This window comes from Platichthys flesus, chromosome 8 (genome assembly GCF_949316205.1).
Source record: "Platichthys flesus chromosome 8, fPlaFle2.1, whole genome shotgun sequence".
Classification (NCBI taxonomy): domain Eukaryota; kingdom Metazoa; phylum Chordata; class Actinopteri; order Pleuronectiformes; family Pleuronectidae; genus Platichthys; species Platichthys flesus.
The window spans coordinates 8,213,672-8,326,626 of record NC_084952.1 but is presented as its reverse complement, the minus strand read 5'-3'; the positions used below and the strand labels follow the sequence as shown (position 1 = coordinate 8,326,626).

The window sequence follows — 112,955 nt, the reverse complement described above, 5'->3', positions numbered from 1 at the left end:
GTACTTAGAACTGCAATGGCACCATGATAAGAAAAGCCCCAAACAAGGCCCCACTAGCTCATCGCTAAACTTTAGGTAGTTCTTATCCTGTTTTTATTGTGAAGGTGAAGAACAGGAGCATGACAGTCTTGTGACTAAACTGAATTCAAAGGTTAATGGTTGTAAACGAGACGTGACCTGCATCCGGGGGTCAAACTGTCCTTTTCACTTTGACGTGCTTTTTATAACCTGTAATGGTTCACAGGGGCCTGACTCTCACTCCAGCTGCTACCGACATGAGGACAGATGATATGAACCCAGTAGTTAAGAGTGTGTTTGTCATGGACTTACTGAACTAATCAACCTCTGAAAATTATTTACCTTTAAATAAAAGACTACAGACATTTATGAGGGACTAATCTAGAGCAAATGAGAATCCACTGCAATTAACACGTTTTCAAGCAAACTGAAGTTCAGTGTAATTTTCTGCAGATGACTCCTCAGTTAAAACATTTCCATAAACGTTCTTAAAATACGTTATTTGACAGTGACAAAATTTAAACAAACTGTTGGACTGAGAATAACAGAATCAGATGCGTTGTATGTAAAAAAAACTACTGATGAAGACTTTTATGAGGAAGGAAACCTACAGTATTTACCAGGGTATTGTATTTATTATAAGAACTAGGAATAAATACATCATTGATATAAGGTTTAGTAGCAAGGTTCAGGGAGGATTAATACGACAACAGCTCTTTCAGATGGTACAGATGTTTCACAAACTTCAACAGTACAATATGTCTCTTTATTGATCAGTCTGGTGTAGTACTCCATTTTCTGCAAATGTTTTTACAAAAGAAGGCAAGAAGTGGCTTGTGATACTTTATCATAAATGTATAATTCTGCTTTATTCGACGTCGTAGTATATTTGCAGTCATGTCTTTTATTTACTGTGTAAGTAGAGTACAAGTCCTGCTTTCAGTGTTTGCATGATACTTCTTTGAATTCTTACAATATACAAGTTTGAAAAATATAATTCAAAAACAAATTAGTACATGTCACACAAAAATGTGCAAACAAAACAATCATCTAACCAGACTACACAATGTGTCTAATCGCCTAGTAAAGTTTTAAGTTATAATTTGATTTGCATAGCCAGATACGCTAACTAATGAGAGTAATTTAGTTTGATTAATCTTTCGATTCATTAGGAAATATGAGGAGCTGAAATGTAACTGGTTTCTATGCAGGTGCCAGCAGCACAGAGATATCACAGAAACACAAGAGTAAATATCTACTGCTTGTGGAATTTGTTTTTGCAGCAGAATAATTGAAGATGTAAGTGAAAGATGAGAAGAAGGAAATTACAGATTTCATGAAAAATAATGGTACGACATCATTTTTTTCCTTGTACATTTTTCCAGCCTGATTGTTATGGGAGCATCCTGCTGGCAGAGACGTCTTAGCCTTAGGCGCCGACCTCCAGGGAGAAGGTCACGCTCCCCAGGAAGCGGTCGGTGGCCGAATCGTTGATGATGCCCTTTCCGTTCAGTTTGCACGATACCTGGATGTGTGCGTCGTACTGCACCCTTGCAAAACGCACAGCCACCACCGGTGCAGAGTAGTTTACCTAAGACACAGGAGACACACACATACATGATTACGAGTCATTTCAGAGTTGAACGAGAGGAATGGGTTGGTGCCCGAGTGGAGATGAAACTCACATGTCTGAGCTTCCCATAGTAGGGGAAGTACTTCAGGTCAAAAATGCCTTTAGGAAAAAACTGGAGTTCTCCCAAGGCCTCTGGTGGTCCTTTCTGAAAGAGGAACAAGGGAAGATGACGCAATCAAGACCTTGTCCCTGTTACTGCAAGTGAAAATGATGATGGTTTCTGTACCTTCACGTTACAAGTCACATTTATGGGTTTGCCCATGCCAGGTAAGTAACCAAGAATCTATGGAGGAGTAAGAACAGTTAGAAGATTAATATACGTTTGTTGTGTATTCAAACAGGACTACGATGCATGTCTACCTGACAAAAACAATTCAAAAACAATTCAAACACAATTAAAACCCTCTTATAGATTTTTTCTCATCTTTGCTAATGAGATAATTTTTACCTGCATTTTTTTTTTGTTTTTTCATCATTCAAATTTTATTGAAAAGTGGTTTCATAAGGGAAATGTTGGACTTTGGCGGAGTTAGGTCTTATTTTTTATTCTGCAATGGTATTCATATGCACACTCAGGATCATATTGTTATATGTAAATTTTTAAATTTACACATGAAAGTATATTTTTAACTCAAATATACTTTTATGTGAAGAGACCAAAACAGTAGAGCCGAAATGAACCTTCGTCTTGAAATGGCCACAAGATGTCACTCATGAGAAGACTTTCGTGATTCAGCAGCATATTAACAGTGAGTATTTTGTGTGATGGTTCATAATGGTGTGTTTTTTTCAGGTGCACTGTTTGAAATGGTTTGGTGACTAACGCTCGTCCTACCCGGTTCATTCGAAGGAGGATGCATGGCCTTCCCTGAGAGTAGCCATAGTGAGGGTCCTGCAGCCCCGAACACTCCCCCAACATGGACCTCTTGAACTGACACGCTTTCCGCTCGGCACTCTCCTCCAAGTCGTCCTGAATGAAGTATCTGTCCTGTGTGCACCGGATGTTCTTCTTCTCTTGAACGCCATCGTTGTACGCTGTAAATGAAGATCAGGGAGAAAGAGGGCGGGAGGGGGAATGATAGAGGAGGGCATAAATAAACCTTTGCGAGAGCAATGCCGTGCCAGACTCAGGCCTCTGATAGAAAGGAAGCTTGACAAAAGCAGGGTGTGAAAAAAAAGGGGGGAACTGAATTGCTGCACTCTGCCGACAAAAGGGCTTCCCTTCCCAGCATGCCCGGCAAAGTCCGAAAGGAACAAGGGGGACAAAGGTGGTGAAGATTAACTCATTCCAGGCCTGCTTCGTTTGCAGCAAACTCAACAACCCCATCAACTTGAACATCATCCCACTCACGTCGTAGATACTCGTCCATCGACCTGGCGTACTTCTTCCAGGACTTGCGATCAGTGGCGTTGAAGGCGATGTCGTTGCCGTCGAGGTGTGGGGCCATCGTCATACCTGCCAGTGGAGACGCAGAGACAGTCAACTGTGCTGAGACTCAAGTAGAAGCGACAGACAGACGGGGCGTCGAGCGGAGGGCGGAGAGGAAAGGGACGGAGGAGAGGCGTGAGGGCTGAGGTTATATTTACCTGGTGGCATCACTCTATCGTTGTGGGTGGGATGGTAGGGACTAATGGACCACAGGAGGCAAAAAATACAGCCGCCAAACATGGCTGCAAGAAAGGTATAAAGTGCAGCGTAGAAGAGGAGGATGAGGCCTAGAAGAAAAGTGAAAAGGGGAATTATTAGGGGGAATATTTCTGATGGAGTTTGGTGGTTTACGTAACAAACCACACATCAATCAACAGGATACGACTCTGATCTGATGAAAACAATGAAAAAAAAAAAGGTTTAGTTAAGACTGTGTGATCTGTCTGGACTCATGCCACTGGTTTCCTAGACCTGCAAATAACTCCAATAATTTTTTCCATTTATTTCAGTGATCTATAATAAAGAAACCCTGAGAACTGGGTTTGTTCTGCAATTTTCAATTACCAGTCCATTAGCCACTAATCAAGTTAAACGTGTTCTAAATTAAGTGGCATTTGCTGTGTAGACAATTTCACAGGGGACTTGCTGCAGCCAGCCTTGCATCCCCGGAACCACAAAGGACTTTCTGTTTCAGCTCAGTGAGAATTCTCCCAGCTGTCCTTTCACTCAGGAACACACTGAACCTCCGGTTGCCATCGTAGTGAAGGTCTTTTGCAGCCATAGAGGCCCGGCCAGCTCCAAGGAGCCCCAATCCCCCCACTCTGGTATTGTGTCCCCTCTTACACACTCGTCTCACAAGACACACTGCACAGACTTCCACCCAGGCCTTTCTTCTGCGGACATGGCCCCCCCCCCCCATTCCTCCACAAGTGTACACACACTGGTTATGTAGCTGAAATGAGCTCTGAGCCCTGCCTGGGTTCCAGCGTTGCAGCTCATGCAAGGAACACACACTTCTCTCTACACTCAGTCGGATCGTGTTTGTCATTGTGTACAGTGGATCTGGGGAGGGGGGGCTCCGCAGCGTCACCCTGGAACACCAAGAGGCTGCTCCATCATCATCGACTCAACAATCTTGTCCAGTCAGTCGTCTCGGCAAAAAAACCTTTGCCTACGCCAAAGCTTGATTTGGCAAAGAGCTCCATGGAAAAAGAGTCATGAGCATTTCTACGTGGTGAACTGGAAGTGAGGGGCCATGGCCATGTTAAGTTCAGCGATGAGGTCGCCAAGGCTTTGGGAAAGAGGCTCTGGAGAGCATGGTAAGATGTAGAGGAATGTGATTCCTGGCCAATGCGAGGCCAGGGACAGTGCACTCCCGCTGGGGAAAAGTCCCCAGGCAGTCTGTTTTTGTCAGGACACTCTGAATTGTCCAATGCACCTATGTAAACATTGAGCATGAGGACACACACACACACACCCACATACACAGACCCACACACACACACACGCGCGCACACACACACACACACACACACACACACACACTCACACACACACACACACACACACTCGCAGCACAGTGAGCAGAGTCACTGGACCGGAGAGACATTTCTCAACCCTAAACTATCCCCGAATGCATCTTTTCAAAACATTCAAACCCCATTAATCTTCTGTAAGAGGACACAACAGTAAAAATTACATCTGGAATTATTGGACATATAAATAAAGTACTTATGCATTACTCCAAATGTCCCTCCCCATAACCCAACAACACAGAACCTCTCTGTTTCTCATCAACTCACCCCAGCTCTTTCCAGAGCGACCCATGAATTCCCTGGTCTCTGCATTCCACAGGTATGTCTTTATGTCGTCTATTTTCTGGTGGAGCGTCCTCTTGGGTAACGGCCTGCGCTTCCATCTCTCAAAGTTCAGGTCTTCCTGCTCCAGAGGCCGGTGCTCGGCCAGCTCCTCCTGCTCTTCCTCCAGCACTTGTCCGTGTTTGAGCATCACTTTTTGAGGCTGGTGGAAAGTAGAAGAGAAAAAGCCCTCACCACACATGTTCTCAATCGCCAAGCTCTGCGGTCAACCTATTGTCTTTTCAAATCACTGCAGAAAAAAAAATGGCATGCCTTCTGATCCAAGTATGACCGCTATCATAGACTGCCAGAGTGTGCTCTGCATATTAATGAACATCGCACTGACGGTCCTGTCCCCCTGTTTCTGCACATTATAAACCCGCTGGTGACCTTTGTGGCACTCGTTGGGAGAGCTGACCTCCTGTGAGTGGACCCTCCTGCTTGGAGCCGCAGCTGCAGCCAGCAGAGGTGGAGGGTGACAGCCAGATGTTGCTGACTGACTCTCAGCGTCCGCAGGCCAGGGACACGCAGACCCCAGAGGAGCCGCAGGACACCAGTGAGTGTCACCGGGAAAAAGTTTATGAAAGCTCGAAACCTTTAAAAGACACTGCTGTTAAATGTTTAACATGTTTATGTGAGGTTCGAGTTTTGTGCAATGAGAAAGAACAACACTTGATCTCTGAGTTAATGATAACATTGCTGTTTTTTTTTGTTTCTTTATTTTTGCATCTGCTTCAGTGAACAAAACTGTGATAAAGTTACATGCTATCTTTTCAAATATCAGAACTTACAGGACTTGGTGGAAGGTTTTTAAGGAGCGTCTCCTCAGCTCCTCCCTCTGTGGAACTGGGCTCCATGTTCTTCACAGAAAGAAAAGGTACTTGTGAAACAAATCACATGTACAGTGGAACTAAAGCAACACATCTTTACATATGCATAACGATTTCAACACCCTTCCGAAAAAAGAAAACAAAAACATCCAAGCAGCTTCATCATCAGAATCAGACACAATTAAGTTAGAACTTGTAATTATAATAAACAGAATTGAAATGAGAATGAAATCTGACATACCTGATGTTTTCTCTTCAATAAAAACGCAGATTAATATGTCGGAGGAAAACAAAATCTTGACCCCTGGAGGAGGAAGAGGAGGAGAAAAAATGTGTTCGTCAAAAAGTGTTTGGGGATTTCATTAGAAAGTTTTAGGCAGGCGGAGGGGAGCGGGAGAGGAGAAGCTCCTTCAACTAGGCGCTCATCATGGTGAATGAACGGCGGAAAGGGAAAAACTGAGGGTGGGATGCGAAGTGGAGGTTTTTTTTGTCCCTGCAGTGACGTTTGGCAGCGGCCTGGACCACAGTGCCGGATTCATTCTGCACACGCACAACTTCAGCCATTGTCTGCAGAGCTGCACTAAAAGTGAAATTCTGAATGCAATATTTATAGCTTCTTCCCAACACAGCACTGTGCTGCCGATCATGGCCTGCAGGCTGCAACACAGTGCTGCAACCTGTTTTATTGTTTAACTTGTATTTCTTGTGTTAATGTTTGATCCTGTGATGAAACCAATGCATCGTATATTAAATATCAGTCCTGAGGTATTGTCCCTGCACATGCATAACCAAGCCAGGTAAACAACCCCCCTACACCCCCCTTACATGCACTCCTGCAGCAACTATACTCACCATAAACTTTTCTCTGGTGAAGTTCAAGTCCTCCTCATCCTCTTTGCACTCCGGTCACGTAACACTCTCCTACCCCATGTAAAAGTGGGAGAAAGGGAGGGTGGGGGTTTCTTTTCTCCCTCTTCCTCTTCTTTTTTTGCATGAAAAGAGAAATTGCGTCATGGAAAAAATCTGTCCTTGGAGAATTGCGCGGCAAAAAAACGTACGTGTGCTTGTGTGTGTGTGTGTGGTGGTGTTTGTGTGTGTTTTACAGTAAAAAAAAACTACAAAAGTGTGTTTCTTCAGCTTTGCAGGGAGGCTAAAATATTTAAGTGTTCTGCAGGGGAAGGCGATGTTTCATGCACCTGTTCACTACACATGCTTTTGCAACTTTTCTCTACAACCTGCATCATCTGTCCCTACATCATGAGCCATATATGTGGAATCGGCTTGATTGCTCCAGTGCAGCTTCTCTGGGTCCATGACCAGAAGGACATGTTAACTCCATGTTTATCCTGTTCTAGTAATTCAAACAGATCAATTCAGAATATAGGCAATTTATTCGCTGAGAACAGTTATAATGAGTCTTCCAATTATATTTGGACTGCACCCAACAAACTGATAAAAGATATAAAAGATAAAAATAACCATGATAAAATAATAAAAGATCATCATCAAGAACAATAAAATAATACAAATGTTGGTGGAAATGTCAGATGAGTGATATTACACACGTGATAACATTTAATATTGTAATAATATCCTCGAACTAAAGTTCTATCAATCTATCTATCTATCTATCTATCTATCCATCTATCTATCTATCTATCTATCTATCTATCTATCTATCTATCTATCTATCTATCTATCTATCAACAGCAGGAATAAATAGGGTAAGAAATAACCAAAACTTTTAGAATTCTATGGTTGTTGTGCATTAATCCCTCTGTCTTGGGTTGGCTCTTATGAATGAATAAGTGAGGTATGAGCACACAGACAAAATGTCTGGGATTACATGTTAATTTCCAACCTAAGAATATTGTGTGTTTAAAGATTTTAAAACTTACAGTGAGTGAAGGCAGCATGTGTCCTCTTGTTCAATCTTCAATGTGCTGCTCCATGAAACTCGTATGGCACTGTGTTATACCTGACACTTGGTGGCGCTCTATTGTCACAACATTGACTTTATTCTCCCAAACCATGACAAGTATCTACAAATCTGTGCAACTCTCAAACAGCAGTTTAGACAAAATAAAAAAAATAAATTCAAACACATTTAAAAAAATGTAAAAACATTGAAAACAGCAGTTTAAACACATTTGAAACCCATTGGAAGGGCTGCATATCAAACCTCAGTGGTTTGACTGGATGAGACATTGAACTTCTCTGCTCTCTGTGATGAGCTGATCCAACATGGACGCTGCAGGTTCCACATGCTTTCTCCTCTCCGGGAGGTTTTGACATTTCTTTCCATTTCCTCATATTTGCTGTGAAATTCAACAAAGCTGCAACTTTAATAAGAGGATTTATTTGAAATACCAAACTCCTTTAGAAGCTGACATTGGCTCACAGTGTGAAGCTCGTGAGGAATGTTAACGATAACTTCTACTGTAGCTTATTGTTCTGAAATATACCATGCATTTTATCATAGAGGAAAGTAGGAGACAAATCTATATGAATTAAACTAACATGTAAAACTTGAGCATGCAACTAAACCAAAATGGCCGTTTGACTAAAGCCTGGTGGTGACGACACGTTCAGGTACTGTAAGGTAGGGGGACGTCACGTAAAGTATCGTTACAATACTGATTGAATAGAGTAAAGACGAGTAACGGTATTTTCTGAGACTGTTTGTGACATGCGCACATGCGACCGACGGCAGCAGCAGCAGCGGCAGCACAGACCCTCCGTCAGACACCAACACACCGTGAGCACTGACACCGAGAGGCGGACCGACAGCCGCGGGGATGTGAGTGAGACGGATCCGCGCGCTCGGCTGGACGCGGTGGAGCTTGTGCTGTGCGAGAATGACAGTGAACGCACCATCCAAAGGATCAAAGGAAACCTGCTCAGGAATATCCCGCGTTGAATCGTGATTACTGCTTTAATTATTGATTTTTTTTAATTGATTTTTTTTATTAATTTGGTGGTCGGTGGATTAAGCATCATGCCTCCGCCCCAGAGCCTCCAATCCAGCGGACTGTCCCTGTCAGAAACAAGCATGGGTAGGTGTGTGCAAGGTCAACGGGGCTGCAGCAGGTTTGACCAACAACACGACTCGTGTTTACACTGCGGAGCCTCCACCTCCATTACAAACACACACACACAAAAAGCTGCAGCACACCGAGGGGTCACAATCTGCGACATTTCCTCGCTGTGCTGGTTTTTAAATCTGCATCTTCTTCCATCCTCCTCTGTCAAAACAAGACCATGAACCGATCAGAGCCACCAGCAGCATCATGACCGGGTGTTCTCTCCTGGCTCGGGCCGCAGCGCGTCACTTCAGGTGCGGCCACCCGGAGAGACACCGCAGCCTGAAGTGCTCGAGCTCGGTCGTGAAATCGAACCAGTGAACGGATCCGTGCATGTGAGAGATGGTCGGTGACTGTCTGCAGTAGAGTTCAGTGCAGCCTGACACAGGTCGTTCGCATGGGTTTGTAGTTGCACGCGGCTGTCAGTGGAAAATCACAGACGAGTCCACACGCTTTGTGGTTATGGAACAGATGGTCAGTGGGAGTTTGATAATGGTTTCACTGGTATACGTCTTCACGTTTCAGCTCTTGCAAAAGGGAGATACCAATACTCAGCACAATATAGTTTTATTGATAGCAATATAACAACAGTTCGATTTATAATGGTGATATAATGCACAGGGGGGAAGTATTACATAATACATCATCAATTTAATATGTTTAAGCTCAGATTTGTAGAACATTTTGCTGTGTGATATTCTCTACACATACGGAATGGTTAAATCATAATAATATCTTGTTTATTTTTATAACATTTTGACCCCACAGAGCCCAGCTGTACTGTAAAGGTTTTTTAAAAAGTTACAGTGGTAACACTACTTTTTCTACTTTGCAATAGGCAGTAACATTAGTTGTAAATTGGCTGGAAATCCCCACTTCTGTTGTTCCAGACCCTTGAGTTTATATAAAAACTATGTTATTTTTTCTACCCTTTCCCGTTGAGTATCCAGGTCCAGGTCAGGTTTAAAGGTAGTTATGGCAATGTACCGCTGCAGGACAGAAATATGACAAGTCACTAAGTTCATGCGTGTCGTAAACGGCCTCATCACCTGCACTGATTTATTCAAAATGTCTTATAGAGTCTTAAATTTATAGTGAAACCTTCAGACGCAGTGTTTTTTCAGAGCATCACTGAAAGTCGGCTGATTTCCCTCCAGCAGAGAGGGAGTGGCTCGTGCTGAAGGAGCTGATTGCATGTGATCCTCTGTTACAGGGAGTAATGTTAAACTATCCTGTACTTTTACTACTACATGAGTCGTATGTACTGTAAGTAAAGAAAAAACAACCCGCTTGTACATGTGTCTGTAAACGTCTGACTCCTAAAATCATAATGTTTCAAAGGAAGACGCACAAAAACTGATCAAACTGTGTGAGACTCTGAGTCACAGTTTTATTTTCCTGCAGAGATCCTGCATGTCAGAGCCAGGAGATAATGATGCATTCAAATTTATCAACACTGTCCGATCGTATAATATATCACAGTGTGAGAACAATTGTCATTAAACATACGATGCAATCAACACAATCCCAGAGGAAATTTAGTCTCATCACAGTCTAATTGTTGTGGAGGAAATAATACAACTTCCAGCCTTAGAGTGGTTGTTTCCTCAGATTATAGAAATTAATACTAGACTGTTATTCCCTGCTGAATAAGAAAAGGAGACCAAAAGATGAGCACGTTCTGTTATTGATCTTCATGTGTCAGCATCAGTATTCAGTCAGAGTTAAATCTGTCTGTGGCCTCCAACTCCACGTATCCACAGATTGATAAAAACAGAACTCGGCAGATTTGACTCCATAATAAATATCATTGATTTTCTCTCACAGAATAAATTGAAGTGACTGTTTCTGTCACACGACCAGAGGCAGGTGAGACCTTCTCCATCACAGTGTGCTCCGGAGTCAGGCTGCTGCTGAGACAAACATCAGGATGACAGTAGAGATTGCAGCTGGCCACTCCCTCCAGTCTCTCTCTTCAATTTTTAAAGTTTGACGTCACCAGAAGCCTCAGAATATCTGATTTGACTGATGCAGACGCTTGTCTCTCTACAAGAAAACAACCTCTGGGAGGAGATTCAGACAAATCTGTTTTTATTCATATCTTAGATATTATTCATTGTTTTTGGCTGATACACACATTCTTCCTACCAGAGAAAACAGATTAATTAGATATCACTGTAACTTCTTAATGTTTTGAGGCTATTGAGCTCAGATGGATACCAGATATGTGGCATGCTAAAAAAAAATGCTGGAAGGAGAAGAAATCTTTGCCGACTAATGAACTAAGTAGATCGGTTTCTATTCTGGACTAAATCTAGAATCCTTGTTCTGTGCAAAAACTAGTTTGACGATGAAATGAGTCAGTGAAGTGGATTTATTCCAAAGTGACATCTTTTGAGTGTGAAATCACCTGTTGCTAAAGTCTTATTGAGCTGGAGAGGTGGTCCAACTTTCTATGTGGACAGACATGTGGTGCATCTTAAAAGCACAACCCTTTATGAAACCCTGCTTTTAGAAACTTTGAGGGATAAAGCTACTGATGGTCGAAGGCCCAGAGACTCGCCAGACATGAGTGTCCTTCCCATCACAACAGCAGCCTCGTCTTTCTAATTTCACTTTGTCATTCAGGTCACACTGTGATGTTCACTGATCTGCTCTCTTCCAGGCTCCTTTAAGAGGAGAAAGAGGAAATCCATTATAGTGACGGTGATGTTGCTCATCGTGTCTGTGCTCATCCTCGTCTTTGGCATAGCAGCGACGACCAGGACGCAGAACATCACAGTGGGCGGCTACTACCCAGGAGTCATTGTGAGTTCACACCTTCACTGCACCAGCAGCACGAGGCCTGCTCACATCAGAATTCATTATGAGTGAAGAGTGTGTTTGTCGTGAGCTCTTCCTGCTCCTGGACTCTTATAAAGTTAATTACTGAAGATCTCTTAGGGGAGAGCTTCCCCAACATTCATTATTCAGCATCATTGTCATTAGAGGCTGAGTGAGGTAAAGCATCTCAGTCCATAAGTGTGTTTTCTTCACAGTACTTGGCTTTTAACGCTGCCAGGAAGGCAGCCAATGATGAAGAGGCCTCTTAAGACTTCGTCCTCAAACTCATCACATTAAGAGTTGAAATAATTTGATTATAATTGCATTAGATAAGAAATTATATTCAATTACAAAGTGCATCGTTAGATTGAGAGAAACTTTCCTCGTATCACAAGTGAAATAGTTGTGAACATGTTTCATACACTTAAATGAAAGCATCAAAGTCAAATTGATAAATGCTCTGAAATCTATTCTCTCTCTCCTCAGCTGGGCTTTGGCTCTTTCCTGGGAATTATCGGCGCTCATTTGATAGAGAACAAGAGGCAGATGGTAAGAGTATTTCTATCACCTCAGTGCTCTGTGTCTCCTTGTCTCACATAACTATTATTATTAAACTTTGCGTGAGTCTGAGTTACTCTCACACAGTCTAGAGCTTGATTAAGTCGTAAATATGACAATATGAACAGCACACGTGACCCAGACTGCGAGTCCCAGTTGTCCTGATGTGGTTTCGTGTTGTGTGTCAGGGCAAGTGTCCCTGGCTGCAGGGGGAGACGCAGTCAGAAATAGAAGTGGGGTGTAAGTGGAGGAGGACTGATGTCCACAGTGGAATGTGGAGAAGGAAACCGCAGTGGAGCCGGGCAGGGACTGTCAGGGCTGGAATGAAGAATGAGTTTGTATCATGACACCTTTTCCTATAACGCAGCAGAGGCCGGATGCCTGGAGCAGCAGAGAGTCGATGTCTGACAGGCTCACGAGTGACTGAGCTGTGGCACGTTACACAACCTCTCATAATGCTGCTCCTCATAAATGTTAATGACTTCTTGGTATTTATTAATTGTTTATTATTGATCAGGAGAGCTTAAATACTTAGTTCATCAACAGAAAGATAATTATTTAAATATAATTGCCTATAGTTGAGATTGGGTTCTAAAATACCTACAAGTGTCCAAACTCTTGCTTATAGTTGTATTTGGATTTTTTGACTATTTGGTCCGAACTATAAAGTTTCTCCCGTTGTACAAAGTTAAAGCAGAAACAGCTCAGATTCGGGCGCCGCCATCTTGTAATCCTGACGTAGTTTGGATCCGGAGTCTGCGCAGAAGTGATCGTGTTCCGCCGACATATGGGCTCGACCAAACGTGGTTCACTTCTCACACTCAGATATTTTGAACCAAGTGCAGAAGAAAAAACTCCAAGAGCGGAAGAGAAATCCGAGAGCAGCAGGAAATCTGTCCCAGAAACAAAATATCTGAGTGTAAGCGAGCGCACAGTTGAGTTTAAGCACGAGAGCAGCAAAACCGAGCACGTGCTGTTTGAGGGTGAGTGCAGCGCTTTGGGTGTGAAGGTATAACAAAAGGAAACACAGAAATCTCTCATTTGGAATCATTTTAAACTGTTCTCAGTTGATGGAGGACCGTTTTGTTCAGAGGACGAATCACACTGAGGAAATAAATAAGTCGCGGCCTTTAGGAACGATGATCCGAGCTACAACGGCCATCTTGCCTCGTTCAAAACTCTCCGGCTCTGGATGTTTTCACGTTAGCAACCGCGGAGACGTTGTCCTAAGTGGCCGTTGTGCCGTAACTCGCAGTTGAATCTGTTTGCGTCAGTTGCCCCCCCCTCCCTCCCAATGCAAGCTGGGGGGTGGCTGCAGACAGGGTGGGGTGATGTGTAATTGAATACATGCTGTCTCTCATTGAGTAGTGAAAGTGCCCATAAAGGGGCCGGGCAGCGTGCCAGCCCTGAACACCACTGGAGCCGGGTGACAACCACAGCGCTCCGACACTGTTCGTCCTTTACCAGGCCTGTGACCCCCCCCGCTGCCCCCTCCTCCCATTCACCAGAGTCCTTCACAGGATGATGCACATTAGTCATGCAAATGTAACTCATTACAACAGTGGTGAGAGCGAGCAGTGAGCGGCTGCAAATCGTATTCACAGTCTTATGAGATCGTTTCTTTCACAGTTGGTGGCATCAATCGTCTTCATCAGTTTCGGAGTGGTGGCCGCCTTCTGCTGCGCTATTGTCGATGGAGTGTTTGCTGCGAGGCACATTGTGAGTATCACCGAAGCTTCCACTTATTTAACCAAACTCATAAATTATGGATATGCATAACACTCCGACTTATATTAAGCTTATCAATCAATGCCACCCAGATTTAATCTTAAAACACTGCATTGCACATGTGGTTCAACGTATGCCGGGCGCCTGACTGACCGTCGCAGCGGCCGCACCCTTCTCAGGGAGGCAAATATATGTTGTGGTACAGGGAGATTCTTTTCCATGACGCAAAGTACATAAAATACTAAATAACCGCTAATGCACTCTTAAGAGAATTATGCCAAAATGAATTAGAGGCCGGGTGTAAAGGGAGAGCAGCAGCATTTGCAGATTTTCACTTGCCAGCTAAATGGAAAATGGGAGATTTTCCTCTCAAACCTTTTTCAAACACTAAACTACGAGGTTGAAAGAAAGAGAAATACGAAATGTCATCCGATGCAGAGACACGGAAGTTGGCTGTTGGTTAACATTGTTATTTTAGAAGTTATCTTCCAATCTGAGTCACTTTTTAATTTTTAAAAGTTCAGTGTGTAAGATTTAGATGAAAGGGATGTATTGGCAGAAATTAAATAAAAAATAATTGTTGTGTTGTTTTCACTAGTGTGTTTCAACTGTATGAATTGTTGTTTTCTTGACCCTTGAATTGGTACTTTATATTTAAATACTTTATATTTACAAAGGGAGCGAGTCCTCTCTACAGAGGCCGGCCATGTTTTTTTTACAGTAGCCCAGACTGGACAAACTAAACACCTTTTGAGTTTTTATGACAACTGAAGCTACCACAGGTTCTCTGTCATGTCTGGAAGGGGAGGGTGGGGTGAGGGGTATTCAGCTGCAACTTGAAACTTCACCACTAGATGTCACTAAATTCTACACACTGAACCGTTAATGAGCCAGAAATCATGGAGATGGAGTCTAATCTCCATCTCCATGATCTATACCGGGTTGCGAGGAGCTAGAGCCAATCCCTGCTGACACTGGTTGAGAAGCAGGGTAAACCCACAACAGGATCCCAGCAAATCACAGGGTTGAGTTTGCTAACCTTTCAAACACAAGGATGAAATAAAGGTGAAATGATTGTCAGGGATTTAAAATCCTACTGGAGAAAATACAGGTACTTTGACGTACTACCACTACAGGAGCCATTTGAACTCTGCAAAAATAAAGAAGCTGTGCTGTGCTTGGATGCCTTCACCAAGAAATGCAGTTTTGAGAATTTGGTATGAGGTCACTGTGACCTTCGACCTCTGACCACTGAAATCTAATAGACTCCAAGTGACAGCTGGTCAAAAAGTTCAACAAATTCCCTAAAGGCAGATGCAAGAGGCCAAAACCTGTTTTGTGTGGCCACCCTGACACTTGAACACACAAATTGAATCAATTGATCGGTGAGTCTACGTAAACAATTTGAAGAAAAGGACGATGGAAGAACAACTGGAAAACAATATGCCTCCGTCCCCTTGGCTGTCACCGGAACAGAGACATAAAAAATAAAAATAATGATATCAATATTAGGATTTCATCTCAGCACTCGCCCTCAGGGTTGGGAATCCATAATTTAACACTGGTCCAAAGTGTCTGCGTCCAGTCAAAAGCTCCTCATTCACAAGTTAAGGTGGAAGCACATTCCATTACTAATGTCCATTAATCATTCAGCATGGATCCAGTAAACATAAGTGGACTATTAATGAACTCTTCAGAGAGACATGAAACTGATTCACTGCGGTTCCTTGTGCTGCAGGACCTCCGGCCTCTGTACGCCGGACGCTGTGACTATCACTCCAGTGAGACGGCGTCTGATCGGGACGTAAGAGACACACTTTTTTTCTGGCTTGCATCGGTTCCTCCTCAGTGAGTTTTGCCGGCAGTGCATTCTGGGTGAAGGGACTGTAAATTCCTTTCTGACCTCCAGGTGCCCTGCCAGACGTCGGGGCGCACGTCCTGCAACCTGCGCGTGAGGAGCAACACCTGCTACTGCTGCGACCTCTACCACTGCGGAAAGTGAGTATGCCGAGAAAAAAGAAAAATCCGACTCAGTGTCTCCTTGCTTTGGCTGTGTTGCTGTGACTGTTTGGATTTGTTCTGCTGTCCCAGTTTTTTTGCATTGATTGTACAACAGCACAAGAATGTTTGTTTTTCTTTTAACCTTTGTTTCAGACAACATCCTCTTATGGGACTTCAGAATAAAGATGTTTTGAAAAAGTTTAGGAAATCATCCATGATTTGGAAGTAGGTCCTTTTTTTCTAGACCCATACCAGCCAATTCTTTTTGATAAGTGACATCACAGTGTTGAAATGTACGCCATGATGCCATTTCCTCTGCTTATCCTCATTGTGACTGATCAGACATTAATCCATGTCCTCGCCTGTGTCTTCCAACTCTATCATTGTAACTTAACGGCTTCTTCTCACATTGACACTTAAAAAACACCTGAACTTTAACAACCATAAATCAAAAACCTGTCTCACGTCTTCCACTGTGTGCTGAATACAAACGCTCAGAGCCTGCTTCACGTAGCTGCATTTTTAGATAACCGCTGCCAGAGACTTTTGTGGCTTGACTATAGGCTGTCTCCCTCTCTGTCCCACCCACTGGGCTAGCCGTGTGGAGGTGATCGGAGGCTACCACGAGTACACAGATGTGAAGAGCTGCCAGGACGTCGTGCACCTCTACCACCTGCTGTGGTCGGCCACCATCCTCAACATCGTGGCCCTGTTCCTGGGCATCATCACTGCCGCAGTACTGGGAGGCTTCAAGGACATGGTATGTGAAGTGTTTAATCTTGTTTGATGCTTAAGACATCTGTTGATCCATTTATCAGGATTGGCTGATATTGATCAACACAGGTCCACATGTTAACTTGTGTGGATTAAATAATGATCTTTACCTCTTTGTCAGATTCCATCTACGGCCTCAGAAAGCTCATCTGAACCAGAGGCCATCGCAGTTCCGGTCCGCTCAGAACCTCCTCGACCCACTACCACCACTCTCAACTCCCACTACAACACTGCCCCCTGCCTGCCGCCTTACACCGCCTACGACCTGCAGGTACAGTGGCCAAGAGTCATCGTCATCATATTTAAATCCTATAGACCCGGGGTTCTTTCTTGAATCTGCACCAAATTGCACGTGTTTGATGTTTTTCATCAAAACCCATTCATAATGACCCATAATGAAAAGGAAACCCATCCTATCTCGCAGTGTCTCAGTTAATATCAGGAGACTATTTATCAGTATTCAGCTCTTATTCTGTAACCAATCTTTTGAATGTGTCCTCCTAATCTGTGTTGTTCGTTTCCTCCAGGGCTCCTACACGCTCCCCGACGGCCTGTCCGACGACTCCCAGTCCGGAGCCAGCCACCTCTGGCCCACTATGGTTCCTCCACGCTACTCCCCCCCTCACAACCATCCCGATGAGAAGCCCCCGCCATACAGCCCCTAAGATGGCTCAGGGCAACAAAAAAACCCACCTGAAGTGTTGTCAGCGTGTTGTTGGATGCTGAGTGAGTGGTTTGGATGCACAACATGTCGGGGCTTTCCCCTCACAATCGCTGGGAGCTGCGGGGGGGGGAAAGGTGGTGAGGGGGACGATGGCCACAGAGCACACAAACTTTGGGTTCAGCCTAACACATGGGGGCACGTGTGTGTCTCCCAGGGCACCACTCACACTCTGGCCTGCACTGTTTGTGTGTGAGTGTGTGAGTGTGTGAGTGTGTGAGTGTGTGAGTGTGTGAGTGCGTGTGTGCGTGTGTGCGTGTGTGTGTAAGTGTGTGTGTGTGTGCACATACACGTCGAGAGCGAGACAACCAGTTCAAAGCCGGGACCGTTTACACATCTATCTGCCTTAATGCAAACAGACTTCCAGAGCTGCAGCACCTAGATGTTGTGTATGTCTGTACAAGGTCAGAACAACAAAGCTCGTGTTTTACGTCCACCTCTGTTTATTACATTGTGTAAATGCTTCCTGCCTCAAGTGGTGCTGAAGGTCACCACTGCCCGCACTGGGAGGATCTGGACCGGTTAGCACAACTACGACCTTCATGTGACCTGAATCAGCTGGAGTTTAAATTTAAAACTGTTGTGTCGTAGAGGTCCAAGCAGTCGTTCCTTTAGCGGTTGTTAGCCTCATTGTGCATTATCGAAGGTAACGTTAGCAGTAACGGAGGTATTACATTCTCAAAGTAAAGAAATAAAGATGCTCCTGTAGCATTTAGGTGCGCCCACAGATCACGATATCTATTTATCTACTAGTCAATTATTTTCAAGAATAGTCTGATCAATGTGCGATGAAGAAACAAGCTATTCTACCTTCAGTAGCCTGGTTGTCAATAAGAAAGTTAACAATGACACTCTAAGTAGCACTAACGTCACATCGTCAGGCTGAGGTGTGTGTTTCTCTGTCAGGAATGATCCCTGGTGAGGCCGAGGGTGAAGAGTCGGTGCTGGACTCACTGACAGGAGGCGGGAGCTCATCCAGTCAGAAGTGTAAACCTCGCTCCGTGTCCGTCAAGCTTTAATCAGTGTTGTTTATCATTTACATTTTAAAGAACACATTCTCTCTGGGGCTGATAAAGGTTCACTCAGTTCCTTTGTTTATTTTGTCTTGCCATTAAAAAACGTTTTGTGTAACTCACATGGTGCCTTTACTTTTCCACCCACATCACTTTGGTCAACACTGAAATCTCTCTTTTTTTTGTTGGAGTTGCCATAAACTTGCTTGAAATGTATCCCACTGGCTCTGGTGACTCTCTCGTCTTTTGGAAACTGATGAACTACAGTAAAACTTTTGAGCTTCAGGAAAATGTCTGGAGATCAGTGTAGAGAACATGTGTGTTAGCATTTAAGCTTTATTTAGCATTAAGCTCAAAGCTCCTTGCATGGGTATATGTGTTAAATCCTGTTCAACTAAATGAAAGTTTTCCTGCAACGTTAGAATCAGAGTATATCAACAATCAGGGTTTTAGTACATTTTCTAGAGCTGTACAAACAAGATTTTGTAGCATTTCTTTATTTACTTCATTATAATGGACACCAAGCTAAAACTGATGCTCTGTAACCCAATACTCCTGCCTCCTCAGCCCACAGCCTCTAAATCCATCAGTTCAATTTTTTTAACTGATTACAACCTTCTCAAAGGCAGGATTCAACAGAGGACAGTCTGTGGGGATTAAACTGGATTCAACTCAAACAACTGAAGGTGTACCTAATAAACTGGCCCACAGTGTAATTGTCATTGTGACAGACACTTATTGTTAATGAGAATGTCACTCAGTGGAAGTGATACCTCTGACCAGGCCCTACAGACCCCCTTTAATTCAATCAGGCTGCAACACATCGCCCACTCATATAATAATATTCTCTTAAATGTGCTGGAATTTCCAAATTAAGATGCATAATAACTGGGAAAACATCCTGGATCCGCACCCTGATCCGATCTCAGCTAAAAAATGAAATGGGTTCTTCCCCGACACACATCGTATCCTTGCAACAAGTTTCATGAAAAACAGTTGAGTTGTTTTTGTGTTATCTTGTTCACAGACAAATCAACAGACAGAGATGAAGCCTTACCTCATTGACGGAGGTAATACGCGTCACAACCCGCTGAATGAAGCCGCTGATAGTTACAAGCCGGTAGAGCAACACAGTCATGTGAAAATAGTAATTAAAAATAATTTATTTACTGTCACATAATTCTCATTGCCAATTGACAGAAAAGGGAAATTCTGTAAAAATGTCAACAGACCAACGTCTTAAAGAACAATTTTCATTTTATCTACGCTATAAACCTAATAAATAAATCTGAAGCTGTTAAAAAAAAAGGTTAGCACAAATATATACTGTACATCACAGACACCGATGTTAATTTGTAAAAAAAAACAATCTGCATGGTTTTATTGAGCGACAGGAAGTTAAAGAGTTTCACACGATAGCACTACTTTCTCACTCATACTGACCGATCACTACCTTCTGACAGTGTCAAAAATAAGAGTGAAAAAATTAAAACATCAAACAAACAAATGCAGCGCGTTACAACACTAAGTGCTAATTCCATGGACTGAAAGAATCCAATCATCACATTCGAATGCAAAAATCTCCAGCCAACGTTTAGTGGCCGACAGAATTTGGCCTCAAAATATAATGTCTAACATAGGGAAAAAAACATTGACATAATAGCAAATTACAATGTACAGGGTGCTTCAAAATAAGAGTATGACAAACAAAAGAATAAAACCTCATTATTCACCAACCACTGAGAACGAACATTAAAAAAGCATATTCCCTGCCACATGACCCAGATGTGGGATCGCCGACAATCACATAATGAGAGTATACATTTCAGATAATTTTCTCTAGCGCATAATTTGGTCTCACATCTGACATATGATCCTCGAAATTGAGTTTGAGATTCTAAATCTGCTCAAATAAACATAATTTAAATGTTTAATTTCTGTGTTGATACAGATTTCGAGGCTGTATGCTTTAGATCTTTATTACAACTATTGAGTTATGTTTTAACCACACGCACTGATTCACTCCTATGTTTTTTTTTGCTAGTGTCATTATCATTTACTCCAATGATAGGGACAAACAAGGCTATTACAAAAGCAGAATATGAAAAAAATGACGGTCCCATTGAACTTCCTTCAACTGCAACCATTTGCCCCTTTAATGCTGCATCATTATTGTGTTTAGTTCATTTAAACTACACATTTTTGTTAAACGGAAATGTGGCCGAACCTTGAGTTCAATCTATTGAGAAGTAACGAAGAAAATTGTTGACATGGAACCAAAGAAGACAACGTGTGTGGGGCACCTAAAAGGCACAGGTAACAGAGCAGCATGTCCCGCTCAGTAGTTCTCTGGTATAACAAAGTCAAACTCGGAAGCTGCCTGTGTGGGTGTGTTGTCCACGGTCGACGCTGGACGAGCGTGGGCGTCAGGCGGCATGTGTCTATTGGGCTCAACGAAGATGTCGTCCCAGTTCAACATCCTGCTCTGGGTTGAAGAGTGGACGTCTTCACTGCCGGTGGTTATGGAATGCACGCTGCCGTCCTCGGAGATGCAGGGGACCCCCGGCCCCTCAGTCGCCCACGAGTACGGCTTCATCTGCACCGATTTGCACGGCAGCAGGCGGTACAAGTTGTTGTCTGTGTCGTCTTTCTCCTTCCTCCCGCTGGGGTCCTGGTTGTGGACATGCTTGCAGTGGGTTGACAGTAACTGGTAGTTCAGGAATGTTTCTTGGCACACCAAGCACTGGTACCTCCTCTCTCCTGTGTGGTGGATTTCGTGTTTAGTTCTGTACTCGGCCAAGGCAAAGACTTTGTCGCAGTAGCGACACGGGTACTTCTTTTCCCACGAGTGGGTGTTGAAGTGCCGGCGGAGGCTCGTCAGACACACGTAGGGCCGCTTGCAGATGATGCACACGTAGAAGGTCTTCCCATCCATGATCAGCTCGTAGTGATCCTCCAGCTCGGTTTTGCTCTTCTTGTTTGGGAGGGATTTCGGGGACAATGGTATTTTATCGAGGGTTTTCAAAGGCGTTGACATCAATGACCTCTTCCCTTTACTGGCTTTAGAGCCTCCCTCCCCTGGATCCTCCTTCACTGGGACAATGTCATAAGTATTTTCTCCAATATTGGCATAAACTTTACAGCCTGAAGAAAAGGAATCAATCTCTGTGGCTGTATTGAGTGTCACCGTCTTTTTTGCTGCTCCTGCTGAATTGGGATTGTTAGCCTGATTAGGCTGGATGGGACTTTCGAAAACATCCAACAGCCTTATTTTGGAATTCCCCTTCTGAGTCGAAGTAGAGACATGTTTTTTGTGGACTCCCATGATGTCGCTGTTTTCGGAGGACTGGGCGGCACTGGAGGGCTCGGGGGTGACACTGCTCGACCTGGCTGGTGTTGTGGGAGCACTTCCTGTGGAAACTCCAGCAGGGGAAGACAGGTTATTGGAGCTGGAGTCTGGGCTGTGCAGAGGGCTGCTGTCCGGAAAACTGGGCTTAGCAGACCTGACACTGGGGCTCTTAGCAGCTTGTGTTGTCGGGGAGGCTGTGGGTTTATCTTTTTTTTTTGCAGCTGCATGATTTGATTCTATATTTTTCACTTCTGCTACATTTTCTGCGCCGGCTTTTTCCACGTCAATTATCTCACCGGAGTCGGCTGCCTGAGCCTTCGTCTGCGAGACAAACATAACGTCGCCGTCCGAGTCCTCGTCGTTTTCCGCAGCTTTGCTCGTCTGATTGAATTCCTCTGCCGATATCGAGAAGGACTCCGTGATGATCGGCATCACCTCGGCGGGCGTCTCATTTTTGTTCTCTGGCTCTTTGGACAAACCAGGCAGCCCCTTCACGTGCGACAATGGAGACCCCAAGTTTGCGATAAACTTCACTCCCAGTATCTTTCCAGCATTTATGAGCTCCTCCAGCATGTCAGAGCGCACCCGGACGATCTTGGAGCTGTACACGTAATTGAGAATCTCCTCAAAGATTTCCGCCCTGATGAAGTTTAACTCGATCACCTGTCCGGCTACAGTGAAGAGCTGGTGGAAGTACGTGCTCGAGGCAGACAGGATGGTTTTGTGGGCCCTGAATTTCTTGTCCTGGATGATGATGGTGATGTCACAGAACAATCCATGATTTCTCTGCTCGTTCATGGACTTGAGCACAGTCGCTGAGTACTGTGTGTCCGTCGCAGAGATCAGCTTTAGACTTGGCATGTCTGTGGAGAGAAGAAATGCAAAAGACGACAGATTTAACTCAACTAAATGTACAGAAAACATTACAAACACTACTCGGACATACAGAATAAAACTAAGAGAAGTAGGAGAGAAACAAAATATGCAGTTAAAGAGTTGGCTCAAATTTTCAAGTCCCATATCTGATTTTTTCCAGTTCAACAATCTATTGTTTGTTTAAAAACTGTACACTCAAAACACCTCTGCCTTAGTTTCATTCATTTGCTGACATTTTTCAGAATTTAGGAGTCAACATACCATTCACAGTTGTTACATTTAATTATGGGGACCAAACGAAAACCAGTGCAGCCCCACCAGTAAACCTGCCATGGAGTGTTATGATGTTCAGCTTGACAGAGGAGTGGACTCAACTGCCTGACGGTTTGGATGATGTGGAACTGTTCTGCATTACAACTTCATGCATTTGTTACCCAGCACATCCACATTGAAGATTGTGGATAGAAAATATAATGATACGTGACTAATGATGGTTGAATCTGACATTTGAATGAAGATGTTCACCAATGCAGAGCTGTTCGATTTGATCACAACAGCATCTTCTTACTGTGGCACATGAACCGGCTTCTGTTCAGCTGCAGCTACAAACTCAAGGTTACTAGAAAAATGGTTTTAAAGGATCTAACAGGACAATATCTCAAGAACATGACGAGAGCACGAAAAAACAAATGTCATCAATGAGCGTTGAGGGAATCAGGAAACCAAAACAATAACGTTACTGACGTTAGCCAAATGCTAGTTAGCCACAAACGTATAGTAACTGGCCGGATTATTAGACTCACGTGACATCGCACAGACAGAGAATAACGCGTGTGAGGAGTTTATCTACTTTGAGGAGCCATAACAACAACAACACGGCTGTTAGCAGGCTAACAAAAGGAGACGCTAGCTGCTCCACTCCTCCTCCACGGAGAAGCTGCACAGCGCGGCCTAGCTTCCTGTTAGCTGCTAACACAGCCCCGCACAGAATGCACCACGTTTTCCAGAAGCTTGATCCATTGATATAAATCTAATTTACCTGCAACCTGTATGTTTTGAGCCAAGACTGAGAGGAGCAGCCGCGACCAGCTGTAGATGGAAACTTAAGTGGCTACAAACAAAAGCTAACAACAGACAGCCTCCTGCTGCTCCCCGGCTCCCCGCTAAGCCACCAGGGGTCGCTGTGGTGCAGCATTAACGAGCACATTTGGAACTAAATAGCGTTATAATAACACGATGTTGTGATACATATTGTGTCAACATCCAGAAAGAGAAAACAACAATAACATTATAGTCGTAGACATATTTTTCTGTATAAATCGATGTATCTGTCATCATCGAGATCACTGCCGGTTCAACTTCACAACAATGATACCACTCAATTAAAAATACCTTCAAAATAAAAGCATAGAGCGTTAGGGTTCTCAACACAATCAGAATCCAAATCAGAATGTATTTACACCTACCTGGAATTTGAATTTGCTTTGGTATATAGGTGCAAACAATGAACATAAAACATAAAAACACAATTAGTACTACACATAAGAAAAAAACTCTTTCCTCATCACTAAATTGTATTTTTCCGGTGTCTGTGCTCAGTTTCTGTGTGATCTTCAAATTGGTTTAAAAATATTTTTTTTACTTTCAGGTCCCCGGGTACCGGCCTCTAAACATGAGGTTCTGTAGCTCGACATATTTTGTCCAATCGAGTCCAAACTAGACATGTAAGACATGAAACCCTGCCTCTACACAGAAAGTAAAGTATCGGGATAGCACCATCTACTGCCAGAATGAGGCAAGCCTCGTTATAAAACTAAATTCAATTTAGAAAAAGTTCCAGGCAAATGAATTGGCTTTTTGAGGGCTTTAAAATGCTATATTTCATACAAAAATTGGCAGAAAATTAGTTTTTATGTGATCATATTTTTCTTTGAAACTGTTGCCTATTGTTTGTTTGCGTATACATTTAATTATTATTATTAGTATTCATTATTATTATTGTTGTTATTTTTGCTACCATTATAACTGTAATTATTATCGACAAACTAATATTTCTCACAATAATGTACAAGCGGAACCAATGTTTATTACAAGCTTGCGAAAACCCGGAATGTATTCAAGGACGGACGTACGCTGTGAGTGCGTACTTTAGCTGAGACAGGAAACATGAGCGCGGTTTGTTGTCTGTGCTGAACTCGTTTGTTTGGTTTAAAACATAAACAAATACTCTTCACTTTGTTACGGTATCGGTCAGTGGGTCGCTATGCCTCATTCGGACCGGTCGGGCTCTGACGGCGGCGGGGGGCCTCGCAGTCCTCGGGCCAGGAGACCTCGGACTCGTTCCCGTAGCCGTAACCGCGGCGGCAGCCACGAACGGAGCCTGTCCCCGTACAGCTTCGGGCCCAAACTCCCGAAGCCGCGGAACCGGGAAAGGGAACGCGAGGAGGGGGAGCGTCGGTTCCGAGAGGCGAGAAACATCAAACGGATCCGCATGGGAAGCCGCAGCCGGTCCCGGTCCAGATCCAGAGAGCGACACAGCAGCACCATCCCCACCAGCGTCAACAGCAGCACCAGCAACACCACCAGTTACAACCACTGGTCCGAGCAGAGAGACGCTCCGGGGAAATATGGCAGCTTCAAAGAGGATTATCACTACGAACAACACCGGGACGACGCTCAGAGACAGAGACAAGAGGTCTTTATAGCCAGGTAACAGACACACATCCTCTCCGGCATCGATCCATAATCAATCACGCCATCAATTGTGTTAGTCAGTGTGAAACTTCCACTGAACTTATGGGATTCACCGAAGAAAAGTTGTACATTCTGAAGGAACAGAGGTGAGATCTAATGAAATATACAGTGGAACAGTGGAAAGACGAGTTTATAATGATAGAAAACAGGGAAAATCCACCGACCTTTTCTGAAAATGTATTCAACTTATTAATAATGTTTTATTGCTCAGCCCTGTATCCAACAAATGTCTTTTACTCAGTAATTTACTATAAACTTTTATTATATCTACAATGCACTACTCTTTTTTTCTGATTTCAGCTCCTGGTATTTTTCTCCCACGGTATATTTAGTAAATGTGTATTATATCATAGCCATAACATGAGTGTTATGGCTCTGTGTGTTTCAGGCGTTTGCAAGAAAGGGAGAGGATCGGGGAGACAGGTCTTCCTGAAGTTTGGGGATATTCCCCCAGAGTAAAAGAACCAGAGTAAGTCAATAATCTCTACCTACTGTGTTCGCTGTATGAAACACGAGACTCGTTGGATAAAAACGGCCATTTTCACTGCAGAGATCATCTCTGTGTGTTTACAGAGGCAGAAGGTTTGATTAATTCCTCTTATTTTGTTTCGTCCAGCTCTGACGAATTCACACCCGTTGAAGAGGACGAGAAAAACAGCAGCTCCGAGTCGAGCTCAGAAGGTAGAACCCGAGCACTGTTTGAACATTAACAAGTGGCTGTGACATGCTGCATCATTTGAATTTCATCAAAATGTCATTAACAGAGGTGAAGAAAAAGAAGAAGAAGAAGAAGAAATCCAAGAAAAAGAAGACCAAAAAACACTCGGAGGACAGTGAGCTGGAATCAGAATCAGATGGTAAGACATAAACATAATTACATGCATTTTAAGATAGCTCCATATAGTCGGTTTTATCAGATTTAAAAGCAGAGCTGATGTGTTTTTCTTCCAGAAGAAGAAATAAAGAAGAAGAAAAAGAAAAAGAAGAGCAAAAAGTGAGTGCCACTATTCAGCAACATGCCTCCTTCAGTCTCACAGAAACGGACATGACGATAAAATTACATTCATTTTGTGACAGATCCAAAAAGTCCAAGAAGAAAAAGGAGAAGAAGATTCGTAAGGAGAGCAACTCCAGCAAGGAGGAGGAGGAGGAGGCAGCTGCAGGAGAGGAGGGGGAGGAAGATGATCCCAATGGAGTGTTGTGGGTGGAGAAAACCTGCATCGATGAGCATTTGGTCGGCCCTGAAGCTCCACTCACCCACTTGTCCCAGGACGACAGGCCTTTGGAGTGAGTCTGCCTGACGGTCACGTTTGTTCTTGCATTTCTCACGTCCTTACTGGTGCAGTTAGATTCAGCACTATGTTATAAAGCCTCCAAAGATTCAGTTTGAAAGTCAACTTTGTCAGTGATGCTAAAAAGCAAAGTTTCTGCTGTGATGCTTTTGTGTGTCGGTGCAGCTTAGAGCAAAAAAAATTCTGTTTTCAACATAATTCCGGTTTCAGTTACTTCAAAGCTTAAGACAGGACAACTTTAGTTTCTGTTTTGTAGTTGTAAATGATCAAACAAATGTATATATATATATGTACTGTATATGTATATGCGGCTACAGGTACTGGTCATTTGATAATGATCGATAAATCTTGTTAATATTGAAAGAAGCTGATCACAGTTTCCTAGAGTGAGGTCTTCAAATACCTTGTGTAACGAAATTACACAAACGTGTAAATAATGTATGGACATTTTTGATGAGTAATTTATCTTTGATCAAGCAATCATTTAACAAGTAAGTGCTTCAGGTTTATTTGTCATAGTGAAAGACAAAACATATTTCATGTGATAAGATGATGGTTGAGGAAAATGGGCAGAAAATTGAATTGCCAACAATTTTCTAGTTCATTCTTCGGAAATATATGAATTTATTCCAGTTATCATTTCTACGATGTTATCTGTTTGGTTTCAAAATGCCTTTTCTCTACATATATGACTCTTATGTGAAACGTATTTTACTCTTTTAACAAGTGCATGTTTCTCTTTCCTCCAGTTTCGGTCATGCTCTGTTGCCGGGTGAAGGTGCTGCCATGGCAGAGTATGTGAAAGCGGGTAAACGTATCCCGAGAAGAGGAGAGATCGGTCTCACCAGCGATGAGATTGCAAACTTCGAGATATCTGGTTACGTGATGAGCGGCAGCAGGTACACGAAGCGCAGAAGTCCGACTAAAAACTTCCACTTAATTCCTGATAAAATTTATACAGCAGCAATTCAGTGTTTCAGGGGTCAGTACAATGCAGTGATTTATAATCAAATATATATTACAATCAAACTTATGTTTTATTTAAATCACAGATGACACCACTAAAATGAGGGTGATTGTAATTATTATATAGGGACATATTCAATGGTAAAGGACCCTAAATAATTAATAAAATAAAAGATATATGTTGCCAATATAAATCAGACCAAAGAAGCATCCATCTGTTCTGTATGTAACACTGACTGTGACCCCTCAGACATCGTCGTATGGAGGCTGTGCGTCTGAGAAAGGAAAACCAGATCTACAGTGCGGACGAGAAGAGAGCCCTGGCGTCTTTCAACCAGGAGGAGAGGAGGAAGAGGGAGAGCAAGATCCTGTCGAGCTTCAGGGAAATGGTTTACAGGAAGACCAAGGGCAAGGAGGACAAGTGAACGTCCACCATGTTCTCTCAGATTCCTCTTTTCTTTTTATCAAACACCTTCACCTTTTTATCCTGTGACTTCTGATTTTTTTTAAAGAGGAAAATAGACTTTGGTTTGTGTGTGGGGGGGATGTACAGTGTAAGGGAGGGTTATAACTAGAGAGACATGTAGTCTGAACATTTTTCAGTTATATTGTTTGTTTCCATCTTATTGACCTGCTGGATCTCGTCTTCCATGTCAGATGTTCAACCATAAATTTCTTGTGTAAATTGTTTTCAAATTTTAATAAATTTTGCCAACAAAGTGATCCTGTTTTCAAATATCTTTTAAATGTACTCTGGGGCAATTGTACTCTGTATAACTTTTTTATTGAAGTCTTTACTGAGGGCAGTGGCTCTTTGCTTTGAGTGGCTTGTGACCCAAGTCCCATTTCAGTTTGATGATCTCCTCAGGCATGAAGTATTATGGTCATGATTTTTGAAAAGCAAAAAATTAAGGGAAATATCAATTTTTCCTCCCATTATTTAGCTTCTTTTGTTTTCCCGTTATATTTAGCATTCTCAGATCTTTCAACTTCTTAAAGGCTCCTCAGTCTCAGGTTGTGAGCGTCAGATTTAGAGGAAATGTTTTTATCTGAAACGTCTGATACTATAACGATTACTGCTGATTAATTGTCAGTATAGCTCACTCATAGTGGAGTAACTTGAGTTCTCCATCACTTTCACAGTTACATAGGTTACATTTTCAAAATCTGTTTATATTGTGATATTTAGGACATGGTAGTATTTTAGCAGGTTGGGCTTTTCAACTAATGCTGAATGCGAGATAATTATGGAAAAACTTAACTTCTCAAAACCCAAGATGATGTCTTCAATGTCTTGTTTTGTCTGACCTACAGTGAAAAGCTAGAAGATTTTAAACTCATAATTATAGAAACATAAAAAAGGTATTATTGGTAAAGCTAGGGATTCATATTTGTAGAAGTTCTAGATATACTGATGCAGCTTGTGACATTTATCATGTGGGACAACCTGTGACATTTATCATGTGGGACAACCACGGTCCAAGACAGAACCCCCTCTACCCACAGATGATAAATAATCCTCCAGTTCAACATTGTGACATCTACAATAAAGAAAACACTTTCTTGTCTGTTTTTTAAATTCAACATATGACCTGAGAAGCCTGAAAAGATTTCCAGCATGGAACAGCTCAATTGATAACAGAAGACCAAAATAACAAACAGATGAATGTTAAATATAATCTTTTAATGTCATTCATCACACACATCATCTTCATAGTCCTGGTCATCAGTGGATGTTCTCAAGTCCCTGTCGGGGAAAAAAGAAAAAAATGATTATCATACCTGCAGCCACTCATATATTACATCAGACAAATAAAACCAATTAAACCACGCTAGAGCTTTATCTTTTGACTCAAGACATATTTTGGTAATAGTTATAAATGATCTTTGTGTGAAAATCATGCTGCAGCATGCATGCATGCAGAACATGTCGACAGCTTTAAAGACTCCACACAAGTATATTCGCTGTGTAGTTACACTTCCTCCCATGACAGTCTTTGTGTCTGTAATGTAAGTTTAGTTTTACTGATATGTTTTACTACCCCCCCTCCTTGCTGATGTAACAGGGCAAATTTCTCCATAATAGGATTAATAAGAGGCCTGCTTTCTGGTTTTCTTTAAATCTTACAGTTATCAGGCCCAAATTCATTTCCTAATGCTTTGTTTCATTTTCTTTGAACTCATTTCTCATCTTAAATACTACAAATAATACTAATTAAATGTTTACTTTTGTGCACTACTGCCGTCTGATCTTCAAACAGCTTTTAAACCCTTATATAGCTCCTATCCTTAACATGTAAATAACTTCACAGTAAACATTATAAACATATTCTTAGTAAATTAACATAACCACCACATGAACTTAACTTTCGACCACATAGACAATACCTTCAAATACAATTATCAATGTGCATTCTGTGGGAAACACGACATGTACTCGCAGTGTTGTTGTGACGCATGGACTCTCACCTTGGAGTCGTGGTACTTTCCTGATCCAGACACGCGCTTGTCTCTCTCCATCAGGCACCAGTGCCACGGAACCCGGGCAACCCTCTTCTCCTGCAGGGAAACACACGAGGAGAATTTAATAACAAAGTGGGTTCAAAGAGAAAAAACACCAACAGCCCGACACTCTAGACACACTAGCTACATTAGCCACATTAGCATTAGCAGCCTCCTCCTCCTCTGTGTCCTCACCTTCCCCCCGTTGGTGAACTTGTGGATCTGAGCGGTGGCCACTCCGGGGATGATGAGACACGCGGTCATGACGGCGAAGCCCGGCAGGATTTCATACCACATGATGTCAGAGACTCGCTGGTTCACTGACACCGACAGAAAAACACACCTCCACCGTTTATTTTGCTAAGAGGCTAACAAAATGTCCACCGCTCACTTCAGATGACCTGTGTTCCTATTCCGGTGAACAGGGAAAATCATTTCCTGTCTGGTGACCTCAAAATAAAAGCATCTGCTGTTTGCTGATTCTTTTGGTCAATTTAGGTTATCACCGAGAGATTGAGACGATTTTGTAAACTAGTTAATATCAATAGTGCTATTACACTCTTCTATGTGAACAAACCATTGGCAAACTGCAAAACATGTTATTTATCTGAGCTGGACGAATTATGTGTCAACACTGGGCCTTTAACGTATTAAATACATAACGGTGGAAGGAGCAGAATGTCTAAAAATGCTAAATAAATTTAAAAAAAAGAATATTCATGGTATATCATTTAGATTAAAATATCCCTCACCAACTAACACTAAAGAGAAAGAAATAAATTAATTTACAATCATTAGATGTCAGCAGTCAGACTAACACTTTGTATATGAACAGCATGACAAGTATTATATATTACTATTATTACTACAAATATAATAATTTAATCCTTAATTACATTTTATCCTAAATTACATCATGGTAGTTCTGTCAGATAAAGTATATGGCTAGGGCCAAAGTATAGAATGAAATTAAATGGAAACACTTAAAAAGATGATCAACACCTGCATTCAAAACTTGCTTTTATTTGAAGTACAGTCGATGGAAAACAATCTTCAATTTTTTAACACAAGAGTTAAATCAATTTAATTTGAAGTCAAATAATACAAAATATAACAAACAAATGGATCAAATAAAAACTGATGAAAAAGCAAAAACAATGTGAACTTAACGGTATAATATAATTTACGTAAAATAACAGCGCCCCCTGCTGCGCTAACACTGAGCTGCAGGCCTTCAGAGGAAGTCGGTTAGCTCAGTAAGCTCTCCGGCTAAGCTGCTACCAACTCGAAGTAAACAATCTGCGATGTGAGCAGGAGATTCCAGCACGAGACAAAACCGCTTGTTTTCCGCCATGAAGGAAGACAAAGAAAACACTCGACCGAAAGACAGAAGGGTGGAAATACGGTGCGAGGATGGAGAAAGGACGGAGAGACCGAAGGAAAAGAAAGAGAGCATGACAAAGGTGGAGCTTTGCTAGCTACCATAGCTTTAGCCAGTGCTGCTAACACTTCCGATAGAAATAGCAGCAGGTTTGAGGTAGTTTTGTTTAATCAGAGCCTAGATAAAGTGCAATTTTTAAGCGATACAAGATTTTACACTGTTTATATTAGTTCCCATTCCATTCAGTTCCATTTTTCTATATTTTTTTTATATTCCCACACTTATTTGTTGTTATCGTCACACTTGACTATTACTTATTTCTGCTGATGCCGGTTTGGACTTTGCTGCTGTATGATTGCAAATGTCGCCAGTGTGGGACTTATAAAAACTGATCTCATCTTATCTTGAAACCACACAAACGGTCATCGGCTCTAACATCACCCTTGGCTATTGGTTGCACTCCTCCTCCTCTTCCTCTCTGTCACTGATCTCACATCTAAAACCTGTCAAAACTCAATTCCCAGATTGTGATCAGGCGATTACCACCAAGTCTGACGAAGGAGGATCTGGAGGAGCAGTTGCAGCCGCTGCCAGAGCTGGACTACATGGAGTTTTTCTCCAGTGACACCAGGTTAAAACAAATCTTAAACACATGTCAGTGTAAAGTAACTGCCAGTGTCAGGACCAGTTTAACTTGACATCATCGTTCTGCTCTTTCAGCCTTTTCCCGCACCTCTTCGCCAGGGCTTACCTCAACTTCAAAAATCAAGAGGACATCGTCCTGTTCAGGGATCGATTTGATGGATATGTTTTCATTGACCACAGAGGTATGAAGGGAATTGAGTTAATGTGAAATAAACAAACTCAAGGATTTCTCTCTGTAAGTGATTGACGCTTCATTCTGCTTATGTGCCACAGGACAGGAGTATCCTGCCATCGTAGAGTTTGCCCCCTTCCAAAAAACTGCCAAGAAAAGAATCAAGAAGAGGGATGCAAAATGTGGAACGATTGAAGAAGGTAAAGATAAATTCGGATATTTTTAGGAGACACAGATAATTTGTCCCATTGTAGGAAAGAAATGAGACTCGGTTTTCCCTAACAGCCTTGATTTGATTCTGGTGTTTGCATCATGTATCTATGATCAATTCATTTAGAAATGGAGTTTAAAGAAAACATCATGGAGGCTTCACTGTCCATCTTTTCCTTCAGATCCAGATTACAAAAAGTTCCTGGAAGCTTACAACGGAGACGAAGAGAAGTTGACTTCAACACCTGAGACTCTGCTGGAAGAGATCGAGGCAAAGTCGAAGGAGCTTGTTGGTATGTGAACAGTTAGTTAACTTGAAAGTTGGACCTGAAACATCATTGTATTTATGTTAGAACAGACACGTTGCTGGAGGATTCATTTAAACATATTATTTTTCTTCCTTGAAGCAAAGAGAACAACTCCCCTGCTGGACTTCCTGAAAAATAAGCAGGTAAATGTACAGTAGCTCAACAATTTGATGTTCTATTGTGTTAAACTATTTAAACTATATAGGCGATAAACACAAAATAACTAATGTAATTTTGGCTTTTCAGAGAATCCGGGAGGAAAAGAAGGAGGAGAGGAGGAGGCGGGAGCTTGAACGAAAGCGTGTGCGGGATGAGGAGAGACGCAAGTGGCGGGAGGAGGAGAGACGGAAGCGCAAGGACACTGACAAGATGAAGAGACTCGACAAACCGCTGGAGAAAGACAAGGACCAAGTTAAAGAAGAGCCAAAAATCAAGGTGCGTGTGCTGCAGTGAATTCAGGCCGTTTAATCCATGTTTACTTTCCAATATGTCCTTAGGAATTTCTTTTATTTTCATCCGTGCAGCTCCTGAAGAAACCTGACAGAGTCGAGGACGCTGATGCGGAGAAGCACAAGGAAAAGGCAAAGAAACCAGAGAAGCCAAATAAAGAGGACCGACCCATGGGGAACCATGAATACAAGAGGCGTCAGAACATTGAGAACAAGGAAGACCGAGGGAGGAAGTAAGTTGCTTCAGTTTTTTTCTTTTATCAAACATATCACTCACTATGGACAGATCATTGAAACAGTCCTTGTGCTTCTTTCACAGAGGTGACGATGACGGGCGGAAGGAGTTCAGGGAGCGTGACACAGATCGCGACAGAGAGCGCGACCGAGAGCGGGAGAAGGAGCGACGGCAGAGGGAGAAGGAGCGCATCCGGCGTCAGGACGAAGATCGTCGGAGGAGGAGGGAACGACAGGATGGAGAGAACGCCTGCAGGAAGCGGGACGACGAGGGGAAAAAAGACAGAGAGCGGGCCTTTGAGAAGAAAAGGGGTGAAAACCACGTAGACTCCGCTCACACCGAGAGGCCAGAGAAGCTCGCCAGAGACAAGCGGGAGGAAATCAACAAAAGAGAGCGAACAAGAAACAAGGTACCGACTCTAGTCTTAGTCGTCGGTTCACACAATTCTTTGATTCTTTAGTGATTCTAATTATGCTGTTTGTTTGTGCTTCAGGACCGCCCCGCTATCCAGCTGTACCAGCCGGGGTCCAGGAACCGTGTTCGACCTGCAGGAGGAGGAGAATCCAACTCCGCCGACAGGAAGCCAGAACCTGAGACCAAGAAAGTGGCAGACAAGGGAGACGACTGAGCAGATTTGCACTTGTGGCATTTTAAGTTTGGTGACGAGAGGAGAGATCGACCTGTGAGGCTCGGAGCAGGGATGTGATGCCTCAGGGCATCGCCCGCGCTGCAGAAGATGTAGGGCTACATCTGGCTCTCCCAGTCTCAGAGGCAGGAGTGATGCTGGAGTCTCTTAGGGCCTGAATGTGGCCCTCTGTTAGTTTAATTTGTTAAGAACAATACAGTAAGCCTTGAGGAGTTTGGCTGCAGGGCACCTTAGGTGAAGCCAAAGTTTTCTCTGAAATCGTAAACTCAAAGTGACCTTATTTCAGTATTGTTTCTCTGATGGACTCTGCAAACGTTGGCTTTTAATTTGCTTATCCATATCGCACCCAATCACTCTGTAAACTCTGCCAAACTCATTAACATTGTTTCTGCAGTGTCTTGAGAGAGATTTCTGTTGTACTATTTGCATTTTCTGCTTGAAGTGCACACATGGACATTATCTTATTCTCCCTGCAGAGTTTGACAACCCACATGTGTGTGCAGATCTTTTACTAAAACGTTCCTTGGTCTTTAATTATAGTCTCACAGGCACAATAAAGAAGCCTAAGTTCATACGTTCATACAGTTACTGAGGAGAAACAGCCATTTCTGACCTGACTGCTGTGTAACACCCATATGCCTGCATGCAGACATCAGTCTGAGTGTTCAACCTATGGCCTTCCCCCCTTTTTCTAATCTGAATCTGCCTCGAAACATTAATCTGTGATGCACTTAACTGAAGACAGCATGGAAACATATCAGTGCTGGTGATGCTAATATCATGCTAACATACAGGAGCTACTTCTGACTTGAAATAAAAGGCCTTTGTTAAATCTGTGTATTTTTTCTCTTTGGTGGAAAGGTGCTCAGTCTTAGTCCAGATTTCTGTTATTCAATAGCGTTTCAGCAAGTCAGTGTTGTTCAACACTCACTGGGTAAATAATTTAGGTCTGACTAACCACGGATGCTTAAATCTTCAGTCCAAGAATTATTTTGTTTCCTTTAACTAACTATGTTTGGACATTTACGTTTTTATTTTTGGGAAATTGTGATTAAAGAGACATTTTTAAAGTCGTTACTCCTAAAATTAAAAACTGCTTCCATAAAACATAAAGTCAAATATTGAGAGCTTTGTCTTTTGTTATTTCCATTAAGTTTCTAAAATCTAAAATCCAAAACTATAAAAGTAACTTTTAAGTAAGGCTGTCAAAAATATGTAGTAAAGTAGAAATACAAGGTTTTCTCATAAAAAAAAGCACAGAATGACACAGACACACACACAAAAAATAATGTTTCCATCTTCTTCCTGTGCTTAGTTTCTAATGGGAATGAGCAGGTAATCCGATCCTTAATGTTAATATAAAGGCGGTGTGGCCTAGGTTGTAGAGTGGTCGTTTGGCCTAGGGGGTAGAGTGGGCGTTCTCCAACAAGAAGGTGGCCGGTTCACTCTTGTCCATCTGCATGCCGAAGTTTCCTTGGCAGGATACTGAACCCCTAAATTTGGCCGAACTTCATTCATCAACCACCCATTCATTGCACAATAGCTTATATCTTATACTAAAATTAAAAAAATATAAATATTAAAATATAATTAAAAAAGTTTAATTAAATTTTAAAAATAAATAAAGTAAAATTAAATTAAGAGAATTCTGCATAGGAAGTACGCAGTTCACTTCTGCACAGGAGGTAAATATATATATATATTTTTTTTTTAATTAAAAAAAAGAAAAAAAAGAACAGAAAATAAATTAAAAGCAAATTTTCACCACTTTCTAATTTTCTGCAAGTTTTGGAAAGAATTTTAGCATGTTAAAGCCCTCAAAAAGCCAATTCATTACAATCTCAATAGGTCCTCACTTTCATTTTGTTTGCATAGCATAGAAAAAAATTATATAATATGTAACAATCCTGAACAATAGCGGCATAGCTAATACATTTTTTATTTTTAACAGTATTAAGTATAAATTTCACTTTCAGGTTTTTAAAGTATTGCATAATTTACCTGCCATGTCCTCGATGGCAGCTCCACCATCTCTGTCACCTTACTATGGTGAAGCTAGGAAGCGCGGTGGAAAGAAACCAACTACATGTACATTACTGGAGTATTTTCTTTCCATGCTTCATTTTTTCTCACTTAAATTTTGAGGTAAGTGTATTTTGCTGAACTACATTTATTCTTCAGCTTGAGACACTAGTAACTTTTCAGTCAAGATTCAACATCCAACATTTAGGAACTACTCCGCTGTAAATACAAGCAGAGAACTGAAGCAATTACTCAACTAAGAAACTCATTCCTGAAAAAAACTGTATTTCACTACTACACATATAATAAAATAATCATCATCATGTAAAATATGGAAAATGTTTATTTGTTAAGAACAGACGAATGATCCCGACTGAGCATGTATGTGATGGAATGAAACGTCCAGCAGGTGTCAGTGTCAGCAGACTGCTCAGCTTGTTCTCCGGACGCCTATTGGATAAAAAGCGTGAACGTCACTTCCTTCTTTCTCTTCGTCCTCCGCCATAGTGGGGAAAGGATTGTGGACAAAATGGTAAACACGGAATCTTTAAACATCTTCATCTGTAACTGTTTTAAACCTGAATCAATACTTTAAATGTTGAAAATGTGTCTCAGTGGATTATTTAAAACCTTTATGTTTAATGTAAATGTTCTGTACGAGCAGATTAAAGCTGTTAGCGATGCTAGCTGGCAGCCGTGCTAGCCAGTAGCATCCTGCAGGGCTACACATGCTAGGCACAGTTTTTTTGTGTGAGATCTAAACGTGTCAGTTCTCAGACAGATGGAGCTTTTGATCAAGTTTTGTTTGTTTGTGTTGTTAACGAAGCTTTTCTGTTTGATCTCAGTCGTCCCACAAGACGTTCAGGATCAAGCGCTTCCTCGCTAAGAAGCAGAAGCAGAACAGGCCGATTCCTCAGTGGATCAGAATGAAGACTGGCAACAAGATCAGGTGAGTTTCAGGGTCCGTTCGGAGCTCCGGATGAACACGAAATAGATAATTCACTGAACTAGCAGACATTACCACATCAGTCCAGTTCGACCATCATCACTCTTATCCTTAACTTTAAACTCCCGTGGCTCCTCACAGCCTGTCTCCCTCCACATGAGCCAGCTGTACCATAACGCAGCCTACGTGTGGAAATGATTTTTCTCTCAATGATACGTTTGTAATTATCTTCTGGTTGTACAGTAGTTTTCAGACTTTCATTAAATTGGTCTGAGCAACATTAGGTTACTCATTGACTTGAGGCAGGAAACAAGAGTTACTGAAAGATACAACTTATTCAAATCATGATTGTAACTATTGATTTGTAATTGATACACAGGGTCTTAAAAGGCAAGTCTAACCAATTATGTCTTGCATTTCATTTAGCTGACACTTTTGTCCAAAACTACTTCCAATGAGCTGTAAATGTAGTTGTATATTGATTTAAACTAGTCAGTAGCTATATAACACTTAAGTTCTGTCATCAGATTTCTAGCTAAACTTAGGCAAAACAAACTGGTATTGTAAACCGAAGCAGTCTGATAAAACAACTCTGCAACACCTCCTTCCTGTATAATGCTTAAAGTGATAGTTCAACCAGAAATGCACATGTACTCTTATCTACTTACCACTTTTCCAATGGACTGACTTTTACATTTGCTCAAGATTTTAGTTCACAATTAGTTGCAGCAGTAAAGTTTGAACGTGCATTTCAAGAAGAAGAAATTTGGAGAGTTTTTGGGGATGTGGAGGTTATAGTTTGTACATTTGAAATTCACCTCAGTGCTGCATTACATCGCTCAGCTATCTACATTATCTCTAAGTGCTGATGTGAATGTCTAATGTAGGGAAGAATATCATGTAAAGCAGGTCTGCAATTACAGCACTTGATTTCTTTAGAGTGCTGTCATTAATCCTGCTGATAGCAACATCCTGCTGCAGAGCGCTCACTCCTCATCACTGTGTGTGCTGAGGAAGCTCTGTAGCTGAACATTAGGCTCTTTACTCTTTTCATTCACTAAAGAATCAGCAGGTGTCTGACTTCAGTGATTGAATATTTATGATATTGTGTGTCTCGTGGTCCTATCAACTGAAACAAGAGCAGCATCAATAGCATTTGCATTGTTTCAATTGAACCCTTGAACCTGCCTTTTGATTTGACTGATTCAAAATGTGTGTTGGTGCTGTTTGTGTAGTTACTTCAGTCTTTACATGTAGGGGAATGATTCCTTTGGGATTTGTATTTTGTAACTAATCTCAGAATTAACTAATACCACTTTTGATGAATATAAAATTACCTTATTTTTTTGAAAACCTAATTTAGTGTTTGTCTCCGTTAAGAAAGCCTTGCCAGTAATTGATTTGCTAAGATTCAAAGATGAACAAATGGATAGTATTGAATACCTGCACTATTTGTGTATGGATTTGAAGCAATTTGTTACTTTGGTTGTTTTTCCTTTGAATGCTCTCCTGACACTTTGTTTACATTTTTGAATTTCAGGTACAATTCCAAGAGGAGACACTGGAGGAGGACCAAGCTTGGCCTGTAAACACAAGGGTCCCTGGATCCCAGCGCCCCCCCTCCTACCATACGTCTGCCAGGATCTCCAGCTGCTGTGCCTGACCGCAGGGAGGGAGCCATGTTATCTCGTCATGTTTGATAATAAAAGATCTGTGATCAAACTTGAAATGTAGCTGTTTTTGCCTTTTTCCCCTCAAAGTGCAGCTCAACTTTTTCTTTACTGAGGAGGGCTGAGGGTTTTCTGAGGCAAACCACACGGAGAGGGGTACTGCTGACACAGCTCTGCAGAAAGTACAGCTGTTCAAGAGGCTTAAAGTAGTAACAAGACAAACTATGAAGTGTTTACTTCATGTACTTCAACCGGAGGAAAATGTGGCCATGTCAGCTCTTGAGAAATGTTGAAGGAACAAGATCAGCTGCAATAAGATTATACATTTTTATTAGCAACTAATGAACAATTAAGATATCAACGAAAAGCAGTATTCATACTGGGAGTATACCAGTTAGTCCCATATTTAAAATACATGTATACTGGGTGACCCCTTATAAATTATAGGCTTGATTCTCTTTCAGTACAGAAGGTATTTAACACAAATATCCCTTTAAACTCCATCTTACTATATTGCTGTAATGAAACAACTTATAAGTGGAGTGTGAATTTCAGTCAACTGCAATGTTTTTGATCCAGGTTTTAAACTTCATATAAAATGTGATGACGCAGATATTTGGAGGGTTGTCTTAACTTCAGCTTTTGTTTCCTAAAAACGAAAACGAGGGCAGCATTTTCTTGAAAGAGCCAAATCTCCAGCTGCCGCTTCTCTTAGTCCGGTCAAAGGAGTCTCCTTCAGGCTGCCCGTCGTCCACATCGCCACCTGGGGTCAGGGGCACGGAGCTCGCACTGTTGTTGATATTCCCGTTGACAGCTCCGAAGCTGTGCTCTTCGTCCCAGGTCCCAAGCAGCTCCTTCATCTCCAGCGGGGCGTCTCCCCTCAGATACTGCCAGGCTCTCCTCCCGTTATAATCCATGGCATCCACGTTAGCACTGAAAGCCCCCACCAGCAGTTTGACGACCATGTAGTGGGAGTGCATGCTGGCGACGTGCAGCGGGGTGAGCCCGCCGCTGCCCCGCACGTTCACGTCCACGCGGATCCCCGCAGTTTCCGCGTAGCGCAGAAGTTTGAGCAGAGTCTCGTCCTGGCCCCTCTTGGCCAGCCAGTGCAGCACCGAGTACCCGCTGACGAAGTCCCGCCTGGTCAGCAGGTTCGGCTCCTCGGAGATGAACTCAAGGATGGTGGCGTAGTTCCCCTCCACCGCAGACAGCATCCACGCGTGCTCCATGGGACACAGAGCCCAGTCTGCGTCCTCCGGCTCGGAGGTCACGCTGTCTGTCTCGGTCTGGGAGGACAGTGCGCTGCTGAACCCGCTACTGAACAACTCTTTTAGGTACTTTTTACGCATGGCGGGTGTGAGGGAACCCCTCTCTGGAGCCTCTCTCGGCAGCGGACCTCCCGGCGCGTCGCCGACAGCTGCGGCTTGTTGCTGTCTCTGCAACCGCGACCTACGGTTCTGGAAAGACCCGGGCAGGACCTGCAGGCCATACCGCGACAGCCGCGCCACAACGGTGCCCTGTGTGGTCGAGCGGCCGCCGTGGGCGTCGGTATTGCTGCCGACAGCTGCTTCTGATCCAGTTGAGTCGCATCCAGCATCTTCCGATTCGCTGCCGTTCATGCTGCTCGTCTGTCACTGCGCGACGATCAAGCCTACTTCCCTTTATTTAGACTACACCCCAGAGATATGAGTGTCAGATTATAAACTGGAAACTGATTCACTGTTCCCCTCTGGGGCCATTATCTGTGCCATGGGAGAAAACAAGGTTTGTTTACATTACCGTCTGAAACATTTCATTATTGGATCTAAACGCAATCGTCTTACGAACAAGTTCCTCATTTTGTAGGCATGTTAATATATGTCCAGTATTTTAACTAATCCCGTTTAAACACCAACGACTTTGTTTCACCCAGTCTCACGTTTCTAAACTGCAGCCCCACCACAGTGACTCACCTGCTCTGTGTCCAAGGCGCAAACAGTCTCGTTAAAGAAGCCCTTACACTAAAAGTCATCCCCTGATAACTTCATGAACAAATCAATAAAGACAGGATATGTTTGTTCTAACAAACACAGAGCCACAGACTCGTTCAGTTTCTCTCAAGAGAAACTGAGCCGAAGTTCATTCTAATCTCGAGCAAAAACCAATGGCAAGAATCCTTCACATGTGACCAGTGATGGACTCAAACAAGCAGGAAGTAAACCACTGAACATTTCCCTGCTACTTTCACCGCCCGTCACATATTTAACTAGAGCACTAAGCAGACGAAGCCAGCAACAGATAAAACCACTTTATTTCAGATAAAAGAACAGTCACAACAAAGCACATTCATGAACAGTTAGTCAGTAACCGACTCTGGAGGAAGTTCAACGGACAGCTCTTCCAGTGTTTGAAGAAAGGCTTCCAGAGCCAGGCAGTCATCTGGAGAGGTAGAGAGAGTGAAGTTAATGATACCTGTAGTTAATGATAATTGTAGTTTACAACCTGTGCCCCACACATAACAGCTGCAATTACAGTTACCAAACAGTAGGAACATAGTGTGAAGTTTTCTTTCAAAGTGTTGGTAAAAAAAAAAGAGAGATCACATGGAATAGTATATATATACACATTATTAAATTTATACAACATAAGTTTGTTATTTTCCTAGTTTTTAGATAAAATACTATGGGAAAGAAGTCTTTGGCAGTGTTTAACATCAAGATCCTACAATTAACATCACAAATGAATGGATAGAGGTAAACTCCAATTGAACTGTTATACCTGAACGTGTTGGCATCTTCACAGGGGACATGTTTGGGAGAGGGTCCAACTTTTTCAGGTCCTCCTTCCTCACACGCAGACATTGTGGGAAAAATGCTAGGCCAGGTAGAGCGAGGCCACTGAGGGGAACCAAATCTTCAGGTATGACGTTCTTCTCAAACGCTTAGAAGAAAAGAATGAGGCTTTTACATTGAATCATTAACAGTTTTGTTATGTGCAAGCTCTTGGGTAGCAAACATAGATGAGTGTCACTGTTCCCAGGGCCAGAGAGAATAACCCTGAAAGCAAAGCCAACGTGATGCAGCAATTGAATTTACAAATAAACCCCCCACAGAAACACAACATTCACCTGAAAGTGTTATTTGTTAGTCTAAAAACTTATATTGCTGTAAAATGTGATGTTTGAAATGAAAAAGATATTTCACAAGGGATCAGTTACCTAGTGGGTCATAAGGGAAGAAGTTCTCAATTTCTGGATATTCCTCCAATTCGGTACCAGGAGCCTGCTTGACTTTAATTTCCTATGGGGGAACACATTTTACATTGGTAAATGTATAGCTTGAGGTTCATTGCAATTAGAGTCTTACATTAGTTAGTGTTTGAATCGACTATGAACTATTCCAACCTGAGGCTTCAGTTGTTGCTTCTCTTGGGTGTTGATGGCAGGGGTAGATATTTTCTTGTTGACGGCACCGAAGGCTTTTCGACCAGATGGCAGAGGCGTGTGGAAGGTTTTGGCAATCATAGAAGATTTCAGGAGTTTTTCTGCAGGAACAACAGGTTATAGTAATTTCTACACAGAAGAAAACTACAAGGCAAAAAATGTCTCCTTCAAAATAAATGTAACTATTTATATTCAGATAAAATAATGCATTTCAAAATAAAGGCTTAGAGAACTGATCGAATCTGCCACTGATATGTGAAAGCAGGTGCCTTCATTGCAACCCTGTTTAGAGGCACTGTAGCGACGCAGTGTACAGTTCCGACATAAACGCATGACGCTGGTATCGACAGCCACGGATTTATGACGTCATGATTGCGTGTTTATCTAACGTTTTATTGGCTCTAATTTCGGATCAAATATAAGCTTTCCATTATCTAGCCATTAATATATGGGCCAATATATATCATGTATCTCTACTTAAAAACAAACAAACATGGAATGTTCATACCTGGAGCAGACTGAAGTCGCTGTCGCATCTTAAGTGAGGGCGCATGGACACCTGCATTCTCCCGCTCTGCAAAGATTATGTTGTCCATTGTATCTGAAAACACAAGCAGATATTAATAACTGCACAATATAAAACTATTGTCACTATTGAAGAGACAGTTTGACATGCAGCAGGAAAAAGCTCAGCTGTAACACTGAGGTAAGTGTAGCTTGGTCACCTGGAGGGCGCTGGTGCAGGCTCATGGGACATTTCGGAGCTACTAGACCATTTCTAACATTTCAAGGCCAACTACATCAATTAAACTTGGAAACGAATTGGCAAAACAATCTTAGGTTAATTGGGACCTCACTGATCAGGACAGGTAGAGGTTAAGCTCCAATTTCAACCGGAGTTACTATTAATTAACCAAAAATCACTTTTATTACATATACCTGTGCCTGACAGATAAACCTCCAGCAAACCCAAGAAGAGTTATTCTAAGGGGTTGGATTTTTTCAAGAAACGGTCCCAGGATTGGGTTCGAAAAACAGCTTATCACTCATCAGGCAGTCCACTCGAACTGTAGGTGGCTAACAGTGGTTAGCTTATCACCTGATGAAATACAGGCTTGTCTCCCTGTGTTCACCCAGTTGATAGTTTTAATTCACTTTTCTCTCCTGCTGCCTCCAGTGTTAAGGTTGAAGTAAATAGATGTGTAATGTTATCATCTGTTGTTTTTTTAACTGCTCGGAAGTGACCAGATTCAAGCTACAGTCGATTAGCTTAGAGTCAGTTTAATTCCAGTACAGTATCAGTTAGCTGGTTCACTGTAGCTAGGAGCGAGTTCACATGAGGCAACGTCGCGTCGTCGCAGTCAATCTAAGTGAAAGTGCAGATGAACGCAGCAGTGACTTGGATTCACACGAGCAAACTTTACCTTCTCTGTGAGTCGCAGTTTGTTCCTTGCTGATGGACCAGAGGTTTGTTTTCATGTGACGCAGTGAATCAGGAAACCGCGGCTCGCTTTTAAATTCACTGCCTCCGTCCTATTGGTCGCTGCAACACATGTGACTCACGTGGGTGTTCAAAAACTATATTTCCTCTATTAAACAATCTTACAACTTACAAAGGTAAATACAAATGTTTCTATGTATAATCCTGCAGTTTATGGAGCATTACAGACATATCTACTTCACTAACAACATAAACAATTTACAACCATAATGGAATTGTACAATATAGGTTTCTTAGCAATATAGAAGTCAAATATTAATCAACAATTTGATAATGCAATGTATTGTTTTTTAAAGGCTTCAGACAGACCACAGCCTTTTTTTTTACCTTGAGGATGAATGAAATTTCTTTTTAAAAGATTTATAAAAAGGTGGATTAGTTTAATGAAATATGTAGGACCATGTCATGTCCTTTGTCTTCCCGAGATTATACAAAAATAACACTCTTCCTTAAAAATACATGAAACTAATGATTTGTTTCTGTAAAAATTGTTTACGTGTTTTCTCGTAACCTTTGGTGGAATGAGGCGGTTTCCATTTGAGTAAAAGGGATACTTAAAGGGAGTAAGAAGCTGTCGCATAGGCCTTGATGTTTCCTGCTTTTGATTATTTCATTGCAATTTTGATTTTATAAGGATATATTCATTCAAGTTCTAAATTGTTATTAATGCTTGGGACATCACCAAATGTAGTATTACCACCGGGTGTAATATTTGTCAATGTTGCAGTGTCCCTCAATCTGTTTTGCTTCAGTACTTTGGAAATCATTTAATCACGTTGATGTGAATATAAACTCTTCCTGTCAACTCACCACTATCACATATGTTCTATTTTCCACGATAAACACAACATGACGAATATGTGCAGTGTGTGAATACGAGCAGTGAATAGTTTGCACATTAGCCTACTGCACAGACAGATGAATAAAGCACGTGGTCTAAAATAGTGTAAAATCAAATCCCAACCAACTTATTTCTGTGAAGAAGTTTAGATGAGATTGAATGTAAAATCCATCTGACCCTAAACAACAACAACAACAACTTTCAGTTTGGCTTCTTGCTGCTGAATAATCATTAGTTCATTGACTGTGGTTCACAGGACGAGACCATCATGGCCTCCTGTGAGAGGGGAGGGGAGGTTAGTGGCCAGTGCTCGTGTAATCATGGTAATTTAAAATAACACGTACCGGAGAGAGTCTGATGTGGTATTTATCTCAAACTGTTCCTATTAAAAGAAAATCCCATGTGCATGATGTCGTGTGAATATCTTAATAAATAGCGCGTAAATGTAGCTGCGTGTGAGAGTGGTACATTCCAGTGGGCTCCTTCACTACGGAGCAGCGCAGGGCTTCAGCTAAAGGCTAACAGCCATGGCGTCCACCGAGATAGCGAGACAAGCGGTGAGTAGCCTCATTTCCCGGGATGCCTTTGTCACAGCCACGAAACGTGAACTGGGATGTTTAACCTGAGTTCAGAGTTGGTTCAAATATACATTTAAAATGTCGCGTTTCGGGCGGTTTTTATGCCCTTCGCCACCGGCTCGTTCCTGCCGCTATTCCTTTCCGAAATCCGGTGTAACGCAGCGATGCTAAACCCGCTGGAGTCACTGAATATCATCCAGAGTATGATTATATATATAGAGAGAATTGTATAATATGAGGTTTGCAAATGAATAACGCCGCTAGCCACTCGTAGCTCTTTATGTTAACATGTTTCTCTCAACTCGTTTTCATGTCATCGCAAGCTACCGCCCGCAGATTTCCTGTGTGAGCACCGTGAGCTAAAATCGACCTTTTTTTTAAAAAACGAAACGCTGTTTTCCGGGTCACGAATCGTAAACACACGGTTCAGTAGATGAGATAGAGGCTCACGTTTAATACGATGAGCTACAGCCCGTCGTTAGGCCCATTCATTCCGAACGCCCCCCATTTCTGCACAGCTATCATTTCCGTTATGTTGCTTCGCGTTAGTCCCGTTAACTTAAAAGTCGGGCGTTGTCTGATGTGTCCACAATATGAAGACAAACAGCAGATCCTTGCAGGGATCTAGTGTTGATGTGACTGCTTTGTGCTGGGTTTGAGTTAAGAAAAATGAGGCCATCACACCCAGAGAGAGAGAGAGCTCAGAATAGCCAGGGTTTCTGCAATGTGATGTCCCCTTTGCGGTTCAATGAATCCAATAAACCACAGTGTGTAACTTGGCTGTTAGTGTCTCGGAAAGCAGGAATGGTTTCAGGAATGTTTCGCTTGCAGCTGAAAACTAAAACCCTTGTTTGTCAAGTCGCCTCCCCCCCCCCCCACCGCCCCCCCTTTACCAAACTCCAACCCTCAGCTGTTTAAACCCCAATTTCAACTATCCAAATAATCCCCAACTGTTAACTACCATCCGCTTGTCGGACTCCCAAACACATTTTCTTCTTCTTCTTCCTCCTCCTTAAATGCCTCACCGCAGACCAAAGCAACACAGTGTTATGTTGATCCACATAATGGCCGGTTTGTCGTTTCGAGGTCTCTTGCTTTTGCCATATAATCTAAATTCTTTGCTTTCCTGCACCTCACAATGGAGACTAGGCTGCAGAAATCGGACCCACAGATATGGAGAGGCTCACTGCCAGCCTCACACCCACACACACATGTAACAAACGGGGTTTTACACTCACTGGTGTTAAATGTCACTCCAGTCCAGAGATAGGCTGCGTACAAACAGTGCAATAGTAGAGTGAATTGTAGAGCAATGGGCCGAAAATAGGAAGTCGCAGGTTCAAGTCAAAGTGAAATCACAGGAACGGGGGCACAGGGCAGACAGTTGTGCAAGTTTATCTTATTTAGTCTTTTTTCTTTGTCGTACTTATTGTCAAAACCTTCAGCTATCAAACTATATATATATATATATATTCTCACAGCTCTTTGTGGTTTTTACAATGATCCAGACGTGAACAGCAACACCGTTCCATATATGTACATGGTTTCTAACTGTCTCGACTGCAGCTCAGGAAACAGGAAGTGAGTTAGAGTGCACCTGAAGTCACTTCCACCACATCTAACAATGCCTGGTGTGGTGGAAATAGTTTCTAGTCATTTGGTAACGTGAAGAACAAGATTCATCAAGGATTCGAGGACATCCTGTGCATGGTTGAAGCTGTGAGAGGATGCTTTCTCAACAGGGCACGGTACGGCAGAAGGTGTTTTAGAAATTGGTACCAGATGTTAGATGTTGTTCCTCTTTGTTTTTCAGGGTGAAGGTGCTCGTGCCGTCCCTCTGGCAGGCCATGTCGGCTTTGACAGCATGCCCGACCAGCTGGTCAACAAGTCTGTCAACCACGGATTCTGCTTCAACATCCTCTGTGTTGGTGAGTGTATCATGCGTGAAATGCTCTCACTCTCTCCCCCGGGGCTCAATGACGACTTATTTGCTTCAATGAAAGTTGGGCACTCCCACAAAATACATGGCAGGTTCCTCTGTATTGGAGCTGCTCAGTCTCCTCAGGGCAGATTACCATGATGAGTAAGATGCTCTGGGTTCAGATGGGAAACGACAAACAGAAATGTCTGCAGGCTTTTATCTAATTTTAGTAGGATATTAGTCATCAGCTCACTACTGGTAGCAGCCTTATCTATTAGTTTATGAACCATTTCATGCAGGATACAAACGTTTTGAAGGATTTTATGGACAGTGATAAATGTTTGCTGGCACATTTGTTTATATATTGATAAAACAAATCACTTGCCAGTTTACAGTTCACAAATAAACTGGAAGTGCAGTCCAATAAAACAGCCCTATAGGTCCAATAAAGTAGAGCTTTGTGGAGGATGTAATGTTCGGTTGGGTTAAAAGCTGTTGATGTCGTATTGATTACACTTTTGGAGGCTATAGCTTCTGGTTCAGTTTGAATACATTGTGTTGAATCAGACCCATTTCCAATCTTCTGTCTAATGTGGTGAGCCGGTGATTTTCTCGATTGGCTGATGAACATTTGGGCCGTTGGCTCGATTTGAACAAAAGAGAGAACATCAGAGAGAGACTGATGTGGCTGTGTTGTAATGATCCACTCTGTGTAGCAGCACTGCGCAGCCCACTCTGCTCACCTCCATCACACATGTCTTTCTCTGGCTAAATCCTCTTGAGTCCTGCAGCTCTGCCCACACACTTATGTTTACGTGTTGTTGTCTTTATCATTGTCTTAACACCGAGGCAGTTATAGCCGTTAACTATTGTTGAGTTGTTATACGTGATTGACAGGAAGCTCAGTCAAATTTTTTCTAACAGGAACTTGTCGTATAGGTTTTATGCTCTGGTTTCATCAGAAATATACAGATGCACATTAAAAAATGTTATGCCTGAGTTATTAAGCTACAATTCAGTGTTTAGGTCTGTAGTTACTTTTTTTTTTAGCACATTTAGTTACTTCTTCTTTTCTCGTTGCATTCTACCACTATCTACTTCTATCTGACTACCCGGATAACAGTGTAGATTTCTTGCTTTCTTTGTATCATTAAGACCTTTGTTATTTATTTTTTGTGACGCGTTAGAGGTCCAGTAACATTAACACAATCACTGTCTCCATTCTGAGATTTTGGTCGGAAATGCCTGGTGGCCATTTTTAGAGGCATGGTTTTGATTCTTCTCCAAGCAGAAAACCTCTCTCCTGTTTTTTGGAAAGACTGAGTCCATTTATATTTGTGTCTGAGTGAAAGTGGAAAGAAAAAAACAGTTCTTTTAATACATAGTCACCACATTATTGTGCCTTTCAATCTGAGTTCCTCTAAATTCAGGACAAACATTGGTACTTTAAATAGGGAATAAAATTTAAGCTTAGATGATGATGTATGAGACTGAGGCAGCAGCTTATGCTGTAAACAAACTATCTTATGCTGTTGTGCTTGTGTGACTCATAAATATATTTCTGACTGTCATACGCACATTACTTGGTTTTTGTAATTTGGTTGTGGTCTTAAATTAGAGAGTGAATTAAATCTCAGTACTAGTGTTGTTCCACTGGGTCAAAAACTTGACATTTCCAGACTTTTTGCTCATTGTTATTTCAGAAGATTTGCATGGAAATGTTACCTTGTGTTGTAATTTGCAATGTGAGCCTGAAGCTACTCCAAATAAGATACAGAGTTCCCTTTTAAGCACGAGTGACTTCTCCACAGTGACTTAAACTGAGCGTAGAAACAGCAAATGAGACCCTCGCTGCATCATTTACTTTTAATTCTGAAAGAGCGATTGGAAATTTGGAACACAGCAAGATAGTCTGCAAAAACAGGCTAACATGCTGTGAGTGTAGGTCAGGCTGTGATGAATAAAAATAGCTTTTCATACAGAGGGAGCTCTGTATCTGAGTCATAAGACAAGGGAATTGATGTCAGAGTACATCAGCAGATACTTTTTGTGGATATACACACATTAAAAATGATTTATTTGAAAAATCTTTCTGTAGAGTCATTGGTGAGGAAATAAATCATGGCTGACCAAAAAAAAAGAGGTCAATATGACTCCATTTCTTTAGAGGTAAATATGACAGCTAAATGTGAAGGAAACATTAGATTTCACATCTTTAAATTTTAAGAAAAGCAATCGATGACACAAGCACGAGATCAGGATGTGTTGGATTCTGTTAACATGATGTGTATTCCATCTTTCTAGGTGAGACAGGTCTGGGGAAGTCCACCCTGATGGACACGTTGTTCAACACCAAGTTTGAGGGCGAGCCCACTCAGCACAACCAGCCGGGAGTCACGCTCAAGTCCAACACCTACGAACTCCAGGAGAGCAACGTGCGCCTCAAGCTCACTGTTGTCAACACTGTAGGCTTCGGAGACCAGATCAATAAAGAACAAAGGTAGGACCTGACATTTTTTTCCAAAATTCAATGGATTTAAAGGTCTAATCTCAGCGTTTTCTTTAATTTGAATCTTTGTGAGCAGTATCACAGCTTGTAGTCAGAAATCCACAGATAAATGGGGACACAGCGCTCCTGACGTACAATGAGAGAAGAAAGTCTTATCAGGTCTCATGTTTCATTAAGTCGTGATCTCAAACATTCCCCTTAGGACGTGAAATCTTCTTATAGTATTCAATTTAAAAACATAAATCAGATTTGGATGTTTGTTCCTGGCTGTAATTTCATATCACACTGGGGTTTGTCCCAGTGTGAAAGACATTGCTGCTGCTGTAAACTTCTGTCAGATTTTGTTACCAAGTTTGTTCTCCACAATGTCATTTCCGGCTCTGCTCCTCGGGTGAGTTTAGCGAGAGAATGATATCATGAGAACTTTCTCAGTAGGTTCTCTGTAATGGGAGAGCTGCGGTTGTTTCCAGGTCTCTCACTTCATTCGGTAGGAAATTCCCTCTCACAAAGGAAATAACTTGAACTTGAATAACTGTCCCTGTTTGGGATTGAAGGGTGGATACATTCTCCAACTTGTCCTTAATTCGTGGGGTCATATTTCTTTCTTTTTAGTAAGAGTACTTATTTGCTTATGCAAATTTAGCATAAAAACAAGTACAACATTAAAAATGATCTATCATCTGAAACATGCAGTGGTTGGAAAATGGCCTCAATTGCTGTGCAAAAGCAATTAATTTATGTTGGACCCATATCTACCATGAATAGTTTAAATGACAACTTATTTGTCTTATCATGGATGAACACAAATTACTAACCCTAAAACCAAAGTGGTTTCATGACATTTGTCAAATGTAGGACTTCATGAGGATTGTCTAAATGCGTCATTGAACAATTTAAAAGAAGCAACAATGCATTAACAGATATAGCTGCCTCCAAAGAATAAGCGGACACAGTACTGCCTTTTTTCATTTAGATTTGATCATAAGAAATCTGCAGAGATGAACTGTTAACAATGCACAATGTGTCCCTTTATGTTGATTGTGACAAACTAGCTGTGATGCTTTGCTTAGATGCAAATGACTTCATAAAACTAGAAGCTGAACCAGACTTGCTAATATGCTTAACTAATGCTTAGAATCCTTCCACGTTTCTGTCTTCCCCTTTCTGACAGCTACAAGTCCATTGTGGAGTTTATTGATGCCCAGTTTGAGGCATATCTGCAGGAAGAACTGAAAATCAAGCGCACGCTACACAGCTACCACGACACCCGCATCCACGCATGCCTGTACTTCATCGCTCCCACGGGACACTCGCTCAAATCTCTCGACTTGGTGACCATGAAGAAACTCGATAGCAAGGTGAGATTCACTTCACTTCATCGAATTATTCCCATCAGCAGAAATTGCATGTAATTGACGTGGAAGCTGCCTATAGGATAATTTATTTAGAGATGGTGCACTTTCAATTGTGCAGGATTTATAAATTGATGTTTTGAATAAGTTACTACTTAACAAAATTATGTTTTGAAATTGTTACAATTCCCCAAAACATGGACAGATTTGTTCTAGCCTGTCATAGATGTACTGTAGGGAAATCCTTTGGCACTGCATTCCTGTTCGAAGCATTTTCTCTCTCCGCTCTGTTCATGGGTCATAAACCTTTCCAGGGCATCTGCCTGCATGTGAATTGGCAGATGTGGTACTGCGTCGGTGTAGGTCAGCTGTGAAATGTAGTCGGCTCAATGGCTGCTTCCCTTTTTTTTTTTCTTTTTTTTTTTTTGTGGAAGCCTTTCCACAGTAGCTGATTTGCATGGACCTCTTGGCTTTTATACAAAGACCCAGCTCAGTGTTTGCCAGAGCAGCTGAACCCTCCAGCAAGCACTTGCAAACCGTGTGATCCAGAGAAGAAGCCCCCTCTCTGTTTACACACTCCCAGTGAGCAAGCTCCTCACTAGACCAAGGGATACAGACCAAGGGATACAGTCCCATATTTTGGTTCACATGACCCCCAGCAATGCTTCCTGTCAATTAAAGGGGTCCACACATAAGATAAATAATTGGGGATTGTGTCAGTGCTGTGATGCTGCCAAAATAATTGTGTGGGATTGTCTTGTTTTCAGCCGGATGTTAAGTGTATGTGATAATGACCCTGCCTGACTCTTTCCCCCCCTTTCTATTGCTGTGTTGTTGTTTTTTTATCTGTTTGGATTATAAGGATAACCTGGATGCTTTCGAAATAGTTTGGGTCTGACTCTTGACGCTGTATTTCAAGAATGGGAAGTAATGTAGAGCAGAAGATGGAAACCTGCTGTTCCCTTTGTTGCCTGCATAGTTTTTAAACTGTGCTTAAGATGTTGTAACTGTATTTAGAGGAAATAATGGCTTATGTTTTTCTGTGACTCAACCGGAGTGTGGTTCATATTAGTGCTACTTCTTCTTACAGAACAGAAAAGATTTGTTTTAAAAATACATCAGCTCTTTTCTAATTTTAGACGACTGAAATGGGAGTGAGGAAAAGTTGCCACAGACAGGAGTTGATTTATTTTAAGCTGTTTATTTGAAAGTGCCGTCTACACCTTGTCATTGTGTCGTCCCACATTAAATCACTCATCTTTTTTCCACTGCAGGTCAACATAATCCCAATCATCGCCAAGTCAGACGCCATCTCCAAGAGCGAGCTGGCCAAGTTCAAAATCAAAATCACCAGCGAGCTGGTCAGCAACGGAGTGCAGATCTACCAGTTCCCCACTGACGATGAGTCTGTGGCAGAGATCAACTCCACCATGAACGTAAGGCTTCTATCCACATTACACACATTTATACAGAATGTAGAAGGGCTGCCCCCTGACGACTGAGATTCTTTAAGTGGAGCATTTTTAGGTCAGTCAGTGTAGTGTGTTCTTCGGGGGACATTTCGGTTCTTAGAAGTAGCTGCAGAGTGAGCACTCCTTACGTTCATACTACTCTCTGAGTCAAATCATTTCACTTCCTCCACCCACCTTGTCCTTATGGTGGAGATGTCTGTTACACGTACATGAAGCGGTGGAGTCTGAGAGAGATTGAGACAGCTTCCATGTTTAGCGCCGCCTTCTGCTTAGAAGTGGTGAATTACAGCTCACTGAAACTTGATATATGATAACAGTATCTAGCACAAATGATCTCAGAAGTATAAGTGGCGGCTGTGGCTGAGGGGTAGAGTGGTCGTCCTCCAACCTGAAGGTCGGCAGTTCGAACCCCAGTCTGACCCATCTGCATGCTGAAGTGTCCTTGGGCAAGATGCTGAACCCCGACTAGCCCCCCATAGAATAAAAAAGAGCTGCGAATAGATGCACTGTGTGAATGGGTGAATGTAGAACTTTACTGTAAAGCGCTTTTGAGTGGTCATCAAGCCTAGAAAAGCGCTATATAAATACAAAACCATTTATAACTGGGATAGCTTTATATATTATGTGAATGTCACTCTGCTGTGAACATTCCACTGAACCTGGTTCAAAAAGATTTGTATCAAGCAGCGAAATCTGAAAGATTTTTTTTTTTTTTAGACTTCATCCAAATTTGTCCATATTTAGTCAAAACACGAGTCATGCTAAATTCTTTGTCATTATGTTTAACGTGAATTCTGTAATGCGCTACAGGCATAAATAACATGGTGTGTAGAGACAGGACCGGCATCGTCTTTGTCTGCTAAAATTGTCAGGAAGCACAATCACAATCAGTCAGCTCAGTCGGCAGGAAGTCCACGGTGTGGGAAAGGTCCTGTGTCCCCTGACAGATTAGCCAGGACTCACTTGGCTCTTCATGACCTGTCCTTTGTGAAACTGCCTTCATTCTCCCCAAGTGTTTGTGTTCGCCTGTTGACCCTCGGCTCTTGTTGTGCAGTCTGACCTCATCCTACTTTTTCTTGTGAGAGCTGTTTCTCACTATACATGAAATGTACAGGTGTTGGGTATCTTGTTGGGTATACGCAGTGGTTCGTGGAGTGAATTTGAGGTGAACCCACAGAGTTTTTTCTTTCTGCTCTACAGAGCCATTTGCCGTTTGCAGTCGTGGGGAGCACAGAGGAAGTGAAGATCGGTAACAAGATGGTGAAGGCCCGGCAGTACCCATGGGGGACAGTGCAGGGTAAGTCGGGGTCACGTTACAGGAAATGAGTGTGCACTCGCTCATCACAGCTGCTCTCTCCCTTAATATTTCTCCTTGGCTCCGACAGCTGCTGCAAACTAGTTGATAACCAGTTACATAAGCTCATTTAAGTGGAGCACTCTCTCTGCCATTTCAATGCATGTGAGAGATCTGGCAGGTCTTAGCCCTGAGCTCCTGCAGATTTAGATTTTTTTTGTCACTCATGACCTTATAGCTGGTCTCTTATAGATTTACTTGATCTGTACGTAATGGATTGTGTGTAAGATATTGCAAATAGACAAGAGCGCTGGTATATGAGATGTGAGAATAATGACATTGATCTTCTCTTAATCATTTAGATGGTTTGTGTTTATGTGTGTGTTGGTGTTTGCAATGCTATGCAGCACAAAGAACAAAGATACACATTAAATAGATTTTGCAGATTATTATCTCTTAGTCGATTGGTCTATAAATGCCCACAGAGTAGTTCAATGTTCATATAATTCCCCCAAAAAATTGAGACATATTGAAATGTAAAAATTGATGAAGATGTAAAACATAGCTGAAGGTGAAATGGTAACCACGGTGTCAACACACTGCATTTATTTTCTGTACTTGGGCTGCTGCAATACCTGAAATTCCACATCCAATGATCAGTGTAGCAATCGTAGTCCTTTTATACTGAACTCCAGAGGGAAACAGGACTATGATTTCTACTGTGTTTACCCCCCCGGCACCCCTAAAGGTCCTAGTTAGCACTTAAACCTCAACAATTATTGTTTCATTTGAAATTCTTTGTGCTAGATTACAGTCAAAACACTGAAAAACCCATCACTGTCCTAATGCTGCCTAATGCCTTATGAACTAGACCGTGTAGTGTTTGTGCCTGGAGGCTTTATCTGACATCGGGTCCATTTAACACACACTGACTCTGCATGCATGTGTACTTGCATTATGTCATAACGTGTTTGTGTGGGAACATGGTGCTGACATCAGTCTAATATCAAAACAAATAGAGAAGCCACAGGAGATGGACACTGCTGTTTTACTGGTGCTGCTGGTATGAATGGACTTGTGAATAATGGTACATTAAATGATCAGTTGTGACACAATGTAAACGTTCATAGAAGCTACTGTTGCTAGTTCTGATTCTGCTGCTGTATATTTAACCCATAATGATTAGGATACCTTCTAATGTGCTGGCTCAAACATGACATCTGTCCCTATGATGCCTCCATTACAGTGGAAAATGAGAATCACTGTGACTTCGTCAAACTGCGAGAAATGCTGATCAGAGTGAACATGGAGGACCTGCGAGAGCAGACTCACACACGCCACTATGAGCTGTACCGCCGCTGCAAACTGGAGGAGATGGGATTTAAGGACACAGACCCTGACTGCAAGCCCTTCAGGTGCATTCCATTTTTCTTTAAACCTCTTGCTTTCTATCTACCTGCTTCTTATCCTGCATGGCAGAAGGATATTTATTGTGTGTGTGTGTGTGTGTGTGTGTGTGTGTGTGTGTGTGTGTGTGTGTGTGTGTGTGTGTGTGTGTGTGTGTGTGTGTGTGTGTGTGTGTGTGTGTGTGTGTGTGTGTGTGTGTGTGTGTGTGTGTGTGTGTGTGTGTGTGTGTGTGTGTGTGTGTGTGTGTGTGTGTGTGTGTGTGTACAGAATAACAATGCATGGATGGTATTTTTTACCATACTTGGTGGGAATATTACTCTATGATGATGATGATGATCTATGAAGCTGATGATCAATAGTCGAGGTCAACAAAATTTGGTGGGATAAACACATTCCCCTTACAACCTACAACTTATATCGATCAGAAACTTTTCCACATCATATGATAAATAATATCATGATGAAATCACAAGAATTCAATAAATTATGTCATGCATGTTTCAAAAATACATTTTTCAATCTTATGCATCGTTTAGAAATATAGAGACAAACTCAAGCTTATCTAACCCTAACCCTAAACCCTTTTTTCCCCCCTTTCTTCTGCCAGTCTGCAGGAAACATATGAAGCGAAGAGGAACGAGTTCATGGGTGAGCTGCAGAAGAAAGAAGAGGAAATGAGGCAAATGTTTGTGCAAAGAGTCAAAGAGAAGGAGGCCGAGCTTAAAGAAGCAGAGAAAGAGGTATCGTTGGTTCACATGGTCTCATCATATCCTGAAACACTGTTTACTCAATAATGGTTAAAAATCCCTTTTGGGGGTTTCTACTTCTGTCTTGATTATTACAACAGCTCTGTTTCATCTGTCTCTGCCACGTAGCTGCACGAGAAGTTTGACCGTCTGAAGAAGCTCCACCAGGACGAGAAGAAGAAAGTGGAGGATAAGAGGAAGTCCCTGGACGACGAACTCAATACGTTCAAACAGAAAAAGACTGCAGCAGAGCTCTTGCTGAATCAAGCTCAGCAGGCAGGGGGCTCCACCACACTCAAGAGGGACAAAGAGAGGAAAAAGTAAGTATTGTTCTCTTCCCCCGTGTCTTTATCCTTACACCACAGGTACAGGAGAGTTGGAAAAACATACTGTGAGCCTGGCTAGAACGAGGCTCTACATAATTCACAAGCATTTCAGGATGTTGATATTATGTCAAATTGCTTTTGAGCACAGTTCAGAGAGTGGCCTTTTTAAGGTTTTATCTTTGGCTTCAGTACATGGATATAGATTGTTTCTATGCCATTGGGGTCAATGTGTTGCTTATGATACTTGGTTACTTGCCAGCAACATATGCCATCTCCTGAAGGTTTTAATTTATGCACATTTGAAACATATATTAGGTAATTCTTCTCTGGGCCACCTTTTTGTTTCTGTCACCACTCCTCAATAACCAGATGAGATTAATGTAATTTCATGCATTAACCCCCGCTTGAGATTGATTCCCTCTGTATATTAGCAGAGAACATAGTTCACCGCAAAGAGAGCTGACCGGAAGATAATCCATCAGCAATGAGGAAAATCTAGAGGAGCAGAGAGGGGGAGTGTGGATGTTATCATAAATAGTCCTCTTACGAATAGCTGAACAGCAGCCAACTGTCAGCTGAGTTCGATGAGTGAATTCCAGCCTGAAATCACCATTCTGCAATCATACGCTGCTGATGGCTTAAGCAAAGCAGAGCATGAAACGAATACCCCCCACAGATTTGTGTAAACAACTTTATTACAACTCTTAATTATTACAAAATGAGCTGATAAATGAGCTGATAAATGATTTTCATATTCTCATATCGCAGCTGGGAATTGCTTATTTCCTGCTGCTCATCACTTCCATTGTTTTCTAAATGACCAAAACACTGGTGTTGATGTATCTATATATTTTCTCCATTTGTAGGTATTTCTGACACTGATCCTGTTCTCTCCAAAAGTTTATGTAAATAGGTTTAAAGAAATCATGACTGTACAGGAGGGTGTGTGTCCGTGTGCGTGTTTGTGTGTGAGAAGCCAAATGTGTTCAGGTATGCTCACAATGTGCTGCTGATATTGTCGGCCCCTTCATGTTGGTAACAAACTCCTGGTTGTGTGTTCAAGCTGATGTGACTCCGTGCCTGTTAGAAAAAGGAAGACGACACTTGCACTGAGAAGGTTCTTGTTGCTTTTTATTTTCTTTCCTGTCAGTTTATTTTCCTCACTGCCACTTCACCTCTGCCTGGACACTCTCTTCCAAAGAGCCAGCTGTGCAACTTTTGCTTTGTCTGTGGGTCACTGATGAAAACCGAGTGCAGAGGTTTTGCACAAATATGAAATGAATAATGATAATGTGTTGTTAACCTTCGGGTTAAAGTCTGTTTTCTTCAGTTCCCATGATCACTGCTTGTTTTTGTTACTCCTGTGAGTGCATGTGTCACCTATGTTGCCTCCATAATGTTTTCCAGTTAACTCCTCCCACACTCGCTGCATGCTGCATGAGGCACCTTTTCTGGTAAGATCCCTTCTTGAGTTACACCTCCAAAAAATGGTGTTTAAAATAATAATGAAGTATAATCAATCGGTGAGACAGAAGAGATCACAAGATTAAACATTTTTTAGAGCAAAACAATTATGACATCAATTTATTGAAAATAATCGGCCTGCAAACAAGTACCTTTCTCGATTCCTGAATTCAATTTAAATTTTTACCACAGTAAAGTAAGTCTTTGTCAGCTGCAAAAAATATAATCTGAATTCATATGCATTTAATTAGTTTTAATGTGGTACAGATTGAGACATGGGTGCGGTGTTGCAGCCGAGCTACACTGTTTCAGATGTTTAGCATCTGTGTGGATCCTATCCTTGAGCTAGCAGTGTTTACCATCCCATTGCCAGCCTTTAAATCAACCACTTTATAAGATCCCCAAACAGCCATTCGATGCACTGCCCCATCTGCCTCCATGAGTCCACAACAGTCTTCCTTTTGTAGCTCTCCCAAGTCCTACCCCACTTGTTCCTGCCCGCGCACAAAGAGCCATTCAGGGCCGGACTGAGACTAACAGGTCACACCAGAGCAGCAAACAGCCCAGAGGCTCCATCTCTGTTTATAGAGATGACATGTTTTGTTGATCTCGCAGCCATATGACAACCCCCCCCTCTGCCACCGCTCCCTTTTGAGTGGATACAAAAGCGAAATCCACAGAGGGAGATGCTGTTGAGACTCAACCACTGGGGAGGGTAGAATTGACGGAAGACATCTGTCTCGCAATCTGTAAACTCCTCAAGACTTTTTGAACAGATGAAAACAAGCTGCTGTTCGAGGACACTGAGCTGTGGGGACGACAATCAGACCCTCTGTTTAAAACTCTGAGGCAGAAAATAACCTCTCAAAGGGAATAAAAAACAGTGTTAGTCAGATTGAGAGAAATAGCCCACTCTTCCTGTAGCCTCACCTCTGTCCACTCAAACCCGCTGAGCTGCCTTGAAAGCACTATTTCCTCTAAACACCATCCGCTCACTAATGTCAATGTGATGTCACTGATGTGAAACAGTGTGTGTCGTGTTGATACTCTAACTCCGAGAAAGCAATAACCGCCCTTCTCTCTCATTTCCAGCGTAGGACCCCTGTAGAAAAAGTGCTCCCTTGTGGCCGTCCTGCTGTGAATGAGTTTCCACCCCATCCTCCTTTACCATACCCCCTCCCCAGCCTCACCCACCCCCCCAGTAACTCATCCCTCCACGCGCCTCCCTCCACTGCTCTGTGGAGGACGCTCGCCATTGCTAACAGTCTGACATCACTTGTTTTTACAGAATGATGCTTGTCTGTTTTTTGGTTTGTATAAGCTTTTTACACACGTCGATCCATATTCGTTTTATATTCAGTGATTCTTTGCATGACGGAGTGAGCTTGTTTTAATATTAACATACATGATTTCTGATGTGATGGGCAGAAATGTACCGAGGCTGAAGGGAAACAGGCATCAGACACGGGGACAGGTCCAAATGGTTAAGACTATTAACAACTGAGTTGATAAATTAATGTTATATAAACCTGTTTCATCTTCAGCTTAGTGATTCTTGATTATATAAATCTGAAACCGTAAAAACATTTAGTTAGTTAATAACTAATTAATAATGACTGTCTGTGGTGGAGTAGTCCATCATGTGCCTAAACAATCTGATCCATGAAATTAGATTTTCGTGTTGCACTTGGTTGTAAAGAAGCATTTACTCAAAAAAAGTAAAGTTTTTAAAGAACTTTTTTTAAAGGGAAAAACCCTCCAAACCTCAGAGAGCCACATATGAGGGATCCCTCTCCCAGGACGGAGAGAAGTGCAGTATTTACAATATTGATGTTGTCAATATTTTAAGTATTTATACATAAGAAAGTGTCTGATAGAGATGGAGAGAGCAGCAATTTGCATTTCCAGATCTATTTTACTAATTTGGTATTCATTTCCCTTTGCTGTTGCTGTTTTACTTCAGCCTGATGCACGAGTAAACGTGAACCTCATCTCTTTGCCACTTCTCCCATACCTCAGTCATTGTCATGTGATATGTGCATATTTGTATTAGCTTTCACATTTGCACTTTTATTTTTAACACACAAATGTGATCATTTCTTTGAGTATATATAAATATCAATATTAATGTTGTCAGTGCAACTGTAACTTTCTTTTTTATTTTAGTTATTATGAAGGCACATTTAAAAAGTCATTCATCTTGTCGTCCATTGTCCTGCAGGGACCAATGTTATTTGTATCAGTGTTGCGCATTACAAACAAATTTCTTAAAAGAAAATAAAGGCAAATTTTTCACCAAATGTTAAAGCTGTGACCAGAGTCGTTGTGTTTCAAACATGTCGCTGTAAATTGGGAGATTAGCTGAACCTCGGTGGGTAACGTGTGTACACAGTGAATGAATGATGATGCCTCTAAGCCGTACATTAACGTTTACTCACCTCTTTGATTAACAACTCAAATTCATATTTTTTTTGTTGCTCCTCATCGCAACGAATTTAAAATCTTCAGGTATGTTTATTTCTTTTCCGTTCAGGTCATCTCCTTGATTTTTCGCTAGCTCAGGGTTCATGGCTGCTTTTATTGTGTGGTGAAAATAAGAGGATTATCTTGAATTGAAGCCATCGCTGCATTAAAAACACTTTGATTTCCATGTGATCTGAGAGGAGACCCTTTCCTTCCTGCTAACCCTCAGCTCACTGTGTGTGATGTCACTTTCCTTTGCAGTAATCCCTGGCTCTGCACTGAGTAGGTGCTCAACCTTCGAGCTTTGCTTGGGGAACCAACCTTTGTCAGTTCTGAGCACCTCAAATGTGACCAGAGGCTTTTTGGACTCCGTCCTTCAGGGTTTTCTTAATCATTACCTGCTCTTGCTTTAATATGGGTTCATGTGTATTTGTGTTTCACTGCTACTCTAACTTCACCTCAGGCCATCTGAACCTTGCTTTATTGCTTCTGTGTGTGTGTGTGTCCTGTTTTTTGCTGAGACTAACACCCTTTTCCACTTGGGTTGTGATGGAGATTACGTGCACACTTGTTTGATGTAGTATTTGGAAAGCACATAGATTTTGTCTCACACACGGATCACATTCAAGTAGATACTCGTGTGGAATTGGCGCACATCCTACAAAATGTATTCACTGCTTTAAAAATAGTCTGTGGGCACAATATTCTCTTGTTATTCACACTTTGTGTTGTTTAAATGACAAATCACAGGCACTTTACTGCCTGATTGTGTATTTATGATCACCTTTTTCCTTCCTGATATCTAGTGCACTTTAAAAATCCTTGACCCTCACATTTTTTGTCCTGCTTTGCCCACCTCTCCTAACTGCCGGCTTTCTTTCTCTTTGTCTCTTCAGCTTCTTTTAATCTGTCTTGGCCACCTGAAGAGGGGATTGCAGCTTCGGCCAGAACTAAGCACCCTTTACCTCTTCCAGTTTTCTCTCGCTGTATCAACCTTTTGTATTTTCTCCGCCATCCCATCTGTTTTTGTTAAATATGGCCTTATGTGGACTCTCATGGTATTTCTGACCACCCAATGAAGATCTAGACTGAGGCATTTTGGGAACCGGGCACAATTTAGTTTAAATCTGCTATGTCTTAATGTAAATAAAGCAACTCTTGTAGTTCAAAGAAGTTACCAGTAGGGTATTTACACATTTACAGGACTGGAGGACTTGAAATAAAATCGCATTAACCGACACCATGCACTCATCTTAGTAGGATTCTTCAATAAAAGTTAAAATTCGAATTTAACACACACTGAAAATACTTAAAACGTGCTTCAGTTGGTAACACATCAATTTAAATTATTTCAAATTTAAGTTATGGATTGTGTTATCAATGTGTTTTTTAAGTTGTTAAACAAATGTGATTTGTTAATGTGGGCTATGCAAATCAAATTTGATTGATTATAATGTACAGAATAATGAGACGTGTTGTTTTCTCTCGTCCAGTCCGGTTTAAAAATTCTTATCTCCTGCTTCCAGGATTTTTGAAAATGGAAAATCAAACACCAGTGTTAAATTAGTCATAATCATGCTAATGCCAAAGCAATATTTGTACCTAGCACTTCATTTTAAGGTGCCCATGTTTACATGTCACTGTTGAATACCATGAAGGTCACATGTCATGGCCTTTAATTACACTCTGTGCTTTAATATTCACAGGCCTATCCTATAGTTTGCATGCATCTTTTGATTCGGTTACTGCTGTGATCTTTTACCTGCTTGTTTTTATCCCCTAATAACTCAAGTTTTGCAGTTTACTGCAACTTCATTGTTGTTTTTTAAAAAGGTGCAAATGATTAATGTATATTTTATCAGCTCCCATTTTGCCAAATATTAGAATAAGATGAAGTTAAACTGAATCCCAGATAGAATCGAGTATTAAAAAATACTCCTGCATTTATATAATTTATAAGGATATATTTTGTGTATTGAAGTGGAGACTTGTTGTTTATTACCTATGACCTTTGGACGTGTCTCTGAGTGTAAAGTAACATGTTGGTGTCAGACATTGCCATACATTTTTCTAGTATCAGTCATCACCTCTTGTAGTCAGAAAATCTCCCATACTACAAATTATTCAATATCTTACCTTAGTTTGATTCCAGTGATGTAAATTTTCAATAAAAAAAATATGATCCAAACATATGAAGCTCTTGTCTTTTGTTCAGTGTTGTAAGACTCTGTTTAGATCGTTTAAAAAGTAGCTTAACATATAAAACACATCAACAGCATTCACATATGCACAATACAATATGGTCATTGTAAATATATAAGACAAACTTATTAAGGCCATATAGTGTTGAAATATACTTTTTAGGAATATTTTCTATTTAGGTCCATTATCCTGAGGCTCCTGTAAAATAATTTAAGTTTTAAAGGAATAGTTCACTCCTTATCTACTCACCATTATGCAGATGGAGATGTGGGTGAAGTGTTTGAGTCCACAAAACACTGAGTTTCAGTAAACAGTAAACGTTGCAGCCAAATCCAATACAATTGAAGTAAGTGGTGACCACATCTTCAAACCTGAAAAACTGAAAACGCTTCCGTGGTGTCATCCAAGTGTCCGGTAGCCCCGACATTCAAATAAGAATCATTCACACCATGTTTTCAGTGAAGCGTCCGCTGTGATCCACACGCACACACGGCTGCAGAGAACGTTCGGCTGAAAACTTGGTTTAAATTATCCCAGTTTGAGTTTAATGAGTGAATTCTCATTTTTGGGTGAACCCAATCCCTTTAAAAGGCTGACATTAGACTTCACTACATGTCAGAGTTGATGGACTTTCACCTTCGCACTGATATTAAATCATGATAAAGTCCTTCAGTTTGAATCAAAGTGGTGAACCCTGCTCTCCGTGGATGATGGTTTGCTGCAGGAGGATGTGAGCTGCATGTCCAGATGTCTGTGTGAACACGTGTGAGCATCACTGGAGTAAAACCATAGAAACCAGTGTGAATGGAACAGGCCGCTCGAGCCTCCGAACCCTGCTGCCGCAAAGCATTCTGGGAGAGTGCGCTGACAGACGCCATGATTTCTACCATAGCCGGAGCAGAAAATGGATGATTCCAGCTGTAGCTGAGAGGCCGTGTGTTTCTCCACCGCGAGGTTTCACCTGCATACCCCAGAAAGAAGGAGACGAACCCGGACATCGGTCCACTGCGAGGAGCCGAGTAGAAAACAGCCTGAGCAGTTTGTTGCTGCTGTAGGTAGCCAAGTGCTATCAGGCTAATGCTAGCAGTCGCTAGGCTAGGCTAGCACGACAATAACAACCGGGAAAATAAAATCAAATAAACCTTCCTACCCCTGCGCAGCTGAATTAAAGTGAGATAAATCGGGGGAGCGGCTGCACCTGCAGGTGAGAACACAACACCGCTCAACACCGAGGTATTTAAATTAAGATAAGTGTAATGTGGAGCCAAATGCTAAACGTGTTAGCCCGGGAGAGGTGCTTCCTGTTGGCCTACTGCGTCACTGCGTTCCGGCTTTGTGTTTTGAAACCAAATCCAGCTGTTTTCTCAACTTTTCCCATCATACCCATTAGATGTGTGACAGTGTAACACGTGTGAATCCGGATGTGTAGTCTGTGCGTCGGGGGGGTGCATGCGGCTGCGAGGTGCTGTCTGCTTTCCAGGGAATGTTTTTAGCCTCCACAGGCAGCGAAGAGCATCGACCCCTTACGATGCTGACGTCTGTGCTTGTTTACCTCATCCATCCATTCATGCTGCTAACGTCTGACTTATACCTTAACACCAGGTATGGCCTGGGTTTGATTCTGACGGTGCTGGTGATGGCAGAAGGGAGAGACAGTGTCGAAATGCCCTCCTTTGACCCAAGTCCTATTTCTGAAGCAAAAAAGAGACCTTCTTCTTCTGATGGCAGTGAGTGTCGCTCTGACTCCATGTTCTCACCGACAGTTTACATCTTCACAACTCAATATGGCGCGGAAATGTCTATTTCACATTTCTAGTACTTGTCTTAAGGTGTGTTTGTGTGCAAAGGTCAGTGATTGAGCAAGATGTACTTTTTTTACTGACTTTGGGGAAATCGAAACCAGTTGAAGGTTTGTCAGGCTGAGGCGTGCGAGCAGCAACAGGAGTCAGAGGTTTATATAGCTGTGTACAGGTTAGTGCGTTTCAAAGCTCTTTAAAGACGACAAGACAGCTCTAATGCAAGAGTAAAGCAATCAACAAAAAATTCATTCTGAAAAAGATCTAAATGAGTAACATCTTCAGTAAAATAAAACCACATAGAAAAGGACAAATATACAAAATTACTAGAAATAAAGATTAAATCCGGCAATTTTTTTGTTGTTTAACATGAGTAAAGAAGGAACTTGTTAGGGATTATTTTAAGCTGCAGAAAGTTTTGTTCGTGTTCATCAAAATGAAGGAACATGTCACCAGGTGCAACCTTGTGGCTCTTGTGTTTTTAGCGGTTTTTGGGACAACAATGGAGTCCTATATAACAGAGGAATGAGATTTATGACGCTTTGACAACAGTTTCTGATAATAAGGTAAATGAAGTCTATGACGGGACTCATCCTTCATAAGCATGGACCTTCATGGCCTGACAGGTAGGATAAGATATAACATACCTCTGCCTCGCAGGAGGAAACTGTTGTTTAGTCATTAATATTGGTGCCAGTTTAACAGTCTGTAACATGCAGGCCTGCTACAGACACTTGACCAATAAGTTCAGCTGCAAATCCTTTTAGAAAAAAGTAGTGAAAGTACACTCTAAGAAGAGTTTCCTAGGACTTCTATCATAATGGCCTTGTTGTGTCCATCTCAGATGAACTGTTTACGTGTGTCATTGCAGGAGACGAGCCCATGAGGAAAATGCCTGTGTCAAAATTTGGATCCAGACCTCGATTCGAGCCTGTTCACTTTGTCAGTGGTGGAAGCAGTGGAGGACCTGGCACCGACGAGAAGGAGAACGACAAGGAGCGCAGGAGGAGTGAGTCATATGGAATGAGACAGTGGGACACTGAGCACTCCTCCTACGGCAGCACCAGCAGAGCACAGGGCTCCTCCTCCCTGAGGTCTGCTTTTGACAGAGTCCCGTCGTATGCGTCTGACTCTTGGGGCTCCCATAGAGACAGAGACAGGGACTCTTCTTTAGGTGGTACGAGTGGCATAGGCTATGGAGGACGTGGGTCTTCTACAAACTTCATTGCAAAAACACAGCAGGACTATACAGCCAAGTATGATACCCACTCCTCTCGAAATGCAGACTATTCTCAGCCCCAAAGGTATAATGGATATGGTGGAGCGGGCAGATCAGGAGGCTGGGATTCAGGACGTCCGGGTTCGGGATTCGGTTATCAAGACCGGCCGTCATCCAGCAGACCATTCACCAGAGTCTACAACAGTCCAGGCAGGAGCAGTCCGAGCACGTCACAGCTGGGCCCTGCATCACAGCCTCCTCCTATAGCTCAGTCAACATTGGATGACAAGCAAAGGCTAATTCAAAGTGTAGCCTCTGCGTTGGTTTTTGCTGCTAGGGACCCCGTGTATATGACCGGGAGTGAATCACCAAATTATAATTTCATGTTAAGCCGCAGCATTCAGGCCTGCAAGACCAACCCAGAGTATATTTATGTCAATCTGAAGGATATTCCTCAGGCGGACCTACCCAAGAACAGGAAAGTACCATCGGACGGTTATGCCTGTGAACTGCGATGTCAGGGTGTGTTCCTCGCTACTGGATACTCTGGCAGTAAAAATGGGGCGAGAGACCGAGCGTCCGAGCAGGCAGTAAAACTCTTCCTGAAACAAGTTGAAGTTCGTGTTACGCAGCGCAAATTCAGACACTCGACCGTCAATGACATAGTCGTGTGCCAGATGCACAGCCCGACTCCGCCCTTTTTGCCTGCCCTCCGCAATCCAGAGGATAAACCAACGCCCAGCTCTAAAGGCCAATACGAGCCTGACAAACGCAAGCACTGGACGGAGTTTGTGGTGATGGACAATGCCCACGACGCCATCTGCATTCTCAACAACTCTGCGGCTTTTAATCGCATGAAGATAGACTACAAGTATGACCTCCTCCCAAACACTTCTTGGCTGTGCAGCGTCTTTGTGCAGGATGAGCTGGTTGCGCAGTCATCAGGCACAAAGAAGAGCTCCAAGCACTTAGCAGCCTCTGAGGCAGTGAGGAAACTTCGCATGAACCAGGCACAACGAGAGCAACAGCAGCAGCAGCAACAGCAGCAGCAGCAGCTACAACCACAGCAGCCCCAACAGTACGCCAGAGGAAATAACCCGTCAGATTGTGCAGGACGCTTTGGGCAACAGGGCGTCAAAAAGAAGCATCTCAGCGAGTTGGTTATCCTGGAGAACTCGGACAATGCTATTTGTATCATCAATGACACAGCACAATTTAATAAAGTGACTGCTGATTACAAGTTCACTGTCCTGCCCGATCATCGCTGGAGGTGTGAAGTTTACTTAGAAGGACAGTATGTGGCGGCAGGAATTGGGTCCAAGAAGATAGTCAAGCACATTGCAGCAACCGAGGCTCTGGGGACTTTGAAACAGACGCAGGCCGTGGTCAAATCCAACCTAAGAAAAGAGGGTCACAACGACGCCATATCCAGATCCCAGATCCTGGCTCGCTCTGGTCAGGAGGCCACCAGACAGGAGATAAAAGAAGACAACATCGGAAACCAGCTGCTCCGCAAGATGGGCTGGAAAGGCGGTGGCCTCGGTCGAGATGGCGAGGGCATCGCGGAACCAATCAAAGTGAAGGAGCAGTTTTCCAGAGAGGGGTTGGGTATGGACATGGACAAAGCAGGAAATCAACTGAGCAAGCGCGACATTGAGCACATCATTCGTACCTACGCTGGTTCAGACCGTCAGGATGATCTCCGCTTCTCATCCGACCTCACCAACGACGAACGCAAACAGATCCACCAGATATCTCAGAAATACGGCCTACGGAGCAAGTCGTACGGACAGGGGTGGCAGCGCTTCCTCATTGTCAGTCGCAAAGTACACAAAGATCAGCTGATTGGTCAGCTTCTGCAGGAAGGACAGGTGGGACGATACGAACTCGTGAAACCTCAGGCCTCTCACTAATTTGCATGCAAAGCAAAATGAGGGGGGAAAAAGGCAAAATCTCATCATTGGCTTGGACTTCAGAGTAAATCACATTTAATATAAACTGATTCTTTTAAACTTGTGGGAAAGTTACAACACTCATCCAGTGAGAATCGTTCAGGTATCACCTGGGGTTTCTGCATTCCTTTGCCATGTAAAGTATCTGAGCTTTAGCAGGAGCTGTAGGATGAACTGTCTTTTTTATCTCCTGCCATTCCACGTCCTGTATTTGTTTCACTTATGCACAAGCTTGTGTTCAGTGCTTTTATGGTGTCATGTCCCAATTATGCATCATTTATATCAAAAAGTGACCACAAGGTTTTTGTCACCGAAATATTTTGTTTGTTCTGTGGCTACGAAGGACCTTGGCAGAATATGCAGCTTTTCACTGCTCGTTTGTGGACAGTTGGATCATGACAAGGATTCAAGGCATTATGTCAAACAGTAGCCAGCTACTCATACCAGTCTCACTGTAGTGATATTTCTTAATCAGCAATACCTGCAATGTTGTTCGCTCTGTCAACAGCTGGAGACCATCCTACAAATAGAAACCGCATCTATAACAGGAGAAAACCTCCACATGGAAACTGTAAGCTGTGATCTATGTTCAGATGTGTTGGTTTGTGTGAGTACAGTTTACTTGTCTGCTTGTTTTCACAGCTGTAAAATCTGAATAAATTAAAAACTGATCAACAAGCTGAGCACAATCATATATTTGTTTCCTACAGAGAGTAAAAAGCAAAGACACGTGTTGTATATTTATTTTATTTACAAGAAAATGTACAGTTATTACATGGGTTACCAGTGCAAAGGTTTATAATCTGAATACAGACACATCCTGTTTTTAACAGTGAAATCAGCTTGTAAAATGGCATAAAAATGTCAGCAGAGTGGGAACTCGGTGTCTTGCTTCAGTCTTTAAGAGGGACGTCACCCGTTCACCATGCCAGGTTAAATTCTCTGTCTCACTGAAAGGCTTTCAAAAGGCAGAAAGAAATAAAACCAAAGAAAAGAGTGAAAACACTGACACAGAATGAGAAACACCCATGAACAGTATTTTTTTTCCTTTTTGTAAATATATGAACTGTATCTACACAGCAAACCACACAGCAAGCACATCTAATTCACTGTCACGTGTCATCCAGCCAGTTTAAAAACAACAGGTAGAAAAGTGACAACTGAGACACCGGCCGTAGCCTGTTTTTAAAAAAAGAAAAGATTTGGGGCATGTAGCAAGTAACCCAGATATAACAAGGTACATTAACTTTCAACAAACATATGCTATTGCCCAACAATAGCATTCGGCAGGAGTGAATGCCACAACACAACAGCTTACAAACTGAGCAACAGTTATGGGACAAATATATCAAGAGGGACTTTAAAGATGTGTCATTTTATTTCTGTGAGATCAGTTGTCTTGATTGGTGGTTTCTTGATTCTGGGCTGGACACTGTTCATACTCGAACCCTAACAGGGGTCAACAGTCGCGCCAACTTTGTTCAACAATAGCGGAAACCCTCTTCTCATACTCCCGCTTGTTTTCCTGGTATAGCTGGGCTGCTTGGCTATTCGCCGGACTGTTTGGGTTTGGCTCGTCCAGTAAAGACTAAATACACAAAAGAAGAAAGTCAGTTGCTTTCTGATAAAGTTCTGGGTTATAACAGTCCCTTGAGATCTGGACAGTCATCACTTGTTAATGGATATTGTATTATTTCACTATAAAACAGGATCTTAATTTGAATTTTGCACATAATGTGAAGTTTGTTAAATTACCTGTATTGAAGTTAAGATTGAAGAGACATCATAGGTTGGACTCCAACGATTCTGAAGTATATCTAAGCATATGCTTCCATCTGCATACACTGAAACGAAAAGCAAAATATAACGTTTTTTTTAGACATGATAAAGAGAACAAGTTTTTATTTCTGTTAGGGACATTGTAATTACCCCCCTGGGCAGGGGAGCACATACCATTTGGATGAAACATTTTGGAGACAAATCTCACTGTTGGAGGTTTATTTGGATATTCCTCTGTGAATTCAATGGTAAGTTTGAAGGTTCCTGAAAAGAGAGAAGTGTTGGAACGGTATGAGTTGAAGTATGCAAACTGGAATAAGGGCGTTAAAGTCAAAAAGCCAAATGGAGAAGGCATGTATCAATATGACAGTTTTGATGATTATATGACACAAGAAAACCTAAATCATTTTTGTAACTGAGTTGCCAGCTTGATCAGACTCTTGTAGTTAAATGGTGCCAGTGAAAGAAAAGTTCAATAAAAACTCCAGAGAAATGTTTTAAAAACTGTTTTTTTACATGAGTCAGTTGATGAAGATAAAACATTTTCCTTCTTGGACAAGTAACACCACGATTGTCGGACAGTTTGACAAAGTCCACTACAGTAAAATAGGAGGTTCAAAAATACAGAGTCCATCGGATCATTGTTTAGGAACTGATCAGTCGTTCATAAACTTTACAGGCAAAACAAACTTTCAAGGCACCACCTCCATTCTTCTCATTTAACCATATCAATCGATATAATCTAACTTCCAATGCTTTGAGTTCTAATGAATATTTGATGACTAAATGTCAGAGCATGGCTAGAGTAACTTACCATCTTCAAAAGGTGTTCCCTCTGGTCTAAAAGAGAGACAACAGACAGGTCGTAAATCAACTTGCAAAAAGCACTTATGAACTTTTCATACCTTTTAAAATACTTTTAACACACACTAAGCTTCACCACTTTATTTTACCAAACACAAGCAGTGAATACTTCTACAATCACATACTGTAAATACCTATTATTTATTGAAATATTTGGGTCACAGTGATTATCAAAGAACTTAACTTACCCAAAAATGACAGCGTTCCACACCATGATATTGTTTTCTGATGGAGCCCCACTAACTCCAGCTGGTGGATCCTCTTGCAGTCTAACAGTTCCCGAAAAAGAAAATATGGCATATATTAAAATAAAAGTAAACATAGACAAGAGAAATATAATAACCATAACCATTATTAAGATATATTGTACTATGCCATTTTAAGTGGACAATGGGGTCGTTAATCAATACAATTCTAAAGTAGTTTTAGGCTTATGTATAAACCAGCAACTAGCAAAGGCCTTTTGAATATTTTAGATTTTTTACAACCATACAGAATGTAATTTGATACTCATTTCAGGTTATGAAAGATAACAGTTTTTTTGTTCAACTTCCCTCACAGTTTGCCAGAGATTCTCGGCTGCATGTAACCAATAAACCAACACAATGGACAGATAAGTAATAAGTGAATTAATTTAAGGTCTAGTGTGTTACATTAGGGCAGAGGTCGAAGGAATTTATTCTGTCATATTTATTTTTGTATTTAATCCCACTGACGCAATATCGTGGAGAGGTAAAACCTTTGTCAGAAATCTCCAGTTGTGCTTACCCATTATTCATGATAATCAAATCTTTACAAGTGGACAAACAGGAGAGATAAGTAATGAGTAAATCTATTTAAATGTCTCTATAAAGTTTTTACATTAGGTTTGGTGTCTGAGGAATGTCTAGCTTTAGCTAAAACCACAGACAAAAACATTTTCTAGATTTAAGGTCTGGTGGGATTAAGTATTTAAGAAGAATGAAATGTGAGACCTTCCCTGATAGCTCCTGAAGCCCCCTTTCTTTTTAACAAACGTTGACATGTAGGGGCATTGTGCAAACATGTAATATGATCCTAATCATTCATCTGAACTTTAAGGCTCCGTAATCAAAGATCAACCATAGTGAAGCAGAATAATCGTCATTGTTTCCACAAGTTAAAAATAAACCTGCTTGATCAGAGCTTTCCTGATGAGTGTTTATCAGTTGAATCCATCGGTCACATTGTCAAGAGACACTGTAATTGATTGAGTTTGGCAGTGAACGAGCCAGGATAGTGTCCCGGACTCTGAGACGATCCGTACTGTGGAGAACACAGAGTATCCGGTATAAGAAACCATGAGCCACAGCAGACTGTCTGCGAGGCGCTTCACTGACTGCCCGGCAGATGGTTGCTTATCCTCGGGCTTGGCAAGTGATATACGAGGAGCTCCTTTGGATCAGGCTGCACTAAGACACTGAACATTAACCCAAAACGTTCCGTCTGGCAAGTGCAGGGCCATCTGGACATTCAGCTGCCTTCTCACTTACACATACAGCCCACAGAACTACTATACGATCACAGCCATTAACACTTTGGGGGAAACGCACGAGGAAAAAGCGCATTTGTTAGGTTAAAAAATAAACAGACCTGAGGCTACTAACCCCCGCAGTAAACACAAGTTACACAGAAGGAGCGTCGCTACTCCAGCCTGCCTGGCTAACGCTGGTGTCATCGCCCTGACATTAACGCTAACAACCACCGGTACATGTCAATATGTTAGCATCCACCCTGTTAGCACGACTCGGAATTAGCGTCACCGAGAAGACAAACACCCGATTACCACCGATCGTTGTTTACATGTGGACTATAACGTCCCTGTGGTCGCGTAGTTCACAGTGTAATGTAGGCTAGCTCCTCAAGCTAGCCACAGGCAGCTAGCGTTGGCCGCGGCTACTTCTCTGTGGGGGTTTCCTTGTCGCTTACCGTTTAAAATCTCTCATTAAACGTCGTCTCGCTGGGGTTGACATCTTGTTTAAGCGCCAACTTGACTCCTCGGCACGAACGTGAACGGTTTAGTTGCGAGAAAATGTTTTTTTCACGGTAAAATGTTTAACTTGGAGCTGGTTAGCCGACGAATGCTAGTTTGACAAATAATTGGCTGGCTATGCTAGTCCAAGGACGCTACCACTTACACTACAAGGGTGGGGGGGGCACAGACGTCGAGTTGCTCTAGATCAGCTGGCTATGTAACCACACATACACGAACTATAAAGTAACACCGAATTTCGTATCGTCTTACATACGTTTAACTAAGCTACGTTTAATTATACAAACAAATTCAATCTCATTGTCAGCAAAGCCAGAAGTTGTTGTTGTAGTGCAGCGACCCCCGTTTCTACACTTGTACCATTCCAGAGAGTATACGTCATATGTTTGCCCCCCATGTTTAGTTAGATATCTATGTCTTTAAGGAGTCACCCTCCTCTTCCTCCTGAAATTCCGTTTTGAATCAATCAATCAATCATACTTATCGTTGAATTCGATTCTATTCAATTAATTACTTTACGTTTCCCCCGCCATGGTCTGTACCAATGTATTTATACAGGGCTGACATCCTGTGTAGAAGTAAACAACATGGCCACTAGATGGTAGCTAGCACCCAGGTATAGTAAATTCTACCCACTTTTAACACGAGCGCCTGAAATGTGTCCTGCAAACATAGATTTCGTCTTTATTTCTATCGGTCAAATAAAACAACAACAAAGACACAAAAATATAAAGAAATAGTGTAGCAGCTAAGTAATTTACATATATGGATGTGCGTGTGTGTGTATGTTTTCCAACAATATAATTTAAAATATAAATATATAAATCAATTATAGTTCATAGTTTTTCATGACAGATATCTTGACAAAATCCATGAGACTAGCGACAGATCCAAAATAAATGATCTATATCCTCATGGGGACTGTAACGATATGCAAAACATATATCAGTATGCAAATAACTATACAATATACTTATTTCATAAATAAATAAATCCATTGAATCATGACCAGATTATTTCTGTGAAGGAGTACCATGAAAAAAAGGCAAAACATTTAAAAACAACAATAACAACAGCAACAGCAACAGCAACAACTTTGCTCAAGAGATGTTGAATCAACCGTAGTGATAGTAAGTAGTTAGTAATAAACTTATAACTGGGTGTATGTAACAGATAGATAGATAATTAGGTTAATGGATATTGACAAGAGTACAACTTAAAATATAAAATTAGAGAATATAAGAAAAATATGAAAACCAATAAAGATAAACAAAGGCAGTACTGGTTACAATAAGAGCAAAGCAATAAAAAGAACACATTAAGACTTTCACTGATCCTTTCGCCAAGTTGTTAAGTCAGCTCTGGCAAAAACGGAAGATTTTATGTATTCCTATGAAACATGAAGACACCAAATGGTCAAAAATAAGAATCTGGTATGTCATGGAACAAATGAGCTGTTTGAATTGCTAACTTCTTGTTTGTATAAATTTCAAAAAGTAACCCAGAAAGCCAACCGGTCCCATATGGTCTAGCGGTTAGGATTCCTGGTTTTCACCCAGGCGGCCCGGGTTCGACTCCCGGTATGGGAACTACCCTTTTTGCAACCTGACAAAAAGTGAGAGCTCATTGTGTTGTCTGACGTTTCACCACTTTTCTACACAAAGGTTCGCCGCTGCCGGTAACTGTTTGGACATTTCACCCATATGTGCTCATCGCTTCCCGGGAATCGGCCGCCGCAGTCCCCGCCCTCTCACCTCATCTGCTCCCATCGGCCAGGGGCTTGTTCCCGGAACATTCCCTCTCATCTCATCTCCTCCTAACCCGGCCTGAGCAAAACACTCCAAACTAAACTTTACACGCTTTACAGCTTTCAAACGAAGCGATGTCAGTTTGAACTCACTTGTGTTTGAGCTACTGACGAAATAAGCGACACAAGTTAACCTTTTTTTTTTAATATCTGTTTAACGTCAAGATACCACACTGGTAGTAGTGGTTGTTGATGGACGCTTTCCTCCTTGTGTACTTTGTAGCGAGTACTCTAAACAACTTATTTCCTGCTCCACCATCGTCCCTGCATGTCTGGTAGCAGCAGCCGGCTCTAGCCAAACTCCGGTCGGGGCCAATCACTTCCCAGGAAAATGTGACTGCGAGGAATTCCCCACGCGTCAGCCCCCGTCGGAGAAAACTGCGGCTCCGTGTCAGGGAGGGAGCGCCGGGGCAGGGGGAGGCTCTGTGTGTCCGTCCCGCGGTGATGTAGCTGTGGTGCCGCTTCTTCTCCAGCTGGCACCGGAGATCAGCATGTTTTTCTAACACTGAGGACCGACCCCTCGCTGCCTGTGTGCGGATGACAACTTCCAGCTAACAGGGTGAGTCTCTATTATATTTGGTAAAGCGTCTTTTGGGCTTTTTCTACTCATTATAACGAAACCTAACGTTTACATCTTCACTGCATTAGTGTCACATCTCTGCGGGATCACGTTAGTCTTTATTAAAATCATATTGTTCTTCTTTTTGTAGCTTCTCATGTGAAATAACCAGGACTTTAATTGATATACTATCAGATTAGTTTCTACACCAAAGGCCTTTCTTTGCACTTTGCCTGTACGAAACACGTCGTACTGCACAGTTAAGTGAGTACATGAAGCATGACTGGACTCATGGTGTGTTGTTGCCTCTGGGATACATGAGCTGCAGGCTGTGCTCTGCCTACCACTCCATAGATTACTGTGACGGGCCTGTGTGTCAGTCAGCCGGCATGTGACTGCACTGGTACTGTGTGTGTGTTTGTGTGTGTGTGTGACCCTAACACTGAAATGAAAGAGAGCTTTCCTTTTGTCCTTTGTTCTCCATCATCAGAAACCTAGTCTTGACCCCAGGTCAGTGATGTCAGATGAGGCTTGTGTTGAGAGCACGTGGAAAACTTGAGTTTTATTCTCAACCGAGGACCCCTGACAAGACAGAAACATGTTATGCCCCCCCTTCATGTATGTCCCTTAACTCTCACATAGCCATTTTCAACAACAAAAGAGAAATGTCTTGGAAAGACATCATTTGCAATGGTTGAACTGGAAACCCCCCTGGGCTCCCTGGACCCCCATTTGAGATCCCCTTAAAACTGACAACTTCAAGCCTAAATGGCAACACCCTTCAAGTTTCAGTTTCGAAAATGTGGATGTTTGCTGCTTTTCTTGTCTTCTACACTTAAAAATGAAAAGTGTTGGATCAACTTACCTTTCTCACACTTTGACTGACATACTAATTAATTCAATTTGTTAAACCTTGTAGTTGAGAAGTATTTACACACATATGGCAGCTTTAATCCGATCTTTGACATCTTTGTAGCGTCATCGATGTGTGTGGCACCTCTTTACATCCTGACATATTTGTATTAATTTTTTCAATTTCGCCCGCATGTTATAGAAACGCCCACTCTCTTGAGTTGCCTGGACATTTTCCTGCTGTCTCTCACATCATGGGATTTTACTCAGAGAAAAGTTGTGCAGAGCAACTGATGCAGCTCCTGAAAAATATTAGGAAAAAGTCTGGACCTTAGAACGTGTCTGAAAGCATCTTAGTTTACAACCAGAGAAATAGAAACCGGCCTATTTTGTATCTCAGGATATGAAATACTACAGCAACCATAGGTTATCTGACTACAGTGTGTTCACTGCTCCAATGACAGAACCTCAGACTGAAAATATTCACTAAAAGGAAGAAGAGCTGTGGTGAGAGGGAGTCTCAAATCCTCACTGGGATGCTTCAGAGGACAAATATGAATGAATGTTTACTGCCTCTACAAATATGTCTGTAATGCTTGACAGAGTGTTTTCTTTTAAGTTGTTTATCAACCCCGTTTTGTGGCTGAGTCTAAATGTTTCCCAGATGTTTACATTTCTGGCCTAAGATTCGTGTGTCATGGGACAGATGGACACAATCTCATTGGAGGAGCATAGTTGCTCCCCCCCAGAGGAGGCGGCCGTGACGCAGAGGGAAGAGGAACGGGCTCAAAGCCTGTCAGGGCCACTGGAGACAAGACCAGCTGGACCCACCAACCCTTCACCCAGCCTCTCTGCCCTCCCCTCCAGTCTTCCCATTGTGGGAACACTGTCCAAAGCTCGTGGATAATTGGAAAACTTCAGTCCAACTGAAAGCAATTATCCAGAATAAGACTTTCCAAACATATTCCACTGCCGAGTCGTCTTGTTTGCTTCGAGCATGTGTCGTTGTTTTAGAGACGTCCTGCCATGCTCCCGCCCACACATCCAGCCTCTCCTCTGCCCTCTTACTGCTTTGATAGCTTTAATGCTGCACAGTCTTCGAGTGATTATGTCCAATTGTGTGTGTGTTTGTGTGTGTGCACTGCTGACAGTGTGGTTGTGGCTAATGCAGTTCTCAGTAGCCTTCTTATCCTGTGACAGTGACGTCTCCATCAGTGGTCTGAGCCACGACGGAGCGTGATGATGACCAGGGACAACAACGGAGAGCTGCTCTGTGCGGCTCTGATCTCTTTAGTGACTCCTCAGACATCAGTCTCTTCTTCTCCTTGTCCAAGATGTACCCGGCTGCCATAATGGGCCTCTGGATATTGATTTGGCAACACAAAAAGAAGAACGGAGCTTTTATCTTATTTAGAAAGGCAGCGCTCCAGTTTCACAAAAGCTTTCAGAGTGGTCTAGCAAGAGACAGGGAAATCCATTGGTTCACATTCCTGTTCAGAGATATTTGAGTCTCCGGGAGCTAATGTGAGATTGTTTTACCCAGAGCTTTAATGTGTGTGGCCCACGCATGCACCTTCAAAAAGAATTAGCTGCTTAAAAGCTTAAAAACAGAGTGATGACCATAAAGCCTCAATCTTTATGACAAAAACTCCTATCTAGGTATGAATTAGTGTATTGGTGCCATAGAAATAACCACAAGATGGCAATGTTCATATGCTCTGACTAAACAAACAATCACATGACATGGCTGCAACCTGAAATGACTTGCACAAATGCAGGAACCAAGTGAAAAGAGAAATAAAACTGTTCCTGTTTTTTTTGTACACGTGTCGGTCAGTTTTCTGTTGAGGGCTCGCAGGGGAACTGCTGTTTGCAAAGTTCCTTAATTCTACACTCCTGGTTTAACCCCTACTGGCCTGTGACACCCGACTATCACTTTGTAAAACAGGCTGGATTGTTAGGCAGCAGCAGCAGCAGCAGGAGCAGGGAGGGCAGTGAACTGGAAATGACGTCAGGGGGAAACGGGATACCAGGGAAATTCCACCTGTAACCTCATTCCTCGCTGCCTGGCTCACAAGCATGTGACTGGAACGAGTCATTATGCCTCAGTTTCTCCATGAATCTCTGCATTGTCATGATGCAATCCAGTGTTACAGGCAAAACTATTTTTAGCACGTAAAAGAGGACACCTCAGGTATGTTTAGTCTAACAAGAAACTGTGACGTGAGCTCTGCAAACAATAGAAATCTCTATTCTGAGGCATCATTGTAATGCTGTCATCAGTGATATCATAAAAAAACTAAACCTGGGGTTATAAAATGATTAACTGAGGCTATAACAGTATTTGTATTTTTATTCAAATAATAGCATCACAGATTAACTCAAAGGAATAGCTTGACCTTTTTCCCAAACATTTTTCTAGACACCACACAAGTTAATATACAGCCAAAAAAGATTAAAACCCTCAGATGATACTTTCTCATGATGTAATATTTGGCCTCCATAACATAATCTCAGTATCAGTGTATCACTTTATCTGCAGGAGCGAGTACTCTGGGATGAATCAGAGTATTTAGTGTTCACTCTGGCAGCGTGTTGACATCATGAGATTACTTAACCACATTACTTAGATATTTTATGGTGCCTGCTGAGGTCCGTGTGTAGGCACACAGTGTAGTAAGCTGCAGTAAGCACTGATGTATGTGTAATTACATTTAAGAAGGGCTTGGTCAGTAATGTTCCCCTTACTGTAGTTTCTCTACACAGAGAAGTTCCTCCCAAAAATAGAAACTGGCTCTGTCTGCAACTTTGCCTCATAACGACATTACACCCTGTCATTTTTTATTTTTTTTTATGTCTGTTGGAGCTAATGAGGTAGTAGTGAGTGGCTCGCGGAGACCTGAGTCAGCTCAGTGTTACAGTGAGCTCTGCCCCCCAAAAAGCCCAGTGATCATTTTACTTTAAGCAAATGAATGTGACTGATACGAGCACAGACACAGTTAACTGAATTTTCGGGGAGCTCTGGCCGCTCATCGCGTCAGCTGACAGGCCGCTGTCTGTTTTTACCATAAGTACATTTTGTCATTTTTCTCCTCTGGGTTAATTTCAACGTGACAGGTAGCTTCGAGGCTTGTTGAATTATTTAACCGCATGGAGCCAATGGGTATTATAATCCAGGCCCTGAGTGACAGAGCGATATACTCCTAGGGCCTCATTTTATTAGTAATGAGCTTCCAATAAACAGGGACTCTCGGGTTTAAAGCTCATAGTTGTTGTTGCCCCAGTGGTTGTGGATGATGTTTGTATGAGGAACACGCAACCTTTTCTGCTGGTATCTGAAGGCAGATAGCTGGAATAGCTGACAGAGGTGTGAACGATCAGGATGGTTGGCCTGCTCTAGTGTGGGTTTAATATTTGATGAGGTGCAGTCTGTGTGGAGCTCGGGCAGCATTAGACCTATTGATACTACACCAGCTAGTCCCTGTTGATGCAAAGGATTTTGCATTCAAAAAATATTTTTGTTTATGCTCCATATTTATTTATTTTTTGTCCAACCCACCAGAGGGATATATGCTGATTCCACATTATGTGCAGCAGGTCTTTGTTTATTCAGGGACCCAATAAGGTAAAGCTAATTGTTTCCCCTGTTTCCAGGCTTATTGCTAGGCTAAGTTAATAAGCTGCCGCCTGTAGCTTCATATTTAATAAACAGATACTAATAGAAGATCAAGCTGAGTGTGCAGATCTCTACCACGGCTAAAGCCACATCGCGCCATGTATCTGCACCTTTATCCAGATCCACTCCAAAATGTAATGGGTTTTTCCTTGGGTTGTGGCCCATTCATATACAGAGTTTAATGGAAGTCAGTTCAGTAGCTTTTGCACAAACATGAAGATGAGAACATGACTTCTTAAAATGATAAAATCGTCTCAACAAGAAAGCAAATAATGGGATTTCTTGGTAATTTAATTAGTAAGCTGGGAACAATTTGACAATCACCATTGTGATCACATGTGAGCACCTGACACTGAAATGAGGAAAACTCACCTGGAGTTTTTGTCTGGGGTTTACTTCGCCTCCTGACTCCTCTACAAACAGGAAGCTGGTTTTCTAAATCTCACTGGCAGTAGACACTGCTCTGCTCTGGAGTGTATGCAGTTCAAAATGTTGTTGCAGAGTTTTTTTTCTCTTGAGTTCTGTAGCAGCCCCATGGAAGGAAGATGTAGGAGTGTTTGAGACCTCTTGTTTACAGTATCTCTCCAAGGACCCATTTGCTTGTGTGCACATGTTACAAGTCACATATTAGTCCCTTGTAAACTCATGTAAACCGAACACGTGAGCTCCTCAGGCCTGCGGTCTGTGCCTCTTTCTCTGCTCACAGGTGCCGAGCTGTTTCAGATCCCTGAGAGCATCGTCTGTGTAGCTGTGCACCTCCACAGCTCATTGTGGTGTTGTTGTATCTGTACTCATACCTGGTCAGCAGAGTGAATCATGTCCTGGCTCAGGACAGTCACCATCAAAAAATGCGCATGTTTTCATAGAGCTATGAGCTGTACATTTATTGAGCAAACTCCAACAGAACGTCAGATCTCAGCCAGCCGGCCCAAATAACTGTAATATCTGCATATCACCTCTGTGGTCTCCAACCGTTCATAACCAGTCCACACCTGACAGATGTTATAATTCATTGTCTCTCTCAATGGGGTTAATTAAAATGCCTTTCTGCCGTCTTGTTGACCTCATTCGGTTTCCCCACTGGCCTTTACTTCGGTCCTGTTAACTAGCGTCTGACAGCCTCGGCAGAAAGCCTCCCCTGCTCTGTACTAGAGCGGCTGGAGCAGCCACCAGATGACCTCCAAATAATTCTGTATGTCATCCAAAGGCTCCCATATCTCACGCTGTCAAGGATTGTTTCTAAATGTTTGTCTGGCTTAATGAGTCTGAAGTCCTACAGCATAATTCTTTACAGAGCGACCTGCATGCTTGCCTCAATGTTTAAAGTTGTGAGTGCTAGTCGTACTTCATGGCCGCATTACACTGAAATACTCCTAATAAAATGCGGCTCAGATAACATTTGGGTTTAGATTTTTGGCTTTAATGTTTAATGTCAGATGTTTATTGCATATATTGGTTTCTAACTGTGTTAATATGTGAATCAAGCAGCTCAGAATGACACAGACTTTTTAAATTAAGAATATTAACATCCTGCAAGAGTACACCCTGTCGTTTTATTACCCTGTGAGTGATCTAGTGTCCTTCCTTTGAGTTGAAGCAAATTCAGTGACACAGGCCGTAACCACAGCAGCTTAATGGGGACATGCCACAGAAAATGGGGGCTTTGAGGTCTGCAAGTTGTTGTTGTTGGCTTCTGTTATGCAGAACTAGCTTTGAAACTAACCAGTGTCCCTGTTCTTTTGAAGAATCTTGTCTGCAGGGTCACATGGCTCCCCACTGATCACACACCAAGGCTTTTTTTTGTTGCTTTAGTTAACACTACCAGTGTGGCATTAAAGATAGAACATGGTGCACTGTGGGTGAGACTTTATCTGAATTTGAGTTGCTCCACTGTCACGTTCTAAAGCAACAACAACTTCAACATCTTCACTTTAATTGGTGTTTCCCCAGAGTGTGCTAATCTGGGCGGGTTTGAGTTCAGCATTACGAAAGATCATTTGAGGGATTGTAAAATCCAAGAGAGAAGAAGTGCAAACACAATTTATTTTGCTATGTTGAGGTGAAAATACATAATGACACATTATCGACATAATTTAAACAGTTTAGTCTTGATGGGCATGAATTTGCCGCATCAGAAACAGATACTATTATCAAAATTTGTATCTTCTATCACTTTAAATGAAAAGCTTCTTTTCAGTTTAGTTCAAACCCTTGAACAGTGATTTTCTAACAATCACATCTTTTGTTTTTACATTTCTACGTGAATGTTTATATTCAGCAGGCACTTCAAATTAGATTTAGAATAAGAATTACTCCGGTATACGTAAATTTTCTCCACTTTCTAATTTGATCTGATGAAAGCCCTGGGACCAGTTCGTCAAAGTAAAAAATTAGAAAAATGGCCACTAAATGCAATATGGCGGGCTTTCTGTTGCGTTTTTCAAGATGCTCCTTGGGACTTTTTTGTTTGTCTGGTCATAATACACCTGTGTACCGATTTTTGTGACGATCGGTCAATGTGAACTCATGGGCTCATTCCAGGGGATGTTGAGCCATTTCGCCATGCCCATTTAGAATTACTCCAGAATACGTACATTTTCACCACTTTCTCATTTTGAGCAAAGGTTGGTAACGATTCGAGCATGAAAAAAACTGGTCAGGTAGAGATTCTGTTAGTGAGAAGATGACAGGACATTTAGTTCATACATGTAGTTCCTCTAGCTCCGATCTTGTTCCTCTCAATAAAAACTGACCACGCTCTGTCTCACTCCAAAGATACTGGCTGCCCAGCGTTTATTATTTTATTACCGATATTAATTAACGTATTAATTTATCCATTTATTTACTTTAAAGATATGTTGGTGAAGAGGTGTTTGGGCTCAGCTGCTTACCCACAATATGCTGAATATGTGCTTGAGTCAGAGCGTCTCATTTGTTGTTATGCTTTTTTCTTTGAGATTAGCTAACCTGTCTGAATATATGAATCAAATTTCAATTTCATGATTTATAAGATTTGTAATAAGGGTGAACCAAAGATGAAAAACTACCCTGATGAAGTGGCAACAACACAAGCCTGTTGCATTCACTCTATGAAATCAAATCAATTCAACACATCATTAACATTGATGGCAAAGTTAAAAAATGTTTGCAGCTGTCATTCAGGCTTCAGATACTTTTCTAAAAACTCTCTGGTACTTGAACAGAGATTTAAATAATCTGCAAAGCCCCTTTCCCAGTGGTCACAAAACCCACGACACCTGGCTTTTGTCTGTAGTGCGAAAGGATACAGTCTGGATTCACTCCCAGGTCCAATGACTTAGCAGGGATGGAAACACAATACCCGGATCAAGGTGCTAATTTCTTCTTATTTATTTTGGACATTCAGACGCGGACGCCGCACCTCTTCCAGTGCAAAGTTATGACGTGCATTGAACTTCGTGTCAGTGGCGCGTAAATAGGCCCAATGCTGACAGGATTGCAAGGTTTCCGTCGCTTGAATGGTGTCAGTCGCCTTTTTAAAAATGCCTAACTTACCCGCTGATTCTGGTGTAAAAGAGACACAGTGACATATAGGAACTAAACTGGCTCTTGTTTTTGTGTGTTTACATAGTTGTGCTGGATTTCAGCAGCTCTGCAGTGCATTACTCTGAAGAGTTTATATCTCAAGAACAGTTTCCACAAAGGTTTTTTTGGGGCTGTGGACGATATTCCACAGGCAGTGATAAATGGAGCTTGTTTGGTGTACCTCTCCCTCACAGCAAGGCTATCAATTTGCTCTGAAGCAAACAGCTGCTTTCAACTGAGCTGAACTGTACTGAGACAAGGCCGGGAAGAATTAATGTGATGATGAGAGCGCTCAGTGGAGATTGAGAGGGTGATTTCGGGGGTTTGAGACAAACAGGGCCAGCTACAGTCGCAGCTGAGGTTTATTGCTTCATTTTTACAGAAACATCTTCAGAAGACATGTAGTGGTTTATCTTCATGTTCTTCTTCAACATTCCTTCTCTTATTTAAACATTTGACCTCTGTTGAATATACTACACGGGGCTATTCAGTGGAACTCGTGTATACATTGCTGCACAGACAAGTGTGAAGACACAGCCTGTTCCACCCAAACCACAGACCACCACTTCCTGTTTGTTTGATTTTCATTTCTGATAGTCTTATCAGGTCTCAGCTTAACCCTAACTACATACATGTCAGTAGAAATGATGTGCGTCACCTTCCTCAGCTGACACTTTCTGCACATTGTAAAAACACCTGCATGTAAAATCAGACACATGAATACTCAGTTGTTTGACTTAAACCCCGGCTTGTGATGGTCGTTATAAACAGGAGCTTTCCCGTCCCCAGAATGAGCACTGACTCTCAAAGAGGAGGAGACGGAGGAGGAGAAGGAGGAGGGGTAGAAAGATTGTGTTTCTGTTTTTGTCTACCTGCGTTGAAGCACTTGCTCCCGCCTCAACTCATTTGACTTCATTGTTTCCTTCCCTTTCCAACTCACACTGGTAGAATTTGTTTTATGGGGCTTTCTCACTCGGGCAGAACAGCTCCCCCACAAGTCAGCAGCCTATCTGGCTCCACGACACGGCCGATAGACCCACAGTTCATTGTAAGTGTTGTAATGGGACAAGGAGATGGGAGCTTTACGTCTGAGCTGCCACACAGATTTAATGCCGGGGCCCATATTGTACGGTCAAAGTCTAAACGTAAGTGCATACCTGTCCAACTGTTTACTTACACCTCCAGCACTCCTCCGCCCCTGCAGGAGAAACCTGTCTGTCGTCTTTCGTGTTGTTTAAGGTGTGGCCCCCTGGTTGGACCTCTCTGCTCTCCCCTCCCCCGCCAGAGTCCCGACCAATCGCCGCCACCGAAGAGCTCACCTGAAAGGATTTGCATTCAGGTCCCATACTCGATGCTGATTGGCCAGGTGAAAGCACTCTGCCCCAGGGCTCTCTTACCAATGGCGACAGTGCTGGGTGACTCATAGGGAGAGGACAAGTTTCTTCACTACACTTCTCCTTTTTCTGTTTCAAACAGCAGCCATTGCATTGTCTTTTTCCCCCCCTGCATCTCCAGTTTTGTTTTGCCGCTGTGAGAAAGACGTGTGCCGCCGAGCAGCGGTCCACACCTTGAGAAACACTTTCCCGTTGGAAAGCACCTTGGATTATTCCCTGCTTTGCCTTTTGTTGTCCATTTTTCTTCTTGATTTTCATTGGTTACTAAGAACGAGACCTGTTCGGTTGCTATTATGGACAGTGTCACCCGAATCCTGTGTCTTTGAGGTTAGTGATGAATACTTCTTCTCCTCTTCACACTTTTCTCTATCTAGATGGTTATTTAGCGAGAACAAATGAAATGTTTAAATCAATATTATTACATTAAAGGGTTAACGTACATGTTTTCTGATGTGGTGTTTGTAAGTGAACAGGTAGCTGGGTAGATAGATTGCCATAAGGTTCACCTTTGCTTTAGTTATAGCATTTTCATGAACACATTAAAATTCTCGCAATGGAGCTGTAACCTGTCATCCAGGTTCAGTGGAGATACCTGCTCCCCCCCCCCCCCATATCTAGCTTTTTCAAAACCTACTTGTATCAAATGTAGCTCAACCAAACAGCAGCCAAGTTCATAAAACATATGAATATGGTAGTTTGTAAAGCTTGTAAGCCGTTGCACGTATCAAACAATTCCCCTCAAACTCCACTGACACTTCATGGCTTGACACGGTGTGAGATCACGTAATAGCTTTGTGGGTTTCATGTTTCTCCTTTTAAAAAAACTAATCACAATGTTCTTATTTTTGCTGATATGTCTGTTGCTTTCTATTATAAATTGTTGCCTTACATGGCGTGCTGAAGCAAGGGCGGGAACAGTATTCTGCAAGCCCCCTTGACCAAGCCCACATGTATTTTTGTTGGTGTGGTAATCAGTAGTTAGACATCATGTCAGTTCTGATCCCTGATTGCTTTTCAGACTTGATCAAGTTATTTAAATTGTTAAATGCTGCATTAGTTGAGTATGAATCACACTAGTTAAGCTGTTGTTGCTCTTCACTGTCTTGTACATGAAGTCAGTTGTGCAGCGCTTCACGCATCAAAATCGTATGTTCATCAGAACAGAATGTTGCTCATCTTGTAATGTGGGGGATCAGAGTGGCCTCATTTCAGCTCAAAGGGAAGTTTGAACACAGAACTCTGCTTCCTCTTTTTTTTGGCCATTATTCTTAGCTGCCGTTCCCTAACGTCAGTTTTCTCCCCATCTACCTGTTTAATGATTCTGTCTAGTGTTGTCGAGTATCTGTTTCTAAAAGTTGCTCAGTGCAGCAGAGATAAAAAAAAAACTAAAAAACACACTTCCTGTTTCATCAGAAACCGACTCTGCACCATGTGAACCACAGGAGTCATGTGCACGTACATTTTCACAGAATAAACAGTTGGTTAAAGCAACATTTGGATTCCGCTCCCGCTTGCTGAACCTGTCTTTAAATGTTGCAGCAGGTCTAACATTTCCCTCCAAGTTTGGTCAGAGTTTTTTTTTGTTGTAGTTATTTGCAAAATACCTAAGCTTGTGATTGTTTCATGTGTTTGGCATTCAGAATTGATTTTTGTTGATGTAATGTCTAAACCTAACTTTCAGTTGGGGCCTCAGACAGGAGACCGGGAAGAGATTGCTCCAGAAATACAAGAAGAATTTCTCTACTGGATCATTAACTGAACAATGACTGGGTGTGGATCAGTTTGCTGTGCACTGGGAAAGCACACAAGTTGTTTTTCTCTATCAGTATTTGACACGTGACTCCGTGAGTCAATGGCTCCGTTGTGTGGAGTTGGGATGAGTTTGCATTTGACCTACATTTGTCATTAAACTCGATGCCCACCTCCATTTGGATTGTAAATTAGGCTCTCGTGTCTCAGAGGTGGAACTCACATTGAAGCTGCTGTTTAGTGAAGCTTTGTTTGTCATGAAGCGAGGGGGGGGGGGGGGGGCTTGACAGTAGTGTCAGGTTGGCTCTTCTCTCAATACAAAGTCAACAAGTCCTAGACTGTAATTAGATCATTAGTCTTAGGCAAGATGACAGAGGTGTTGGAAAGGAGCGGTATGGCGAGGTGGCGTTTATTACTCGCAGCCCCAGCATGCTGAGATATGTAAAAATGTAAGAGTCGTGTTTCAGGAACATGCATTGGAAGTAATAACTACTCAGACAACCGGGATGGTTCAGGTACAATCTGTTTTCTTCTGCTTTGAATGGATCAAGAGCAGTTTCCTGTCGTTGGGTACAAACTGTTCTTTATCACAAAAAGGATCAACAGTATTTCACTGCACTTTATATATCATATCTGTTGGCAGCAGTAATGCAAATATGATGCATTTGTACAGACTTAGTATTGGACTGATTGGAAGTCAAAAAGCTTTAACTCAAATGTTTGGACTTAAGCTGCAACGTAGAGAAATAGTTGTATTTTATATTTTAAATCATGTTCTAAACCAAAAAGAGGCATAATTACATCTTTAGTCAAATATTTTTCACATTAATGGATATGGGACAAGTTATTACCCTTTTGTAAGTAAATTCATGTTTACTAGATTACTTGAAATATCACCTTCTTTTTTTACAAGTCTCCTCCCTCTGAATAATTGTCCCATTTATTAAAGTGGATGCAGAGAACCAGGTGACTCATAGTGAAACTACTAGACACCCGTCTTGTTTATCCGCAGGTCGTTATCTTTTCATAAACCCCCGCTGCAAAGTGAGAAAGCAGAGTCAGGGCTCCTGTTCCCTTCTGATGGTTTGGTTTAATATTAAATCAAGATTAGATTGGCATCATGTTTCCACGTCAATTTCTTTATTTGGAGGATGGATGGAGACCTAATGGTTAGAGAAGTAGGTTTGTGACGGGAAGTTCGAGCCCCATGTGACAGTGCTGGGAAAATCTGGGCGGGGAAAGTTAATGTGTAACCCTCTCCTCTGTCCCAACCGCTACCAGCATGGTGCCGCTGAGCAAGGCACATAGCATATTTCCAAGTGCTTTAAACTTAACCACGCCAACTAATGCACTGCTGCAACACTCCCTTGGTAAATAAAGTCAAATAGATTAAGCAATTGTCTGCAAATGTTGCAACTGTCTCATATTTGGAGCGTGCTGGGACTGGCAGCCGGGTCGTTCTGGAGTACGTGTGTCGAACCAAAACTGTGATCATCATATCTGAGCACTTTCCAAAAAAGTCCACCCCCCCCTCCCCCCCAAAAAACAGTGATGTATTTTTCTTCTTTTTCTTCAGAGCTGCTTCCTGATAACTGGTGGGAAGGATGTGATGTAATACTGGACTTTTCAGTGATTGTAAAACTCCTCCTTGTACTAACTGAGGGTGGCTCAATCATTTTTTTGATTCTTTACTTTTTCCTTTGTGGAGGATGAGTTATAAAGACTTTGAATGGATTTTAAACCATATAAATACATGTTTTGACTAACACCTATTATGATAAAAACTTATCCACAAATGTTTTACTCTAACATTCAAACTGTAAAAGACACAAACTCCCAGCCCAAAGTTGTTACCCTATTTTATTTGTGCAAAGACGAAATCCACAAGTTTGCAGATCAGAGACTCCCATGAGTCTGAAATGGGTCAAAGCCTAGAGCGGATCATTTATGATGCAGAGAGAGAAAGAGAGTGTGTGTGTGTGTGTTTGTGAGAGAGAGAGAGAGATGATATGTGAAATATCAGGTCACACCTTTTGATAACACTCCTGGTTATGCAACGCACAGAGCCGGTCAGGGTGCAGGTTCTGTCTGCTGTTAATATGGCTGCAAATAGGTTCACTTATCGCAGGTTCAACACAGTCATACTCTGTGGTGAAAAGCTGAGCTCATTAACTCAACGTTTGAACTGAATTAAACCACTTTTAAAAAAGGTTTAATTCCACTAAGTGAGATCTATCTGACATCTGTGCAGTTATTCCAGTTCTGATTAGATGTTTGAATACGAAACCATGAAATCGATGTTGACCAGCTTCAGAGTAAAATGCTACTTTCATAGCACTTGCTTTTATAGAAGGTATCAACTATAAGTTGAACAAGCTGAAAGCTATTTTAAAGTTATTTTTCAGTGTATACCAACAGGAAGAAAGTAGTGCAATTGTTACACAATCACTACCTATATTGTTGAAATCCTAATTGCAGTTCATGTAACTAAATTTAAACTTTATTAATAGACAGAAGTGAATTACTTTTTGATGGAAATGTTGATCATTCAGCCGGTATCATGATAAACGTCTATCTGTCATAGTCCTAGTTACTCACTGAACTTGTGTGGGTGGAGGCAGTTTGAGGTGCAGCATTATTTTGTTCCAGATAAAAACTCTGTGCAGAGGCTCATAAACATTTCCATGAGCTCGGCCTATGTTTGAAGCCTTGTCATCTGTGACCGTATCATTTGTAAATACAGGAATATGATACACATATGACTTTCCTACCAGCCACCTGACTGCTGTAAACTGTGAGCACCGTACACTGCAGCGGCCTGAGCTGTGTTTTTCTTTCCAATTATATGGGTTCCACCCTGCATGAGGTGACATCATGCACAAAATAGGCTCCCAACTGTGAGATGGTTTTGCAAACGTAAAACCAACTTGCTCTGTGAAGTAAGTTTGAGCTGGTGTCTCATGCCAACTCCCTCACACTCCCCCTGGCTAATTTAAACATTGTGCTGGTTTAAACGCTGTATCACTTTTAACAGAGAGGCATTCTGACCCAGGCACAGAGGGAAATTGATTTCCCACATGGTTTTTCAGAAGCTTTGGTCCCAGACACCCATCTGCAGTGGTGTCTGTGTCTGGAAGCTCCAGCAGCAGGCTGTCATTTTGAGAACTGGCCAATGCCCATAATGACTCCGGCATTCAAATAATCTGCCGAACTGCTGTCTGAGTGGAAAGGTCTTAGCTCTGGAGGCCGGGTTTATTTATATCGTGAATTATTAATTTCTCTCTGAAACCTTGCCTCCTTGACTTTTATGATTTGCTTTTATATTATACATGATGGTGGCGTTGTTTTTTCTGTGTGTGTGAGTGTCATGGGATGTGGCTGATGAGCTGACATACAAGGGCTGAACCACAGGTTTGAAAGGTGCACACAAACAGTCCTCTAAACTAATCTTCACCTCAAACAAATTTGTACCTCGTTCGACTACAGAAATGACTGAGTTCTGGGGGATGGTAACTCGACAGAGACATCTCATATATTCATAATTCATCCATTGAGCAAATCTCCATTATTGTAGCTATATATCGCAAATGCTAACATTTGAGCTTAATGTTTTTTGAGAATGCTGCTGCCCCGTTCACATCAAAACAAACAGTTGACCTTATTCTGGACTTGCAGGTGTTAACACTTGATGGTGGTCCTGTCTGACACAGTTGTCATAATGGCAGCAAACACAATATGGCTTTCAAGCTAACATCCCATGCTAGCTATCAACACTCCGCAGGATGCAGCCTGAGGACCAGGCCTACGCATCCGCTGTTTATCAGTGACAACGGGCTTGTAGCTACGACAATGCTGAACCATTCCCTGTTCAGTTCAGTTCTTTGATTCAGTCCAGTAACAGATGTTTACTACACAGCGTCGTCTGTTTATTCCTGTCGTCCTTTTGCCACAAGCACACCAGGCCTCTGCTGAGCTGCCTGAGGCCCAGCTGCTCTCTCTCTCTCTCTCTCTCTCTCTCTCTCTCTCTCTCTCTCTCTCTCTCTGTCTTCTACCACGGAGTCGACTTTACGAGCCCCGTCCCTCTGCTTGTTCCCAAGCAACAGCCACTCCTTGTTTACCTTTGCATTTTGCATTGTGATTTCCCGTCAGAACAACATAAAGCCAGCCGCCCGTGGGACAGATAGGAGGGCGCCTTTAGGCAAAGTCGTGTTAAAGCAATGGTGACCGTGTTGTTAAGGCCGCAGCTGGATGTGTGTATCTTCCTCAGGGAGAAATAGATTTAGATCCATCTGTAGTAAACTCACGAGCTTATCTTCTCCTACTTCCCTCGTATAATTAATACGAATCTCTAATATAGTTAAACAATAACACCATGCAAATATTTCTTTATATAACCCGAGTGAGCACATCTGTCTGTAACAAGGCACTTTATTGTCCTCATCTCCTGCAACCATGCTACACCTTCCCCTCGGCCCGACTGTCATAAATTAGTGTATTTCATAAAGCCTTCTCAAATATTGACCGAGCAGGACAGATTGTCCTTTTGCTTCCTGTGCTGAGCTCAACCATGGCTTCAGAAAAGTGCAATGAACATTTGATTGATGTTTGCAGCGGTTGGAATATATGGAGGATATTAAATAGGTTGGTATAAGTGCAGTCATCTTAATTTTTACATCCTTGATGCAGACACACAGTAGTTGGCAGCCAACGATGACGAGATCTATAGTGACAAGAGACAAGTGATGTTGTAATACCCAAAGTATGCAATGACTTCATGGGAGTGTCAGTTTAGTCACGAAGCTTAACAGTTTTTTCCTCTGACCCTACTTGAAGTATGCATAGTAAAAAGTAACGACCCGGCACTTCTGTCCTGAGATCAAGGAATGAGCACACGTTTGCCGGCTTTGAGATTAGATATAAAAACACTGGCCAGTGATACCAAATACCACACTGACCCAGGATCCAATTGTGTGAAATCAGATAAGCTGTCTTGAAGGGGCTAAGCTGTGAGTGGTCCTGTCTGTGAGGCTTTGCAGGGGATCAGATGAGAGGAGCTGATTTAGGCGCTATTAGCTGTTAAACCGAGCTTGATCTGTCAAAATCTTGAAAGCAGCTTTGCCAAAGCTGCAAATTAGCTTGTTTCACGGCGCTGTATCTTTTCCAACAGAGACAATGTCAGCATACACAATAGACACTGTATTGGTTTAGTCATTTGCATTTCTGTATGTCCTTCAGAAAATAATGTTTAGTAGTGGATTTGAACGAAGTAGTTTTGTGGGAAATAGGCTTATTTTCTTTCTTGTGATGAAAATTTAGATGAGAAAATGGAATACCACTCTTGGGTCTCTATGGTGAATATAAAGCCAGGAGAGAGTTAGCTTAGATCAGCATAAAGACTGGGAACGGGGGGGGGGGGGGGGGGGGGGGGAGACACCCTGACTCTGTCTGTGTCAGACAAAAAACTCACTGCTTTTACTTTTCTATCTAAAACTTAGTTAACAGCTGCTGGCACCAGCTGCATATATGTTAACAGTCGTGAGAGTGCTGTCAATGTCCTCATCTAACTGAGAAAACAATGGAACTATTCTTTAGACCGCCGCTTCATCCCAAATTTGAGTTGATTCCAGTTCTCTTTGATGCTCCTACCTCTCCAGGCATGTTGTCTCCTACATATTGCTGCATGCCTGACTATGGGTGGACACATCAGCCCTGCTTGTGTCCAGACCTGTTTGGTATGCAGCCTCCTTTGCAACAGCTGGGTCCCCTGTTCCCAGCCCAGACTCAGACTCGGAGCCCTGAGATTACCTAGTCGTTTGCTGCAATTCTGGCGTGGAAAGTATCTTGGCAAAGTTCACAAAAGTAGAAATGCAGCAAGTGGAATTTTTTCCCCCCTTTGAGAAAATTAGCTGTTGAGGGAAATTACATAATCAGGTGAATGCCATTAGCACAGACATTGGCACGCTGGTTTGTCCTTCACCTTGTTTTCAGTTCAGCGTGGGTATGCTGCTGGTATTTGGGAATGATGTCCTCTCTTGCTGCTGGCAGTATGTCTGTGCTGTGACATGTTAATATTGGTATGAAGGGAAACATATCAGAGATAGGTGTGTGAGTCAGCATGTTGGTATCCAGCACTGGTTCTTCACTGGTTCTTATGGAAACACACCAGGACTTGTTTTATCTTTTATTCTATAGACAGCCTCCTGTATATCTGATGCCTATAGGGGAGGCTTGGTTACTGTATAAAAAGGAGAGAACTTAGCATTTCCAGTCTAGTCATGCATCAAATTGCCAAAACAACTGCAAGATGAAGCATTTGAAATATGTCAGAAAGAAAAAGGAGTCATCATGTGCAGTTCGAGGCAGCCGAGTCACGCACAGGCTTGCATGTTTTATGTCCTTTACCTTTTGTGTTTTTTTTACTTGGAGTGATTTTGAGGTAAATGGATATAAGAGGATATAAGGAGTGATACGACCTGCTCTTACCTCCCACAGTCATAGAATAGATCCCCTCAAACTTACTGTTGTCAGAAATGACTTAAAAGATGACTGTCAATGTTAATAACACACAGAACAGGGTTGTATTTGGCAGGTTTCCGTATTGTTTTTAGCCTGACGGGTCAGATGCCACATTTGTCAGTTAAGGAGAAAAGTGGACGTGGTCCTGCTGGTGGAACTGTATCGGGAAATGTGTCACTTAATTTCCTGACATGAATTTCTCACTGCAGCACCAACATTCAAAGTGCAGGGATATTGTTACTGATACACCGTATAATGAGGAGTTTCCATTTAAAAGCAGGTTTGTATACGATCAAATTTAATCTAAATTTAAACATATCTGCAATGACTTTGTTCAGATTAGAACAAAATTAAAAAGAACCCACGATGATTATCATCTATAGATGTAGCATTGTGTCTTTCTTTGTTATAATATGTATTTACACATAATATTTAAGGATTTATTTAGTGGTAAGGTCGGTGCTATGACCTTGGATAGGTTGGCCTGGCCAAAAATATATAGTTTCATTTTGTATTGTTAAAATACTTGGATTGGCCTTATCCTTGCCTTATCCTTTTGTCATAGCAAACAATGATGTAGAAACATTTAGTTGGATTCCCACGTCTGACCTGCTCCGGCTGTTTCACCACTTAAAATGTCAAGCATTACTAGAGGAAGATTAGGTTGCTTTCAGTGGTAACTCTGATCAAACATGACACTCACCCCGTCATTGATGCACCTCACCAGACCAGACGAGCCCTACATGTTACTAACGATGTCCAGATGTCTTAATAGATTCACGCTGGCATCAGATCAGCAGATTAAACTGATTTTTCAGAGGTTTCGAATGTCCTTTCTAGAAATTTGCTGCAATTTCCTGTCCTGTTTTCACAACTTCATCGTTTCTTCCTATCTGTGACATGTGTCCTGTTGCCACACGATAGAAATAGGCTATCTGTTAAAGTTAAAACATGTCTCTCTGTGACAATACTTCATCCCACATCTGGTAACATGGTAACAATACACCCGTCGTAGTAGGATATCTTCAGGCTCATCATTTGTTCACATCAACTAGAAGCAGAAGTTATTAACAGATGGGATTTCTTGTTAACGATTGTCTTGTGTGTGCGTTCATGTAGATATTCGTGGTGGCTCATGAAGAGGTTTTTTTCGTTGGGCTCTAGTTGCACAGACAGCTCATCTGAGAACTTTTTCTCTGACCTATAAGTTAAAACTGCGTGACAGGAAGTTTGTAGCTGTTCTGAGAATCTGTGTGAAACCGACTCATGGGGCCAAGTCAGATGTGTGTGTGTGTGTGGTTGTGTGTGTGTGGTGTGCATTTGTGTGTGTGTGTGTGTGGAGGGGTTAGTAATGCTTTTTCTGTTTGCACGCCTTGTGTCAGCATTGTGTTGAAGAGGTGTCTGCAAATGGCAGGTGTGGATTTGAGAGTCCTGTTGTGATCCTTGTAAACTCACCATCACTGTCATTCAACAATTTGAGTGTTGCAGACTTCTAGACGTAAGAATGCAAGAGATTTTCTGCTGGTATCTCTTATATGATCTACTTGATAGTGCATTAAAATTTCTATCCGAAGAATTTTATTTATGTTTGAATGCAAAACATGTTTTCTGGTGAGTGTACCAAATAAAACAGGCCCAAGATTTATTGACCATCTCAGAACTGTCCAATTGAACACATTAATGTCCATAACATCACTTCATTATTCATGCATGGAAATGTTACCTGTATCACACGAGTCATATCCAAGAGAGTCGCTGCATGATGTTTGAAAAGGAAGGAGGGGGAGTCTAGAACTTTCCGCTCTTACACAGAGGAATACGTTTTCTGTCTGAGTGTGGTTTAACAGACAGGAAGCAGCAGAACCGACTGTTCAGTGATGCTGTTCGCAAGATTCACAGGTCAGTTTGTGGGTGTGTTTTTTCTCTCTACCCAGCTAAAGAACATGTCACTGCTATTTCTGTCATTATTTCTCTTGCATGCCCCGAACAAGAATGTTTGGGGGGAGGGGGGGGGGGCACACACACAGAAGCCACTAACAGTTAAGAATGGGTCACTTACATTTAAGTGACTTTTGGAATCTGACGTCTGGGGACATTTCTGAACTTTTAGCTCTCAGCTAATGTTTATACTTTCATCCCAGTCCTCAAAGCCACGGTATCCTACTAATACTGCTGTCTAACCATTAAAAGCCCAAATGTTACATCTAGTAGAGTTAGTTGGCACAAACAAGAGTTGTCACAGGGAGGCATGGGTCCTTCTCCCAGAGCCCGAAGCCTGAGTGGAAAAGTACAAGGTTTGCTGGAGATGAGATTAAATTCCATTCTCCCTCTGAAAGCCGGTGCTTGAGGTGACGTTTCTTTTTTTTCTTCCTTTGGCCCTGCCACAGCACAGCCCAATGCCCGTGCTCACTTCTCGTCTGTGTTTTCTGACGCCTTGTGTTCTGCAGTTGCGTGCTGTTACGCAGTGTCTGTGCCCGCTTCTGCCATTTCATCACCATGCATGGTGTGGCTTCAGGATTGCGGTGAAAGCACTCCTTTTTATTCAGCTCAATAAACTTGAGTTGAAGTTTGAAACAGGGTGAGACATGTTGTATTGCGCAACGCTGCATGGCGAGTAACTTGAATGCTTCAGAAATACTGTATACATAACAGTCTTTATGGTGCTGACTGTGCTGCAGTGAAAACCATCTGTGTGGGGGTTTTTCTCTGTTGTTTGTCTGATGGTTAGTTCAATGACATCTGGGTAAAGCATGCTGAAATGGCTGCTCTCCAGAAATGATGACCAGGATGCTGCAGTGCCTCAAATGGGCTATCACAGGGCTCCAGGAATGAGCTCCAGCCCCATATCACTGAGTCATTTCCTTTACAGGAACCAAGAGGATCCTGCAAAAACACCATGTCTGTGCTGACAACCATTCAAAAACATGGCAGTGGTGAGCCCACGCATTTTCTGCCATCTTGCACATCTGTGTTTCTCTGCACGGCTGAGCTCAGAAAACCAAACCCTACTTGTGTACTGTGAAGATTCCCCTCTGTTGGTATTGAAGAGTCTCTCCGATCGCACAGTCACTGCTTCTGTCAGTTTCTAAACCTTTTCACGTGAAGGACGGCCTTCTATTTACATCAGTTTTAACAAGCCAAGCCAGTCCAAGAACCAGTCTCTCACTTTGAGACTATCTCGTATCCCAACCCTCCTAGCACCCACATGCTGAACAATCGTGTCACCTGTGGTAATCTGCATATGAGTAACCCGAGCTGAAACCGGCTGATAAGTAAAGTTTGCCCTGGTCCTTTTCTCTAGTATCTCACAATGTTTGCACTCACCACATTCAGGGTGAGTCACTGCATAGTCATTCAATTGGCTTAAATTACCTCCTTTCATGGTCAACAATGAGCTCAGCTGAGGAGACTAAAGCGGGGGAAGTAAGGCCTGCTGGGAATACTCCATTTGTTCATGAATCCTGACTCTAATTGGTTGTTATTGCGACTGGCAGTCACCATACTGTAGGGGCGAGGTAGGCCAGTGTCCCCCCCCCCCCCCCCCCTCCCCCCTCAGTCTGCAGCTCATCAGGCTGCCATTCTTAACAGACAGCCCTAATTGCCTGAGATTCACCACGGTCACATGATAAGGGCCACATGGAGCCATACCATCAGCTGACCACATGATGGTTATCTTTAGAGCTGTTATTCTGATAATCAAATAGTTGTCACAGATCACATTTAAGAATCATTTCCTGGACAAAAGAATCTGTTTTGAATAAGCTGATTTAGGAAATCATGATGGATTCAGTTTATTATGAGAAGGGGTAGGAGTTATCACCAGGGATTACACTTGGATTACTCATCGATATTGTGTATATATCAGATTATATTGTGTATTATGAAATTGACAGAAGGCACAGAAATTAATCAAATCTGCGGTTCTCCTCATGTCTTCTGAACAATTTAAGCATCTTTCAGCGCTTTGTTTTGATTTCATAACCGTTACTGTTTTCTTCAGCGAAAGCAGCTGTTTTCAGCAATATCCCTAAAATAGGACTCTGCATGCTCAGCAACAAATAGATGACAAGTTAGCAACTACATTCATCAGCTAGGTATTTCCCAGAGGAAGGGGTTGAGACCAAACACAGAGGTTAAAGAAATTTAATACAGGAGTTATACACAATGAATTATGAATAATGATGATGTGCAGCATCCTCTAGGTGAATGTTCCCAATATGCTCCCAATATGTCAGTACTGCCCTCAACTGCCCAAAAAGCAATGATTAGTGGGTCTTTCAAATAGTTATATGTCTGTCAGTTAATCACCTGATTGTTCCAGTGCATGATGGCATTTTGCCTTCATAAAGTTTTTAACAGCAGGCACTGGTAGGAATAAGAAGGAGAGAGGGGGGTGGGAGGTGGCTGCTCGGTTGTGTGGTTGGTTTTAAATGCAGTTGCACATTTCATGCTACAGACCGCACCGAGATGCCTCGCCTGGTGACCACACTGAAATACCCTGTGTCAGAGGAAAGGCCCCACCCAGTCCGAGTCACAGGCGCTCTATCCCTCCCTTCGCTGTTCTCCTCCTCTTCTTCTTCATGACGTATAGTGCAGCTACAGCCCAGCCCCTGTGCTGGGACAAGGCAGCTGTTGTGATGTGCTGGGGGATAATGTGCAGGCTGTGTCTGACTAATGGCTGGCTCTCTTGTATCCCTGTCTGCTGCTAGCACCATGCCAACTGGGCCATCCAGATCAATGAAGCACTGACAGGAGGGATGTAGGCAAAGAAACGTGCGCACAAAAGCTGACACAGTTTGATACACTGTAGCATGAAACACAATAAAAGAAAGGCGAATAAAGATTTAGATTGATTAAGATGCATTTATTTGTCCCAAACACATACATGCACAGGCACACTCATGCAGGTAGGGACATTTAACCTCTGCTTTTAACCCATCTGGTGAAGGACACACAGAGCAGTGAGCGACCATGTACGGCGCTCAGGGAGCAGATGTTGGGGGAGGAAGGTGCCTTGCTCAGGGGCACTAGACAGGGTAGGGAGAATCCTCTTGGATTTTTGGACAGATCAATCCAGGTTCGTCTCTTTGTTGTTTCTCCGTGGAGTTGAACCAGAGACGAACCAGAGACCTTCTCTGCCCATAGTCCAAGTGTCTGCCACTAGTCCACCGCCTCTCTCACAGAATCAAGAAACACTGTGATGTCTTGATTCAATCTGATTACATGATGTATTAACAGTCCGTCTCCTGTCATCTGATAACCCGTAAATGGCTGGATGCTGATGATTTGCTCATTCTTTATCCACAGTCCAGCCTGCAAGCTCGTAAGCGGAAATATTCACACCAATAGCTTCACAACTGTCCATAAACCTAACAGACACTGTGAGGGTTTGAAAGGGGAACTGAGAGGCAGGGAACGCCTGATGGTTTAGTGCAAGTTGCTCCTCAGATCTGGGGTGGGAAGGGCGATCGCAGAGTGGTCCCATGTGATGCGGACCGCTGCACATTCGTCTGATCCCATGTAGGGTGTCCCGGTTCAGCTTCACAGAGGGCACTTGAGGGCATCTGCTGTAAATGTGTGAGTGTGGCGTCCACACACTCACACATGTGTGGTCCACCCTCGTTTTATTTTTTCATTTGTCTTTTGTTACCTGATTTATCGTAAAGCCCTGCTTTTATTCTTGAGTTCACTAATGTCACCCACTCCTGGAGCAAACACGCCATGGAGATCATAAAGATCTCCAGACAGACGGCAGCAGAGGCGACAATCGGCTGTAGTGAAACACCCGTCTGTTGTCTGTCTCCCAAGTGATGCATTCCAGACCGTGGTCACATGTTCATAATCTCTCTGGATGCTCAGCAGAAATATGAACTAAATCACAGCATTAAATCAACATTTGTTTGTCCCCTGCTCCCCCTTCTCTTTTGCCTCCTCCCCTGTTACACCCTCCTTCCCGCTGCTTAATACAACTGGCCCTAGTATGCAACTTTATTAGTCACACAGGGATTTCAAAGCGAGTAAACATTGCCATCTCTAACTTCTCAAGTGCTGCCAGCTCTTTGGTGTGTGGGAAAGAAGAGGGCGGGGGGGTTGCGGCTCTTGGGTCTCCTAATCCATGAATTCTTCAACCCTTCCCCGTCCTTTAGCCCCCAAACCTGCCTGTGGGTATCTGGTTGTTGAGACACACCTCGACACACACACACAAACTAACAAGCAAACGACCTCAGGTTTCTCTCCCCCGCCACCTGCGATCACAGTAACTCCCTGAGGGTCGAAAAGAGGGGATTCCAGAGCACCATCAGTGTGTGTGTGTAACTCTGTATAAAGGAAGAGTTTGTGCTGACCCTCTCTTCCACAGATCCACCTCATATGACCCTAATACCAGCCCCCTGATGATTTGCTGAGGAGTCTCTCACATTCGGGGACAGAGCGAAGAAATCAGAGCCGTTTGAGATTAAATCAAAATGAACCGTGCTCTCCTCCTGATCCTTCTGACTCTACGCTGAAGTGTTGTGATTAGTTCAGTTCTACAATGATTTATTGACAGAAGATTAATGTGAAATTGTTGTGAAGATTGAACAAAGATACTTTTATAGTAAAAGAAACGGACATCTGATGGTCCCAGCTTTTTAGATGCGAGAATGTACAGCTCTTAAATGATAGGTAATATGAAACTGAATAAATTTGGGATTGTTTGATATTTGAAGATGCCACCTTGTGGTTTAGGATACTGTGTGATAACAACCTTCGTCACTTCTCACGTTTTATAGACCAAACTATTAATCGAGAAAATAACTGACGGATTGGAAATAACAGTTTGTTGGAAGATGGTATTTTAGAGTAAAGCTAAAATAGCCCTTTGCACCTCTTTTATTCTTTGCTTGATCTTGACGCTGTGTGAGTTTATTGGGGGTTGTCAGGCAGGGAGGCAGGAATTATCCAGTAATCCCATTGCCCTCCTGAAACTTGTGGTTTCGATGGCTTTGGACATCAGAAGTAGACATGGCCCAGATACAGTGTGTGTGCTGCCTGATTTTAAACTTAGTAGGTCTGTTATTAGTACAATGGTGAATATAGGCCTCAGAAAGCACTAGGCTTTTCAACATACTATCTCTGCCTCTCGTTTCTCTCAGCGACAGTAAACTGATCTAATACAGTATGTCTCCTAACCACCATCTCTCTCTCTGTCTCTGCCAGGTGTTGATGCACCAGGGACCCAGCCTCTGTGTCACAGAGGTAAGAGGCTGCTCCCACCTGGGCCACAGCACTCCTCTGAAACTTGGCTCGTGGTGTCTCTCTCTCTCTCACTCTCTCGGAGCACCCAGGTCGGAGAACAGGAGGAGGACGACGACAGGGTAACCATTTTGTGAGGCATCTCACTGTGCTGAGAAGGAGGTGGAGTAGTCATAGCCAGGATATTTAAGGCTGCTCCCTGCCCTCTGAACTCCATCGCCATGACGACTGCAGTGCAGCCCACTGAGCTGGTGTTTGAATTCGCCAGCAATGGGATGGATGAAATCAATCAGGTACATGTCACATGGAAGAAGCCACCATTTAAACTTTTTAATCTGGGCTTGTAATTCCCTTTTTTTATTCGGTGTATTGTTTGAGGTCTCCTCGAGAAATGTAAGACTTTTTAAAGCTGAACAAATAAAGCTTTGTCAGGAAACAGCATGGGTAGTAGGGCAGGATTATCCAGTCTGTGATCTTTAACTCTGAGAACATGACAGGGAACGAGGCAGACGGAGGTGGAGGATGGAGCAGAGAGGAGGCCTGCAGACAGGGGTGTGCGCTCTTTTGGAGAAACAGAAATGGAAAGACTGAAAAACCTGCCGCGAGTTTAGGGTGCGTGGGAGGGAAAGGGTGGGGCCAGGCGCTGAATGTGTTTACGACACACAGGTTACTGTGTGTGCATACGATGTGAACCTTTGCCTATGTGTCTTTTCATTGCTTGGTCAGGTGTGCAGTTATCTCATCCCCATGTCCGTCACTGAATCCTGTGGAGCAGGATTGATTGTAAGTGTGGAAGTCTGTGTGTGTTCATGTGTACCAGTATCTGTGTGTGTGTATCTAGAGTGACACATTGTCACCGGAGCCCTGAATAGCACCGGTTCAGGCCGAACCTGACAGACCAGTTATAAGGCTTCTTGTCAGGGATGGGATGATTACACTGAAAGGTCTTGCATTGTTCCAGCGCTACAGTTTTGTTCCTAGCTGCACCCACTTAACCTGTTATGGAAGCAGTACGCCCCTATTTACAGTCTTCGAAATACCCCTATAAGAAACAATGAATTAACGTTTTGCCACAGTGGCCATTTTGTTTCTGCTGGCTGGTGTAAAGCTTTATTTTGGCCGCAATAAAGCTGTTGGCGCTGAGTGGAATCATTAATGATTAGCCCCACTATATTGGTAGAGTATCATGTAATGCCTGCAGGTATTAAGCTGCACTATCTATCGCTGATGCAACTATAGGTAGCCATGAATGTTGTCCTCCTGACATAAAATAAATGTAAAAGGTAGCGTTTTACTTTTAAACATGATCGTATCTCACGCTGGAGTCCGTTATACTTCATGAACTAAGTGTGCACACAGTCCATTGTGTTTGGGCAGGTAAAGCAGAAGAGAGTGTTGGGAGGGAACAGCCTGCACAGATGCTGTCGCTGTCAAAGGCAGAATGGGGAACTCAAAAATGCAAATGGACCTGATTCTTATCGCTCCAGTTTCCCCACTAGAAGCACTGTTCGAGTCACCAAAGAGGAACACACTCTTAAAACCTTTATGATGTTCATTATCATTCATCGGACAGTGAGGAGCTGCTTCTCCTGAGAGCCCCACCTTTTCACATTTCTATACACCATGCTCATTGTTATTATCCTGCACATTGCAACATGTGTTTCATCCGGTTTACATGATGACACAAGAAGAAGTTACCAGCATAAACAGGATCCAGTAAACATCAAAACAAGTGTGGAGACGGCGTCCTCAGTCGTCTCTTGCTCTGTCAGCAAACTGCGTGAGACATTGTGTGTTTGACGGGGGGGGGGGGGGGGGGGGGGGGGGGGGGGATGCTCTGTAGCCCAATAGTTCAAATGCCTTCTGCTCACACACTTGACTCTCACTCAAGGACAGCAAGCATCATTTAAGTCCAGATGAGGAGAGATGGTAACCTCCCTGTCTCGCTATCTGATAATATGTCTACCAAAGAGTCCGATTAATGGGAAACATCCAGCGTATGTCAGTGAGACACTGATAGTGCCTGTAGTCAAAGCAATATCCAAGGCTCTTATTAGACCCAGGAGGCCTTGTGGTGTCGCTGCTGAGATGACTCAAGATGTTTGCTGCTCATCCTCAAAGTTAGACAGTATGTACAGTGCATACGATCAACTGTAGCTGTAAGTTGGGCTAATAACTGCTGTTGCTGCTAAGAAGGTCTAACCATTCCCCACCATGTCCAAATGACGAGCCGGTCTGTTAGTTTTCTGGTTAAAGTGTAGCCACAATGGAAGTTTAGCTAACTAACACTGACCCCCCCCCCCCCCGACTAAGGGTCCAGACACCTGGTATGCCCCGAGGTCCAAGCCAACAATGGAGACTTGTGCTAAGAGACAGATACGCCTTTATTCATGTTCCTCTAACTGCACTCATTTGTCCATCTGTTCCCCCCTTTAACCAGGTTGTCACTGTAAAGAATGTGGTTTCATTGATCTACACTGTTAGAAATTAAAATCAATAACTGAATAATGCAAACAATCGCAGAGGAAACGTCTCTGCTAGTGACTGCATTTCAAGGGAAGATGAAATCCTGCTGCTGCTGGTGAACCCAATCAGTGCTGTTTCAATGAACAAACATCATCAGCATGTTTTTATTGTTCTGTGTGAGTGTGGTTTGGACACATTTTACATGCAGGAGCCGATTCTCAATACCATCTGCTTGACACTGTCATGTAGGAGAAATGTGTTCAGAGGTTTTTTTGAAGTGTAGTCTGCTGCCATCTCCTGGTGGTGAGTTGACGCTGAGTGTTTCTGCATCCATCTGCAACCCGAGGTGACCTTTTTAACTTAACAACAAAAAGCTGAAAACAAATGTTATATTTCAAAATTGGATCTTCCTCGGGCCCCCCCTGCTGTATACAAATAACCCTAAACTACCAGACACGGATCAGAATAGGAGTGTTAGAGGACCATATGACACTGTTATTCAAAGGACCGGGTAAATCCTCGGGTCCCTCTTATTGACAGGGACCGAGCTCTCAGTGAGCACCCTTGACACGGCCTGTGTGTGATGAGCTCTCATGCATGTTGTGTCTCTCAGCTGTTCTCCAAACTGCCCCTGCTCCTTCCCCGCATCAAGCTGTGCCATGCCTGAAATGAGAGGCCAGGGTTAGAATTCCCCAAGCACATTTAGTACATGATGAAGGGGGTGCTCGCCTGCAGTTCATGATTGATCCATTAACATTCATTCGGGTTTATATAATCTCTGAGCATTAGATTAACATCTCAGGAGAAGTAGGCCAAATCAAACAGCTGGTTCCTGTCTTCTTCAGCGAGTCCCTGCGGACCGCGGGAACACCACGGAAAGGAGCACTCCTTCATGCCGTGTGCCTCCATATTAGCTGAAATTGAGTATGAATCCACAATATTTTACAAGGTAATAAAAATAAGAGACCAGATCGGGTTATAACATTAATCTGATGTCATCTGGGGGTATTATATTGCCTTTATGATGTGTAGTGGAGGAATTAATGATGTTTTTATTGCATATACACATATGTATTCGCTAAGACCGTCTGTCCCTCTACTCCCAGTGGAAGCTCTCGCGATGCAAAACCTCATACCTTTCTCCCCGTGTGTGTGTTCTGTTTCCATTCAGCTGGACGACCCGTCAGTGTTCCCAGCAGTGATCGTTGAGCAGGTGCCTACGGCCGATCTGCTGCAGGTCTACTCGGGCCTGGATTCGGACGAGGTGCCCAATGGCATCATGGTGGACACCACCCTCCATGTGGTGGAGGCCCCGTCCATCTTGGTGGGAGGTGTGGACCTCTCAGGTAGACATATTTTACTTAAATGTGACCAATCATTTTTAGGCCTTAATCTGAGCAGTTAGAAAACAGGGACACTGTGTCTCCGAAGCATTTCAGAATAAAATCATGTCAGGAATCTCATATGGATGAATTTGTGTTTGTCTCAGAAACAACAGTGTCGGGTGGAGAGGACAGCATGGAGACGAGCGAAGCTGCAGCAGCTCTTCTTAACATGGAGTCTCCAAACAACATTTTGGACGAGAAGCGTATGAGTAAGTTCATTTGCACTGTTCATACTCTACTGTTACACCAGGTTTAATCCTCCATCAATCTTACCTAGAGCATGAGACTGATACAGAGTGGTTTATTCATGGTGTGTGTATGTGTGTTATTTATATCTAGTTCACACCTATGGCGCTCTGCTGGAGTCGGACCTGACGTACACCCCACTGAGGCCTGACCAGATGGACAGCAGTGCCCTTGACATGTCCCTCGACGAGGACACTTCATCCATGGATGAGATTCCTCAGAAGTGTCCCTTGAAACCTCAGAAAAAAAATAAAGGTAAGTGTTATTTCTCCCGTTTGTTAGAACACAGGAATGAGCTCTTTAACTAAAGCGTCAGTGTTGTAGTAATTGGATGATTTCACTGTGACCTTTCCCCTTATAATGCACCACCCTCTCCATTTGAATCATAGTGAGGAAGCCGAGGGCGGTGCGTCCCTGCTCCCCAATCACCACCCCTAACCTGCCACTCAGGAAGAAGAGCAAAGAGGGCAAAGGTAAGTCTCACTAACTGGAACGCTTTCCTTTAACGAGCCAATAAAAACCAAGGTCTGTCCTCCTCCTGTGGGCGCCCTGTTTCCTCTGGTGGAGTGGGCAAACAGCAGTCCTCCACCCCTGCAGTCCAGCTGGGTTGAATTCAGCCCAGTTAATGGATGAGGGGCTCTCACAGTGCCGTGTTTCACCGGGAAACAGAAGTGATTGCAGGCCGGAGGGCACACTGATGCTCTGCCGATAGAAGCAGACTTGTGCTGCTCAGTGTGTGAGCCCTCATTGCACGATACAGTGTGTGACACAAACAGGAGGGGGGCTGGAGACGGAAGGTCCAGGTGCACTGATATACATCACCCTGTCACCGTGTCTGGGATTCAAGTGACTGCTGGGAGTGTTGCTGTTTTTAACCACTTCTGGCTGCACTATCTCACAAATTGGAGTAATCTACTCCCAGGCTCTGTATAATTAATTTCCCTTCAAGCCGCACATGCACACAGAAACATAACTGACAGCAATGTTTATGAGAAAAGAACAGTTTCCTCTGTAACCCAGCAGCTGCCATGCCACATTTTAAAGTAAAATATTACAAAATAAATTATTGATGTGTGTATCAAGGCTCTAAGGCCCGACCATGAATGTATTATGTGCCTGAATGTGAAAAACATGACTTAATTTACCGCGCTCCTGTTTGCAGGCAACACCATCTACCTGTGGGAATTCCTATTGGCTCTACTGCAGGATAAGAACACCTGTCCCAAATACATCAAGTGGACCCAGCGGGAGAAAGGCATCTTTAAGCTTGTCGACTCCAAAGCTGTTTCAAAGCTGTGGGGCAAACACAAGAACAAGCCCGACATGAACTATGAGACCATGGGAAGAGCTCTCAGGTAAGAGGAACACACAGATGCAGCAGCGTTGTCCTGCACGTTATGTCTCAACCCCGGAGACATGGTTCCACTGACATGTTAAAAGCAACACAATGGAATGACAGTTAAGTTTTTTACGAAACTCTCAGATGAGAATGATGAATCGTGGCCATGACCGCTCCTCATCTACGTTCTCCTCTAGGTATTATTACCAAAGAGGCATCCTGGCTAAAGTGGAGGGGCAGCGGCTGGTGTACCAGTTCAAGGAGATGCCAACTGATCTGGTGGTGATCGAGGACGAAGACATGGGCCCCGACGGCAACTCTGGCTACGGTAACCAGAGATCTAGCAACGGGAGGTCTGCGGCCCGCGGCGGGTCCAAAGGTCACGGGAGAGCTCACGGCCAACACCAAGTCTCAGTGAAGCAAATGAAGAAGGAGCCTAACGATGAATATCTTTACCAGGAAGCTAATGGTGGACACAATGGGCAGTTCCTTCAGTCTGTCCACGTGTTTCAAGCAAATCACGCCTCGCGCGACCAAGATCTCACACAAGCTATGAGGTGAGAAAAAAACAAATACCTGAAGTTATACACACTATTCCCAGAGTTGCTTTCATTTCAGTTAGCTTAGCTTATCGTGGCATAAAGACTGGGGATAGGAGGACATTGCTTGTGGGTGCACGTAGTGGGAGCTGTTGGGTTTTTCTGCAGTTTTGTAAAGTTACCTTTAGATAATGTATGTTATGATTTGTGCTAGCCTGACTCTGCATACAGTGACGGAATTGCTTCTCCGGAATTTCAAAGGTGTTTGGCTAACAACAACTTGTTGTATTACTGCCACCTTCTGGGGTGGAGTGTATTGAGGGGTATTTTTTGGGCCCGGTCACACAAATGCAAAGTGAATATCGTGAGTCAAAGTTCACCAGACTTGAACTGTTTTATTCGCCTCCTTGCTCTCACAGATTGGAAGTGATCGACAGGCGAAAGTTTTTCTCTGATACGTTCAGGTGTGACCAGGTCCATAAAAGTATGACATCATAACCTGTTCGTTAGCCATGCTATGCTAAGCTAAGCTAATCTAAGCAAAGATAACCAGTTGCTGGCTTTAGCTCATCTGGCAAAAATGAGAGTGGAATCCACTTTTTAGTTTAACTGTCAGCAAGAAAGCAAATAAACATATCAGTATTAACTCTTCCTAACCACAGGTTTGTTTTGAGATGTAAACACGTTATATATGCTGCACACAATCCGATTCTATCGTATCCAGTTTCTTTGCAGTAAATTAGAACCTTGTAATTCTCAGTTTTTGTTCAAGTTGGAAAGGTGCAGGTTTCACCAGCGTTGCTCGTGTGTGGTTGTTGAGATTTGTTTCCAGTATTGTTGTTTGCTTTTGTATTGCTTCTATTATTAATGTGTTATCATTCATCTGGTGTTGTTCCTGAGCAGTTAAACATAGTGTGCAGTTAGGAATCAAGAAGAATAATGTTTTCTGCGGCACAGCTGACAACGCCGTTTGTTATATTAATAAGGGCATTAGTTCTGCTGTTTAGGATCATAGCTGTGCACTGGGTACCTTTCTCTACAGGGTTCCATTAAGAAATAATCCTTGTCTATATTTGCAAAGATACAAACTGAATATTCAATTACAGAGGCTCTGCCTGAGAAGATGAAGAGACACCAGTACACACTCAGTTTGTTTTGTCTTTTCAGGACCATCACTGCTCCTGGATCAGTTCCTATGGTCCTGACGTCTTCTGGCTCTCTCCAGTCTGTTCTGTCCAACGGGGACACCAGTCACTCCTCCCCCCCTCGGGTTATTCTCCACACCATGCCCTCCACCACAGCAGGTGGTAAAGATATGCTCACCATTCAAACAGCCTCTCTAGCAGGTGGAGCCAACTGCCTGGAGGACGGCCTCCCACAGCAGCTCCTGGTCTCCAATCTGTGCTCCTCCGCCGTTTCCAACTCCTCCTCCTGCACTTCCCCTCCAGGAGTCATTAGTTCCACCGCTTCCAACCTCAACGGCCTCCCGCGCCTGGTCGCCATCAACACCACCTGCGGGCAGACCATGGTGGCACAGCAGCCTGGCACAGTAATTGCCACGGTGCTCAAATCCAGTGATCTCTCTGGGCTGCAGGTCAAAGAGGAGATGCTGGACCCCAGCTACTTTCAGTCGATGGTGAACGGCGATCCATCACTGGCGGCACATACGTTTGACAAAGAAGAGATGGAGGTAGGGGAGGCAGAGCTGCAGTACAGGACTGTGATCATCGATACCAGTGGAAACCAGTGCCAGGAATATGCAAGTGAAACTATAATTAATGGACATTACTCCCAGAGCAGCAGCCCTAGTGAAGGCCTGACCCCTGTGGAGGAGCTGGAGGTGCGTGGGGAGATGTCCCTGCAGCCTGAGCAGGGAAACAAAGGCCTGCAGGAGCTGCCAATGTCTCTTCAACTGCCTGTAAACTTTATCCAGATAAAGGCAGAACCTGCAGAGGTCTAGAGCTGAAGGACTCGAGCACACAAGCTGAACCAAAAACAACAATTCAATCCATTTTGACCACGGACTTTGTTTTATTTTCCCGACACAATGATCAGAGATCAGAAGTGAGGGATCTTGCAGCGCTTTGCTCTTCAGCCTCAGGATTTATTGTTTACTCACATATTTTGTGACCATGTGCCTAATTTTAAAAAAATCTAATTTTAGTGTTTCGTTTTTTCTAAGAAGTCAGTTGCGAGATTTGGTATTATTATCTGTAGACATGAACCCCAGCACACACAGATATAGACACATGCACACCAAACACCTCAACATCTAGGAGAACAGCCATTGGATTAACCAGGGATTCTGTCTACCAAATGTGCCAGATAGTGATTGTCTTCATTTCCATCTCACTGGATTTGTATTTTCAAAGAGGAGAACGCAGCAAACCAAATCCGGGGACTGAATGCCAAATGGTGCAATGAAATCACAATTCTAAAATCACACAGAGTGAATATGTGTGTTTTTAAACCCACACTCAACTTTCTTTTCCCACGGCTAAGGGGGTGGATGATGTGTCCAGTACGGTGAAATAAACACACAACTCAGAGTTATAGCAAAGAGTACCCTACAGGAAGTTAAAAAAAGAAAGAAAGAAAAACAGATGAAAAATGGACTAAATGGCTTTTAAGAGCTTATAACTCATTTATTTTCATATAGACAAAAAGTTATGCATATGCTCTCTATTAATCCTGGCCTTAAATCACTGTGTTACTATGGAAATGGGCATTTTTCTTGAGCAACACGGACAGCTCCACATCAAACCGTTTGCATCGAGCTGCAGTATGGAGGCACAGCGAGCATTGAGAGGCACAAAAAGAGAGGAGGAAAACACCGATTTTTATCAGCCGAGGCTCAGAGGTTTAACCCCTGTTTATATGAAATTGAATATATATGATATATATATATATATATACACACAATTCAGATTCAGTTTATGGCTACAGCAAATTTATTTATTTTCTGAATGTCTAAATTCTGTATAAAAAGATACATTTGTCTTCTATTTACATGCGTAAACATGAGGGAAAATTCAAAGAATATGAACATTAATGCTAGGAAGCGTACTTGGTTGTTTCTTTTGTAAGACCGATGTTTTTCATTTGTACAGCCTCCCATATTATCGGCTTAGCTATTTTTCAGTGCAGCATCATTATTGCACTGTTATCTTCTGTTATTGTAGATAGCCGCTGTTGTGTGTCTGATTGAAACATGTACTGAATGTGCTTTGGGTTTCCTCTCTTCAGCGGACATACCTCTCTTCCCTTTTTCAACAGTCAATCAATCGAGGCTTCGCAAATTGTAAGTTCTGTGTGATTCATTGTGTCAGATGTATCAGTCAATATCTCTTTGAAATCATATCAGAAGTTTCTTCAGTTGCTTTGTGCAAAGACAAACCAGTGCTCTTAGTTTCCCTCCTTTCCTATCATGTCCTCTTCTCCTTCCCTTCATCTCCTCTCTCGTCTCCTTCTCTACCTTTGTCTCCTCTCTGGGTCGGTCGAGTCTGTGCCTACTTTATTGTTTGTCCCACTTTGTTAAGGACCTCCTGTCCGATTGGCCCTTCAGCTCGGCCCGGGGATGAAGCCATATTGATCCTGAGTGGTATCACGGCTAAATTGGTTGTATTTTCCACCTGGACCGACGCTGCAGAGTGAGGACATTCAGACACACTGACCTCCATCTGCACTGGCACCTGAGGACAGGAGTTAAAGTGCTGCTTCACGGCCCCACATCAGCCAAAGTGCTCTGCAAAGACACTCTGAATGTATAATTCTTTTTGGACAATCAATAATTACACTGGGTTTCTTTTGCATTGAAATCTGTCAGTCTTCAAATGGGAACTTGCTGCTTTTTTATTTGCATTGTATATATACTCTTGTATCTCCCGGCCTTTTTCCGTAAAGCACTGTTGTCTGTGAGAGGTTGAGGTATGTCCACTGCTTATGTTTTGTTGCTTCTTTTGTCTTGGGTTGTCTATGGCCTCCCTTATGCTGAATATAGAATAGATTTTTAAGAAAAAAGTCAATGTATTAATTAAAAACAAATCCCTGTCACTGAATATTTTGTTTATTTGTTGTTTTGCTGCAGATATGGTGGTGTTGGACATTTTGCGCGGCGCAGATAAAATGTCACTGAAGATATGTTTTTTTTAAAGAAATGTAATTAATTTTCTACTGTTTCTATAATGAAACTTGAAATGTGGCGTCGTATTGTTGGTTCAGCCACATGGTGTTTGAAGAGAGAGAAAACGTGGGAAGCTGGATAATGAAGGCATTATCAGGCCAAAGACTGATTGGACTGTACTTAAGAGCAGCGCTCCTCCAGCTGCTGTGAATGCAGCAGCGTGATGTGACTGACATCGCCAGAGCCGAGGACAGCTGAGTCCATCGCAGCTCACTGGGAGACAAGAGAGTGTGCGTGTGTTTAGGCTGTGGTTGGCAAGTTGAGAGGTTTTGGCTGACTTGGATTGATTCCCTTTAAGAGGATATGTTCTGTGTGTGTGTGTGTGTGTGTGTGTGTGTGTTCAGGGTAGAGGAGGGGGGTTAGTGGTGGTTGAGGAAGCTGTCTGGCAGCAGGGATTGCCTACTGTGCCTAGCTCTGTCTACACCCACTTGCACAGCTGTGTACCACACAATCCATTCTTGCCATAGGGTTATACACACACACACACATGAAGAAAAAACCAGGCCAGCCTCTTCGCTCCTCCACAAACATCCTCCCGAGGTTTATGCAGATGGGAAAAATAGTTTCAGATGAGTCTGAAATCATTGCTCCGGCTCCACATTCAGCAACAAACAACCCTCCATTACATCTGAACAGACCCTCAGCTTTTTCACTTCAGTCGTCCATCGATCGCCTGCCATATGGTAAGCGCAGGTTGTTATGGATTACTAAAATAATGAAAGGCTACTAACAGCTGCTACGTCTCCTTTGGTTAGTGAGTCAGAGACCCTGAAGACGGAGCGGGAGCCAGGTCCGGGGAGAGGAGGACTATTTCTGTGTCGCCTGCAGCCACTGACACAGCGCGAGTGTTTACTGCTGTGCCACGCTGCCTCTCTCAGTGGGAGCAGTTGAAGTATGACGGCTGACATTATTGTGCCTGCAGCCTGTGGCAGGAACAGTACAGGGAGAGCTTATTTAACCATCAGGTCACCAGACTGACTGCAGCATTACAGAGGAAAGGGGAGTCGATGACTGCAGTCTCTCGGCCACTGCAGCATTTATGCAGCATGTTCACCTGACAACCTGCAGCCAAGCTCACATTCAATCAGACGCCTTCATTACGTGAGTGCTATCTTGATGAGAACATGTATTTCAGGACGGGAGATGCAGCCTGCTTTTAAAATGTGCATTAACAAAGAAAGACAGAAAATGTGAAAATACAACAATATCTGGTTCCGATATTGCAGCAGTGCTCCTCTCTGCACACTAGATGGCACTGGTAGTACATGCGTCCTCCAGCAGGGCCTGAGCTTCCGTCTGCAGTGGAGAGAGCTATCTCTTCAGGTCACTCATCTAAATACAGACACTCCTCGTGCATTGCTTTTCACTCTCCTCCCACCCAGAATAGCAACTCATGGATCTAAAAAAGAAAGCGTGATTGTTTGAAATGAAAATAAGCAGCCGGGTGTGAAGTCCCCCCCTGTGTATTTTTGGTTTAGCAACAAATTAAATTAATTCAATTCGATGATATATGGTCACCATTCCGCAGGCGTGGTAGGCGAAACCCTCTGGACGGTGCTGAACCCGGTATCTGCTCCGATTTGGTGTTTATCCGTCAGAGCAGTCGTTCCTCTTCTCATCAAAACCACGATAAACAAGTGCTGGAGGGGGGGGGGGGTTCCCCGACAGTGGGGGTAAAATGCATGTGGACGATCGTGCAGGGCTCCATCTGAAATGATATATTCTTTCACTCAGCCTAGAAGAGAGTAGATCACTCTGGCAGATTTGCTTCATATCTAATGTAGACAGTATTGAACCACTTCATCCATGGGAGGAATGCAAATTAACTTCCTTTTTATGTGGATGGATGGGTTTTTAAAAAGCCAGACATTAATAATCAAAGATGATTTGATTTTGAGCAGTTCAGGGTTTTGCATTCTCAGAAGTAAAAAAATCACTGACTTGGATTTTCACATTTGGGTCCTCACACGCTTTAAATGAATCCACCAAAGATCCCTTTAAATAAACTAATCAGCTAAACATTTTTTTTTGTTGCATCACATGAGACTGTGAATAGGGGAAACCAACCATGAACTACGGCTGTAGACCGCGTGGATAACAGCAGCTTCTTTTATGTGCTGTAGATTCCATTCGACTCTTGTCCTCAAGGTGCTTTCAATGACCTCTGGAGATTTGTGTATTGGGTACCAAGACATGGACGTTCTTTTTAACATGCGTGTGATACAATTTGTTCTGTCACACATGTGCAGCAGCAAGGACCTGTGGAGGATGATAGAGAGGCTCAATTTTAAAAAGGCATTAAGATTAATGAAGATATCCATGGAATGAGTATGTTTGCAATACAAGCTACATTATTAACTGCATAATGTATTAATATTAATCATTGTTTTTTTTAGCATACGTTGCTGAGGTTCACCATCCCATGTATGCAAATCTTTCCATTGCTCTATGTACCTGTATAGAGTGCAAACCTCCACCAAGGTCCAACAGTCCCCTTATGAAACCACACGTAAATTCACTAGATCTGGATTTGTATTTGCATTACAACCAAATCAGCTATTCTCTGAGAAATCAACAAATATGGTGGTAAAATGTACTTCTCACAATGTTACTATGGGATCTGTCACCTGACTCTTCCTTGACCCTTAATGCATCCTTCAAATAGGTATCGTGACAATCTGTCCTTTAGTTTTTGTGCAATCTTGCAGACACAGATTAGGTTGAAAACATAACCACCTTTGCAGATGTAATAAAACAACCATTACTTCTTCTACTACCACTATTAAAACCAGGGGATACAGCCGACTTGAAGAGATATATAATTGGTGTTGAGTCTGGGGGTTGTTAGACTGAGAGTGGTATGAAAACCCAGAACGCATCAACATAAGTACATAATTGGGTGGATAAGGGCAGGAAGTAGTTATTACAAGAGCAGATATTTCATATTTGAAATTCAGCGTCTAAAAATATTATGAAGTCTGAAAAAGTAGTGGGTCGCAGGCTGCAGCCGGTCTTCAGGGTGAAACAAGGACAAATATTTCATATAAATGAAACGACCTAAGTACTCGTCACAATATGATTTTTATAATTACACCTGATGGCGGCGGCGCTCCGTGTCCACAAGGCCATTTTCAAAGACAGCAACGTCGAACTGCGAACAGTTTGGGTGAAAAGAAACGGCCTCGCTACAACCATCTGCTAAGACCACGCACCTTTTTATTTCACGCTCAGGCTCCGGTGGTGCTTATTCTCCCAGCAGGGATCTGGTGTAGTGGTTCTAATATTAGTCTGGAGTGAACAATCAGGACGTGAACAGCAGATCATCTTTTTCTGCACAATCTCAAACAGAATCGTTGGAAAACGATTGAAAAGTTAATCTTTGTAAAGAGTAAAAGTGGCGACAGAGACAGTAGAAGAGAAAGTCTGCCCCCCCCCCCCA

At 42.6% G+C, this 112,955-nt stretch overlaps 13 protein-coding genes and 2 non-coding genes across 31 annotated transcripts; 9 read left to right on the top strand and 6 right to left on the bottom strand.

Moving 5' to 3' along the window:
* Positions 1–615: 615 nt before the first annotated feature.
* On the bottom strand, positions 616–6,212 carry atp1b4 (ATPase Na+/K+ transporting subunit beta 4). The gene is made up of 9 exons (XM_062393113.1): positions 6,008–6,212; positions 5,728–5,796; positions 4,883–5,099; positions 3,239–3,367; positions 3,003–3,107; positions 2,487–2,686; positions 1,878–1,934; positions 1,704–1,796; positions 616–1,609 (listed from the first exon to the last, which is right to left on the bottom strand). The coding sequence occupies exons 2-9, from the start codon at positions 5,791–5,793 to the stop codon at positions 1,448–1,450; spliced, it is 1,029 nt and encodes a 342-aa protein (XP_062249097.1). The 5' UTR covers positions 5,794–5,796; positions 6,008–6,212; the 3' UTR covers positions 616–1,447.
* A 2,264-nt stretch (positions 6,213–8,476) lies between these two features.
* Positions 8,477–18,589, top strand: tmem255a (transmembrane protein 255A). 2 transcript variants are annotated; one of them, XM_062393045.1, is made up of 10 exons: positions 8,477–8,822; positions 11,515–11,657; positions 12,159–12,221; positions 13,860–13,949; positions 15,697–15,762; positions 15,868–15,956; positions 16,113–16,184; positions 16,557–16,719; positions 16,855–17,004; positions 17,261–18,589. In XM_062393045.1, exons 1-10 carry the CDS (start codon positions 8,765–8,767, stop codon positions 17,396–17,398), a joined length of 1,032 nt encoding a protein of 343 aa, XP_062249029.1. In that variant the 5' UTR covers positions 8,477–8,764; the 3' UTR covers positions 17,399–18,589. The 2 variants fall into 2 exon arrangements, with proteins under 2 accessions (XP_062249029.1, XP_062249030.1); XM_062393046.1 differs by lacking the exon at positions 16,113–16,184.
* A 1,025-nt stretch (positions 18,590–19,614) lies between these two features.
* zbtb33 (zinc finger and BTB domain containing 33) lies at positions 19,615–23,958 on the bottom strand. The gene is made up of 2 exons (XM_062394182.1): positions 23,732–23,958; positions 19,615–22,679 (listed from the first exon to the last, which is right to left on the bottom strand). Exon 2 carries the CDS (start codon positions 22,675–22,677, stop codon positions 20,806–20,808), a length of 1,872 nt encoding a protein of 623 aa, XP_062250166.1. The 5' UTR covers positions 22,678–22,679; positions 23,732–23,958; the 3' UTR covers positions 19,615–20,805.
* An 853-nt stretch (positions 23,959–24,811) lies between these two features.
* Positions 24,812–28,427, top strand: nkap (NFKB activating protein). Of its 2 annotated transcripts, none has more exons than XM_062394195.1 (8): positions 24,812–25,401; positions 25,835–25,915; positions 26,063–26,127; positions 26,211–26,303; positions 26,401–26,440; positions 26,524–26,733; positions 27,488–27,637; positions 27,955–28,427. In XM_062394195.1, the coding sequence occupies exons 1-8, from the start codon at positions 24,956–24,958 to the stop codon at positions 28,127–28,129; spliced, it is 1,260 nt and encodes a 419-aa protein (XP_062250179.1). In that variant the 5' UTR covers positions 24,812–24,955; the 3' UTR covers positions 28,130–28,427. The 2 variants fall into 2 exon arrangements, with proteins under 2 accessions (XP_062250179.1, XP_062250178.1); XM_062394194.1 differs by having other exon boundaries at positions 24,813–25,401; positions 26,398–26,440.
* Positions 28,428–29,367: 940 nt separating this feature from the next.
* Positions 29,368–30,629, bottom strand: ndufa1 (NADH:ubiquinone oxidoreductase subunit A1). Its single transcript, XM_062393048.1, has 3 exons — positions 30,402–30,629; positions 30,174–30,263; positions 29,368–29,451 (listed from the first exon to the last, which is right to left on the bottom strand). The coding sequence occupies exons 1-3, from the start codon at positions 30,501–30,503 to the stop codon at positions 29,431–29,433; spliced, it is 213 nt and encodes a 70-aa protein (XP_062249032.1). The 5' UTR covers positions 30,504–30,629; the 3' UTR covers positions 29,368–29,430.
* An 808-nt stretch (positions 30,630–31,437) lies between these two features.
* Positions 31,438–35,084, top strand: upf3b (UPF3B regulator of nonsense mediated mRNA decay). The gene is made up of 10 exons (XM_062393932.1): positions 31,438–31,669; positions 32,112–32,218; positions 32,308–32,414; positions 32,506–32,604; positions 32,797–32,907; positions 33,022–33,065; positions 33,169–33,357; positions 33,447–33,604; positions 33,691–34,015; positions 34,100–35,084. Exons 1-10 carry the CDS (start codon positions 31,559–31,561, stop codon positions 34,232–34,234), a joined length of 1,386 nt encoding a protein of 461 aa, XP_062249916.1. The 5' UTR covers positions 31,438–31,558; the 3' UTR covers positions 34,235–35,084.
* Positions 35,085–36,660: 1,576 nt separating this feature from the next.
* Positions 36,661–38,949, top strand: rpl39 (ribosomal protein L39). The gene is made up of 3 exons (XM_062393978.1): positions 36,661–36,806; positions 37,120–37,223; positions 38,761–38,949. Exons 1-3 carry the CDS (start codon positions 36,804–36,806, stop codon positions 38,807–38,809), a joined length of 156 nt encoding a protein of 51 aa, XP_062249962.1. The 5' UTR covers positions 36,661–36,803; the 3' UTR covers positions 38,810–38,949.
* Positions 38,123–38,254, top strand: LOC133959486 (small nucleolar RNA SNORA69). Its single transcript, XR_009921857.1, has one exon. It is a non-coding gene; the product is annotated as a small nucleolar RNA SNORA69 (small nucleolar RNA).
* Positions 38,950–39,100: 151 nt separating the features above from the next.
* On the bottom strand, positions 39,101–40,991 carry sowahd (sosondowah ankyrin repeat domain family d). Its single transcript, XM_062393977.1, has 2 exons — positions 40,843–40,991; positions 39,101–40,632 (listed from the first exon to the last, which is right to left on the bottom strand). The coding sequence occupies exon 2, from the start codon at positions 40,507–40,509 to the stop codon at positions 39,526–39,528; it is 984 nt and encodes a 327-aa protein (XP_062249961.1). The 5' UTR covers positions 40,510–40,632; positions 40,843–40,991; the 3' UTR covers positions 39,101–39,525.
* Positions 40,992–41,162: 171 nt separating this feature from the next.
* On the bottom strand, positions 41,163–43,879 carry pttg1 (PTTG1 regulator of sister chromatid separation, securin). Its single transcript, XM_062393802.1, has 6 exons — positions 43,736–43,879; positions 42,820–42,912; positions 42,273–42,412; positions 42,087–42,168; positions 41,648–41,809; positions 41,163–41,308 (listed from the first exon to the last, which is right to left on the bottom strand). Exons 1-6 carry the CDS (start codon positions 43,788–43,790, stop codon positions 41,226–41,228), a joined length of 615 nt encoding a protein of 204 aa, XP_062249786.1. The 5' UTR covers positions 43,791–43,879; the 3' UTR covers positions 41,163–41,225.
* A 1,253-nt stretch (positions 43,880–45,132) lies between these two features.
* septin6 (septin 6) lies at positions 45,133–62,377 on the top strand. Of its 10 annotated transcripts, none has more exons than XR_009921751.1 (12): positions 45,133–45,210; positions 47,045–47,159; positions 49,457–49,652; positions 50,833–51,019; positions 52,288–52,449; positions 53,686–53,782; positions 55,026–55,194; positions 55,794–55,926; positions 56,062–56,252; positions 57,322–57,375; positions 57,666–57,712; positions 58,820–60,029. XR_009921751.1 is itself a non-coding variant. In XM_062393992.1 (11 exons), exons 1-10 carry the CDS (start codon positions 45,181–45,183, stop codon positions 57,667–57,669), a joined length of 1,284 nt encoding a protein of 427 aa, XP_062249976.1. In that variant the 5' UTR covers positions 45,133–45,180; the 3' UTR covers positions 57,670–57,712; positions 61,082–62,377. The 10 variants fall into 10 exon arrangements, 5 of the variants coding, with proteins under 5 accessions (XP_062249976.1, XP_062249975.1, XP_062249974.1 ...); XR_009921749.1 differs by having other exon boundaries at positions 58,815–60,029; XR_009921753.1 differs by lacking the exons at positions 57,666–57,712; positions 58,820–60,029 and adding an exon at positions 60,447–62,377.
* Positions 62,378–63,234: 857 nt separating this feature from the next.
* On the top strand, positions 63,235–68,032 carry nkrf (NFKB repressing factor). Of its 4 annotated transcripts, none has more exons than XM_062393983.1 (3): positions 63,235–63,591; positions 63,990–64,114; positions 65,055–68,032. In XM_062393983.1, the coding sequence occupies exons 2-3, from the start codon at positions 64,024–64,026 to the stop codon at positions 67,313–67,315; spliced, it is 2,352 nt and encodes a 783-aa protein (XP_062249967.1). In that variant the 5' UTR covers positions 63,235–63,591; positions 63,990–64,023; the 3' UTR covers positions 67,316–68,032. The 4 variants fall into 4 exon arrangements, with proteins under 4 accessions (XP_062249967.1, XP_062249968.1, XP_062249970.1 ...); XM_062393986.1 differs by lacking the exon at positions 63,235–63,591 and adding an exon at positions 64,669–64,749 and having other exon boundaries at positions 64,016–64,114; XM_062393984.1 differs by lacking the exon at positions 63,990–64,114.
* A 53-nt stretch (positions 68,033–68,085) lies between these two features.
* LOC133958953 (ubiquitin-conjugating enzyme E2 A) lies at positions 68,086–72,137 on the bottom strand. Its single transcript, XM_062393994.1, has 6 exons — positions 71,945–72,137; positions 70,186–70,266; positions 69,948–69,973; positions 69,308–69,397; positions 69,110–69,198; positions 68,086–68,942 (listed from the first exon to the last, which is right to left on the bottom strand). The coding sequence occupies exons 1-6, from the start codon at positions 71,986–71,988 to the stop codon at positions 68,814–68,816; spliced, it is 459 nt and encodes a 152-aa protein (XP_062249978.1). The 5' UTR covers positions 71,989–72,137; the 3' UTR covers positions 68,086–68,813.
* A 1,388-nt stretch (positions 72,138–73,525) lies between these two features.
* trnae-uuc (transfer RNA glutamic acid (anticodon UUC)) lies at positions 73,526–73,597 on the top strand. Its single transcript has one exon. It is a non-coding gene; the product is annotated as a tRNA-Glu (tRNA).
* Positions 73,598–73,798: 201 nt separating this feature from the next.
* elf1 (E74-like ETS transcription factor 1) lies at positions 73,799–109,391 on the top strand. Of its 3 annotated transcripts, none has more exons than XM_062393768.1 (10): positions 73,799–74,374; positions 99,323–99,651; positions 100,085–100,141; positions 102,996–103,170; positions 103,314–103,418; positions 103,549–103,710; positions 103,845–103,928; positions 104,618–104,810; positions 104,992–105,351; positions 106,501–109,391. In XM_062393768.1, exons 2-10 carry the CDS (start codon positions 99,580–99,582, stop codon positions 107,291–107,293), a joined length of 2,001 nt encoding a protein of 666 aa, XP_062249752.1. In that variant the 5' UTR covers positions 73,799–74,374; positions 99,323–99,579; the 3' UTR covers positions 107,294–109,391. The 3 variants fall into 3 exon arrangements, with proteins under 3 accessions (XP_062249752.1, XP_062249751.1, XP_062249753.1); XM_062393767.1 differs by lacking the exon at positions 73,799–74,374 and adding an exon at positions 83,843–84,187; XM_062393769.1 differs by lacking the exons at positions 73,799–74,374; positions 100,085–100,141 and adding an exon at positions 83,848–84,187.
* The last annotated feature ends 3,564 nt before the right edge of the window (positions 109,392–112,955 follow it).

Coding starts and splice junctions, on each gene's coding strand:
- atp1b4 (XM_062393113.1), bottom strand. CDS start 5,793: ATGGAGCCCAGTTCCACAGAGGGAGGAGCTGAGGAGACGCTCCTTAAA. Junction 2,687..3,002: donor GATGGACGAGTATCTACGAC/GTGAGTGGGATG, acceptor CTTCATTTACAG/CGTACAACGATGGCGTTCAA. Junction 1,935..2,486: donor TCCTCCTTCGAATGAACCGG/GTAGGACGAGCG, acceptor ACTCCTCCATAG/ATTCTTGGTTACTTACCTGG.
- tmem255a (XM_062393045.1), top strand. CDS start 8,765: ATGCCTCCGCCCCAGAGCCTCCAATCCAGCGGACTGTCCCTGTCAGAA. Junction 16,720..16,854: donor TGGGAGGCTTCAAGGACATG/GTATGTGAAGTG, acceptor CCTCTTTGTCAG/ATTCCATCTACGGCCTCAGA. Junction 17,005..17,260: donor ACACCGCCTACGACCTGCAG/GTACAGTGGCCA, acceptor CGTTTCCTCCAG/GGCTCCTACACGCTCCCCGA.
- zbtb33 (XM_062394182.1), bottom strand. CDS start 22,677: ATGCCAAGTCTAAAGCTGATCTCTGCGACGGACACACAGTACTCAGCG.
- nkap (XM_062394194.1), top strand. CDS start 24,956: ATGCCTCATTCGGACCGGTCGGGCTCTGACGGCGGCGGGGGGCCTCGC. Junction 26,734..27,487: donor CAGGACGACAGGCCTTTGGA/GTGAGTCTGCCT, acceptor TCTTTCCTCCAG/TTTCGGTCATGCTCTGTTGC. Junction 27,638..27,954: donor TACGTGATGAGCGGCAGCAG/GTACACGAAGCG, acceptor GTGACCCCTCAG/ACATCGTCGTATGGAGGCTG.
- ndufa1 (XM_062393048.1), bottom strand. CDS start 30,503: ATGTGGTATGAAATCCTGCCGGGCTTCGCCGTCATGACCGCGTGTCTC. Junction 30,264..30,401: donor AGTTCACCAACGGGGGGAAG/GTGAGGACACAG, acceptor GTTTCCCTGCAG/GAGAAGAGGGTTGCCCGGGT. Junction 29,452..30,173: donor GAAAGTACCACGACTCCAAG/GTGAGAGTCCAT, acceptor TTTCCCCGACAG/GGACTTGAGAACATCCACTG.
- upf3b (XM_062393932.1), top strand. CDS start 31,559: ATGAAGGAAGACAAAGAAAACACTCGACCGAAAGACAGAAGGGTGGAA. Junction 32,219..32,307: donor TTTTTCTCCAGTGACACCAG/GTTAAAACAAAT, acceptor CTGCTCTTTCAG/CCTTTTCCCGCACCTCTTCG. Junction 33,605..33,690: donor AAGGAAGACCGAGGGAGGAA/GTAAGTTGCTTC, acceptor CTTCTTTCACAG/AGGTGACGATGACGGGCGGA.
- rpl39 (XM_062393978.1), top strand. Junction 37,224..38,760: donor AAGACTGGCAACAAGATCAG/GTGAGTTTCAGG, acceptor TTTGAATTTCAG/GTACAATTCCAAGAGGAGAC.
- sowahd (XM_062393977.1), bottom strand. CDS start 40,509: ATGAACGGCAGCGAATCGGAAGATGCTGGATGCGACTCAACTGGATCA.
- pttg1 (XM_062393802.1), bottom strand. CDS start 43,790: ATGAAAACAAACCTCTGGTCCATCAGCAAGGAACAAACTGCGACTCAC. Junction 42,169..42,272: donor AGCAACAACTGAAGCCTCAG/GTTGGAATAGTT, acceptor GTTCCCCCATAG/GAAATTAAAGTCAAGCAGGC. Junction 41,810..42,086: donor CTTCCCTTATGACCCACTAG/GTAACTGATCCC, acceptor TTTTCTTCTAAG/CGTTTGAGAAGAACGTCATA.
- septin6 (XM_062393988.1), top strand. CDS start 45,181: ATGGCGTCCACCGAGATAGCGAGACAAGCG. Junction 45,211..47,044: donor CCGAGATAGCGAGACAAGCG/GTGAGTAGCCTC, acceptor TTTGTTTTTCAG/GGTGAAGGTGCTCGTGCCGT. Junction 51,020..52,287: donor TGAAGAAACTCGATAGCAAG/GTGAGATTCACT, acceptor TTTCCACTGCAG/GTCAACATAATCCCAATCAT.
- nkrf (XM_062393983.1), top strand. CDS start 64,024: ATGGCAGAAGGGAGAGACAGTGTCGAAATGCCCTCCTTTGACCCAAGT. Junction 64,115..65,054: donor ACCTTCTTCTTCTGATGGCA/GTGAGTGTCGCT, acceptor GTGTCATTGCAG/GAGACGAGCCCATGAGGAAA.
- LOC133958953 (XM_062393994.1), bottom strand. CDS start 71,988: ATGTCAACCCCAGCGAGACGACGTTTAATGAGAGATTTTAAACG. Junction 69,398..69,947: donor GGGAACACCTTTTGAAGATG/GTAAGTTACTCT, acceptor CTCTCTTTTCAG/GAACCTTCAAACTTACCATT. Junction 68,943..69,109: donor CAATCTTAACTTCAATACAG/GTAATTTAACAA, acceptor TTGTGTATTTAG/TCTTTACTGGACGAGCCAAA.
- elf1 (XM_062393768.1), top strand. CDS start 99,580: ATGACGACTGCAGTGCAGCCCACTGAGCTGGTGTTTGAATTCGCCAGC. Junction 99,652..100,084: donor GGATGGATGAAATCAATCAG/GTACATGTCACA, acceptor TTGCTTGGTCAG/GTGTGCAGTTATCTCATCCC. Junction 103,929..104,617: donor GAAGAGCAAAGAGGGCAAAG/GTAAGTCTCACT, acceptor TCCTGTTTGCAG/GCAACACCATCTACCTGTGG.